Raw genomic sequence first — 117054 nt, 5'->3', positions numbered from 1 at the left:
AATTGGTAACAAATGGGTTTTCAAAATCAAGCGAAATGGTGACAATCAAGTGGAGAGGTATCGTGCAAGACTGGTGGTCAAAGGATATGCTCAGAAAGAAGGTATTGATTTCAATGAAATTTTTTCTCCTGTGGTTCGACTAACAACAGTTCGAGTAGTCTTGGCAATGCGTGCTACATTGAATTTACATCTAGAGCAACTAGATGTTAAAAAGCTTTTCTTTATGGAAATCTTGAAGAAGAGATTTACATGCTCCAGCCTGAAGGTTTTGAAGAAAAAGAAAAGAAGAACTTGGTTTGCAGGTTGAACAAATCTCTGTACGGTCTAAAGCAGGCGCCGAGGTGTTGGTATAAGAGATTTGATTCCTTCATTATGTGCCTTGGATACAACAGACTTAATGCAGACCCTTGTGCTTATTTCAAAAGGTCTGGTGGTAACGATTTTGTTATATTGCTGTTGTATGTGGATGACATGTTGGTTGCAGAACCCAACAAAGATCATATTGATGAATTGAAGGCACAACTGGCTAGGGAATTTGAAATGAAGGACTTGGGATCAGAAAACAAGATTCTATGGATGCAAATTCACTGAGACAGAAGTAATAGGAAGATTTGGCTTTCACAAAAGAATTACTTGAAGAAGATTTTGTCACGATTCAACATGCAAGATTGTAAGACAATTTCTACCCCTATTTCTATTAACTTCAAATTATCCTCCAATATAAGTCCTAGCAGTGAAGAAGAGAGGATGGAGATGTCTCGAGTACCGTATGCATCAGCAGTGGGAAGTTTAATGTTCACTATAATATGCACAAGACCAGATATTGCACAAGCAGTGGGAGTGGTTAGTCGGTACATAGCGAATCCAGGCAAAGAGCATTGGAATACAGTGAAGAGGATCCTGAGATACATCAAAGGGACCTCAAATGTTGCATTATGTTACGAAGGATCAAACTTACTTTTCAATGGGTATGTCGATTCTGACTATGCAGGGGATTTGGATAAAAGCAAATCTACTACAGGATATGTGTTCAAAGTTGCTGGCGGAGCTATAAGTTGGGTTTCAAAATTGTAGTCAGTTGTGGCTACATCCACAACAGAGGCAGAATATGTAGCAGCTACACAAGCCAGTAAAGAAGCAATCTGGTTGAAGATGCTATTAGAGGAGCTTGGGCACAATCAAGAGTATGTCTCTCTGTTTTGTGACAGACAAAGCGCCTTGCATCTAGTAAGGAATCTATCATTTCATTCAAGGACAAAGCACATACGAGTTCAGTACCATTTCATTCGTGAAAAGGTGGAAGAAGGGACGGTAGATATGCAGAAGATCCATACCAAAGACAATATAGCAGATTTCATGACGAAGGCGATCAACGCTGATAAATTTACCTGGTGTCGATCCTCCTGTGGCCTGTCAGAGACGTAAGCAACATAAAGGTACAAGGTAGAAAGAATGGTGTGAAGATATGATTGTTCCAAATCAAATCTTCAAGTGGGAGATTGTTGAAAGTCTTTGCACTTTCGGTGCATTGAAAAATGGCAGCAAAATTGGACGGCAAATGTGGTCAAAATTTGGCCACCAATTTTGATTTATGTAATAGGTAAATGACAAATTTAGTCATTGAAATTTAGGGTATTTACAAGATTAGTCCTTAAGCTTCAACTATAAATACCCTCGTTTAGCTTCAAAACCATCCCAAAGCATTCTAGCTTTCTTCCAATACTAGAGAGAATTAGAGAGTTTCTTGAGAGTTGTTTCTCCTTTTATCAAGAGAGAATTATCATTGTTTCTCCTTGGTAGATCGAGAGAAGTTGTAATTCCTATTTTCTCATAGTGAAATTCTTCTCGTTGCCCGTGGTTTTTACCCTATTTATTTAGGGGTTTTCACGTAAATTTTGTCTCTTTTTATCTTCATTTTTATTTCTCAAATTATCAGTTGCGATTTTACTCTATCCGATATCCGTCTTCAGCAACATTTCCATTGTCAGACTGCTTTGTAGGTCTCTATAAAATGTGTATATTAAGTGAATTTCTACTCTAACTTAAAAGAGAGTGGTTGATTGTTCTACTATAAAAAATATTTCTCAAAACTACATTAACTAGGCTGATTCGTCATCTCAAGATTTGAAATTTGCTTATCTAGTTTTTTACTATGAATTTCAATTTCTATTGCCTTTATTCTTGTGTTGTGAAGTCTTTCATTCTTTCCTTATTTGGAATTTCAATCTCCTCTTTCCTTAATACCAATCCCCTTCTTTCCTCTTATTGTGATATAGAATCTTCTTCGTTCTTTTAATCTGCATGCTAATGTTGCATTTCTTACTGATGAAAGTGAATACAGTTTAGTTATTCAATAGTTATTGTGGTTGGATGAAACTGACCCATTAGTGCAGTCTTGTAGACCATTATATATTCTATGGATGTCTGGCATAATTTGGTATTGGCTTTCTAGAACAGACTAATAATGTGCTTAATCCCCTTTGAAGGTTGATCGACATCCTCAATTTAGAAACTCAATGTGTCTCTTTGTTGTTAGAACTGACGGTGGTGGAAGATTTCTTACCAAAAATGTATCTGAGTATACATTTGAGATAATACCCATCTCATGCAAAAAGATTTGTTAGAGAACATTTTAAAACGCAGTAGTGGCTAAAATGTGAAAACATAATGTTAATAGCGTGTTCAATATTTTGGGTGTTGGAGATATTTTAATATTTCCTTTGGGTAAAGAGATTATCAATTTGTATTAGGGACCTATATATAGCTTTGATTTATGGTTTGCATATATGAGTCTTGAAAAGTTTCTGTTTATTGTTGTAGACACTCATTTTCGTCCGGAGTTTTTTTATATATTGTATAATTTTCATTTTTTTTCTTGTTTTTGAAATATATATAATATATAGTTTTCAAAACGTTTTGAAAATATATATAATATATGGTTTTTTAAAACATTTTGAAAAATATATAATATAGTTTTTGAAACATTTTGAAAATATATATATAATATTTAGTTTTTGAAAACATTTTAAAAACTTATAATATGAAATTATTTTGAAAATTTTATAATATATAGTTTTAAAAACATTTTTTGAAAACATATCTAATATATAGTTTTAAAACATTTTTTGAAAACTATATAATATATAGTTTTGAAAATATTTTTTAAATATATAATATATAGTTTAAAAATATTTTTGAATAAATATATATTATATAGTTTTTGGAAATATTTTTATATATAATATATTATTATATTATTATTTTTTTATTATATTTTATAATTCCTTTTTTTTTTCTTTTTTAATTCGGTCCAGGTCCAAAATTAGGGTCCAAACGATCCAGAAGAAGCCCAATCGGGTTTGGGCCTGACCCAGCCCTAACCTGATTAGGGTTTTATGTCCAGTTTGCAAGGGCGTCGCACGGTCAGTCAAGAGCCAAACACGAAACGATCGGCCGAGATCCCCGGGTTGAATTATCCCAGGATGACGATTGCACGAACAACCAAACGGCCCGATGATAGCGGGAACAACGATAATAGCGGGAACAGTGAGCACCGATATTGGGTTTAAATACCCCCAGATCATCGAACCAAAGACAACAACAGAACCACAGATCGAAAAAAAAACAACCATCGAACACAAATCAGAGAAATAACAAGGAGCAAAAACAAGGAAAACACACCGAGATCAAGCAAATAGAAACAAGAAATTAAGCAACCCAAAACACAAAGGATATCATTCAACTATAGCAAAAAATATATAAAAAAACATTGAAGCCTTCGCTGAAGCCACCGAGGGAGCTGAGCGTCGGGGGAGTCGAAGAGTCACCATCGAAGGTAAAAAAATCGGAACTTTGGGTATAAATCTATGCCTTATGGGGCTTTTTGTGAGATTTTGATCTCGGATTGGGTTTAGGGTATTAAGGGGTACGTTTGGGTGAGTTTTGGTTTTTTCGGCCGCTGCTCGCGACGAGAAGCCACCAGGTGGGCTGGTTATCGGCGGATGAGAGAGAGAAAGAGAGGAGAGAAAGAGAGGGTTAGAGAGAAGGGAGAGGATTGAGAGTGTAAAAATGAGGGAAATTATATTTTTTATGATTTGGGGTATTTATAGGGGACCGTGTAATTAACCAATAATTATTATTTTCGCAGTCCCTATACTTTGAAGTGTAATTCATTTTGGTCACCTGTTTAATTTTGCCTTCGAATTTTTCATTTATCAATTTAATACCTGTTATACTTTTATATTTTGCAATTAACCCCTCTAGCTCTTTATTTTTCTCTTGCAACTCATTTTTAGTACTAATTTAAATCTATTAATTTCAATCTGTTTCAATTTGATCCTCTAATTTTTTATTTTATTTTTTAAAATTATTATTTTTTATTTCTTATTGTTTTATTTCATTGCTTTTAAAATTTAACTTTTTTACCTTTATTTTATTTTTAAATTATTATTTCTTTTATTTCTTATTGTTTTTATTTCATTGCTTTTAAAATTTAACTTTTTTACCTTTAATTTATTTAATATTTTTTAATATTTTTTTATTTTATTCTTTTTTTATTTTATCTTTTTTCTTCTTCGATTTATTTTTATCTATTTTCATTTTATTTATTTTTTTGATTTTTTCTTCCCTTGATTTATTTAACATTTATTTATTGTCTAACATTTTCGACTTTTTTTTTATAGAAATTTCAACCAATCAGAGATAAGTAATTTGAATCGTTTTTTAAATTTTAATTTTAATTTTAATTTTCGCTCCTAAGACAACCAACAAATTAATTGGTACCGAAAGGGCAGTACAAGGGTGTTAATCCTTTCTTGACTGTAACTGACTCTCGAACCCGATACATTTCTGGTAAAACGCATATCAGGTAAGACGGTGTCCGATCCACCTAACTATTTTTAAAATGATCGGTGGTGACTCTAACACATTTTAAGTTGAAGTCCAATTTCGGACCCATCCAAAATACGGCCGCGATAATTGTATATGAGGACAAAAGATTATTGAATTGAACCTCACTCTGTTGACTTGCACGTATCTCCTTGCGGTCTGTTTTGTGCATTTGTAGGAAGTTTTTTTTTCCTTCAGATACTTTGGTATTGGCTCTTATAAAATACTTGGATTTTGAAAGTGCTTTATTGTATGTCTTGAATTTTTTTCGAAAGAACAAAATTGTTTAATTTCTCTTAAGAACTGCATGGTGTATTGATTCTTGAACATTGAATTACCTAGACGTGGAGAGCATGTTAGAAGAAAACTGCTTTGACATTCCTTTTCTATTTTTTCTTTGATGAGAAACAAATCCCATCATTGGACTTCAGGAGGTTGAAAAAAGATGAATTTGCTTTGGTTTTCACAATGTGATCCACTGATTCTTTTATTTGATGGATCGCATCGGATGGTAACAAGGGTACACGAATATTCGTTGCTCAGTACATTTTCCGTGAAGCAAGAGAGACTTAAAACAAACTTTAAACCAACTCCCTGCTCCCTGCTAGTGATAAACGATCAACTTGAGATGGAGCACCGAGTGCAAGTGGCCTTATGCACCTATAAGGATTCAAATTTGGATCTGGATTTGAAATTGGGAATTTGACAGTTAGTTACCATCAACAATGGAAGGCTGGTGCAAGATATGGCGTGAATCTGATTGCGGGAGCGGGAGCGGGAGCAACACTACGATTAGGTTAAGACAGGCGAACTTACTACGTGGCTGTATTAGACAGGTGGATGGAGAAAATCCACGTAGTGGTATGGATGGGAGCACAATCATATTAGGTGAACACTCAAAATCCAAGGAAGGATGAGGATCAAACATCTTGTTCCATTCAGAACCCCTCAACAGTTTATGATCCCTATCAGCGCTGGCTTGCCCCTATACAGACGGATAGGTGGTGTGGCCTTAAGGCTGCAAGCTATTGGGTTCATGAGTCCCAATAAGCCTAGGCTTTGCTTTCTGTCGTGTATATGGCGGAAAAGCACGAGCCGTACTTTCTGGTTCTCAAATTGGTACGGCCTTGTCGGACTTTGCCCACTCCTCATTCAACATTGAATCATCTGCTTTTGTTTTTTAGGTATTTTTTTAGGATATTAATATTACATATATACAAAAAATGCATTAGTATTAAACATATAATTATTAATCACTTATATATAATTTAATATGATGGTGGATTTTTTTAATTTTTGCAAATAATATGAAAAAGATTGTTACCTCTAACTGATATTTAAAAAATTAAATAAATTACCACATTTTTTATGATAAAACTTCACTATATCAGATATTAATTCATGCTTTACAAACCCTATTATATAGAAAACTTTTTATTTTAAAATTAAAATGATTTTTTATAAAGACAAAGGAGTGACTATGTAGGTTATATAAGAATGGAACGTCTCCTACTAATTGCCTCGAGGTCTTCATGCAATGGTTGTATAGGAGGCTACCGAAAAGGATGGAGTTCTCAAGGTCGTTGTAATGGCAAGGTAGGTATAGTATGTCGTAAGGTTTCCTTCGCGGTACACACGCTCAACTCGAACCCCCTAATTACCTATTAAAAGTTGTTTGATGCTTCTAAGCACTCATTAATGTTAAGTTCGAGTTACTTGAGATTACTAGAACCGTCTTCTTACCCTAAGATTCCGGGCTAGATCAGGCCATTAAACGTTCGGCGTCAAGAACAGAACTAGAACAAATATGCCAGCATATCCCGCCCACCAGTTGCAAGCTAAAGTTTATGGATTGATTGCAAGCTACACTTATAATTACATCTTTTATCTATGTTACGTACATTTAAACTTTAATGAATGTTCAAGTTATTCGTGGACGTCTCATGAAATTTCCACGATTATTTTGTCGATAATATTAAAGCAGATTATAGACGTAAAAGATCTTTATTATTTTTATAAAAAAAAAAACCAAAATTCGATGAGCGAATATTTATAAAGTGACCCGCAAACTCGAACTATGTAAACAACCAATTACATTTAATTTAATTAGGACAAAAAATAATATAATATTTACATTTGCATTTGCTCAGTTTGATAGCAGCATTTGCCATTAGATTGTAGATTCAAATATTTATAAATATTTGATTTATTTTTATGAATGTAAATATTAAAATTAATATTTTTCATGAATTCGAAGTGAATATAATACATCATAATATGTTAATCGATTATATATGAATCACAGATTTAGATATATAAATTCAACTCTAAATTATGAAATAGGAAACACATTTAATCTTAAGGATATCATACCTTATTCATTTAAATTTTAGTGGATCTAAATTCAAATTTATGTGTTTTTAGAATATGATATAAAAAAGTAAATTCATTTTTTCACGATAATAATGATATGTAATTCAAATTCAAATAATAATACTCAAATATTTTTTAAAAAAATAATCAAAATTTCAAAATATATTATACACTCAAATTTAAATAATTCAAAAAAATTGCATATATTTTATCCACAATCATCATGAACCAACACGACCACCACTACAATATTAATCTAACACCTTCCATATCATATTATAAAAAAAAATATATGTAAGACATATAAATGCAGCTTTCTTTTGGCTCCGTTTATATTAATCTTAAACCTTGAAAATAAAAATTTAAAATTATAAATTATAAATCCTAAACCCTAAAATATTACAATATATCATGATATCCTCAAACCATAAATAAATAAACTTTTAAAAGAAATCAAAATTTACCCAACTTGTATATCAAATAAATTTTCATATAAATAATTGATGTTTTCTTTAAAAAATATATGTAAGACATATAAATGCAGCTTTCTTTTGGCTCCCCCCCCCCCCCTTCTGTTGTCTTATGGTTGATGTGCTGTCAAAAGCTTCATTCATAGCCGTAGGGGATGGAACCCCGTGAAGAAGGAAAGTGAGTATAGGAGTAAAAGCAAGGAAAACGACTTATCAGAGTATAAATCCCTCACACCTAGTCGTCGTCACTAGCACCTACGTTAATGGATTCCCATTTTCATTTACCGCACCTTCCTTCCATTCTGCATCACCTTTTTTTTTATTTTCTTTCCGAAGATGAAAACAAAATGCTAAACTTCTCCACTCTCATCAACCTACAATTAATCCACTGTCTGTACCCAAAAAGCTAAAATTAAAGGAAATGGTTATCCTGCTGGAGAGCAGTAAATCTCATGGGGAACTGTTCCTTTTTTTTCCTTTCGATTTCAGTCTTTTTCATGGCTTTCTCCAACCAACCATGCATACTCTGTATAGTATAATGGAGGCCGCATTTATAAGCCCAAAAAAGAACACCCTACATGCAGGGAAGAATGTATTAATACCCCCTCATTTCCTCTTCTTTTTTTATTTATCGAATAATGCACCTCATTTCATATGCTAATGTGTAAAGGTATCCTATTGTTAGAGACCGGACTAAAATTTTAGGTAAATGTATAAACTTTCATAAACATTATATTAAAAATTATAAATTATAAAATATATGAAATTGAATTAAAAAAAATAAAATCCTCTGTGGATGTCGTATCAAGTTCCAAAACACACTAAACCAGCTCATCATCATGCATGCATCAATTACTTGCAGTGTTATATATATTTTAAGAAACCCGTAACCATTTGCTATTTATAATTAATTTTATAAAATAATATCATGATTCTAAAAGCAGTAAACAAAACAATACTAATTTTTTTAAGAAAATAAACCCACTGCTACTTTTAACATTACATTTTGAGTTTCCCAAACCTTTCGACAGTTGTTTTGCAAGAGTCCTAAATATTATCGGTCATTTAAAGTTAAAAGAAGATAATATTTTTACATAAATAATATTTTTTATTATAACTAAAATTATATGAATTGTAAAATTTTTGCCTTCTTTGGTTTGGGGGCACTGCAATCACATGTTGGGTCTTGCACACGCCAATGACATCCTTGTCTTTTTATACAAATATCAGATTTAAAACATTTATTTTAAAAATGTTTTAAATTATTAAGAAATCTATCACCTAAAGATTATTATATGAGAAAATAACCTCAGTGACCGAAAATGCCTTATAATATACGATTTTAACCAACTTTTTTGGATTTGCCAAAATGACCATCAAGTTCGCAACGCGAACTCCAATTTTGCAACACAATTTCCAATTTCGCAACGCGAATCTGTAAATCGCAACGCGAATTTGTAAATCGCAATATAGAAGTCAAATTCGCAACGTGATAATCAAATTCGCAACGCGATAGTCAAATTCGCAACGCGAATCTATAAATCGCAACGCGAATTTGTAAATCGCAACACAGAAGTCAAAAGCTTAACGCGATAGTCAAATTCGCAACACGACAGTCAAATTCGCAACACAAAATTCAAATTCGCAACGCGGAATTTCAAATTCGCAACTAGATTTTGGAATTCGCAACACGAATTTAATTTCGCAACATGTTTTAGTTCGCAACACAAATGTTTTGGGTATATAACAACGCAGCAGCAACTCATAACCTAAATCCCTAATCGCAACTCATTCATCTCCATCTATCACTCTCTCGGCGACATCCGTTCCTATATCCAACGACATCCTTCCCCATCTCTAATTTTTTTTACATAATTTTATTTCTATATAATTTTCAAAGATTTCTCTCCCAAATTATCAACTATCAACTTAATAAAGGTATGTTTTTCTCTAAGTTAGTGATGATATGTAGTTTATAGCTCGTTTGTTTAGTAAATTAATTTACAATTTGTAGAATGAAATCATCTAATGTTGATCATGTTGGATAGATTTATGTTTGGAGGGTCATGGGAGAATGTTCATGTGCTTTACAATAGTGCATTACCCATGAATCTTCAACTAAACTGTCATTAAAAAAGTTAACTTATGAAACTCTAATGTTACGTGTTGCAAAGAAATTGAATTTAGAACCTCTAAGTGGATTTAGGCTATCTTATCGGAGAAAAGGTAAAGTTTATTTGTTAACCGACAATGAAGATGTTGAACGATTCATTGCTTACATTAGTGTTTCGCAAGAAGATGATGTTACATTGTATATTGTTGAACCTAGAAGTAGCGAAGTTGGGTCAGTAGCGGGTAGTAATCAACTAAGTTCTTCAACCCCAGTTTATGGTGCTCACAATATACAACGTTGTTATCAACCTCAAAATTAATGGTTCCACCCAATTTCTCACCAAGAAAATTTTGTTTCACCACATTTCCAATACCAAACCACAATATCAAACACAATCTCAAAACCCACAACCTTTTCCTATTCCAAATCCCAATCAACTTTCAGCACCAAATTCCGGTTTTCGTATTGACCAGTTAGACTATTTTGAGCCAACAGAAAAAATTGTGAGTACTAGTCAGTATTCAAAATTTGATCTTGGTCAATACCCAGACTTTGATCTTGGTCAATACTCAGATTTTGATGATGTGATGGAAGAAGAAACAGACCCTGCATGTAATGATTTTGATATTGGTCAATACTCGAATTTTGATGATGAAACAGCCGCTGCCGAGGAAGATGTTGTTGATGATAATGAGGAGGAAGTTACGACTGTGAATGAACATGTATAACTGGCCCGATTAGGTGGAGAAGAGGCTCGATCAAGTGATGGCTCTGGGTGTCAAGCTGTAGAATCGGCCCGATTAGGTGATGGCTCTCGAAGTGGGGGGTGTTCATCATCCGTCCCATCAAAAAACCGCTTACTAGCTTGCCACCAATCAGTGGAAAGCTCAGCCTCTGTAATGGATAACTGGCCTCCTAACAATATAAAAGCTCAAACAAAGTTAAACTTGTACTAGTAATAACTTGTTTATATATGGTATTATTTGTGTGTTAACTTACATCATTCATCGTCGTATATGAGAGTAACTCTTCCCAATCCAACATGCGGATCCTCTTCCAGGTAATAGCCCTAGGAATATTATTTGATCTTTTTATCGCATATGTCTGCATGCTGGGAAAAGCCTCAAATATCCAAATCTACAAACAATATAATACACAAACATTAGTAATTGTTAAATAATTAATTATAATTTTGGAAACGTTATATAGAAATTCTTACCTTAAAGTCCAAGTAATGCCTCTCAAAGTGTATTTAGAACCATCGCCCCTCAAACTTTTTCGATCTTCAAAGGCAGACGACAACTTCTTCCAGGTAGCTTTCCATAGATATGAATCCCACGGAAACATGTTCCATGCATTTAGGTCATCTACCAATAATATTATGTCCTCAGAGATAGGTTGTCTGCCCTCTTTGCCTAAAAAGCCGACATGCAAAAATAATAAATGGTATACTCGTACAACATCAAGGTCATTCATCCGAGTAAAACCATCTTTAACAAATAATCTCTTTAAGTCGTCGACGTGTAAACTCAACTTAGATTTATTCCTTAAGGTCAATGCAGCCGAAAAAAATTTCTACAAAAACAATAAACATACCAAGTTAGATATACCAAAAACTAAAAATTATACACTATAAACAAACATGATATTAAACAGTGAAAACAAAGCCAAATATGTTTCAAACTAGCACGGTATTCACCCAAGTCATTATTCCATCATAGTTTACAAAATGCATCAAATAACATTCCACAATTAAGCACTTATATAAATATTTAAAAGGACAACATATATGTTTAGTGCAGGTTCAAGACATAAAGAGTAGTATTTATCTTGAAACTTAAATTAGCAAAACTGTGTTGCGATTTTAGTTTCGCGCTGTGATTTTCATTTTCGTGTTGCGAATTAAAGTTTCAAAAACTATTCTTCTGCAAATTGAAACTTGAATGAATTGCATTTCTTCAACAAAAAGACAAAACAAAGACAAATACTAACTTCACAGGATTAAAGACTAAACAGTTTAGCAGTATTGGCAGCAACCGAATGAATTTACTAAGCAATCTCAGTGAAATGGTTAATCTTTATTTATATTGAAATTACCAGTAAATTTATCATCAATATAAGAAAAATCTAATAATAATACAAAAAATTCAAAATAAAAATAAGAGATTAAAAAACTAACTCTCGGTGGTTGATTTCCATTTCTGACCGTGAATGGTTGTGAGGGTTGCTTTGAGAGATGGAGATAGATGGATTTCGCCGGAGATGGGGATGGATTTCATCAGAGATGGAGACGGATGTCGCCGTAAAGAGTGAGAGATAGAGATGTGATTGAGTTGTGATTTAGGGTTTTAAGTTATGATTTACGATAATATTGTTTATATTTGTGTTGCGAAATTAATATTGTGTTTCGCATTGCGAATTTGACTTTCGCATTGCGAATTTGACTTTTGTGTTGCGAATTTGAAATTCAGTGTTGCGAATTTGACTATCGCGTTACGAATTTAACTTTTGTGTTGCGAATTTGACTTCTGTATTGCGATTTACAAATTCGCTTTACGAATTTGGAAAATCGCAATGCGAATTTTGAAAATCGCAATGCGATTTACATATTCGCGTTGCGAAATTGGAAACTGGTTTGCGAAATTGGAGTTTGCGTTGCGAATTTGTTGGTTATTTTGACAAATCCAAAAAAAATTAGTTAAAATCGTATATTATATGACATTTTCGGTCACTGAGATTATTTTCTCTTATTATATATCACCATATAAACATAAAATGTATTTGATCAATGATATTTTTCAGAAAACATTATTAGAGAAACGTGCTTTTGGAGAACACAGTTAGTCAAGAGTTTATTTTTTTAGCTCATGTGGTGCTATATAATGAACTTTATGTCGATGAGTGTTGGCACAAGTAGTTGAGATTATAAATTTGAGTTTGTAAGGTTAAGTTCGAATCTCATCACTTTCACTTTTGGTGGACAATCAATAAAATTTTATGTAAATCCCAATTGAATCTTAACCTGACCCTAGACTGAAGAGCCATATTTTACCTAAACTTTTGTGTGTGTATATATATATATAATGAACTTTAGATATTTGATCTATAAATAATTTAAAATAAATAGTACATTCATTAATAAAAATGTGTAAAAGATCTCATCCTTCACCATTTTCTACTTTCTCTGATAGGAAAGTATGGAGACTTAAGACCAGGGTAGTTGAGTAGTGCGGTTCACAACCATAGGGTGTAACATCTATGTCTTCTTTTTAATGTCTTTGTAGTACTTTCCATGACTTTTACTTTATACATGTTTCTGTCATTGAAATGTATGAAGGCTTAGAACTAGGGTATCAGAGTAGTGTTGCCTTAGTTTAAGAATTAACTCATTTAAATTTATTCCTTATCGTAGCTTGCTATTATTGACTTATGTGTATCATTTCTATTCATGTTTCCTCTTTTTAAATTTAGCTTAGTCTTACATTTTCAGTCTATATGCAGAGATTTTATTGTAGGGAATTATTTGCAGGGAATTATTTACAAAGATTACTCCCCATTACAGACGCACATATCAAGACTGCATATGAAGACTGTTCATCTATGTATTTATTTATTTATTTATAGACGCATTTGCATCTTATCTTTATTTTTAATTTTTTGACTGTCGGAAGTCTTCCACGGAAGATGCTCTCAACCTGACGTTGGGGTCAACCTACTACCTTACCTCCCCTTACCCCATTACATATGGAAATCAGGGTGATGTTGTTGTTGTTGTAAATATTTTAAAGTTAAGCATATCTCAAATATAGATAAAAAAAAAGGAAAAATAGATCGGAATTCATACCTTTAACAAGGGATCTGCACGATACAAAATCTGATAGCTTTCCCCAGTTATCTAAAAACATCCATAGAAGAAAATTCCAACTACTAAATACTACTACTTTTTTCCAAGCAGTAGCTAGCCAAAGCCAACCCACAGAACAAGAACACGTCCCTTGCTTACTGCTCACTTCCCCCAATCCTCTCGTCTTTCCTGAAAACAGATTGAGGGATTCCTCAAGCTCTGTCTTTTGGCCTCTCTTTCCTCATCTCCTTCTCTGTTCTATAGCGAATCCAAGCTTTAAAAAACTTTAGAAAAATGGAATGGAACTCTTCTTTTGTTTTTGATGCTCTCTATTGTTTAGAAGAGAATTGGGAGGGAGAACCCGGGGAAGACTACTTTGTGGGAGCAGAAGAAGCAAGTTATTACGACGATAATGGGATTCATAAATCAAACCCTTTTCCAGCCTTGTTTGAACAAGATTTGTCCTGGGAAGATGATGAACTTCCTTCTTTACTTTCAAAAGAAGAGAAAGATCAACCCTGTGATAGCCTTCAAATCAACGAGAATCTAGCTGAGGCTCGCCGTGAAGCTGTGGAGTGGATGTTAAATGTCAATGCTCACTATTCCTTCTCTGCTCTCACTGCTCTTCTCGCCGTTAACTATCTCGACAGATTCTTGTTTAGCTTGCGGTTCCAAAGTGACAAGCCATGGATGACTCAACTGGCTGCTGTAGCTTGTCTTTCTCTAGCGGCCAAAGTGGAGGAAACCCAAGTGCCTCTGCTACTGGACTTACAGGTATATGTGCTAATTTCTTTTTTATATTTATTTCTCATTTGATTCGGTTTATTAATCTTGTTTTCTTATTGATCTGTTTAGGTGGAGGAGAGCCGGTATGTGTTTGAGCCCAAAACCATCCAAAGAACGGAGATTTTAGTGCTTGCCACCCTTCAATGGAAGATGAATCCTGTTACCCCACTTTCATTTCTTGATCACATTGTAAGGAGGCTTGGATTAAAGGACCTTCTTTGCTGGGAATTTCTTAGGAGATGTGACCGCATTCTGCTCTCTGCCATGTCAGGTTAGTTCCAATACCAAAAACATTTCCTTAATCGATCAAATTGTTAATTAGAATTGAATGAAACTTATATAATCTGCATACAACGAATTATATTGTACATCTGTTTTATCGTATTTTCTTTGATTCCTGATAACTTCATCGGCAGATTCTAGGTCTACGTGCTACCTTCCTTCTGTAATGGCCACTGCTACAATGCTGTACGTTGTGGACAGCGTAGAACCTAATCTTAGAGTTGAATACCAAAACCAGCTGTTAGGCATCCTGGGAATTGACAAGGTTTCTCTTTTATGCCTCATTCTAAGCCAGTGTTAAATTTGAAAATTTGGGCATGGTTCTTAAATCCGGATTCATTTTCCCCCCAACAGGATAAGGTAGATGAATGCCGTAAATTGATTATAGAACCGGCAACAACAAGAGCTCGAGGGAACCAATCAAACAAACGAAGGTCTGGCTCCATTCCAGGAAGCCCAAATGGTGTAATGGATGTGTCATTTAGTCCGGATAGCTCAAACGATTCCTGGGCAGTGACATCATCTCTGTCTTCTTCACCCCAGCATCAATCTAAGAGGAGCAGAATTCAACAAGAACAGCTTCTGGAAAGGCCAAGCCACGCTCCTTCAAACTTTCTCCCTATTCCTCATTAAATTCCATCTTCAGTTCCTCCTTTTCTTTTTCCTTTTCCTAGGCTATAAACAGTCTTTGCAATAACATTGCTGTTCATTTTTAATGATGCAAGTTAAATTGCTTACCATCTGCATTTTCCTGTACTAAAAACTCAACCCAGACTAGTCTTCAAGATTATCTCCTGAAGATGATCAGTGTTGAAATTTACAAACATAGATGGTTTGCATTCTAGAAAAAAGATGAACATGGCAATGCAGAGTCCTTGGCATTAATGCTTTGGGTCTTCTTGTTGTTTCATGAGAATAATATTAAACTTTTCCTTTAAATAAAATTCTACATTTACTATATATATACTACGTCCACATTGTTCTTATGTCTTACTTGCAAATGATTGAAATACTTAGGGAGTTGTGTATTTATATGAGAATACAGGCGTAATATACATCTGTTCGTACATGTATCGAAAATGCCAACGGAATAGAGGATAAAGGTCGAAAGTTACACACAACTTGTATTTTTGTTTGCATGCGACGAATTTTGTTTGGACTAAATTGCGTAATCTGCTAAGTCTGACATTTATTATTAGATCTAATAATTGTTTTCTTGCGGATTTAATATATAATTTAAAGTTGACTCGTTTCCATTCTCCGCACATTTTGACCGTATGTGTGGTCTAGATACCACTTTTTCTTTAAATAATATAAAATTATTAGGAGAATACAATTTCTTTTTTCATATAATTCATTAATTCTGATCCACTTTACCCATCAGATTAAAGAAAAGTATTATTTGTGACAAATTAGCCATTACCATATTAGATGAAACGAAGAAATTAGTTTAGTTTAATTGAATCAGGTTAGTTTAGTTTAATTCCGATCATCTTTTCTTCTTTGCTTTCGGTTGTAATCAGTATAAATTAGTAGTACTAATTTGAACCCACAAAAGGGTTAAAGGGTAAGAATAAATGAAAAGGACAAAGGATATGGTTTAGTGGACATGAAAAGGGGGGGGGGGGGAGAAAATGGGTGGTGCATTGCCGGTGTACATCACTTCTTTTATGGAAATTGTGGGTTTACTGATATCATTTAAACGCCCCAAACCTCAATCGCATGCTTTGGAGTTTTGACCTATATATCCAGCATTAAACAGAGCAGGGGGCTTTATTCACTGAGGGAAGTTTCTATGTTTAGGTGAAGTGATCATCTCTCCTTTCATCGGAGCCATTGACAAGGACTCATCATCACTCGTCTCTGCCATTTTTGCCTGCCTAAAACATTGTAGTTATTTCCAGGCCATACATAGCAGCGATAGTGGGGACAGACCAACGGGCATTTATTTATTCTATTTTCCTTGCTTCTAATAAATAAGAAAAAAGAAGCAAGTCTGCCAATAAATACATAAAAATGGTTGTTGGATTTGGTTGATTCCACCAATATTTATTGCCCTGTGATTTGGTTCTGAGAAAAACAGAGCCTCCCCCGAAATAAAAAAACAAAAAGACTTTCCATAAGGCTTAGAAAAATTGGATTCTGACATTGATGGCCTTCACAACACTGTGAAAGCACATGCAACCAACATCTACTGTTCTTATCAGTCCAGTAAAAAGGGCTTGTCAATTCTAGGTTTGGCTCTCTCTTCTTTGCAATTAGTATTTGTCTCTCTCTCTTTTCTTTGCTGTTTCATTGCTAACCCAATAATTCAGCATATAGGTCGATTACATTATATAACAAACTGTCAAAGTGGACACCAGTAAACAAAAAGGATATGGATGGAGGAGGTCCAGTGTAGTACATAGGAGATTGATTTTGGATGATACACATTGCATGCGTGGCTGGCTTCATGAATTCTGAATCCAGTGATGGGTTATGTTGGAGGAGGTACGTACAAGGACAAGCAAAATGGTGAAAGAAAGTTGGTAATGCCAAACTTGGTATTCATCAGACCCTGAGCACTCCATTTGAGTATTTTTGTGTTAATTAGGTAGATATTTCTGGTGCGTGATGATGACAAGGGATATATTGTTAGAATTTCTTGGGGATCCGTTCATATTGGATTATGCAATACTCGAATATTGAGATATTATTGATTTGCTATCACATATGTACATCATACTTATATACAGCAGGAGAATTCAAGAAAACAACTCTAATAGGAGCAGTTAAGCCTAACAAACCACAACCGTTCCATAACAGAATTACAGCTCATCAATTAACCAGCTCAGCATTAATTGACTTTCTAGAAGTCGCAAGCTAAATATGCAGTATGCCTCTTCCTCTAATATTCTTCCTGCTTCTTTCCTTCTGTTGATTAACTTTGTTGCACACACATTTTGGCTCTGAATTCTTCAAATGTAGCCTTAGACAAAGGTTTTGTGAACCCATCAGCTGCATGATGCATGGCAGGAACATAGTTGACACAAAGTTGGCCAGCTGTCACCTTCTCTCGAACAAAATGTATGTCAAGCTCCACATGCTTCGACTGAGCATGGTACACCGGATTAGCACTCATGGCAATTGTGCTTGTGTTATCACACCAGACGATGGGCGTGCATTTTTGCTTAACACCAAGATCATCCAACAGAGCAGTGAGCCACGTGACATCTGCAGTGGCGTCTGCAACGCTCTTGTATTCGGCTTCCATAGTGGATCGAGAGACTGTTTTTTGTTTCTTCGACGACCATGTAATCAAGCACGGCCCTAAGAACACTCCGAACCCCGAAATAGACCGTCGATCATCAATATTGGAGCCCCAATTCGCATCAGCGAAAGCAACCACATCGAAACTTGCAGCACAGGAAGGAGAAAAAACCAAACCAAAATCCAAGGTAGCAGCCAGGTATCTCAGTATACGCTTAACTGCTGTAAGGTGCAAATCTCTAGGGGAGTTCATGAATTGAGCAACTTGCCCAACGCTGAAGGAGTTGTTAGGCCTTGTATGACAAACGTATAGAAGAGAGCCAACAATGCTGCGATATTCAGTTGCATTGGTGATCAATACCCCCTCATCACGTGAGAGTTTGGAGGAAATAACCATAGGTGTACTGCAGCCAGCAACATTTACTATACCAGTTTTCTATAAGAGCTCCTTAACAAATTTCTTTTGACTCAAGACAACATTCTGACCAGATCGTTTGACTTCAATTCCCAAGAAGTATCGTAACTCCCCTAGATCTTTCAGTGAAAATCTGTCCTTGAGTATAGCCACAACTTCTTCCACATCAGTCAAAGAACTTCCTGTAATAACAATGTCATCGACGTATACGAGTACGTATATGAAACCTTGAGGTGAACGTTTGTGAAATAAAGAGGGGTCAGCACGAGACACCATAAAATCCATTTGTACCAGATTTTGTTTTAATTTATCGTGCCAATTCCTGGGTGCCTGTCGCAGCCCGTATAATGCCTTTTGAAGTTTGCAAACAAACGGCTTACCATGTTCATTCACTTTCTCGAAACCGGGGGGTTGCTGCATGTACACTTCTTCGAGCAAATCCCCATTAAGAAAGGCATTATTAATGTCTACATGCCTTAGAGTCCAGCCATTGCTGACTGCAACTGCAAGGATTGCATTAAAGGTCGAGAACCGAATGACAGGGCTGAACGCTTCTTTGAAATCACAGCCAGGTATTTGCGAGAATCCCTTGGCTACTAAACGTGCCTTATAACGCTGCACCGACCCATCTGGATTGTGCTTTACTTTGAACAGCCATTTGCACCCAACAACACTTCGATCATCTGGCAAGGTAGTTAAAATCCAAGTATTATTTCTTAACAGAGCATCATACTCATCACAAGCTGCTTGTTTCTAGTGTTCCATCTGAAAAGCCTCGTGTATTGAGTTGGGGACATAATCATCGTAAGTCGCAGCATATGCCTTTGGTTTGAACACACCACATCGGCTGCGAGTCATCATGTGGTGAATTCGTTGAGGTGCACATGGCTCATCATTAGAAGCAGTTGCAGTTTCTTCAGGTGCTAAGTCTAGCTCAGCATTGATCACATCGTCCTGGTTAGAGAGCGGATCAGAATCATCACTAGTAGGCTGAGTAGAGAAAGAATTCTCATGTTGATGCGCGGCAGGAGAACCTGCACTGCTAGAGGACTCCAAGGGCGAAGGCTCCAAGGGCATCAAAACTTCATTACCATTGCCTGCATTATTAGAAATTTCAACATCATTCATTGTATCATTTGATATTGATTGGGAGACTTGATGATGCGTGGCTTGGAACAAAGGCTGTCTGGAATCTGCCACTATACTTAGCGATGGTGACAACGTGGAAGGTGCATTCAAGATATGTGCATCAGTATTAGTATCAGCACCTGAAAAAGGAAACACAAATTCGTTAAAAACTACATGACGAGAAGTGTACACTCGACCATCTGGGGCCAGGCATAGATAGCCTTTATGTTGTGGGCTGACACCAAGATACACACACGCTCTTGACCGAAAAGCAAGTTTGTGATTCAGAAATGGTCTCAAGTTAGGGAAACATTGACAGCCAAATACTCTCATCATCCTATAGTCATGTTTTTTATGCATGAGCTTTTCAAAAGGTGACATCCCTTAAAGAACCTTAGTAGGTAACCTGTTAATCAAATGAACTGCAGATACAACTGCATAAGACCAATACTTGATTGGCATGGCAGATTGAGCAAGTAAAACGAGTGCAAGCTCCACAATGTGACGGTGCTTTCGTTCGACTACACCATTTTGCTCGGAGGTGTGTGGACAACTCAATCGATGGACAATGCCTTGCTTGGCCAAGAGAGGAGACAAGCTGCGAAACTCGCCCCCCCAATCACTCTGAACTGCCATGATCGAGTAACCAAACTGCCTATCAACAAGCTTTTGAAACAAATTAAATGCTACAACAGCCTCATCTTTGCTTTTCAGGAGATAGAGCCAGGTATGTCTAGTGAATGCATCAACAAACGAGACATAGTATCGAAAACCATTAGATGCAATATGTGGAGGTCCCCACAGATCTGTGAATACAAGTTCAAATGGAGTAGAAAAAATAGTATTTGATTCATTAAACGGCAACTTGTGGCTCTTGCCCGTATAGCAAGCAGTACATGCTTTGTTTACATAGAATTTTAATTGGAAACCAAGGTCATTAGACAAACTAGCTAATATAGGAGCTGCCGGATTTCCAAGACGCCTGTGCCACAACTCATCGACGAAATCTTTAACATATGTAGCATGCACCTCAGCCATACAAGCAGCAGGAGCATCATTATTAATCGCAAACGAGTAAAGTCCACCACTCTCTTCACCTTGAAGCAGCAAACAACCAGTCTTCTCATCACAGATACAACACCGATTGGCATGAAATTCAAGGTAAACATCATTTTCCTTAGCAAGCTTCGAGACCGAAAGAAGGTTCTTAGTGATTTGAGGTACATGTAATAAATCATTAAGCAAAAGGACTCTAGATGCTGAAGAAACTGAAGATCTACCAACCAGATTAACATTAAGAGGCATACCATTGCCAACAATTAATTTACCTGGACCACTAAATTCAGAAGGTTCCAGGATATTTGAAGCTTCTGTGGTAACATGATGTGTTGCCCCAGAATCGACCACCCACATATCCGAGCCATGAGCAGAATTAATCACGTTAGCTTGAGCCACCCCAGAGGAATTAGGACGTCCTTTGCCACAGCAATTACACGTGTTGGCAGACGATGAAGATGAATCACCACTGTAAACCATCCGATTCTCAGATGTAACACAAGAAAAATCCTTGTCGAATCTGTGCCAGTATCGATCTACAAGATGGCCGACCTTGCCACACAATTGACACTGAAAACGTGATTTGCCTCGACCTCTACCAGCACCGCAAGAGTTTGTGGAATAACTGGATCGCGAATCCGCACGATTATTAGGGAAGGAAGCACCACGCTCTTCACCCTGAGCAATATGCGCGCTCATTGGTATGACTTCGATTTGCTCATCAAACCCAGCTAGCTGTATTTCAGCATCAAGAAGCATGGTATAAACTCTATCAATATTGAAAGTATCTTTCATGGTAGTAATAACAGCTACAAAGGACTGATACTCGCGTGTGAGCCCTTTTAGTATACTGGCAATGCGTTCAACAGGAGGAACCGGGCTGCCACACGACTCCAAGGCATCGCAGACTTCTTTAACTCGTGTGAGATAGACTCTCATAGTATCACCACCTTTCTTCAAGGACTGCAACTTATAATGAAGGCTCATGACCGCAGTGGTTGATCGTGCAGAAAAAAAATTGCAACACAGTGTTCCAAACAGCTGAGGCAGATTCAGCACCAACAAATTGAGGAAGAAGAGGGGCACTAATGGTGGAAAGAAGCCATGAGGCGAGGGAATTGTCTTGTGCAACAAATTCTTCATATTCTTCATTGATCTGAGCAACACCGTTATCATCAACAATTGTTTCTGGTGGTGTGGAAACTGCACCAGTGAGCAGTCGTTCCAGCCTATGGCTGCGAACAGTCAGTAGAACTTGTTGCTTCCAAAGAAGGAAGTTCATTTCATCGAGCATAACGTTGACCTTCTTATGGGAGAAGGTCTTCGAGTTTTGGCCAGGAAACTCCATTGTTGCAATCGTTACACAGCAGAAGCTAGGCAAAGAGAACCAGGACCATCGGCGATTGATACCATATTGGATTATGCAATACTTGAATATTGAGATATTATTGATTTGCTATCACATATGTACAACATACTTATATACAGAAGGAGAATTCAAGAAAACAACTCTAATAGGAGCAGTTAAGCCTAACACACCACAACCGTTCCATAACAGAATTACATCTCATCAATTAACCAGCTCAGCATTAATTGACTTTCTAGAAGTCGCAAGCTAAATATGCAGTATGCCTCTTCCTCTAATAGTTCACGCCAGGATCTTTCCTTGGTGGTCCTTTGGATTTTATTGTTTTAATAAAAAAAATATTAATTTAACAAAATGATTTTTCCTATCTTGGAGAGGTTGGTTGGGGACAGGAGTTGAGTAAATACCTTTTATTACCCCTTATGTATTAATAGTGAGCAAAAACATGAATAGGAATGCCAATGGGACTTTACCTGCAAAATTCACAGAACTAGAGACAAAGGTTCACAAAGCTCAAACTAGATGATAGTTGGGCCTACCCAATCCTTTCTAGTCCATGTAATTTTCTCAGTAACCCAACCCAAACTTTGAATGTTTAGAATTCTGGGTTTTTTTGCCCAATAGGACAAGCAGAGACTTTATTTGACCCAATAGGGCACAGTTGGTTTTGTTTTGCAAATATGGAAAATGTTACGGTACATGGGGAACTTATCACCTCGAGGTGACGAATTTCATTAGATATATTATTTTATTGGTTTCAGTTAAGTGAGCCCCACATGGGCCATTATTTTAATTTATATAGTGAGACTCGTCATTTTTTTAAATAATTTGTAAAATCATTTTAAAAAATCATTTTAAAAAAAATTAAATTAAAAAATAATGAAACTCATCACCTCGATGCGTTGAGTTCCTTTTGAATTTAAAAAAAACTAGATGTTTATAGTCGTTAGGAAACGGGCAGCAACAACGGTAAGTTCCTTCCAAATTAAAAAAAAAGTAGTTGTTTATAGCATTTGGGATTGGGGTTATAAATAGGGGTTTGGTGTTTTGGATTTCTAGTATCCATTGTTACGAAAAAATTGAGAAAATTTCGTAGTTTCTGAAGAATTCCCCAAAAATGTATTCCCGACAAGAAATGTTACACCTTGATGATATTCATATTTCGTCTTTCGAACTCCCTCCAGAAGAAGAATGGGACATTCGTCAACGAGGAATGACATCGAGAAATCCGCATCAGTGGATGATTATATATCTTCAACAATCCGGTCTGTATCCAGCCACATTTATGCATGGTTTTAAGGTGAACCCAACATTGATTTTGACTCTGATTGAACGTTGGAGGCCCGAGACGCTCGCTTTTCCATTTTCCCAATGGTGAAGCGACAAATATTTTGGAAGATGTCACTTACCAACAGGGTGTTCCCGTGAATGGTGTCGACGTCGTGAGGCGAAACGATTACAATAATATCATATTGTCTACGAAGTCTTGGGAAGGATGTCACCACCCAAAGTCTTAGATTGGTATCAGATACGGATGACGTGGTTGGAATCCGAATTTCAAGTGACAGACAACTCTATCGAAAAGGATGTTATTTTTACATCCCGAGCGTATCTTCTCCAACTGATTGGAGAGATATTATTACAAGATAATTTGGCATACACTTAGTATTTGTATATATTAAATAATTTTACTAAGTATCGTAATACTAGTTGGGCTTGACGACTTCGACTTTTTTGTACTAGGAGCTTTGAAAGACTAAAATCATTGAGATGGGCCAAAAAGCTGATGTAGCATATATTATTTATTATTGCAATAGTCTTGGGCTTGGTACTGGTTCCAGTTGTTTACGCCAATTACACCAAACACGGTTGAGTTTCCTATAATTACAAGATAATTTTTTAACGAGGTCTCAATCTTAGTCGTTGTCTTTGTATGTTTCATCTTATAATACATACAAGACACCCTTTACTAGAAAAAAAAATTAACGGTATAACTGATAAAAAAATGATAGTCAAAATAAAATATTATTATAATTATTAGTCATGGATGTAATTTACCCTTTAACTATCCCGGCTTAATTACCATCTACGGGTGCAAGGTTTGGAAGAGCACGTAATTCACATTTCGAAAGGGTATGACAATAATACGTGTATGTTAAAGACACATGGTAACGACGCGCGTCATATTTACAGCTGTATACTAATAAGTGCTACACATGGAAGATTCCTTTAACGTATGCCTTGGACGAAAATTTTTTACTTTTCAAAACTTCTGTTTTTTCAGAAGACCTCTAAAATGTCAACACTTCATGATTTATAGATTTAAAATACTAGTAATTGTATTATTAGCAATAAAAATTTCAATGTGAAAAATTGATAAATTAATCACAATAAAGGAATGGATAGTATTTAAACGTAGGGTAAACTACACAAATGATAACTAATGTTTGAGTGAATTTTCATTTTCCCCAACTAAAGTTTAAAAAATAATAAATTGGTCACTAACATTATCTGTTTATAACCAATCAGTCACTCACCGTTAACATTCGTTATTGTAGTAATTGAATACTGATGTGACACGTTAAAAAAGTTAACTCATCACGTTTGACTCACTGTTTGAATCTTTTTTTTCTTCTTCTTCCTTGAACATGCTATATCCTTGGGTGCATAAACATCAACTACACCAAAACTAACACTCGTGAAAAAAAGTCGAACGACAAGAGGAGGAAGAGGAGGAGAAGAGGAGTCAAATGGTTGGACAAATATGTTGAGTCAGCTAGTTTAACGCGTCACGTTAATATTCAATTACAGTAGTAACGGTTGTTAATATGGTGAGTGATCAATTTGTTATAAATCGATAATATTGTGGACCATTTTGTTACTTTTGAAACTTTAGTGATAAAATAAAATTTTACTCAAATATTAATGATTGTTCGTGTAATTTACCCTTAAAATAATCATAATAATACCGTTTAATTTGTATAAATAATATATATCTCCTGCGTTGTATTTGAAAAACCACCAAAATAATCAGATTTATATATAATTATACATATGTGCTATTTCAATTCTTTTAAAGTTAAAAATGAAGAGAATAATGTAATCATTTATAATTTATTTTCGAATTTTTTCAAAATTTTGAATTCGTTTCAATAAAGTGATTCATATAATAAATGGTTGATGTATGTAGAATTTAAGATGTACAAGTTTTTACTCTATAATCTGAAATTTTTTATGTTATTTGTTTATTTTACTAAAGTTATCCACTTGAAATTTCATTTATACACATCTCATTTCAATTTTTTTTAATATTAATACATATGTATACGCTCTAAAAAAATATTTTTAGAACCGTCGATTCTATAAGGTTGATAACCAATGAAATTACATGTATATTCTATTAACTTCTAGATCTTTTAATTAGTAAATTTTATTAAATTGCGTCTGCCAATTAAATATTTAAGAAATTAAAATATTTAATAATTATAATTTTATAATATTCAAATATCCGGTCATTTTAAATATTTTGTCATGGGCTGCGAACTTGTGGGCAAGGTTGACCCACACCAGATTACCCGTGGGGTCGCGACTAGCACAAGGCAGACTGCTCCCATCGTGGTGTCGAGACCAACACCCATCAGGGAGTGACAGACGCAACCCAAGCTGCCTACGAGGATCACGCCGAGACCAAGGCGCACACAATGCCTCACAAGGTCAAGACACGCCTACTCCAAACCACCTACAAGCACGACCTATGCACGTCCAGCACCGCCTAGGGTCGAGGTCGTCGCACACCAAGGGTAGTCTAGGGCTGAGGTCGACACACTTCAAGGTCTGCCAAGGGCTCTAGCTAGCACACAATGAGACACACTAAGGGTTAGGGCCAATGCACACTGGGTGTGCGTCTAGAAAGGGGTCGCTTAGGGGCGAGGGCAGCGCACATAGGGGCACACAGGGTCAAAGCATGTGCACATTATGGGTGCACAGAGGGCCGAGGCTAACACCGACTTAAGACCTGTCCACCTAGCAAGGTTGTCCCTTACTTGAAAAAATAAGACAAGTAACATAGTCCTTAGTTGAATATGACTCAAATATTAGAGTTTTTAACTAAAGTAAGAGTTTTTCTTGTAGTTAGTCTAGGTGTAGTCATTGAATGTAAGGGGGCTTCAATATAAAAGGAGGTATTCTCACCTCCATTGGATATAGAGAGTTTTTATGTAAATAAACTGTATCCATGCAAAATTTTTCTCATACATACGCTTACTTACGTTTTTCAATATTTTCTCATTGTACTTATTGCCATAACAACATTAATTGAGGAGTTTGAACTGACTTAAAAATCGAACGATCGAACAAGACATCTAAGGGTCGCATGGACCAACTAGCCCACAATCAAGTCATGTGACAATTTATTATCAAATGAGTTTTCATTTTAAAATTCGTTGTCCCTGTGACTAGTCACAACTACTGTTTCAACTAGGAATCCTTATCCACTTCCCATATATACATGATTGTTATTTTTTATAGTATTTTGTTTGAGCTTTCGATTTCTTTTAATTATTCCAATGGCATCTACGAGGAAAAATGTTGATCGGATCAAAGGTCCATGGAGTCTAGAAGAAGACGAGGCTTTGCAGCCATTGGTTCAGACGCACGGCCCCGGAAACTGGTCTTTAATAAGCAAATCGATACCAGGTCGAACTGGAAAGTCGTGCAGGCTCCGATGGTGCAACCAGCTTTCCCCTGAGGTTCAGACACAAATGGAGATGCAAAACGGGATGGGGCCGCAGTTTTTTAGCGTTATGCAAGAGATGATAAGAAGAGAAGTGAGAAACTACATGTCCGGGATTGAACAAAATGTTCTTTTCTTGCGAACTGAAGCAATCGGAAATGCTGTTGTTAAGCGTATTGGTGTTAGTAAGCTCGAGTAGACAACAACAAGAATCCCCCGAAGAAGAAAAGAAAAGGAAAATGTCTACTCTTTCCTCTAGTTGTTTCGTCCCTTTCTTTGTTGCTTTAGTTGTTTTTTTTGCAGTGTGAAGAGGAAGAAAAAAACCTTACAAAGTCGAACTTTGAAAAAATAAGAAGGATTTTTTTTTCCAAATAAACTGCTTCTACCGTCCGATATCTGATCTTCTTCAATCTATGGGCTGAAAGAAGTTATTAAAAACAAAAAAAGTACGCAAAAGTTAAGAATGACTGGACAGTTGGGACACACAAACCATTTTTATATGATCGTCTGGAGTTCTGTCACAAAGCAAAACTGAAAATGAGCATAGTGGATGCGTTTTGTTTGGTAGTAAACCTAAAGCGTAAGCGGTGCTTTTGAGATTTTAGTCACGTTCATTTTGCAGCAGATTTTTTTATAGCCACCTCTAGCAAATTTTCCATTTTATATCTATCATAATCGTGGCCCATGGCAGCGTGTAGTAGCTCTTCTACCCAACACGTCGTGGCAGCTGCTTCATTTTTTTGACTTTGACCTATACATGGAATCTGCTGCTTCATATGTCTCCAACAATGATTTCCAATATCACTTTACTTGAGCCTGAGTCCCCTAAAATATACAAGTTGCAAGTAGTTACATTGCGGCATTTATATTTGGTCTATAGCAGTTGATCTTTTACTCCTTTGATTGATGAACTCCGAATTTTAACGTCAAAACAGTAAACTATTACTTGCCATTGCCTCTTAATCTGTTGGGCTAATTAGTGGGTAGTTATTAGCTGGGCTAAAAATAACATTGTATGGTGGCTTTAGTAAATCAGAGGAATAAAATTCAATCTTTTCAATAATCAAAGAAGGTCGATTGTTTGTTCTTTTTAGTAACTTCTTTTGAATGTTCCTCTGACTGCTAAACTTTTCTAATATTCATCAGCCTTGTCGTATTTCCCCTCAAATGTTGAGCCTACTATCATTGTCACCCATGTTTCGGTTAGATCTGTGCCTATCTGCTCTTCCTTCTGTTTACTTAACGTTCTTTGCATTACATTCTTACCATCTATGCCATGGATTCCCATTGAAGGGCACTCCAATAAAACTATTCCATAGCTATAAACATCTACCTCGTGTTGAAATTATTAAAATGGTTTTCAAGTTTGGTAACCAATTTTGAAAAAATGGTTTTCAAAGTTTGGTAAATGTTTCTTTGAAAATGGTTTTCAAAGTTTGGTAAATGTTTCTTTGAAAATGGTTTTCAAAGTTTGGTAAATATTTCTTTGAAAAATAGTTTTTCAAAGTTTGGTAGATGTTTGTTGAAAAATGATAATGGGATAATCACAATTAATCCATAGGCTTTAGGGTATTTACAAGATTAAGTCCTTAAGTTTCAACTATAAATAACCTAGCTCATTTAGCTTCAAAACCATCCCAAAAATCATTTCTTTCTCCCAATACTAGAGAGTTTTCTTGTGAGTAGTGAGTGTTTTGTAAACACCTGTAAATTTTCTCTCTTAGTAAAAGATCTGCAGCAGTCCGGAGACGTAAGCACAATTGGTTGAACTCCGTTATCAATTTCGGGTATTATTTTTCCGCTTTTATTTTGCATTCTCACTAATCTGGTTATAGGGAAATTATTTGTACTTGGTTTATTTCCTAACAACTGGTATCAGAGCTTTTGGGTTGTGAATTTTGTCAATTTTTTCAGGTTACTATTCATGTGAATAGTAACTTTCATGAATAGTGAAATTCGGTCGGCGATACGAGTTTGTCGACGAAGGTGTTCTAAAACACGGCGGTTCGCAAAAATTGTCAGAAACAATATAAACGAATCCAGATTCGAGTGGGGGTGATGGATGCAGACGAAGGGAAGGTGAAAATTGAAAAGTTCGATGGTGCGTACTTTGGATTTTGGAAGATGCAAATTGAAGATTTTCTATACCAGAAAAATCTATATCAACCCCTCTCAGGAAAACAATCAGAGGGCATGAAGAATGAAGACTGGGCTCTTCTCGACAGACAAGCCCTCGGAGTTATCCGACTGACGTTATCCCGCAATGTTGCTTTCAACATAGCAAAGGAAAAGACCACGGCGGGTCTTATGACGGCTCTCTCCAGTATGTATGAGAAGCCGTCGGCCTCAAACAAAGTTCATTTGATGAGGCGATTATTCAATTTGCGGATGACGGAAGGGGCATCGGTGGCACAACACCTAAATGAACTCAACACAATCACAACCCAGTTGAGTTCAGTGGAAATTGAATTTGATGATGAAGTTCGAGCTTTAATTCTCTTATCATCTTTACCAGACAGTTGGAATACTACTATTACAGCAGTCAGCAGTTCGTCGGGAAACATCAAATTAAAATTCGACGATGTTCGGGATCTGGTACTGAGCGAAGAAATTCGACTGAGAGAATCGGGTGAAGCATCAACCTCCTCAGCCTTGCACACGGAGTCCAGAGGGAGAACTTCAGAAAGAAATTCAAATCGTGGCAGATCGAAATCCAGAAGGGGAAAATCAAGAACAGGAAATAAAGATTTTACCTGTTATAATTGCAACAAGAAGGGCCACTTCAAAAGAGATTACCGAGCACCAAAGAAAAATACCGGCGCACAGGAATCTGCCAACATGACGGAGGAGACAGGTGATGCTATGATTTTAAGCGTCAACAGTCCGATTGAATCATGGATTTTGGATTCAGGGGCATCTTTCCACTCCACGCCGTACCAAGAAATCATGGAGAACTATGTCAGTGGTGATTTTGGGAAGGTTCATCTTGCTGATGATGAAACCTTGAAGATCGTCGGAAAAGGAGACATCCGACTAAAGCTGCCAAACCAGACCACCTGGAAGCTGACAGGAGTGAGACATATTCCTGGTCTCAAAAGAAATTTGATTTCTGTAGGACAGCTTGATAGAGAAGGATACAGTACAACCTTTTCAGGTTGTGAATGGAAGATTACCAAAGGAGCACTCGTCATTGCTCGTGGTAAGAAGACTGGTACTCTCTATGTAACCTCAAATTTACAGAATATCATTGTAGTAGCAGATGCTGATGGAAAATCAAACCTATGGCACCAAAGGCTTGGCCATATGAGCGAGAAAGGGATGAAGACACTTTTGTCAAAGGGGAAGCTGCCGGATCTAAAGAATGTAGATGTCGGACTATGCGAGGATTGCATCTTTGGCAAACAAAAGAAAGTCAGCTTTGCAAAGATTGGTAAGACACCCAAGGCTGAAAAGTTAGAGTTAGTTCATACTGATGTATGGGGACCATCTCCAGTTCCATCTCTTGCAGGCTCATTATATTATGTCACATTCATCGATGATTCTACAAGGAAGGCGTGGGTTTATTTTCTGAAGAAAAAATCAGAAGTCTTTGATACCTTCAAAAAATGGAAGGCCATGGTGGAAAATGAGAATGGTATGAAAGTCAAGCGGTTGAGGTCTGACAATGGAGGAGAGTACAGAAATAGGAGATTCAGAGATTTTTACGCAAACAATGGGATCAAGATGGAGACAACAGTTCTCATGACACCACAGCAGAATGGCGTAGTAGAGCGCATGAACAGAACTCTGAATGAATGTGCCAGAAGCATGAGGATACATGCCGGATTGCCCAAATTTCTATGGGCTGAAGCTATTAACACTGCAGCTTACCTGATCAACCGTGGGCCCTCAGTTCCTTTGGATGGCAGAATACTAGAGGAAGTTTGGAGAAAGAAAGAAATAAACCTTTCACACTTAAGAGTGTTTGGTTGTATTTCTTATGTACACATAGACTCTGCTGAAAGAAGTAAACTTGATGCTAAGTCCAACAAATGTGCCTTTGTTGGTTACGACGGTGATGAGTTCGGTTACCGGTTTTGGGACTATGAAAATCGGAAGATCATTAGAAGCAGAGATGTCATTTTCAATGAGAATGTGATGTACAAAGACAGGTCAACTGTAGAATCAAGCAGCTCCAATACCAAAGCTGAAACAAAGGAATTTGCTGAGTTTGAGGAGATTTTTGGAAATGATGTTCAGATCAGTCCTGAAGCAGTTCAAGAAGAACCAGGCACACCGGAACTAAGACGCTCATCCAGAATTCCTAAACCAACCCAACGGTATTCTCCTTCTTTGCACTACTTGTTGCTGACTGACAATGGTGAACTAGAGTGCTATGATGAAGCAATGCAAGTGGAGGATTCAGTCAAGTGGGAGTCTTCCATGAAAGATGAGATGGACTCGCTTTTGTCAAATCAGACGTGGGAATTAGCTGAATTACCATCAGGCAAGAAAGCGCTTCACAACAAGTGGATTTATAGGATCAAAGAAGAGCACGATGGGAGCAAACGCTACAAAGCGAGATTGGTTGTCAAAGGTTTTCAGCAAAAAGAAGGTATTGATTACAATGAAATTTTCTCTCCAGTCGTGAAGCTATCTACAATCAGACTGGTGTTGAAAATTGTAGCTGCAGAGAATTTACATCTTGAGCAGTTAGATGTAAAGATAGCTTTCCTTCATGATGATTTGGAGGAAGAAATCTATATGAGGCAGCCAGAAGGCTTCATAGAGGTATGCAAGAAAAACCTGGTATGCAGGTTGAAGAAGAGCTTGTATGGTTTAAAACAAGCTCCTAGACAGTGGTACAAGAAGTTCGATAGTTTCATGAGTAGCAGTGGTTTTACCAGATGCCAAGCAGATCATTGTTGCTACATCAAGAGGTTCGACAATAGCTTCATTATTTTATTGTTGTACGTTGATGACATGCTCGTTGCAGGCTCAGACATGCAAGAGATTATAAACTTGAAGCAAAAATTGTCAAAGCAGTTTGCTATGAAGGATCTGGGCGCTGCAAAGCAGATTCTTGGGATGAGGATCAAGAGAGACACAAAGTCGGGGACTTTGATATTATCACAGGCTGAGTACATCAACAAAGTACTCTCCAGGGTCAACATGCAAGATGCTAAACCAGTAAGTACACCTTTAGGTGTTCATTTCAGACTCTCCAAAGAACAGTCACCAAAGGCGGAGGAAGAACGTGCACATATGGTGAAGGTGCCGTATGCCTTAGCAATTGGAAGTTTGATGTATGCCATGGTTTGTACCAGACCAGATATTGCTCAAGCAGTGGGAGCTGTTAGCAGGCACATGAATAATCCGGGCAAGGTACACTGGGAAGCAGTCAAATGGATCCTCAGATATCTGTGGGGTACCACAAACAAAACACTTTGTTTCAAAGGTGGAGATACGATACTGATAGGCTATGTAGATGCTGACTTAGCCGGAAATGTTGACATCAGAAGGAGCACTACAAGGTATGTCTATACTCTAGGAGGAACCGCAGTGAGTTGGGTTTCTCAACTACAGAAGATAGTTGCTCTCTCCACAACTGAAGCAGAATATGTCGCTGTTACGGAAGCCAGCAAAGAGATGGTTTGGCTCCAAAGTTTCTTGGAAGAGTTAGGCAAGAAACAAGAAAATAATGTCTTGTATTGCGATAGTCAAAGTGCTATACATCTAGCAAAGAATCCGTCTTTTCATTCCAGGACAAAGCACATACAATTGCGATATCATTTTATCCGGTCTCTTCTGGAAGATGGGATTTTGAAACTTGAAAAGATCAGTGGAGCTCAAAATCCGACAGACATGTTGACAAAGATGGTGACTACAGACAAACTGAAGTTGTGTTCAACTTCAGTTGGCATGCTAGAGTAACAAGACTAGAAAAGCTGTTGCATTGATCGAGGTGTGAAGACAGATTAAAATCAGTCTTCAAGTGGGAGATTGTTGAAATTATTAAAATGGTTTTCAAGTTTGGTAACCAACTTTGAAAAAATGGTTTTCAAAGTTTGGTAAATGTTTCTTTGAAAATGGTTTTCAAAGTTTGGTAAATGTTTCTTTGAAAAATAGTTTTTCAAAGTTTGGTAGATGTTTGTTGAAAAATGATAATGGGATAATCACAATTAATCCCTAGGCTTTAGGGTATTTACAAGACTAAGTCCTTAAGTTTCAACTATAAATAACCTAGCTCATTTAGCTTCAAAACCATCCCAAAAATCATTTCTTTCTTCCAATACTAGAGAGTTTTCTTGTGAGTAGTGAGTGTTTTGTAAACACCTGTAAATTTTCTCTCTTAGTAAAAGATCTGCAGCAGTCTGGAGACGTAAGCACAATTGGCTGAACTCCGTTATCAATTTCGGGTATTATTTTCCCGCTTTTATTTTGCATTCTCACTAATCTGGTTATAGGGAAATTATTTGTACTTAGTTTATTTCCTAACACCTCGGAGGTGATGGGCATGCTCGACACCCACTCATGCGCCATGTAAACCAAGACCGGCCAAAGTCTGACACTTTAGGCTGATAATTGGAGTCTATGAGAATGTTTTGAGGCCTTTCGCTGTTCCCACTGCAATTTTATTTCTTTAAGGGGCTTGCTGTAGGAGGACAAATGTGCCTTGGGGAATTTCCAATAGAAGTCTCCACCATAACCTGGCAGGCTCACCATGCTTATACTATAACTGTGTCTTGGGATATCAAAATGGAGTATATGGTTGGGCGGTTTTAATGGCAATAAATTGGAAACAATTCATAATCGTAGCTGTAAATTTCTGAATGACCGAGTTTCGGAAAACCAACCTCAGATTCATTACAAGAAAGATCAAACTCGGGTTCGCAACAGAGGGACCAATCATTGAGTTATATTCTATTAGTTAACAGGATCCTTAAATTGTTTACATGCACACACACAGTTTTATTGTAAATATTTTTTAAAACTAGGTTACAACTTATAACCCAAAATTCTATGTTAATGGGATTGAACATGAATATGTTTGCTCAATGCTTTTCTACAAGTTGAAGAAGCATCCGAACCACTTCACCCATAGACGGTCTGGCATCTTTATCCTCTTCAACACATCGGAGAGCTACAGTGACCAAGATCGACATCTCGGCCTTGTCATATTGCCCCTCCAACGTTGGGTCTATTATCATCTCCATCCATGTTCCCGTCGCATCAATCGTCTCCTTCACCCATTTCATTAACGTTCTTTGCACCTCTTCCCTTTCACCTTCTACTCCCTTTGAATGACTTCTTCCGGTTATCAACTCTAATAAAACGATCCCATAGCTGTAGACATCCACTTTGGAGGTGATGGGCATGTTGAGTACCCACTCCGGCGCCATGTAACCTCTGGTTCCTCTTAACCTTGAGACTTTTGAATGCTTCACATCACCTCGGTTTAGCAACCATGAAAGCCCAAAATCTGACACTTTAGGCTGGTAATTAGAGTCTATGAGAATGTTTTGAGGCTTTATATCGCAGTGAAGAATCCACTCCAAGCATTCTTCATGTAAGTAAGCTAAGCCTTTTGCAGTTCCTAATGCAATTTGAAATCTTTCTCCCAATCAAGTGTTTTAGATGAGAGGTTTTCCGCCAAGGATCCGTGCTCATGTACTCGAACACCAAAAGCTTGTGCTTTCCCTCCACGCAATATCCCCACAAGTCTATCAAATTCATGTGATTAAGCTTCCCAATGGTGTTAACTTCTGCTAGGAATTCAGCTTCCCCATGATTCGCATCGATGAGTCGCTTGATAGCAGCTATTCGATCATCCGACAGTTTGCCTTTGTACACAATTCCTCCTGCGCCTCTTCCAATTTCTTTCCTAAAACCATTTGTTGCATAATCAAGCTCAGCATAGGTGAATTTTCTGAAACCTGTTGCAGCAATTAGGTGGTAGCCTCCCATTAGCTCTGACTGTTGCTGCGTTCTAATCAAGAAAAACCAAACCAATAAAAGGATTAGAAACTCCATTCCTCCAATGGCACAGGTAGACCAGAGAACAGTGTTTGTCGACAGAAACTGAATGAACAACTTGAATGGCTCGCTTTCCTTCCTTTCGTGATACGTTCGTGTGAGCTGCTCAACTTGAACGGAGCATTCAAGGCTGTAATTTTGAATAAGCTCATAGGACAGTGAAAGCTTGGTCTTTGGCAACTTCAAGTAGATGTCTGCGCCATAAAATGGCTCGTGATAGCCATTCCTCAGTTCAGACTTGAGATAACAGTATGTACTATACGGTTGATGGGATTTATGGAACCTAAATTGGAAACCTTTGCAATTGCATTGCTCCAGGCATAAGTTCTTGCACATCTCTACGCTGTAATTTGTATAAATAGCATATTCGTAGCCGTAAAATTCAGTATTTCTAAGACTTATAAAACCAGCCTCACCTCCATTACAAGAAAGATCAAATTCAGGTACACAACCAAAGGACCAATCCTTGTGATTCTTCATCCTATATCCAGGAATGCAAGAACATTTCCTACCATATTTGGGACTGGAACTGCATACGCTGTTGGGACCGCAAGTTCCGTGAATCTTGCATAGTTGAAGGTATGCATGCCATGAAACAACCCATTTGTCTTCCCTTTCATTTAGGCTGTACAATCGAACATTGCCATCAAAATCAATGGTCAATCTTCTATGAATCCTCGCACCATAATCATCAGCCTTGATGGTGTAATTATCAGTTGAACTAAATTTGCCCAAAGGATCCAGTACTGCGATTCTGCTATTGTTGTTGGTGGATCTTCCAACTTCCCATCTCAAAAGCCAGGGGCTTGGCCAATAAATACTGGAAACCTCAGGACCTTTATATAAAAGACTAAGAACGTTATCAGAATCGAAGTAGAGATTGAAAAAACCAGAAGAGCAGTTGTTTCGGCTTCTTGATGAGACAAGCTTGGCGTTCTTTTTGAGTTGTTGAAGTGGAAGCAAAGTATCTGTGGGTGAATTAAAGCTTTGCCAAAGTGTGGCACCCGTGGAATCATGCAGGACCAGATTGCCGGTGTCGTAGAGTTTTAAATGTACAGCGGAGAGATGAGACGCCGTGTCGGTGGCCCAAACTGTGATACGTCCAGCGTCGGTCAAAACAAGATTACCGTGTTTCGTTAAGGTGAGCTTCGAGTGTCTTCCGTTGACGGGATAGTCACGGTTTGCCATCCAGACAACGGTGCAATTGTCGCTGCAAGATGGTTTGTTGAACCAAATGGCAAAGGAGTAGGCGTTTTGGCCAACGGGGTGAAACCCGGAGCTGAAGGTCCCATCCGATGAAATTAAGACATCTCCTTTAGTATCCACCGACAATGATTTTCCCGCATGTAGATGATCATTGGATGAAGAGGAAAATGAACAGAGTTGAATCAAGGATACCAAGAGTACGATAATTGGCCCGACCATGATTTCCGTGAGGAGAAAACGAAGACGCCGAATGGGAAGATCCGTTGAAAACTTAATAGGAGATCCATTTGTGTAGAATTCATATGACGTGAATCAATGACCATACAACTTAAACTGGATGGCGACTCGAGAAGAAAAAAAAATAATAAAAGGCTGCTTTCACTCATAGGGGAATCTCACAATGGAACTATTCCACCTGCCCAGATTGTTTTCAAATTTCGATTACTTGACATAAAAAAACCTAGTCAAAATAACCATGTTAACAGATAGATTGCTCACTGTCAGCAATAGTTTAATTATAATCAGATAAATCCAACAGCTTTTTAGTTAGAAACCCAGCGAGAGCATAAAGATGTGTTCACAGCCTCAGCTATGTTCCTAGGACCAGGCAGCGGAGAACAAAGCATGGTTTTGCGATACAATTTGTAGAAATTTAAGAAAATAAACTGATTAAAACAAAATATAAATAAAAAGCATAATAAAAATTTGAAAATTTTCAGAACAATCTTCTCGTCAATTCTCTTGATTTCTTCAAGAAAGCATGCTATTGCATTCTGATATGGTTAATGAAGATCACCCTCGTATTTAATTCCAGAATGGTCGACTGATTGTTCTTAGCAAAGTCATTTTTTTAATTTATTCAAGCATTTTTCATTTTTATTCTTTTTAGAGGAAGCAGAAATAAGACAATTTCTACTAAAACAGATAAGGATGTGTCATGGGTGCCATTATTGAATAAAAGTGGCCGCCGTAGCCCACATATATTAATGCGTCAAGAACATCTATTACTATTACTTTAGTGAACAGAAGCATGTGTCTTTTTATTAAATTACATCACCATTACATTTAATAGATCCCAAGTTAGGTTTCCATTAATCTCTATTTGAATGAGTTGTGAGATTGATTTCAATAAAATATAAATAATAGTGTCAGTAGAATTTATAATAAAATAAATATTTAAATTTATATTACATTGATTAATAACACATAAAGTAAAGGATAAAATATATTCCACGTGATTACAACAGCTCACTATTTTTTAAAAAATTAAAATTTAATCACACAAGTAAAATATTATCATAAACAAATCACTCCTCCATTAAAAATAAAATGGAAGTATAATGTGGCTTGATATAATAATCATTTTAATCCCTAACATTTATAGGCTTAATACATTTTTAGGTGTCTAAACTATATCTCAAATATACTTTTGGTGTCTAAAATTTTTTCGATTAAAATAAGTGTCTAACGTTTTCTCCGTCACGCCCTTAGGTTATTAATGGTTTCTTTAAAAAGTAAAGTTTACTAATAGTTATTAAATTATTTTAAATATTTTATATTAAAATTATAAAAACTATAAAATATATATTAAAATTTTAAACTTTATTATAAAATTAATGGATAGTATCTCATGTTGGAATAATATCACATTAAAATTTAAAATCATTCTTTCTCTTTTGAGAGGGGTTTGACTTCAGATTTTGATAGAAATCTCAAGTGATTTTGTCTTAAAGTTTGGGTGAAAATTTAGAGTTATAAGATTAAATATTGTCCCCAAATATTCAGATTCAAGTTAATGAATTTAAGGAAATTTTTAGTGGTAAACTTTGTTCAAAGGATCAAATTACTTGAACTTGTTATGTTTATTGCATCATTTATTACTTGTCACTACAAAAAGTTTTGAAGATCAATTCACCTCTCGAGACTTTTTTTTATTGATTATCACAACAAACATAAATTTTAAAAAGAACAATAAAAAGTAAAACTTCTTAAAAATAAATAAATAACATTTATTTATTTCTGTCTAAAATAAGTCATGTAAATTACTAAAAATAGTGAAACTAATTATTACTGGGTGACTAAAAAATTAATTTATTATCGACTCACATATTAAAACATAAGAAAAATAAATACGTCTAATCATAACCGTAGAAACATTGGGGGGAAAACAAATAAGATGGACTCCTAAGGGTCCAGCCCAAAGTTGTGGGGGCAGTGCCGTTGGAAAGAACGATAGCACCTCCCCATGGAGTAGAGGGATTGTACCCATTTTTAGGTCAATGGATTCAAAAGATGGAATCCAAAAGGGAAACGCACACAAGCCTTCAAGTCAAACAACAATGACAAGCACAAAACCTCCTAATAGAGATTATCCTACAAATATATTAGATACAAACCGTTCTTAAAAAGGCAATACAATTACAGAAAGAACTCATGTTTCACTAACCTCTTTTCTAAGCCAAAGGAAAAGCATGGACGGAAGGTAGATGACACTTCCAACCACTTATTGGTGTATTGTACAAACGGTTTGGAAGAAGTGTCTGCATTTAGATATCAGGTTTACTGGTGCTCGTTTCAACATCTTCTACATGGTAAATGGAGCGAAATAAGGCATTCTGATTCTTCTGCAAGAACCTGCAATGACAAGACATCGTCATCCATATCAGCACTCAGCAGATATTGATGATAATAAACTATCTTCCCAGAAGAAATATAAGCATATCTAATGGGGTTTTGCAAGAATCATGTGCCTTATAAAGGCATCATTGGGGGTTCCGGGGCGAGGGGGGACTAAGGTGATGGATAGAGTTCGCACTTGAGGAAGTCGACTAAATTTTTCTGCAACTCCAATAACGTCTTCTGTTCAATGTCTGCACGCATCAATAACTCCGGCAATTTCACTGCAAATAAAAGAAAAGTAAATTAGCAGAATTAACTTCACAATAAAAAAATCCATCACTTGGAAAATTCATTAGTCTAGGGGGTGGCCTTAATCAAACATTTAATGAGTATATCAGGAATGAGCTGCAATAATTGCAACAAACATGCATACCACATATAGACATAGCAAAAGATTACAAGATAAGTTCAGAAAGGTTCATTAAAGGGTGATTTATTAGAGGATAACCGTGTTTAGTACTATATCATTCTATTACTAATAGATAATTTGCTTGAAAGGAACTAATAGTGATTGATGTTATGTATTTCAGCTTATAAAAAAATGATGCATTCAAATTCAATCCAGAAAATTTTGATAGATTATTTAGTACATTCTCAAATTTTATCTGAAAATTGTTGGCTCTGAAAGAACTGTCTTGGTTGCTTTCCGAATTTCGACTCAAACTACAAAAAGGATTATCAGAGTAGGGAAATATCTCTGAATTAGCAAGCAGAATTCCTCCCTATATGTATTATTAGAGAGCAAGATACTTATTTTTTTTCTTCAAGTTGATCAAATTTGTCTACTGCGATGGGATAAACATACCAAAGAGACGAAGCAGATGTTCAGCCCCATATACCATGGATGGACGGAGATCCTCTGTAATAATACAACGATACTGCTTACGCTCACTTTTGTACAAAAGTATCACAGGTAAAGCTTTGTTGAAGTAAGCACATATCCCTTTAAAGATTTCTCTTACCGCTACATGCATGCCATTTTCATTTCAACTATTAGAAAACTAAAAACATACGGCCAAGAATATGGAAATGGAAGCTTGGTAAAACAATTATTTATCAAACTTCAAAGCCACTAACTAGAATTGAAGATTTGAGGCACTTTCACTCACAACTACCTTCCAAGTGGATACTTCTGCTGTATTGTTCTTCCATTAGAAGCTAAAAACTAGCAAACCTAGTATAAACTGTACATAATTAAAAGAATTGTGTCAATAATCCTACTCAGTTGCTTTTCTTGCATCTTTCACGGCATCAGCAATTCAAGGTACATTCTAATAGCAACATGCAGGTCTTTTGGACCATCAGGTCATTAACAGTTGCTTGACAATATGTGGTGCCAATGAATTAAATAAAGCTGGTTCTCCATCTAGCTTACCATTACAGGAGCTGGCCATGCTGAAAAGAGATGAAGGGTGCAAGTTATAGTATAACAATGAGAAAAAAGGGAGGGAACAAACTTACATGTTATCCTTCTTATATCTGTAATCAAGATACATCTTCAGTATGTCTTCCACACTTGGAGTACGCGGAAGTATAAAAAGCTGTACGTTAAGATATAAATCAATTCTGATAATTGACATTGACAGGGACGTCTTAAAATGAAACAGAAGGAATAATGCATACAAATCCAAACCTGAGGATATACCTACCTTTCCCAAATGAGTAATAAATTCACAATCGTTAATTAGATGCTTCTTCAGAGTGAGCGGAATTCGAATGTTCACAAGCTTTTCTGAACTATCTGAAGGTACAGTCTGCTTATCCTAGCAGCTCAGAACAATTTAGCAATCAGACTAAATTAAACATGAAATCTATATTATAATGGAAGTTCAAGATTCTTACACTTTGGGTTTAAATCAAGGATGTCTTTAGCTTATTTTACTAGTAACATATGTTTACAATGAATACCAATAAACTAAATTTCTAACCAAAAGAACCAATAAGCATTGAAAATGCTAAGGCAATCACATCCAACAACAATGGGGAACGAACACCTTGCAAATAGAATCGCTGTTTCGCTTTTTGCCCCTACTACCTGCAAGATAAACATATCTTAATTCTTTAACCCTCCTTTTTCATATTTTTTGACAAATAAAAAAAACACTAAAATTAACCTTTGGGATGCCTCATGGACACGAGCGACGTTCCTCTCTTTGAAGTTCGAAATTCACCCTTCCTTTCTTCCTTCAGTTTCTTGTTAATTGCTTCCTGTTTTTGCAAATTCTCTTCTGTAAATTTCATTAACCTATCCACACCTACCCATTCATCCCAGCTGTGAAAACAAAAAGTATCATCAAGAATTCAATTGTTCCATCAAAATATACATATAATTTGAAAGAGAAGAGGGGTTACTTCTTTTTCCACCCCTGTAAAACAAACAAACAAATTGATTAATAAAGAATCAAATTTCAATTAATTTTATGGGGAAAAAGAAAAAGAGAGATTATATGGAATTTTTTTATACTTACAAGATAATGAACGAAATAATGCCAGCCGTTGCTCCTTTTTTCGCATTTTAGAACCTAGCAAGTAAAGCGATGAGTAAAGTGGTTTTTAAGGAGAATGGGAAGGAAAGAGTTTAAGATTTTCCTTTGATTTAGTTACTTTAGCCAAGTATATGAAGCGGCTATGGTAAGCGAGGACTTTCTCGTCTTCTCTGAAAAGACAGGTATCGTAACGGTTACATATTTCCTCATCAGTTTCGGTTGCGGAGTCGGAATCGGAGTCGGTCTTGGTAACGGTGGCGGAATCGTCGTCGCTTAAGGCAGTGTTTGAACTTCCCATTTTTAAGAGTGGGAAGGGATTTCGGTTCGAGGGCTTCAGTTATCGAGTTGGCGGAATTCTTTTTCTATTGATCGGTTTTTTTCACTGTGAGGTCGGTGAGGGTAGGGCACAGAGGTAAATTCACTAGCATTGGGGGATTTTTCTATGGGCAAATTACACCATTCCTCAGTGATCTTTGTTATCTCCAATTTCATTCATTGTACTTTTAGTTTTTCTAATTTACTTACTAAACTTTTGAACTACTATTGTTTTAATCACTCTGAATTATTTTATTATCATTTTGATATAATGTGGCAATTATTATTTAATAATTTAAAATAAATAATAAAATAATATTTTGTTATTATTAAATTTAAAAAATTAAAATTATCACCGCCCACCATCGACCTTCGGAATCAACAGTCTTTCGATCTCAAATTTCATGAGTCGTTTTGCCTCGACCCATTGAGTATGAATTTGATGGTTCTTTCACTGAAAAATATCTCAAAACTCGTGAATCCCGACTGAAATATTTATGTTTTCTCATTTTTAATCTCCTATTCGTGGACTTTAGAGCATGTACTAACAAAATAGAGGTCGAATTCGGATTCAAGGGGTCGAGTCTAAGTGACCCATGAAATCTGGGATCAAACGTCCACCATCACTGATGATGACCGATATTTTGGTTTTCTCATTTTTTTGATCGGATTCGGAGCATGTCCTCTTAAAATAGAGGTCGAATTCGGACTCAGGGGTCAAGATAAAACAACCGATAAAATCTAGGATCAAATGATTACCATCTACGGTTGTCGACGGTGGCATCCAAGGTCGACGAACAATGAACAAACAACTTCTATTTTTATTCTATATTTTAAATTATTTTTCAATTAAATAATAAAAAGATGTCAGATCATATGAAAATAATAATAAAATGATTAAAAGTGACCAAAACAAGAGCAATTCGAAAGTTCAGTAATTGAAAAAATCGAAAGTATAATAAGTAAAATAGGAGAGAGTAAAATTTAGTGAGGAATGATCTATTTTACTCTTTTTCTATTTTCGGAAAAATGACATTTTTATTAGTTTTTCTAATTTGTTGGCCATTTATATAAAGGGTAAATTACATGGATTCTCCATTAACTTTACTCTTTCTCTTATTTTATTCAATAAACTTCTAATTTTTTCAATTTTTCTATTAAACTTTTGAACTGCTAATGTTTTGATCGCTACAAAATACAAATTATTTTATTTTTATTATTTTGTGATGTGGAATTTTTAATTATTAAATTATAAATATAATTTAAAATAAACAAAATAATATTTTTTATTATTAAATTTAAAAAGAGTTAAAATAATCACTGTATTTCGCCCCCTTCTCGTCACTTTTGACCAACTTTGGTCTTTGGAATCGGTAACCGTTTGATCATAAATTGTGCCGAGAGACTCGTTTTGAAATGATGAGACCAAATCTAGTGGTTGTTTCACCGAAAAATGTCCCAAAACCCTTGAATCTCAATTGAAACATTTCAGTTTCCTCACTCTCGATCTCCTATTTGTGGGCTTTGGAGCATGTTTTGACATAATGGAGTTCGGATTCAGACTCAAGGTAGTCAAAGCGAAGAGAACCATAAAATATAGGACCAAACGATCACCATCTACAACGACTTGCATTTCAATTTTCTCACTCTTGATCGGATTCAGAGCATGTTTCGACATAATGGAGGTCAGTTTCATGGTCAAAGGATTTAGATGAAGTGAACGGTGAAATCTGGGACTAAACAACCACCATCTACGACCGTCGACGAATAGTGATTGATCGCCATCTCTTTTATTTTATATTTTAAATTATTTTTAAATTAAAAATATTAAAAATGTCACATTATATAAAATAATTCATAGTGATCAAAACATGAGCAAGTCGAGAGTTCAGTGAGTAAATTAAAAAAGTTAAAAGTATAATGAGTAAAATAGGAAAAAGTAAAATTAAGTGAGGAATTGTGTAGTTTACTGGTTTTTTGGCCCATTAGGCCAGACAGTATATTGAATTGGCTCATTAGGCCACCCTGCTTTTATTTTGCAATCTACGGCAAACGTTGTATTGCATGGAAAACTCGTCTTATCGAATTAACGATTTTACCCGAAAAATATTTTTAAATGGTCCCAAGTAAGTGGGTCTCATGTGGGTTAATATTATAATATATTTACCGAAATCGTCACATCGTAAAAAGAATTTTTTTTAAAAATTCAGTAATTAATTTTAAAATTATAATAAATTAAAAAATTTAGAACTCGTCATATTAATGTGAGGAGTTTTGTCTTTTTTTTAAGATAATTTAAAAATAATAATAAAAGCTTTTTAAACTAATACAATCCCTAAAAAATTACTTATATTTTTGTAACTCTTGACTATATCGAGGAGTGGTCAAATTATAATGGTGTGAGGCTCGTTGATTTCGTCTTGTTTGTCCGCCTTGATTGTCTTTATCTTCATTTGCTTCTTCAATAGGAGGTGTACTTAACATCACTCCACTTTGAGATCCACCTTCGAAATATGATGATGGAGTACTTAAGGTATTTGGCGCCATCATTGTCGTCGTTGACTCGAATTGGCCACTGAAATCAATTCTTTGTTGATCATATATAATATGATCTCATTCATCCGCATGTTTTGTAGAAGATGCTTGAGCGCTTTGCATTGCATCTCATGAACCTCCAACCCAATTCAACTGACTCTCAATTGAAGTGTGATATGGAAGATAAAAACCATAACTAGTCTGAGATGCAAAATATTCGGCAGAAGCAGAAGCATAAGAAGAAGTTGTCAACGATGATGATTTCTTGCCCTTTGAGTATTTGGCCTTCATTTCTTCCCATTGTTCCAACTCTTCATGTTTTGTTAAATATGGTTTTCCATTTGCTTCATAATTTTAGAGGAGTGAGAAATATCGAAATCAAGATCATCAGCTGTAATCTCGAAACGCATAGGGATAGATAGATGCCACTCATTTCATTGCTGAATATATATAGCATGCTTCCTCAGTCAATTCTCTTTATGCTTCCCACACATATCAATTTCATGAAGCGCGTTCATATCAAATATTTGCATAGGAATAGGTTGATGAGACGCAAACTGGCGCAACACTCTATCTGCGGCGTGCATCTCAGCAATAACAAAATGAAGCAAAGGCGTTACGAAACACTACAACTTTGAGCCTTCAAAAAATCCTGGTGATGGTAACTTGTAGATCTCTTTGTCACAATACGGAATCCAACAAAACTATTAAGATTAATTAAATTATAAAAGTTAATATAAATTATAAATAAATAAAATTTTAAGTAATTTACTAAAATAATCCCAAATCCCCATTAATTTTCAGGAATTCATCACATCGACGTGATGAGTTCGTAGAAATATATTATAATATTGACCTAAATGGGCCTACTTGCCTAGGGTCATTTAAAAATGTTTTTCGGGTAAACTCGTCACGTCAACAGGACGAGTTTGCCCTGCCCTGTAGTGTTTATCGTAGATTACAAAATAAAATTCATGGTGATCTATTGGATCAATTAAATATACCGCCTAAGCAAATGTAAAAAAAAGAAACTATAGTTTACTCTTATATAAAACATCGTAGCACCTTAAGGGACGTTTGATTCACGAAATGTAAGATTACCTTTGGGAATAATATTACTGGAATGTAACAGTACTATGATAATGTTATATTACCTTGTTTGGTTTGTTTAGCAGGAAATTAAAATTAAAGTGTTTGCTTGGAGGAATATAATATTACTTGACTGTATATTTTACCAAATTATCCTGGTGGTATATGTTTAAAAAAATTAAACTTTAATATTAAATTAAATATTTGAATGAGAATTCATAGAAATATTTTAATCGTTATATATCTAACTTTTGATTAAAAAATATATTTAATATATAATTATTGTATTAAATTTATATTTTTAAATAATTTTCATAAGCATAATATTTATTTATTTATATAAAATATAATATAATATGAAAAAATAATATTATGATCTCGAATGGACAATGATATTATTTTTCAATGTATAAGATCTATTTTTTAATAACATAAAGTTATATATTATTTTAATTAATTATATTTTTACAATCATATTATTTTTTACCTCATAAAATTATAAATAATTATATATTGAATATTAAAAAAATAAAAATAATTTTAAATACTCAAATTTATTAATATTTTACTAAATTAAACTCTTTGTATATTATTATTATATTTATAATTTTGACTAAAGTACCAAAAATAAGAATGAAAAAAGATCATTATAAAAAGAATTCATTAGTCTAGGAGCATTCTTGTCCAAAATGGTGAGAATTGTCTAATACCTAAGAATTTGGAGGTAATGACATTCACATCATTTTAACCAAAAAAATATTACTATTGGAAAAAAGATTATTCCCTAATAATAATCTTTTTTCGTAAACCAAACATGTGAATGCAATTCCGAAAAAGATTATTCCTCTTGATAATGTTCTATTTCGTGAACCAAATGTCCCCTAGCCAATAACTGGCTGTCCTAATTCTGGATTTGGGCTTTAAAGGCCCAAAAGAATTACCATTTTCGACTTTGGTCATTCAATCCATTGCTACTTTTTAATACTTGTATTAATATTAATTCACTTATTAGTAATTTGTAAAATATTATTTTCTTTACTTTTAAATTAATTATAAGATGATATTACGTGATTCACAAAGTACAATCCGTTAATTTAATTTACATTTTTTATAATTAGAAGATGGATAAATTTTGAATCTTAAATAAATTATAATTAATATTAATTATACAGTTATTCATATTGATTCTATTTAAAGTTATAAATAGAAGATTTATTGCGTAAATTTTAAGTATAAAATTTATTTTGATTTAAATGTTATTATATATGTCGCTTTCTTCTTCCTCCTTTTTTTTTTCCTTTCTTCTTTAAAATTTCTGTTTATTTTATTCATCAATTCAACTTTTTATTCTTTAATTTTGTTTAACAGGCGATACCATTTTTTATGCTGGTTGTCGACCGTCGGTTATATATATATTTTTTATTTTTTTAGTTTTTTTAATAAGAATAATTATGTATTTGTGACATGTTTTTTGTTTTTATGACAAATTTATCTCTGCCTTTGTGACACATTTTTCTCTGCCTTTTGGTAGCTTACGGGTTTTTTTTCTTTTTTCGTTTATTTTTTCACAGGGTTGGATTTGACATCACCACGACTGATCAAGATGGCGCTTATTTGTTATCCTGCTGATCTTCCCTACTTTGGATATTCATATTGATTTGGATACACGTTTTGCGCTCGTAGATAGTTTTCTCACGTCGCTTGACTCTAATTTGCGATTTGTCGGTTGTCTTTCAATAATTTCATCCCCTTTTGTGGTTCATTTTCCGATGCAATCATATTTGTCCGTATCTTATTTTATTCGAGCATGAGTTAGGTTTTTTAGCCTTTTCCTTTTATGATCCTTATATGATCTAGGTGGCTAGTTTTATGTTAATGATTATAGAAAAATGTCCTAATTATGCTCGTAAATCTTTATTGTAATTCTAGATATTTTATATTTTTAATAAAACTAGCGGATTTCTATAAAAAAATCTTATTATATATAGATTTACTTTAATTGAATTAGTTATTAATCTAATATAATTCAATAATGTTTATTTTGTATAATATTTAGATGTATTATATGTACTTATAATTATACTTGTAATTGAAAGTACCAATAATAAAAAAAAATTAGACTTGTAACTGCAAGTACCAATAATCAAAATATAAAATAATTATGATTTCTAATTTATTAATTCAAATTAAATGTTACATATATTAATTATTAATAAGCAATATAATTTTGCATGAAAATTATTTTTGAAAGATGCCGTGACTGCAAATCTCGTCCTGTCAAACTTAAAATAGAGTATTCAGTGTAAAAAAAAAACTACAAAATTTATTTTAGGAATAAAATTAATTGAATAAACAAGAATTGAACACATTATAATTGATAAGAATAATAACAAAAAAAAACTCAGCTAGTATTAAGGATTTTGTTGTAATATAGAAGCTCTAAAATTTTAGACCGATTGTAGGGTTTGCATAAGATGCTAAGCTTAATGTCCATCACCACCGGAACTTGGACCAGAGTTGGTGACTGCGTCAATGAATGCATGACCTTCTCCTCCGGAACTTGGACCAGAGTTGATGACGGCATCAACAAATGCATGACCTTGTCCTCCGGAACTTGGACCTCATGACTTGGAGAAAGCGTCAACGAATGCATGACATTTTCCTCCGGAACTTGGACCGCCGGTCTTGATTCCTTCAATGGCGAGGCTCAAATCATCCGACAAACTTCTATCCCTTCGGTTATAGAGCTGCGTGAGCCTGGCACTGCACCGTTGAGAGGACGAGCCCCGGAAGTGAAAAGAAATTAAACAAGTAGAACGAGGACAAAATAGAAAGAGTTGGCCATTAAGAAAGGCTTGGGATTTGTTTACGCAGCTAAGAGAGGTAAAAGTTGGTTTTTGATTGCCAAATTTTGTGTAATCTACTTGATACAAAATAATTGCATGCAGACGCCTATATATACTACCCTTCCACTCAGCTTCAAAACAGTGACTTGAAAGCTGATATCAGTTTGTTCATCAGAGCTTAAGGGGCGTGGCCCATTTCGAACACGTGACATATTTCCAGGGGCTAACCTGCCACCTGACTACACTTTTATTGTGCGAGGAATGGGTCGTAAGTTGATGAAAATCAAAAAGTTTTTGAGTACGAGGTTCGAAATCGTTGCTACTTATGTCATTACTAGACTTGCCTGGAAAATACAGGAGTTCGAATCAAAATCAAACTGATAAGATAGTAAGTTAAAAATGCCCAACGCGTTACTGAATTATCCCTCATGGAATGCGTAAAGCAAGAGCCGGGACCAGCCTCCATGGGAGGAAAATATCCAACGCAGACGTGACAGGCTGCGGTTAAAAATGAATTAAAGAGAATCAATGGAATCCGGGTCATAATCCATGTATCGGAAATTTCGTAATCCCACCCTTTTCTAATTGTTGAAATAAACTTATGTTTAGAATAAAGGTGTTTTGAAAAACCAAAAAATGTTAAAAAGACAAAGCGACATTCAACTGTGTTGGGAAATAAACGAGTAATTTCCCTATAATATTAGATTAGTGAGAATGCGAAATAAAAGCGAAAAAATAATACCAGAAATTGAAAACGGAGTTCAGCCAATTTTGCCTACGTCTCCGGACTGCTGCAGATCTTTTACTAAAGAGAAAATGTACTGGTGTTTACAAAATACTCACAACTCTTAAGAAAGCTTTCTAGCATTAGGAGAAAGAAATGATTTTTGGGATGATATTGAAGCTAAATGGGTTAGGGTATTTATAGTTGAAGCTTAAGGATTAATCTTATAAATATCCTAAAGTACAGGGACTAATTTGCAATTAGCCCATCACATTTTTCAACAATTTGGTGTTGCATAATTTTGACAAATTGGTCGGCTGCCATCTTAGAAAAATCAGCCACTCATGCTGATTTTCTTTGACTATTAACAATCTCCTATTTGAAGACTGATTTTAATCTGTCTTCACACCTTGATCAATGCAGCAACATTTCTGGTCTTGTTACTCTAGCATGCCAACTGAAGCTGAACACAACTTCAGTTTGTCCGTAGTCACCGTCCTGTAAACCCACTAGTTATGGAGCACTTTCTAATCTGGTGGTAATACAACTTATTCCCACGTCTGATTTGACATAAGCGAGTCAATCTCATCTTTAATGGAAGACTCCCACTTGACTGAATCCTCCACATGCATTGCTTCATCATAGCACTCTGGTCCTCCCATATGAACGGGTTGCCTTGGCTTTTGCCGCATGTAATTTCACGATATTTCGCGTCATACTTTACATCAACTTGGTTGCCTTTCGACGCCACCACTTGCTCATGTCCCCCCATAAGGACTCGGCCTCCTATAACGGTTGTGCTTGCTTCGGATCTTGCCGCCAAGGGATGAAATGGGCTAACACGCCCACAAGTGCATCTATACCGTAAGAACTCTCTTTCCTAAAAATCTTGATTTGCCTCGGTTTGGACCCTCCCGGTCCTACGACAAAGTCTTGGATCCCCTCCAAACTTTGTTTCCTCCGCGTTAAAACTTAGGTCTTGCTCGACCTATACTCACTTAAAACATCAAATCAAACTCAAAAGAACACTAGAGTAGTGTTGAGATATACCTTCCCCTCTGATTTTATTGGCATTTACTCAAAATTTGCGTTAGCCCTTCTTACTCCCTGAAGTCTGACACTCCTTGCATTAAACCCTTGTCATTGGAGTTCTTTGCGCCATCATGCATCGGCACTTTCTCACGGCAAATTCTGATGCCTCTTCTTGCCTCCTCCCTTCTAACACGAAGGTTAGAGCTCACTTCTCACCTTGTAAATGGGCAGTTTCTCCGTGGTTGCCTTGTCCCTCAACGTCTTGGCTCCCTTCGACTCTTGTCCACTAGTCTTTGAAGGATTGTTCGTCACTTGAACATCCTTGGCAAGCCCCTACTTTGACCATTCTCTTAAGATGGTCTCTGAAGCCATGTTATCTATACGAACATGCTCGACAAACTCCTTGGACACAGACAACTCTTCTTGCACTTGACTTCTACTCGCCTTGGAAGAAATGAACCTTATTGAGCCAACTCTTAATGCCTCTTCGATCCTGGGTTTGTCATCTTCTCTGGATAACTCGATCTTGGGCTCATCTATCACCTTGGATGACTCGGCTCCCCTTGGGTAATTTTGCAACACTTCTGTCATCTTAAGTCTGCGCCCCCTCGTTTGCTCGACACTTACCCTCGACTTAGCATCTTTGACACTCGAACTTGTGCCAAGACTGCACACATCTTCCCCAGACTCACCATCTGGTTCATCATTGAGTGGATTTTCTCTGCCACTCGAGGAACAACATTCCTCATCCTCTGACTTGCCTTCATCACAGAATCTCTTGCTACTACCCTCGGTTTTCAGCTTTTCTTTGGAAGTCTTGTTCTTCTTAACTCCAAATTATTTGATGGACTCAGCGGTTGTCAAGGCTTTAGACAACTCCTTGACTTCCCTTCGCTCCAACACTCTCTTTGCCCATAGTTTCAATCCGAACATGAAGGAGAAGAATCCATCTTCTTTAGTCAAACATGGGACTTTGAGCATGAGTTTTTTGAATCGATTCACATACTCCTTAAGTGCCCCTTTATGCCTGAGACACCTCAACTTGGACCACGCCTCCATCTTGGCATACTGTGAGCAGACTTGCTCACTTTGCACCCTCGGCTTGACGGCTTTATCTCTTGCTATCGCACCGGGTCTCTTCTTGTGCTCGACTGCTTTGACACCTGCAGTCTCGTCACGTTTTGATCATGGGTTGACTATTGGAGAACTTGTAATCGCACTACTCTTGCTCCTTGATTCGGCTACTTTGGAACATGTAGCCTTACCAAGTCTTTCCCCTGTATTGATTGCTTGAATACTCGCAATCTCGGGCTTTTTTCTAGGTTCGGCTGCTTCAATATCAACAGCCTTGTCTCGTCTCAATCCTTGCTTGGCCGCATTGATCCCATCAATCGAGCCAAGTCTTTTTCCTGGCTTGTTAGCTTTAACACTTGCGACCGCACTAATTCCCGCTACTTTTCCTTCTCCCATACTCTTCATGATGGTTGTAAGGCGACACTTCTTGGGACATCCTTTAATCAAATGATAACCATCACAAAAGTAACACTTAAGTTTTTCCTTGCTCACCTTCTTCTTCGCCCCGGACTTAGCCTTGTCATTCTTTCCCGATGGCATTCCTTGGCTACGAACAGTCGATGACTCACATTGGCCATTCGAAGAGTTTTCTCTATCATCTCCCTACTGCACCTTTTCCCGGTCTCCTCCACTGTTACCACTATCACTGGGCATGGGCATGGACGATACATTGCTACCCGGCTTGACTCCTGCAAGCTCAGTCAGCTTTCCGGCTACAACTATAGCATCTGAAAGTCTCTAGGCATCACATTTATCTCCCCTGAGCATCGCCCCTGGTCTAAGTCCTTCCAAGAAGGCCTTGAGCGCACCCCATTCACTCATTTCTCCCTTGCATATGAGAAGCTTCATCTTGAGTTCATCAACTTCATTTCTCAAAGCCATCGTTCCCACTCGAATCTGACTTCTTTTGGATCGTTTTTGACAATTCCTGTGAACCATCGTGTATTAGAACACATCCGTCGACAAATTCGTATCGCATACCAAATTTTACTATTCACGAAATTTACTATTCACATAAATAGTAACCCGCATAAAAAACCGACAAAATTAATCACCAAAAACTATGATACCAGTTGTTAAAAAATAAACGAGTAATTTCCCTATAACAAAATTAGTGAGAATGTGAAATAAAAGCGGAAAAATAATACCCGAAATTGATAACGGAGTTCAGCCAATTTTGCCTACGTCTCCGGATTACTGCAGATATTTTACTAGAGAGAAAATTTACAGGTGTTTACAAAACACTTACAACTCTTAAAAAAACTCTCTAGTATTGGGAAAAAGAAATTATTTTTGGGATGATATTGAAACTAATGGGCTAGGATATTTATAGTTGAAGTTTAAGGATTAATATTATAAATATCCTAAAGTATAGGGACTAATTTGTAATTATCCCATTACATTTTTCAACAATTTGGTGTTGCCTAATTTTGACAAATTAGCTGGCTGTCCGCCCATGCTGATTTTCTTTGACTTTTAACTAAGCATACACTATAATTACGAATATCCTCAACACGAAGGTGTTTAGTAGTGCTGACGCTAACGTATACCCTGTTATTTGGGTTTGGCAGGGTCGTTCTTGTAGCAAAATGAATGCTTACTTCCCAGGCATCAATTACTTAACATTTTGAAGATATGATCATTCAACTTTTTCTATTATACTCATGAACCCGAGAGGCCAAGGAGCAAGGGAAAGCAGCAGATCGATGACAACTCGGTCGGACCATGCGGAAACTGTATTGTTGAGTTGACTACCAGATTTTCTCTGAATCTATCAAATGCATATGATCATGAGACTAATTAATTAATTTCATTGAATGGAATTTTTCAACACTTTGAAATGAGTTATGGTAGCAATATCAAGTTTCCATTATGTCGTGAATATGATATTTAAGTACGATGATTTAAATATTTTTAAAATGCATATTTTTTTGATTTTTACAAATTAGCAAAAGATAAAATAACCTCAGTGACAAAAAATCTCAGATAATATACGATTTTAATCAACTTTTTTTGGATTTGTGAAAATGACCAACAAAATCGCAATGCGATCTCTAATTCGCATTGCGATCTCCACTATCGTAAATTCATTGAATGGAATTTTTCAACACTTTTTTTGGTCACTGAGATTATTTCCCCTTTTTTCTGAGGTAAAATTAGATAAGATGAACTGAAACTTCTAACAAGATGCAGAGGAGTCAAATCATCTTGTAGATCCAAATTCTCAAATCTTCAAAGTTAAATCATCTATCACTGATTAATGTTAATGGTAGTCTTGAATCCTCTTTCTCACAAAAATGAAGTTATTTATCTAACCTAACTTTCAAAACTAAAAATAAATACATGAGATACATGTATGCAACAGAAGTTTTGATAATAAATACATGAGATACTGTACAAAAAATTAACATTAACACTATCTGATCTATTTACACAAGTAACAGTTAATCCATCACTTACTATTTAAAATCATTTCTAAGCTAGTCAGCTGAGCGTTGAAATATCCCTTTCACACCAAATAGAGTATAAAAATTCCGTCCAATCAAGCTTAAGAACAGTAACTCTATGAACTCTATACATTTTAAGTATCTCAAGGCAGATCTTGATAGAAAAGGGACAATCAGCAAATAAGTGATTGCGAGACTCTGCTCCTCCATTCAGAGTAAACATTGACTGTCAACTGACATATCCCGTTTCATCAGCCTATCTTTTGTACACAACTTGTTCAAGATAATCATCCAGGATTGACTGTAGCTTCACATGTAAAGTATCCCTTTTCTTTTCTAGAGATATTAATTTCCTCCCTATCCAACCTCATAAATAAATTTATGAGTCTTTTTTCAAAGAATGATACAAAACTAGCATTAAAATTAAACTTGTAAAACAAGTTCATTAGGTCAAGTCAAATCCACATGCTTTCACTCGATAGCTAGAACTAAAAGCATGGGGCTTTTGGCCGAAGGCTATAGATCACATTACTTGGTTCCGACTACACACGAGAAAATGACAAAACTATCGGTCCCATTCCGGTGGTATTTATTTTCATCTAGTGTGATAACAATGTCAAGAATCCCCAACAAAAGAGGTTGTGCTCCATAACCTTTAGAGGTGATACAACATTTAGGTTCGTCAACATTTCTCGAATTTATCCAATGGTATTTACTTATCCTAGTCCATGAGGGCATTTAGGTCATTTCAGAGCTCGAGAGTAATTTGGATCAATTTGAAGCTTAAGGGTATTTCGGTCATTTTAAATAATTCTGACATATGAAATACTTCCGGTAAACAAGTCTTTAAGTTTATTTTCCATAAATATAAATTATGGTATTTTCCATCTCTGAGGTCAAAAGCGATTATCAAGATTTTTCTGAACAGATAGGGTATTTTACAAGTGAATTAGAGGTTAACTTATATCAAGTATGATTTTTCAAGGTTATTTTCATTTTTTACAAGAATAATAAAAATTTAAGAATTTTGAGGTTAATCGAATTATCAAGAAATCATTGAAATTATTGGCCTTCTATTTCCTTAAACGAGTCATCTAACTTCCTATATGAGTCATTCAAGCCGTAAATAATACACTATTATTATTATTCAATATTCAGTACTAGTTTCAAAATAATCAATGATAAGCACTCAACCGAGACTATTATGCATCTGCGATTGAAGAGTACTATTATGCATCTTAGGCTAGTTTTGGTTTCTTTCCTCCGTTTCATACTTTAGCCAAAACCCAACCGAATTGGGTTGGAGGTTCGTAGGATGTATCGCAGTACACTCAAACATCTTCGACAGAACATGCAGTTGCAGGTGACTAGGACTATATCCTATATGGTCAACAAAATAACAGCCAAGTCGAAGCAGTTACAGCGATGATGGCGTCAAATGTCATAAATCCATCACCGTATTTCAAAAGTGGATCGTAGAGTGTGTTGGGTACACCTCCTCGGCAAGACGACGACGATCAAGGCATACGACCCTGGCGTACTCGACGACCCCCGTGACATTATCACTCAACCACTCCGTGTCATCGTCAAGAACTTAGAAGACATAGATAAATTTTCTTTGTAATTTTCATGTAAAATATTTTTTTACAATTAATTTACTTTGTATTTTGTAAAATTTAAATAAATTGATTTTTCTTTTAATTTTATTTTTTTTAAAATTATCCTCGGCCAAACTCGTCACCTCGAGTTCCAAATGCCCGTTGCTGCCCATCTGTCCATTGAATAAAGGTTAGTTTTTTTTTAATTCGAAGGAATTTATCACCTCGATGTGACGAGTTCCATCAAATATTTTTTTAATTTTCTAATTTTTTTTAAAATTTTTTAAAAATACTTTTTTAATGGACTCGTTACTTCGGCGTGATGAGTCATTATAATGTCATTAAAATAATAGCCCAGGTGAGACCCACTACCCGTGGACCATTAAAAAGTAATATCCCATGATGACGAGTTCCGTTTAGACGGTAGTAAATGTCGTATTTTGCCAAATAAATTTTGGGTAGGTCCAATACCCTAAATATTTTACCCTCATTGGCTATTAGGGCAAAAAAAAAAACGATGCACATATTGAGCTTGTGAAATTATGCTCAAACTAGTTTGCTTTCGAATTTAGATATATATATGATCATTTAAATGTAAAAATAATAATAAGCATATTCGTATTTAATGCATATTTTATTAAATTATTGTTTCACAGTATTACGACATGTTCTAAAGAATATAGCAATAGTCTTGTAATTACGAAGCTGCTCCCTGAAGCATATTACAAAGCAGGATTAACCTGTTCTCATTCAGAAACTGTGGGATGAAGATGATTTAAAATCGTGTTACGAAGATACTAAAACATAAAATTTGCACCATCTGAAAGCTAGTAAATGGTGGAATGACCATCCCCTCTTTGGCTGGGTCCAGAATAAGCTTGAACTACCTGCAATGTCTTGATTGAAGTAGGAGTAATTGGATGGTTGAGAGGCCTAAAGGCCCCCACCTCTGCTAATTGAAATAGGATGAGAACAATGACGCCAATGAAGATAGGATTCAAGGCAAAAATTACTATACGTCGAGAGATCTTCATCATGTCGTTGCTATTATATTACTAAACTGTAGTGGCTGCTGCCTGCGCTCCTACGGTATTGGAAGACTCCAAATTTTTGTTTGGTGGCTGGCTGGTCGATTCTTTGGGGGTATAAATAAGGGTAGACGCAACACGCAGGGCCTTGTCCTTTTCTGACCCTGTTGAAAAATGAAGAATGTTTGAAAATGTTATAATACTAATGTTTAGAGTAAGACGATTATTAAATGGTTATTATCATGGAACTTGTTTGTTCTTTTCTGGCCCTGCTGGTCTGCTCGATAAGTATTGCATGTGATCTGCTCACATTACACTTTCGGGTAAGACAAATCTACAATTACGGATATTTATGGAATTCCAGGTAATCAAAAGATTCATTACCATACTATATTGAAATCAAATAATATATATAATTTGAGCCCGTGACTAATCATGCAAGATGTCAACAGCTTGTGTATAGTCAGCTAAGTTTGGTAATGGTATAGAATGTTTGAAACTGCACGGGCTCGGCCATGTGTATCAATCCTTCAAATGCGGCACGGTCTGCTCTGCTGTTTCAGGCTTCTATAATCGTCTTTTGAAGGAATTACTGTTTTACTTTTGTTCTACAATAGGGGAAGGAATAAACAATAAACAATACTCAGCGTGGTTCACAAGGTTTGCGGAGAACGTTGAATGCTTCATTTGTTCACAGCCTATTGGTATAATAAGATTTTAGAATCAAATCAACTTAGACTGGAGGATTTTAAGATAAGGACATCAAGGCTCACGAGGAGTATATAGCCGTAAACAACATGCATAAACTTATTTTTCATTCATTTTTCGTTGAATTTAGTCCATAGTTTGTCCCAGTCGCTAAAAGTTATTTATAACTCTTGCCAAGTCATCAACATTTCATGACGAATATTTTTTTAAACTCCAATAAAAGATGATCTTAACAAGTTATATTTATTTAAAAACTTTATTAGATATATTTTGTTCTATTTTCTAAATATTTTTTGTGCATCCATATATATTTAATTTCTTAAAAAGGATGGGATACATTGATATTTAGTATTATAATATATTTAAAATTTCAATAAAATACATTAATGATCACTTAATATTGTTCAAATGAGTATTTTCCATAAATTTTTAAATTTTATAGAGTAATCGTTAAAATTTATTTAACTATTATAAAATATCACTGTAATATTATACAAGTTTTAATGATTATTTTATAATTTTTAAAAATTTATAAAATAATTATTTGAACATCATAATAACATCTAACATTTTTATAAAATAAATAATTTGAAAAAAAATGTAATGGAAAATAAAAGAAGAACCGCGTACTAGATGTAAAGACACGGTTGGATGTTCGGTAGTGTGTGAAGCCAAACTGGGTAGAACGTGGCCATGCACACAGAAAGCAAATAGGCTCACTTGGTTAGATTTACTTTATCTATCCGTTTTGTTTAAAATTTAAATATTTAAAATAATCATATTTAGTCATTGATAGAGTTGTTTAATTTTTTTTTATATTTTCTTTATTCATGAATTCTATATTTAATAGAAATATTTTACTTTTTCTTTCTTAGAGTATTTTATTATCTTCTTTATCTTAATCTTTTATTCCTATCGTTCCTAGATACAATTATAATTAGATTTAAAATTTATCAAATATTTAAATATTTACAGCCGAGTTTGTAAGGCTTGTAATTTTCTTATAAATTTCGATACTTCTTACCTTCTTCCCCGTGACATCATGTTGTGTATATGTTAATATGCAGCAAAGGTGGGTTTTTCTACTCAAATAATATTAGGGTAAAATATATAATTTTTCATTGAATTTTACTCTCTTTTTTCTATTCACTTACTGTATTTTTAATTTTTTTATTTTATTTACTGAACTTCTAAATTATTCTTGTTTTGATCACTTTGAATTGTTATTATTATTTTGATATGATGTGTCATTTTTATTATTGTTTAATATAAAAATAATTGAAAATATAAAAGATAAATAGAAGATAGTCGTCCACTGTTCGTCGACGTTGGAAGCCACCATCGACGGTCTTAGATGGTGTCCGCTCAGTCCCAAATAGGAATGACAACAGGTCGGGTTGGGTCGAGTTTTTCTTCAACTTGACTCGACCTGAAAAAATATATACCCTCTATATGAATCCGACCTGACCCGACTCGAAAAATATATACCCTCCACCCGACTCTAACCTGACCCGAGTTTTTATAGTATAAACCCGATCCAACCCGACCATACCCAATATAAAATAATGATTTAATTTAAAAACAATAGATAGAGGGGTATTATAGAAATCATCAATAAATTTGTTTGAAGAAATTACACTATTACTTCGAGTCGGGTTGGGACGGAGTTTTTTCATCCTTCACTAGAACCTAACCCAAACTTTATTTTTTTAAAAATCTGACCCTATCTTATCAAATCAGTTTAAAATCCATCAGTTTAGAGTTAAATTGTCATCTTTAGTCTCAAATTTCATTGGCCGCTTCATCTTGACCTATTGAGTCCGAATTTAACCTATATTTTATCGAAACATGCTCCGAATCCAATCAAAAATGAGAAAACCGAAATATCGATCGTCGTTGAAAATCGTAGATGGTGGTCATTTGATCTAGGATTTCATGGATCACTTCACCTCGACCTTGTAGGTTCGAATCCGACCTCCATTTTGTCAGAACATACTATGAAGACCACGAATAAGAGATCAAAAGTGAGTAAATCAAAACATTTCAATCGATATTCACGAGTTTTGAGACATTTTCAGGTGAAATAATCACCAAATTCGAACTCATGGGGTTTAGGCGAATCAACCTATGGAATTTGGGCCGAACGATTACTAGTTCTAAAGGTTGACGGTGGGCGGTGATTATTTTATATTATTTTATATTTTAATAATAAAAAATGTCATGTCATACCAAAATAATAATTAAATAATTTAGAGTGATCAAAATAGGAGCAATTCGAAAATTCAATTAGTTAATTGGAAAAATTAAAAATACAATGATTGAAATAGGAAAGAGAATAAAATTCAATGAAGAATGATGTAATTTACATATATTATTATTATTATTAATTATTTGATAAAAAATGTAAAAATATACTTATAAAATGATGCTTATTTTTATTCAGTGTCCTATGTTAACAAAATTAATATGTTCTTAATTTTAACAAAATTAATATGCTTGTTTTTAATTTTATATACATATAAACTATCAATATAAATATTATATACTTTTACATCATACTTGTACACATATTAAATATGATTTTATTATATAGAATCATATCATCAATAATTATATAAAGTATTATTTTTCTATTAGTCGAGATTTAATAATTTTGTATCTAAATATAATTATAAATTATTATAAATTATTCACATCAAGATACACATTTAATCATATTTTAAATAATTTTTAATATTAAGTTATACATAACTTATAATAATAATATGGGTAAAAACTTGTGAATATCCACAACATTTTTAAACAAAATAATTATATAGTAGCTTAGTAGATCTTTGCATTGACCCGCAAAAAAAAAAAAAGAAGTAAACCCAATTTTTTTAAAATATAGTTATAGTAAAGGTTAGAGGACGGAGAGAAAGGCGGAGTCAAAGAATCCCCTGTCAAAAGGACCCACTTCCGCAAAGCTCCTCGTCGTCCTCATCAAGCAAGATCCTTTTCTATATATAGACAGAGCGATAGCTAGCACTGCCACACCAATATTTCAACGACTAAAGATTACCCAATTCAAAGCAATTTAAGGAGCATTTGTTGTGTTAAAGAAGATCAAGAACAACTAGCTCAACATCTTTCATTCATCAATGAAGCGTGTCCTCTTTGTGCTGGGTCTATTGGCGTTGCTGGTTTCAATACAGCTACATGCTGTCCATGGGCGAGCCCTTCGTTCAACCAAGACGGGGGGAAATGTGGTTGTTCCGGTAAGGCAAGGAGAAGGGGGAGCTGATGATAAGGCGTTGCCGGTGGGTGTTCCTTCGTCCAAGCGAATGGCTTTTAGATTAGCCTCGGGACCAAGCAGGAAAGGTCCTGGACATTAATCTTAATGCATATTATCGGGGACTCGTTTTTTCTTTCCCCCAGGTGGAAGCCTTCCACTTGATGCACAGATTAGTAAACTACAGCTCTTGTTTTCCTCTTTAAGCTCCGTCAGGGTCAACAGAAGATTTGTTTTCCCATTCGTTTAAGAAAATAAGTTTTTTATTGTATTTGTAATTTGACAGTATAGGTAGTGACTAGTGATACACTTTTGATCAGAATTAGGATAATCTGTATACTTTTTTATAGTGAAAAGATGGAAACTATATTCTTTTTGATGACGAAGAATTGATTGATGATGTGCTTTAAGCTTTGTATGATTGTCTACAACTTCTCTTTCTTTTTCCCTCCAAGAAAGTAAGAAGAAGTCATCGTAGAGGTGATCTAAACACATCTGAAAAGCAAGAACATTGGGGATCTAATAATGCGATCTAAATCAATTACCAAACCCCGAAAAACACAAGCTTAAAAAGAAAAGCACGGATATTGCTTTGTCCTTGCCGATGTGTTACTCTGTCGACTATTGCCTGCCTGCCTCCGTTGATATTGATAAACGATAATGTTAACAACCCCGTCGTAAGAGCTGAGCTTGAGATGGATCACAGATTAAGAACACCGTCAATAAGGACTTTAGATTTCCAATGTTATATACCCTGTGAAGGAAACAACTAATCTATGAATTCTTTTATTTACTTGTATGTTTGTATCATGTTCGTATTCATCCTATTCTTTTCATTGTGAAATTTAGTTGAAATATTTTCCAAGTATTTTGGTCAAAATAAAATTGCTTTAAGCTTTCGGCTTTGTTTTTGCTTAATGTTGTCAAATACTGTCACCTAACTCTGGCAAGGCAACACCGCCTTCTTCTGTCCTTTTGTGGATGAGGATGTGTGAAATGTGCACCAATAATATAAGCAAATGCCACATTCCTAGTCAAATATTCGATTCTGAAAGTCATCAAATTGTTAGGAAAGCTGGTGGAAGTTTTGAAAATTGAATTTCAAATGTTACTATCATGGTTATCAAAACCGGACCGGATCGGCGGTTCAACCGGTTGAACCGTGAACCGGTGGCCTGTCCGGTCCGATTATCTCACATAATCGGTCTAGCAATAAACCGACTGAAAATCGGTAAAACTGGGGTGAACCGGCTGAAAACTGATTTGAACCACCGGTTCACATTTTTTCTTTTAAAAAAAAATTAAACCAAACAACGTCGTTTGTTCAACGAGCCAAGTCACATTCGAGTATTGCTGAGCTCGACTCGAACTCGAAAACTTTAAAAGTAAGCTCAACTCGATACAAAAACTCACGAGCTAAAAATTATCAAGTTCAACTTGAACTCAAAATATAATATTAAAACTTGAACTCGAAAAGGCTCGAACTCAAAAAAAATTAGAAGTTCGATTGAAGCCTAAAATTTGAGCTCAATTGAAGCGAAAGAATAGTTCACTTTGTGCTCACTAAAAGGCTCCATGATTTTGAATGTCAAATTACCTCTATTATTTATAGAAGTAAGTTGGGATGCTCTTCTATGTTTCTTAGCCATGTGCGATTTTTTTTAAAAAAAAAAAAAATTAAACCAAATGACATCATTTGTTATGATTTTTTAAGCCTCAATTTTATTTTTTTGATTATAGTTATATAATTATATTTATTATTTAATATATTTTACCTTAAATATTATGTTGTAGTTGATTTGAATCATTTTGTTTCACTTGATTTTATGGTTTTTAATTTATATATGTTATGACTTATGATATTATTATACCTTTTAATATTGTAAACTTAAAAAAATGTTACATATATATTAATATTGTTTTGAATATTATGTAAAATTAAAAAAAATTATTTTATATAAAATCCGGTTCAATCGCAGTTGAACCTAGTTGAACCAGTAAATCAGTACCTTCACCGGTTCAATGTCTAATCCGGTTTTAAAAACATTGGTTACTATATGCATTCGCCCAAAACTCAGCAATTTAAGTAGCTACGAAATACTCTTTTTTGACACCCTGCAAATGAAAACAAAGTGGAACACATCTGCCACTTCACTTCCAAAGCTTCTTTTTCGCTACGAAGGCAAATGTTCAATTAGACCACTTATTCTGCCCTAGTATACTCAGGGATGGACCTGGGGAGCGGGTGGGATGGTTGCCCTCTAAAAATCTAAAATTGTCATATATTTTAGATTTTTTTATGTATTTTCTATTGAAATATGTTTTCGTCCCCCGCCCAAATTTTATAAGTTCAAGTTCGCACCCACTTACTTAAGATCATGCGTCCGTCCCTAAGTATACTCGTTTTTAAACAGCGAAAATAACGCCTCTGGGAGTATGTGGAAAACATGAGCTCCAAAAGGTAGAATCCAAGCCATTTTTTCCATGCCATGCCAAAATAACTATATGTTGCACAATCGTAAATGATATTCCCCGCATGCATCATGCAACAATCGAACAACTTTCAAGTTATTCATCTCTATTATGGTTTTCCTTATACCCAAATTCCATGCACAACACAATCTTTTATAAACTCCCCAAAATTCCAACTTAATAACGGTGCAACAGCCTATACTTTTCAAGAATCCCAACATCCATTGACCCTTGTTATCTCGAATCACCCTACCACACGACGTTAGATCAACATTTAACCTTTTCGTCTCATCCGTGTTGATTTTAACCCTTTCCATCGGTGGTGGTTCCCATTTGGTATTATGATCAGCTTTCATATTGCACCGGATTATTTATGTTAAGGTTCGAGTAAAGAACTCCAGCTAATGCACGTTGAATCGTTTCTTCCATATTCTGTGATTAACTTTTATGTGGTACATAAATGAATAGATCAATTATTATATAAGTTTTGAATAGTTTTTCAAAAACTAATTCTCACAAATTTAAATTTAAATTTAAATTTATTAATAAAAACTCAAGTATATATATATATATATATATTTGTTCAAATTAAACAACATTAAGTTGCTAAAATTACCGAATGAAATTATTTTATTAACCCATACACTAGAACATGAGAAAAAAATAATTTTGTTACAAAATTATTAAGAATATTTTAGCCTTCGTACCACTGTTTAAGGAACAAAATTCTCCGAGCAAAAACATTCAGAAAAGGAGAACAGCAACCAAACAAAACAATGGTAAATTATCGGGAAAATTTTGAAACAAAAAATCCCGTACTCTTTTAACAAGTTTCCCCAAAATGAGTTGCTGGGAAAGCACTTGCATGGAGCTCAATCCTCAAGCCCCACAAAGTCCTAGCAAGCAAGAAACTGGGAATAGTCTCAACTCAAAAACCCAACCATGGTGGGAGAGGGAATACGGTCAGTTGGACTAGAGCTATTTGCGCAAGCCAAATGAAAGTGCACAGCAGACAAGGAAAACTGTCTGATATCGAACTTCAAAGTTCAATCTAGTTAGTTTATAAAGTTATTTTTAAAATATGGCATCCATAATTCAAATTCTTTTGTTTTCCAAACTTACACAACTTTTTCTATATGCATGAAAAAAACTCCAACAATAGGTGAATGCAACACAAAGTTTATGAGAACGGAAGCTCACAACTGTCAAGCAATCACCAGATGGAAATGAAGCATGATAAAAACAAGGTTTAAATATTGATTATTTCATTTACCTTTGAAAATGAAGTCGGATGATATCCACCTACAATTCAAACATCAAAAGAGAATACAGGATCCAATGGCATTAACAACATAAAATATCATCCAATCAAGATGCTAGCTGGAGGTATGGGATAGAGAATGCCACCAGAAATTCGACTATGTTGCAATGCAATGCAATGCTTAAGCTACGACAAGAATCGGAAATAATAGTTGAGAGGAAGGCTTGAAGCTGTCAGAGAAATCAACTAATGCACTACCTATCATGTTCATAAAAAGATTCAGTGTCATAAAAAGGAAATATCTACCTATCATGTTCATACAGAAAAGGGATAGGTCGTTCAAATTCAAGCATGTATCTACCTCATTCAGATCAACTGGATGTTTATATTACAAAGAGATAAGTTCATAAGAATGCATTTCCAGTGAATATCTACTCTTTCTCTATAGCACCAATACTATCCCTTGCCTACTGGACTCTAATTCACAGCAGAAATCCCCTATAATTTCATATCTTGATGACTATAATGAATCCAAGAATCCCTTCAGATGCAAATTAACTTTCCAAATCAACAATTATTCCAGCAACCCCCGGGGCCAAAAAATAGAATAAAAATGAATTGAAGAAATGACCTAAATAAAATGCAGATACCTATTCCGCTTAGAAATCCTACATCTAAACTCATACATGATTTTCAACTGGATCACTCCTGATTCCATAATGTTCTGCAAGTTCAGAACAACAGATGTCTAATTCCTATGAAACTAATGACTGAATTTGTTGAAACGGGGGATGAAACACACACTGTAATAAAGTCACAGAATGCTGAAATGCTGATGAGCTATAATGAATACATAATATCAATGAATAACAATTCAAGCACCCTTCATTTTGCACTGTATTAATGAACAAAGCAAGGATCCATCAAGATTACAGGAAACACAGAAAAAACAAAAAACGCAAGATACTGACAGATATTATTAATTTATTATCATGCTATATAAGCAATTAAGTATCTCGCAATGATCATGGTATATAAGCAAGCAAGCAAGCATCCCGCAATAGTTAATAGTCCGTACAAAACAGATCTAATAAACCCTAGCAATACCCATTATCAAGCTAAACAACAAAGAGGACCCTAAAGAGACGAGAGTGTTCAAACTCAATCCTCGTCCTTGACCGAGAAGGACGAATTCTCCTCAGAAACCGCAGTTCCCACGTTATTCGAGTCTGCCTCTGCCGAACCTGAGGGAGTAGAGTCAGCGGCAGTTCGAGCTTTGACAGCATCGAGCATACGCTTGCTGATTTCCTTGGAATACACCTGGAGAATCTCAATGCCATCCTCGTCAGTGGAAAACGATGCCTCGGCAACCGAAAAAGCCTCCTCCTCGATCAACTTGGCCACGGCGCAAGCCTCTTCCTTAGGGATCGTTCCATAGCGTTTGGAAAGGACGGATTCGGACGACAGCGTCTCCACAAGACGGTTGAGGACAGCGACACGTGTTCGTTGGGTGGGTGGCCAAATTTTAAAGGTGAGGTTGCTAAGCTTGGCGGCGGTGTCGTCTACTTGGGTTTGCGTTGCCGCAGTAGAGTCGTTAGCAGTCGGGGATTCGGGGTCAGCCATTTCTTTGGGAGGGGGAAATCAGAAATGTTTGTTAATGATGGTACATTTGAGGGAAGGAGGAAAGAAATGTGGGTTGACTTGGGCCGATGTAGGTTGAAATGAAAGGGACACACCAATTTTACTTAAATCTGCATCTGCTCCAAATGGAATACTTTTCAATTACTAAAACACTTCAAATTTCTGCATTTACTTTGTTGTTTAGGTGTTTGTGATTTGGTTGTCAGCAAATCAATTTTTGATTTTCGATTAAGGCAGGCAATGGAATGGGCAGCCTCTTATCCCTGAAGAAGCACCCTTATCTTGCTCAAAACTCGAACCCAACTCAGCTGCCAAGTGGTAACAACTTAAGCCCCATGGGCTTACTTCGCAACAAACGACCTTCTCCCACAAACCCATTTTACTGTCCCCTCTGATTTGGAACTTAAGCAGGTTCCAACGTTCCCACAATTTTCTTGTTTAAAAAAAAGCTAAACTGAGAAGCTTTACCTATGTTGAAGGCCCATTTACTGGTTGTAGATATTTATTTTTATTCGGGTCTAAACATTTTATGTTATTATTATTATTATTTATTATTTTACAGATTACAGAGCCCACACATTGAAGCCCTTATGTACAAAACCCTAATGACCTAGAACATAAACTAGTTTGGTTAACCCTAAGCCATCAACAGTAGTTGTTGATGTTCACTGCCAATGAGCCTCCAGTCGCTAATGAAGTTGCACCGCCACCACTTCAATTGAAGCCACTCTCGTCACCATTAATACCAGTCACTGTGCCATCGTCAACCCTACGACCCAATTCGACCAAATCAATTAAAATAAAAACAGAATCAACTTACCCTATGTCAAACTCATACCCTTTTTTCTAACAACCCTTACCAAACACCAAGCAACCATTGTTTTAAGAGAAAATAACATCAGTGACCAAAAATGCCTTATAATATACGATTTTAACCAACTTTTTTTGGATTTTCCAAAATGACCAACTAAATCGCAATGCGATCGATAATTCGCAACGCGATTCTGACTATCGCATTGCGATTTTCCAAATTCGCATTGCGCTTTTCCTAATTCGCATTGCGCTTTTCCTAATTCGCAATGCGAATACGTAAATCGCAACGCGAATTTGGAAAATCGCAATGCGATTACGTACATCGCAATGCGAATACGTAAATCGCAACGCGAATTTGGAAAATCGCAATGCGATTACGTAAATCGCAATGCGAATACGTAAATCGCAACGCGAATTTGGAAAATCGTAATGCGAATATGTAAATCGCAATGCATTCGCAATGCGAATACGTAAATCGCAACGCGAATTTGGAATATCGCAATGCGAATACGTAAATCGCAATACGAATATGTAAATCGCAATACGAATACGTAAATCGCAACGCGAATCTGACTATCGCAACGAGATTCTGACTATCGTAATACTGAATTTCAAATTCGCAACTCGATTTCTGAATTCGCAACAGGTTTTAGTTTCGCAACACAAATGTTTTGGGTATATAACTACGCAGCAGCAACAACTCATAACCAAAATCCCTAAATCACAACTCATTCCATCTCCATCTATCACTCTCTCCGGCAACATCCGTTCCTATATCCAACGACATCCTTCCCCATCCGGCAACATATTTTAGTTTCGCAGCTCGTTTGTTTAGTAAATTAATTTACAATAATGAAATCATCTAATGTTGATCATGTTTGGATAGATTTGTGTTTTGGAGGGTCATGGGAGAATGTTCATGGTGTTTTACAATATATGCCTTTACCCATGAATCTTCAACTAAAACTGTCATTAAAAAAGTTAACTTATGAAACTCTAATGTTACGTGTTGCAAATAAATTGAATTTAGAGCCCCTAAGTGGATTTAGGCTATCTTATCAGAGAAATGGTAAAGTTTATTTGTTAACCGACAATGAAGATGTTGAACGATTCATTGCTTACATTAGTGTTTTAAGTGATGATGTTACATTGTATGTTGTTGAACCTAGAAGTAGTGAAGTTGGGTCAGTAGCGGGTAGTAATCAACTAAGTTTTTCAACCCCAGTTTATGGTGCTCAGAATTTAATGGTTCCACCACAATTTCATCACCAAGCAAATATTGTTTCACCACATTTCCAATACCAAACACAATCTCAAAACCCACAACCTTTCCCTAATCCAAATCCCAATTAACTTTCAGCACCAAATTCCGGTTTTCGTATTGACCAGTTAGACGATGATGAGCCAACAGAAAAAATTGTGAGTACTAGTCAGTATTCGAAATTTGATCTTGGTCAATACCCGGACTTTGATCTTGGTCAATACTCGGATTTTGATGATTTTTCAGAAGAAGAAACAGACCCTGCGTGTAATGATTTTGATATTGGTCAATACCCGAATTTTGATGATGAAACAGTCGTTGCCGAGGAAGATGTTGTTGATGATAATGAGGAGGAAGTTACGACTGTAAATGAACATGTTGAACATCTATTCTGTAATTCATATAACACTGAAGAAGAAAAAGAAGAAGAAGAAATCCCCAAAGAAAAGTCCCCGAAGAAAATGCCACGGGAGTATAACTGGAATATGCCAGAATTACTTCAGATACCGGAAGAAGAGTTGGTAAAGATAGCAGTTGATTGTTACACAAAAATTATTCGAATCAAGAAAGATGAATGTTTTGATACAAAGGAAGACTTGAAGATAGCTTTGTATACGAAATGTGTGGAAGATGGCTATCAACTAAAAGTTAACAAATCAAGCAAAGATCGTTTCGAAACAAGGTGTATGATTAACAAAAACTGTACGTGGCGTATGATTGCAAAGAGGATAAAAGATTGCGAAATGTTTCAAGTTAGGAATTTTATTGATAAACATACATGTTCAAGAACCCAAGTTTTTCCTCACCATAGACAGGCAAACAAAAAAGTGTTGGGTGGTTTTATGGCTGAGTTAATATTTTTGAATGGCAGGGTATATCGGGGACATGAAATTATGACTGACATGAATGCTCGGTTCAAGATTAGTATCTCATATTCTCAAGCTTGGAGAGCCAAATGTTATGCCTTGGAATTGTTGAGAGGGTCGCCAGAAGCATCGTTTGCCCAACTGTCGGCTTATTGCCACAATTTAAAGCTGAAAAATCCTGGGTCGGTAACTCATATCAAAACAGATAGAGATGGACGCTTTGAGTTGCTGTTTATCGCCATTGGTGCTGCGGTTAGTAAACCAATATAATTTTGTTGACTCATTTTTGTTAGTTACATGCATTTCACATTTAAATGATTATATTTCTTGTGTATATGATTTTGTAGATTCGTTCGTTTATTAATTGCATGCACCCAGTTATTATAGTTGACGGAGCACATTTAAAAGGTCGATACCTTGGAGTAAACTTATTAGCAGTAGCCATGGATGCTAACAATGGGATACTGCCAATAGCTTGCGGGGTTGGCAAATCTAAAACCTCTGATTCATGGACATGGTTTATGGGGCATCTTAGGGATTGCATAGGTCCTATTAGCAATCTGAAAATCATATCCGATAGGGCAAACTCAATTGACAACGCTGTTAGAAGGTGTTTTCCAGATGTTTTTCATGGACTTTGTGGTGTTCATTTGTATAGAAATCTAAAATCAAGGTTTGTTGGTATAAAAAATCACAAATGGACATACTGGAAGGTTGTAAAAGCTTATCGGGAAGTGGATTTTAATAAGCATATAAACTATTTAAGACGTGTTTTGCCTCAGTGTGCTCAAACACTAGAAGATGTTGGGTTTGAAAGATGGTCAAGAGTACATCAACTTGGAGCAAGATATGGTTTCATGACGTCTAATAGTGCAGAATAAATCAACGCTCTAAGTCGTCATTCCCGGAAATTACCCATTACTATGTTAATGGAGTTTTTTCGAGCCTCTATTCAACAGTGGTACAACAAGAAAAGAAACCATGCATGTATTATTTCTTTAAATTCGTAACTTATCATATATTTTACTAAGTATTATTTATTTAAATTTACAGGAACATTGGAACATCGTGTTACACCATGGACTGAAAAAAAGATAACGAAACGTGTTGTGAAGTCAACGTCATGGAGAGTTGAACCATGTTCAAACACTTTGTTTGAAGTACTGGATAATAACTTAAATGGGCTTGTCGATCTAAATGCAAAGACGTGTAGTTGTATGAAATGAAAACAGCTGGTTATCTGTGTGGCCATGTTATAAAAGTTTCTCTTTATCTAAACCAAGATGATTCAAGCGCATACGTTATGGATTGCTACACTACAGAAGTATATCGACAGACTTGTGCCGAGATTGTCTACCCTATTCCACATCCTTCTGAGTGGGACATACCAGATTACTTACAAACAGTTTTGCCACCAGCCATGGACAGAAGGCTACCTGGCCGACCAAAAAGTCACGATCGTAAACCGTCTAAGGGTGAAGAGAAGAAGAGATCGACATGTAGTCGGTGCAAGAAAAGTGGTCATACAAGGTTGACATGTGGATCACCAGTGCCATCACAATCATATTTTCCTCTACCAAAATATGGATCCTCATAAAAATCCCAATCACAACCGGCTTCACCTTTTGGGACTGTTAACTTAGGTGATTTTTAAATGCAAACGTTGTATTATGTGTGAACTTTTAACATTTTCAGTTAGGCATGTATTAGTAACTTGAGTTTGAACATTGCTATGATATGTTCAGTTGTTATCACTTATTAGACATTCATTTGGCTATCGCAACGTGAATATGACTATCGCAACACGGAAATGACTATCGCAACGCGAAATTGACTATCGCAACGCGGAATTGACTATCGCAACGCGGAAATGACTATCGCAACGCGGAAATGACTATCGCAACGAGAGAATCGCAATGCTAAATGAAAATCGCAACGAGTGAATCGCAATGCGAAAATGAAAATCGCAATGCGAAATCAACAAATAAACTATTACATTTCAATCAATTAAACAAGCACAAATAATAATTATGTACACATCAATTAAACAAATCAACATTTACAAATCATCTTTTACAAATCAATTAAACAATCAAAAAATAATAATAATAATGAATTATTTCCTCATCAATTATTGAATCAACTTTTGCACTCATACATCCATTTCACGCAGCTCGCTTCAGGATTAACCTGCAGAAACCAAACATTGAATCAACAACACTTTCTACACATCTAAAACCTACAAACAACAAATTATTGAATTCTAGCTACTTAACCAAACATTTTCAAACCAAAAAGAGTATATATGTTTAACAACACTTGCATTTGACTTACAAATTGTTTATGGACATTTTCATAACGCGGATGCAGGTAGGCAACGTCTCGCATATATCGCTCTATCCATAAAATGCCGAAACCACAAGCCTACTGCACCTCTATCTCTATCGGTGGGAGGTAGAAACTGTGTACTTCCTGTCGTCAAATGCTCCAAGCACATGCATACGAGAGGACCACAATCCCCTCTGGCTTCCTTCGTTTATTGTGGCGCGGTCTCGTCTCTGATAACTGTAACATTGAACTTCTTTGGCTTCTTGTTTCCAGACTTAGTCCAATAATTAATTGCATCCAAGAATTTAGCCAAATGAGAGCTCCATCCTTTAATAATATCTCTCAAATCAGACAATGATATGTAATTTATCATGTTGTCATATACTATTGTCTTTAGGGATGGGAGCTAAAGCTCGACGAGAAGCCAATGAGTACGGTCCAAAACAGGGATAAACACCTGCATCGAAATGTAATAATTCAAATTGCGCACTTATTTATGAACACCTTTAAAATATGTAAACAAATATACTAACCTTATCGACCTCCCACCATGCAGGATAAAGTTTAGCTTATCCATTAGCCAACACATATGATTCATGTCGTTGATTCTTCAAGTGAACTACGTGAAAAGATGTCGGCATAATTGTATATCGCGTTGTTTTATATTTTTTTTCAATTTCCTTACAATTAGAAGACGTGTCACCCATGCATCAATATGCTGTTTTACAAAAAAAGACATATATTAGTGAATTACATAAATTTTTAAAAAAAATTAATCAAACTGAAATATAAGAAGAAATATAAGACTTACCCCCCATCGAAATAGCCGTTGTCTTCAACCCCTAATAATACATCCCACCAAGACCGTTCAATCAACAAATGCATATCATCGTTGAGTTTGTATATGTCAGCGTAACACCCTTGGCTTGGCTCATGTAGATAAAAATCAACTGCGGTCTTAGCCCAAAGGGTATTATCCAGAATTGTTTCCAGTAGTTGTTTCCTCTCCACTTCATCTGCCGGAATGGTACTGGCCGGTAACTTATACGAAAGCCAACAGTCATCCATCATGTCCGGCACGTGAGGGGGCTTCTCAATAATTCGATATATTACGCCGTGTGAATCAGGCTCTAGAATGTTGGGAGGGACCTCTTCAACGATGACAGTGGCCTCTTGAACGGTGAGAGGGGACTCTTGAGGGATGATAGGGGCCTCTTGAATGATAGGGGAGGCCTCTTGAATGATGACAGGTGAGTCAGGCTTTTTCTTACGGATTCTTCACACTATTGGGGTGAACGGAGACGTAATGGTACGTGTACGACGTCTGATGCGTGAACTCCGTCTTGCAAGAAAAACCCGACGTAGAGCATCCACCTTAGCGGGCCGCTAAAAATAAATTAATACATAAATCAGTAAATAAACAGACACGATATTAAACAGTGAAAACAAAGACAAATATATTTCAAACTTGCACGGTATTCACCCTAGTCATTATTATATTATTGTTCACAAAATGCATCAGATAACATTCCAGAAGTAAACACTTATATAAACATTTAAAAGGACAACATATAGGTTTAGTGCAGGTTCAATGACAACATAAAGAGTAGTAGTTTATTCTTGAAACTTAAATTTTCAACATTGTGAAGTTAGTATTTGTCTTCTGGTTGAAGTAATGCAATTCATTCAAGTTTCAATTTGCAGAAGAAGAATAGAATCTAAAACTTAAAATCGCAACGCGAAAATGACTATCGCAACGAGATAATCGCAATGCGAAATGAAAATCGCAACAACAAAATCGCATTGTGATAGTCAAATTCGCATTGCGATAGTCATTTTCGCATTGCGATAGTCATTTTCGCGTTGCGATTTTGTTGTTGCGATTTTCATTTCGCATTGCGATTCTCTCGTTGCGATAGTCATTTTCGCGTTGCAATAGTCATTTTCGCATTGCGATAGTAAACTATTCTTCTTCTGCAAATTGAAACTTGAATGGATTGCATTACTTCAACCAAAGACAACCAAAAACAAAATACTAACTTCACAGGGTTAAAGAATAAACAGTTAAACAGTATTGGCAGCAACCAAATGAATTTACTAAGCAATCTAAGTGAAATTACGAGTAAATTTATCATCAAGTTAAATATGAAAAATATTAAACTTACCTCATTGCGTAGAGTATGAACCTCGTTCTACAACGATGCTACAATCTCACGTAGAGCTGCTACCTCACCACGTAAAGTAGACACCTCAACACGCCATGCACAATTGTCATCGATTAAAGTACCGACCTCCTCACGTAAGGCATTGACCTCATTACGTAACTCCCCTAACTCATCCCGCGAAGGTGGATAACAGGGAGATAAACGTCGTGGCATCTTTACCGGTCACCTATCATGAGGTGATGGTGGAGAAGAGGCTCGATGATGTGACAGAATAGGTGATGACTCTCATTGTGGAGGTGTATATTCGGGTCGATCAGGTGATGGCTCTGGGTGAGGTGATGGCTCTCGAAGTGGTAGCTGCTCATCATCCGTGCCATCAAAAAAAAGATTACTAGCTTGCCACCAATCAGTGGCAAGCTCAGCTTCCGTGGGTGTCAGCCTCTGTAATAGAGTGTTGGCCTCCTAACAATATAAAAGCTCAAACAAAGTTAAACGTGTACTAGTAATAACTTGTTTATAAACATATGGTAGTATTTGTGTTAACTTACATTATTTATTGTAGTATACGGTAGTAAATCTTTCCATTGCTGCAAGGACCGTTTCCTCTTCCAGGAAATAGCCCTAGGAATATCATTAGAAGTTTTTAATGCATATGTCTGCATGGCGGGAAAGACCTCGAATATCCAAATCTACAAACAATATAATAACAAACATTAGTAATTGTTAAAGAATTAATTATAATTTTGGAAACATTATATAAAAATTATTACCTTAAAGGCCCAAATAAAGCCTGACAAAGTGTATTTGGAACCATCGCCACGCAAACTTTTCCGATCATTAAAGGCAGACGACAACTTATTCCATGTAGCTCTCCATAGATACGAACCCCACGGAAATAGGTTCCATGCATTTAGGTCATCTACCAATTTAATTAGATCATTAGGAATAGGTTGTCGAGCCTCTCTGCTTAAAAAGCCGGCTTGCAAAAGTATTAGAAGGCATACTCGGACAACATCGACGTCATCCATCCGAGTAAAACCATCTTTCTTATTCAATAATCTCGTCAAGTCTTCCACGTATAAATTCGACTTCTCCGTTGAAGCTCAGGAAAAACCCGAGAAAACCATGATAGGCGGGTAATATGTCTAGTGTACCAATCTACATCATCGTGTTCGAAACGTAGACCGGTGATTAAGCAAAACTCCTCCCGCCAAAAACACGTATACGCCGGTGGAAAATCAAACCATATCTCTTCATCACGACGTTGTATAGTCTCTGGTAGATTGCTAGTCATGGTTTGAAGAAACAGATGGGTCAACATAGAATCTCCACCCAGATGTTGTACTTTCAGCCATGGCCCGAAGCAAGTATCCTCAAATATTTTTTTTGTGCAGGTGAAAGCTTCGACGCAATTGTTTTGGTCAGACTTAATTTATTTCTTAAGGTCAATTGAGCCGAATAAAAGTTCTGCAAAAACAATAAACATACCAATTTAGAATAGATATACCAAAAACTACACTGTAAAGATATGAACAATAAACATAAAGAGTAGTAGTTTATTCTTCAAACTTAAATTTGCAACACTGTGAATTTAGTATTTGTTTTTTGGTTGAAGTAATGCAATTCATTCAAGTTTCAATTTGCAGAAGAAGAATAGTTTCTGAAACTTTAAATCGCAACACGAAAATGAAAATCGCAACACGAAAATGACTATCGCAACGCGAATTTGACTATCGCAACGCAAGAATCGTAACGCGAAATGAAAATCGCAACGACAGAATCGCGTTGCGATAGTCATTCTCGGTTTCAAGAACTAAAATTGAAAGAAACTTGAATGGATTGCATTACTTCAACCAAAAGACAAAACAAAGACAAATACTAACTTCACAGGGTTAAAGACTAAACAGTTTAGCAGTATTGGCAGCAATCGAATGAATATAATAAGCAATCTAAGTGAAATAGTTAATCTATTATTGAAAACACCAGTAAACTTATCATCAATTTCAATATGAAAAACCTAATAATAATGAAAAAATTTCAAAATAAAAATAATTAAAAAAACTAACCCTCGATGGTTGATTTGGTTGATTTTCCACTTCTGACCGTGAATGATTTCGCCGGAGATGGAGACTGATATCGTCAGCGATGGGGACTGATTTCGTCGGAGATGGGGACGGATGTCGCCTTAGAGAGTGAGAGATGGAGATGAGATTGAGTTGTGATTTAGGGTTTTAGGTTATGAGTTGCGATTACGGGATATACTGTGGACGGTTCAGTGTTCCGATATATTAATATATTCGTGTTTGGAATTTGAAAAAAAAAATACGCGTTGGATACAAATGGCGCTATGTAAATCGCATTGCGATAGTCAGATTCGCATTGCGATTTACTTATTCGTATTGCGATTTACGTATTCGCATTGCGATTTACGTATTCGCATTGCGATTTACGTATTCGCATTGCGAATTAGGAAAATCGCAATGCGAATTTGGGAAATCGCAATGCGATAGTCATAATCGTGTTGCGAATCTGGAAACTGATTTGCGATACCGGAGATCGCGTTGCGAATTATCAATTGCATTGCGATTTAGTTGGTCATTTTGGCAAATCCAAAAAAAGTTGATTAAAATCGTATATTATAAGGCATGTTTGGTCACTGAGGTTATTTTCTCTTGTTTTAAATCAGAGGCAATCAAAGATAAAAGGGGATTAGTTGGGAAAATGGGAGTATAAAAAAAAGGAAATTTTGGAGAAGCAGAAAAAAGGGCAAAAAAAGGAGAGCCCCACCTTTGGCCATGGGTATTTTTCGATGACCAACATATTCCGAAACTAGACCGATCCAATGGTCGGATGAGGAGATCGGAGAATGAAATGACGAACGATTTTCGGTCGATTTGTGAAGATCGAAGTATTTTTCTACGAAACCAAGGCAGGATTCGAGCTCCTGGCATCGAGACAAATTTTCCCTTGAAGTTTGGCGTTCAACAACCATCGGAGATCGGTGACAAGTAGTGGTTCTCCCTTTCCCGGCGAGGATGCGATTGAGTTTTGGCCATATACTGTGTTTCTTAATATATTGGATATATTATGTATCTAATCATTTTAGTTTTGAATGAAGCTTAATTTGGTCTCTTTTCTTGGATTGTTTCATTTTGGTCCCTGATGTTTATTTGTTTCAATTTTGTACTCACATATGTTTGGCCTGTCATTTTAAATATTCATATTTTAGTTATCTTTAATATTTGTAGTTTATTTTCACTCTTGATATTTATATTTTATTTTAGTGTATAGTTTAGTTCGTATTCTCTAGTTCCTTTCATTTAGTCTCATTTTGTAAGAATCTAGTTAATATATTTCTTGATGCTTTTAACTTTGTTACTTTTTTATTTTAGCCCCCGTATGTAGTTTATATTTCGATTTAAAGAAGAATGCTTGTCATTTATTGTTTGTATCCCCTTATTTTGCGTTTATTATGCTCATGTTTATGTAATATGGGTATCACTTGTAAGCATGTATTACAGGTGTAGACACTAATTTTTTCATTTTACTTTTATTATTATTATTATTATTATTTTATAAATTATTACAAAACAGGCCCAAATACATTACAAGCCTGTTTATAACACAGGCCCGATCCAGTCCAGAATCGACCCAAACCAGATAGAAACCCTAAACCCATTTAGGGTTTTTACTAAGATTTCTAACCCTAGCGCCGCCTCTCCGTCAGTTATCCACAGCCACTGCCGACGCTCCACTATTATGTGACCCAACCAGCTACTGCCACCACCTCGTTGAAGACTCCAGAAGCGCCACACCACCCTCGCCAGAAGCCTCCAGAAGGCCAGATGGCCGCCCACGTCAAGACTCTATGGTGAGTCACCAGCATAGCTTTGGTGACTCACCGATGTTTCCCTCTTTGGATTAGTCTGAGCAGAACACTGTGATGGCTATAAAAGCCATCACCGAACCTGCAAAGCAGATGGGAGAACATCGACAACAACGAAGAGCAAGCACATTAACTGCAGAACAAGGAAGAACGAAGGAAAAAATAGAAAATAAAGAGAGAAAAGCCTAGAGACTTACCTCGCCGGAGCTTCCCTACACCGTTAAAACCGAAACGTCAGAGGTAACAACTTTAGATCTACGCGTTTTGGTAATGTTTTAGGCTAAAATACCTTCGGATTTGGCATTAGGGTAAAATATGCTTTAATTTGGGGTAAATTTGTAATTTTTCGGCCACTGTGAGTGGTTCCGGCGGCTGCGATCGGCGTCGAAATACGCCTACCGGCGGTGCCCGGACTCCCGCCGTTGAAATAAATTTAGAGAGAAGGGAGAGAGTTCTCTCCTTAGAGAGAGAACTCAAAAAAGAAAAAAAATGAAAAATAATGGCTCTTTGGGCCGGTTTAAAGGTATATATACCCTCACAAATTGGTGAGGGGTGTTTCTATAATTTCTCTCAAGGGAAAACCATACCCGCAGCCATCGCAGTTTTGTAACTTTTCATTTTATTCATTGAAATCAAATTCTAAACTTTTTAATTTGGTCTTTAAATTTTATTTAATTTTTAATTTAGTCCTTACCCATATATATATATATTAGGGTAAATATCTATTTAGTCCCTTATAATTTAATTAACTTTTATTAGTCCCGATTAATTAATTAAGGCTAAATTACACGGTTAATGTTTATACTTCATAATATTTCAAATTAGGGTTTTTAGTTTTAGTATTTTATATTTTAATCCTATTGTTTTAATTTTCTCTATTTTAGTCACTATTTAATTGCAATTTACTATTATCTTTTTAATTTCAATATGTTTAATTTAATACTTTAAATATTATTTATTTTAGCATATAAATATATATAGTATTTGTTTATTTTAAATATTAAGATAGGGTTGTCTTAAATTAACTAGAAGTCCTATTCTGATATTTTTAATAAATAAATATATATAGTATTATTCAAATCATTATTTTTATTTTTATTAATATTTATTCATTTTTTAATATTAAGAAAATGGTTGTCTTAAAGAAACTAGATGTCATTTTCTGATATTTTTAAATAAATAAATATCATATATATTTACTATATTTGCGATTGAATCTAGAATAAAGAGGATCATAAATTAAATTTATATTCGAATTTTTAAATTCTATTATTAGAGACAATTTATAATCGTCAGGGACCAATTTTGGGCGTTGTGGGGGTGTTAATCCTTCCTCAAACGTAATCGACCATGAATCCCTTTTTATTAAAAAGAATGATTTTTTGGTTAAACACAGATCGATTTATCTTTTAAATGATGTTTTCTTAAAAACTCTTTTAAAAGATGATTTTTTAGGTATTTGACCTACCTAACCAAAAAGGCTGATGGCGACTCCAAACATTTCCTTAAAAAACCATTTATTTATTCACATACTTTCCCGCCAAGTAAAAATTCGTGCCCGGGCGAAAACTGATTACGACAGCTTGGCGACTCTACTGAGGAGACCCTGGTCAACTTAAGTCGATTATATATTGTCTCTATAATTAGAAATTGAGAATCCAATTTTATTTAACTTATGATTCTTTTTATTTCTTTCAATTTATTTTATACTCATGTATATTAATATTTAATTGCTTTTTAGATTTTAATTTTTGTATAAAAATTTCTCCTTACACACAACACTTGCATTGCATAACATAAGCTCTATACCCGAGCTCTTTTCCCTTTTAAGTGGGAGTGAAAACGACGTCTTCGTGAGAATTTATTCTCCGTGTCAGACCTAGCAAGTAACTTTCGGGGTTCATATGCTCTATATCTTCATGAGAATTTATTCTCCGTGTCAGGCATAGAGAATTGTATCCCCTTAGATTGAACTCGATCCTCTTAAGTCTGTAATGGACCATAATTAAGGGTTTGGCAGCCCAAGAGGGCACCAACAAGGATAATTCGAGTACATTTACTCTTAGAACCGAAACCCTGCATATAATAAACCCTAGAAATTCTCTTGATCTAAGACATTACTGACACTCTGTCCGTAGGTGTACACAAAGGAGAAATAAGTTCTAACTTTTGTCTTTCCTTTTATTTTTTTCTCTATGCATGCGAACTAGTAATTATGCGATTAGACTAATTTTTCCAAACAAAGCATAGAACTAGAAAACATGAGGTTATGATTTATATACCATAATAAATAAGAATATTTTCTTTCTATTAATTGGTACTAACCATTTTATTTTTTAATTTTTATCTATTTTGTAGACACATTTTATTCTAATTTATTTATATTAATTTCTTTTTGCTTGCATTACATGATCATGGCATAACTAGAAGGTGTTAATTTAAGATTGGAAATCAAATTGGAAAGTTTTCATAAATGGACAAAAAGCTTCATGATCAATCAAACTATGACACAACTAAGGAATGGCATCCTTAGGGAACTCCGAAGATAGAGGAGAACTATACACCCAAAGATCGTATGCATGTTGAAGAGAAAAAGGAGATACGAGAAATAAGAGAGAAAATGTCCAAGATGATGGTTAGAATATCTGTTTTGGCCAAAGAAAAAGAGATTCATGCACAAAAAGAGAGAGAGTTCAATGAATATAATCCTATAATCTCATATATACAAGAGACTTCTGATCCTAACCAATTTGAGAAATTACAGACAACCATCATTCGTATTCACAAGTTGTCTGGAGATACCCAAGAAATGGTGACAATTGTAAAAACTCCTAGAAATTAGAAGAAATCATGTAATCTAAAATCATCGAAGTTTAATTTGCTCCCTACGTCAGAAATTCTGATTCAATCCAAGACAAAAGGCAGCTATCATTTTGATGCTATCCCTATATCATATGAGGAATTATACGAGAAACTACTTGAAGCGCAAGAAGCAACTCCACATTATATGAAGTCGTTTCAACCTCCGTATCCGAATTGGTATGACATCAATGCATATTGTGAATATCATGTCGAAGTTCATGGACATACCATTGAGAATTGCCTTGCCTTCAAACATCGAGTCCAATATCTTTTGGATCATGGAATCATAGAGTTTAGGATAAATGATCAACCTAGTTTGTTAACTGAAGGTCCTGCTAGATTAATACCAAAATTGGTCAAAGGTAAGAATATCAGTAGGGGCGTCTAGAAGAAAGAAGATTTACTGATAAACGAGGCTCAAATGCATCATTTAAAGAATGAAAACAAGAAATTGTGCACAAAACTGGAAACCATGCAAGAGGATTTCCAAAAGGTCAGTCGAGCCTTTCAAAATGCTGGCATAGGAAATACCCCAAAATAGTGGATAACAGGGGTCACCAAACTGAAAAAGAAATGTAACATACATGAAGGTCGAGCCAAGAATTTTTCTCATGATTTACGAGTTACAGAAGAAAGACGCAATACATCTGTCTTTGAATTGGGAAAATGTCAAGCCAAAAATCAAATGTTGAATAGTGCTATGACCAACATGGAAACATCATATCATATCCATCAATATGAGATTGATACTGAATTAAAAGCCACTAGAGCTAAGAATGAGATATTGAAGAAATGTTTATATGATTATGAGGATCTTGTACGAGAACTTCTTGAACATAAAGATTTTCTCGCAAGAAAAAATGAACAACATTGTTTACAACTCCGAGAATTGACACAGAAGATGAAGAAAATAGATAATATCATGAAGGAAGTTGTTGCTCAAGCAAAAAATGTGGCTTATAAGATGGTGGACTTAGCTGGCTTCACAAGAGAATTAAAGCAGATTGAAAACTCCACACCTGAGCATGAGTGGAAGTTAATTTGGCTTTTAAGGGAAATAGAGAGGTTAGGAGTGAAAGTTGTCCCCTACATGTAAAAGTTTTATTTGATGTACCGAAACTTTTATGTTCAATGAAATCTATTTTAAGATGATCACTCTTGAGTAACATCTTTTTCATACATGCATTTTCACTTTGCATCTTTGCATTTTTATTTTGCATTCATACTTTTATGTTTGTTGTCATATTGTACACTTTGCATTCTTATTTTTTGCATTTATTCATTTTCGCATTTACATTATTTTAGTATTGTTATATGCATTAGTTATAAAAACATGTAAATAATTCATGAAAGGTTTTGTAACAGTAAAATCAAGACCATTCATTCATATTACTGTATCATCATAATAAAAACAATGGAGCAATCTTGTGAGGGACTACAAGATCAGTGACCAGAACAATTGACAGGGTTACCTCAAGGTACAAGGAAAGAAGCATCAGATTCAATACCAGATGGATCAAATCAAATTATTCAGGGGATGACATCTGATAAAAAAGAGATAACTGATAAAGAGCAACCATGCTATCAGATTGAAGAGTCGATAATGATAACATACTCTGGGGCATCCCAATCAAACCCAAAGAATAACCTCATTAATTATTCACAATATGAGGAGAGATTCAAGAGGGCAGATGAAACAATCAGAAATATGAAAAGTGTTAATGCCTCCCACAAAGAATTAGAAGCAAGAGATCTCATCTTGGTTCCAGACTTGGTTATTCCCCATGAATTCAAAATGCCTGATTTTGAGAAATATGATGGCACCAGTTGTCCCCTAATCCATTTGAGAATATTTCGTAGAAAAATGGAAGGATATTTAAATTATGATGATTTGTTAATTCACTCTTTCCATGATAGCCTCGTTTGCCCAACAATAGTATGGTACAATCATTTGAATCAAGAACGGATCAAGAGATGGGTTGATTTAGCTGATGCTTTTTTGGGACAATATATGTATGTTAAAGGCTTAGCTCCAACACGTATGAATATTCAAGGAGTAAAGATGAAAACCAATGAAGGGTTTAAGGATTATGCCTTAAGATGGAGAGGAGTGGCAACACAAGTTCAACCTCTTATGTTACAAGAAGAGATATCACATATGTTTCACTATTCCCTTCCTACTCATTTCTTCAAGTTAATGCTGGCAACTCTAACGAAGGAATTTGAGAATTTATTGATAAATGGAGAATTAATTGAAAATATGATCAACAAAGGAAACTTAAAAGTCACATCCAGAAACCCGAAGGATCAGAAAGTGAAAACTGATGATGTGAATGAATGTCGCATCCAGAGTCCCCGCAACTGCAAAAGAAAAAGAGCAAGTAGTTGTTCGGATTGACCAAATAAAGTCACACGATCAAGAAATACTTTGGAGGTGTTCTAAACTTCTATTTCAGACTTATACCCTCATTTGATTAAAGGTCAATACATCACACCAAGACCAATGAAAATGCCACCAAACCCTTCTGCTCATAGTTATGATCAAGATAGTGTTTGTGATTTCCACTTGGGGGTATTTGGGCATTTCACAGGAAATTGTAGGCTATTGTTAAAAGAAATAGAAATACTTGTTGACAAAGGAGTCTTGACACAAGAAATGATCAAAATACGGGGGACAGGTGAGGACAAAGACTATGGTCCAAATATAAACCCAACATTCTAGGAATAATGGGGTGCATTATAAATAAATAAGTGGAAGTTGTTAGCTACCACTGTAGTACTTTTCTATTTTCAGTATCTTGTTTGAACTTGTTTTTTGTCCATTTCTCTGCCTTTTGGTGATAAATAAATTTTTGTTGCTTTTATGGTTATGAGCAAGGAATTAAATTTTAATCTTGAAATTTTTGAGTATCAAGTAGATTAAATATTATTTTTCAAGAATTATAGATCTTTGGCAAGTGATAAAATTATTCGTTCCATATCCCATCCAATGCCAATTACTTGATCCTTACTAAAACCAAATCTTGACCATACATTTATCTGAGACTCAAAAATAATGCCTCTACCTGTTTTTGAGACACCAAATCCAGATGTTTACCTTCTTGGGTAGAGTTGATTGGTTTATAACATTACACCATATACATGACGTCAAAAGTCACACCTTTGTCCTTCCAAATACAAAATTATCATTTTTTACTGGTGAAACCAAAAGACCTCAAAAAAACCAAACTTTCAATTATCCGTGAATCTTCCCACTAGAAGAGACAAGATGAGGCATCATGGACCAACTTCTCAAATAGAATTTTGAGTAATTGGGGCATACTGGAAGCAAGAAGAAGAAGAAAAAAGAGAGGAATTGATTAGAATAATTATATCATGAATTAATCACATTGTTTTCATGTAAATAAAGTTAATCTTGAATATTCATCCCCCTGGGGATACCTCTTTTTATAAAGACTTCTGTATATGAAATGATAAACAACATTTTTTCATTTATCCCTTCGCAAAAGGAGAAAAATATATCCTTTGGTGTCCCCATTTGAGCCTGAATTATTTTTTCTAATTCAACCCTAACCAAGGATCACCCTACACATTGGGGGGCATGGTGAAAGATATCTGCTCATAGGAATAAAGATTGTCAATCTAGTTTTATTACGAAGGCAAATCTTCATGAAATAAAGAGAGTTTTGAACTACAAAGTAGGTCAAATACAAAGTGCTTGAAGATCAAATCTAGACAAGATGAAAGAATTTTCGAAATACAAGAGGAAAAGGAGGTTCTCAAAGCAATTGAAGTCCTATACTCATTCATCATAAGAAAAAAAAGAGAAAAAGAAGAGAAAAGAAAAAAAGAAAAAAATTGAATCGAGATGGGTAACTCATTGAGCCTCAAGCTATAAGGTTGATCAAGTGCAATTAGTTCAAAGATTCATAGTCAACAAGAAGAGCCAGAAATGATGAAGATATGAGAAAATGGAAATGAGCCAAAAAGTTGACAGTCTAGAAAGATCCAAAAGAAGAATGACAAATAGCAAAGCAGATCCAAGTCAAGCAAGGCAATATTAAAGGCATCAGAATGAATTGATCCTTGGTTCAATTACCCTTAAACACACGTACCTGAAAAGTCCATTCTAATCATACATGAATTTCTATGTGAAAGAGACTATCTTCAGATTTCATTCCGCCTCTCAGGATTGATTTTTATTTGCAAAAATTGGTTTTTTAAAATCTTTAATGCATGATATGAAAAATGATTAAAAAAAGGGTTCAAGATATAAATTTTGAATAATATCTTGAAACGAAAGGAGGATTCGAGTTGAAAACCTAAAAGGGCGGCTCGATTATTGAATGGTACAACAATGACATAAGAGACGATCTTAAGCTCTTGATGAAACACCACACATCCCAAAGACGTTCCTGAGATTCTGGAATCAAGAAGTATCTCTAAGAGATGAGCAAAATAGCCATTTCTTCAAGTTAGTGAAAGCTCAAAAAGACATATATGTTGGACCAACCTGAAAAAAACCTGACTTTACCAGAATCAGCCTACACTTTAAATCAATAATTTTGACACTTGCCATAGGACTATGATTTTTGATTTAAAAGTGTAGTTGATTTATTTGATATTCATTAAACTCATGCTTATGATTTGATTCTATTGTGAACCTTTAATAGGCAATATTTTACAAAATTCTTTTATTCTTTAATAAAAAAAGGAAAAAATATTTTCAAATAGGACAGTCTCAAATAAGGAAGGTCCTTGAAGCAAATTGTTGCCTATTCTACTTCTATTTTAGAAAAAGAATAAGCAAGGCCAAAATGATGAAGCCTTTCACATTCTTGAAAACAAAAATCCTCGAGTCCATTCAGATGATGTTTATTTGTTCCAGTAAGGTTGTTATATGGGATACCACCGACAACAAGGTCAAATCTTCCAAATCTACTCATCAATTGCTCCAACCGATCATTATTCAGTTCTTGCACATCTACCTTCAAATGTATGCCGAGCCGGTATAGGGTAACCTCTGCACCACCGATCCCAGAGAAAAGAGATAGAACATTGATACCCCTGGGGAACATGTCTCTTAAAACCGAAAGATAATAAGTCATTGTGTCGACCTGGAATGGATTACCAAGCGATTTATACCACTCTGTCCAACTAGATCCCTCCAGATCAAAAAAATGAGCACCTCATTCAGAAGAGGCAAATATATCAGACATTTCCATCCAAATGATTGATTACTTCTTAAGTTTGTGACAACATGAAGATAATTCCTCAAGTTACTTGACAACTTTTGTTTAGTGACACCAGAATGATAGTATTCAATATAAAGAGATTTGGGGCACGAATAAAGCCACCAGTACCCTCAAAGGGGCATTAGAAAAAATGGACTTCGTGGGGACCATGAGATTCAAATCAAACAAACATTGAGAATAAGCCTTACAATTTAGAATGTTGGGGCATTTTGAAGGCCCAATTCAGACAGATCTATGTGGGACATCTTCAAGGCTCATTTCAAACAGAAATAGAATGTTGGGGCATCTTGAATGCCTAATTCAAATAGAAATGATCTATGTGGGGTATTTTGAAGGCTCACAGCAATATGAATATTTGGGCATTCTTGGAGGCTCATTTCAGCAAGAAGCAAATGTTAGGACATCTCGAAAGCCCATTTCAGATAGAAATGATTCATGTTAGACATTTTGAAAGTTTATTTTGAGGGTTCACATCATCAAAGAACAATTTTGAATGCATTTTGAACGTTCATATCATCAAATGTTGGGGCATGTTGAAGGCCCATATCATCTTATGGAAAAATCATTGCTTTGAGCAAATATTTCCAATAAGACAGAAATGTATGAAGAATGAAAATGGTCAGTCAAGCTGACTATACTTAATTGCTTCGTTCATCAGGAAGTTGTATTAGGGTCATGGTGTTGAACAAATATCTACTCAGCAAATATGGTTTCAAATACCCAATCTTCTTAACCATGTGTCACATAACAACGTATTCTTTGTTAAGCTACATCACGGTTGCATGGATAAAGATGGTCCCCATGCAGACCATTTGATCCAGGGTTCATTTTCTCAAGATCTCAACTTTGAATTTGGTCTTTTGTATGTCAGTAATGATTGGACATATTTCTTTGAGGTTTCTGGTAGTTAGTTTTAACTATACTATTGGGGTTACAAAGCTATTTTTCACATCAATTTTTGTCGTATATTACCCTTATTCCCGTTGTTACTGGGTTATCATTGCCAATCAAGGTGAACTGAGTTTTCATCTATTTGGTTTTATCATGTGCGTTTCATCTACAGAAGTAAGAATTCCATGGACCTCCTTCTGTACATGGCTCCTATAGCTGATGTGTTTCTACTTCCTACAACACTCATTATGGAAGAAAACATGATCGATATCACACTTTCCCTTGCATAAGATAATATCAAGATCAGTTGGTATCTCTTATTCAATTCAGTACTAGCACATTTTGTGAAATTGACCAACTTTTTGGTCATGAAACATACTAGCATCCCATTTGTATTCCCACTGAATTTTGTTCCTAAGTGATCTTATGACATCATACAAAAGCTTTGAACACTATACAAGGAACTTCAATGATTGAGAAATATGGGCAGAAGCCACTAGAAAGAATGAATGTCTTGTCAAATATTTTACGAACATTTGTGCAGAAGCCACATGAAAGGATGAATGTGTTGTCAAATGTTTTACGAACATCTGAGCAGAAGCCACATGAAAGGATGAATGTGTTGTTAAATATTTTATGAACCAGTGATTATGGTGTTGAACCAATATTGCAATCATATGGTATTTCCAGTTATGGACCCAAGATGAAGTTTGACTTCTTCGACCCCAAGTTTAGAAGTGATATATGATGAAGATTTCTTTTCACTTAAGGGGAGCTGAAATTTTAACAACAAGAAACTAGTGGAGCCAACTAAGATTGAACAATAGGTTGTTGTTAAACATCTCGACATGATATGGTCTGAATGGCTTTATTCGAGATCCAATTAGATATGGAGACATGAAAGGAATCAGGATAAATCCTCCTTATGATATGTTTCAAGAGTCAAATCAGAACAAACACTACTCTCCTAATTAATCACTGCTGAGTTTGGCATATCTACATCTACATTCTTCATAGATAGATTTTCTCTTCAAAGATGATAGATTCTCTTTTCAAAGATGAAAGCTTTATTGGATTTCTACACAAGTCCAGACGAAGAAAGCCAATGTTATCAAAGATAAAAATAGGGACATCAAGGTCATAATTCTGATTACGGCAAGAGTTCCATAAATGAAACATTTCTTCCGAGACTTTAATTAAAGTAAAAAAGACACAAAGATACAAGTTGATCAAATGGTTCTTCAAAAATATAGCATAAGTTGCTACACTGATATCCAAAGGTAACCCTGGAAATAAATGATCAAGTGAAGGAAGACCGAGTTCACCACTTTGAAGTCAAATGAAGATTGCATCAACATTCATGCATTCATAAGAACATCATTTGCACAATAGACAATGCATTACATTGATACTTTTGATTGCATTCAAATATGAAATTTTATAGATATTCGTATGAAAAAAGAAGATTCATGATGGAAAATACCTTACAAAGGGAAGGTAGAATTCAAATCACATCAAGAGAGGCAAACATCTAAAGAATAGATGGTCGTAATCCACAAATGAAGCATTATTTTGAAATGGGGCATGCTACCCAATCAATAAGTTATTTTGAAAACTGAGAAAATGATTTCCAAAGTTTCTCATGAAATTGTTGAATAGTAAGAAAACGATTTCCAAAGTTTCTTACTTAGTAAACTATTTCCCACATATGTAAGACCTTCAGTGCATGATGTTTTTAAAGCCTCCGGGTCATCTGTAAGACCTATAGTGCAAGATGATAAGACCTCAGAGCCATCCATAAGACCTACAATGCAGGTTATTTTCAAAAAGCCTTCGGGATCTTTTTGATATTTAAAGCCTCCGGTTCATCTGTAAGACCTACAGTGCAAGATGATAAGACCTCAAGGCCATCCATAAGATATACAGTGCATAATGTTTTCAAAAAGCCTTCGAGAGTTTTTTGATATTTAAAGCCTCCAGATCATCTGTAAGACCTACAGTGCAAGATGATAAGACCTCAGGGCCATCTATAAGACTTACAGTGCAGGATGTTTTCAAAAAGCCTTCGGGAGCTTTTTAATATTTAAAGCCTCCGGGTAATCTGTAAGACCTACAGTGTAAGATGATAAGACCTCAGGGCCATCCATAAGACCTACAGTGTAGGATGTTTTCAAAAATCCTTCGGGAGCTTTTTGATATTTAAAGTCTCCGGGTCATCTGTAAGACCTACAGTGCAAGATGATAAGACCTCAAGGCCATCCATAAGACCTACAGCGCAAGATGTTTTCAAAAAGCTTTCGGGAGCTTTTTGATAATTAAAGCCTTCGGGTCATCTGTAAGACCTACAGTGCAAGATGATAAAACCTCAGGGCCATCCATAAGACCTACAGTGTATGATGTTTTCAAAAAGCCTTCGAGAGCTTTTTGATATTTAAAGTCTTCGGGTTATCTGTAAGACCTACAGTGCAAGATGATAAGACCTCAGGGCCATCCATAAGACCGGTAGTGCAGGATATTTTCAAAAATCCTTCGGGAGATTTTTGATATTTAAAGCCTTCGATTCATCTGTAAGATCTACAATCCAAGATGATAAGACCTCAGGGCCATCCATAAGACCTACAGTGCAGGATGTTTTCAAAAAACCTTCGGGAGCTTTTTGATATTTAAATCCTTCGGATCATCTGTAAGACCTACAATGCAAGATGATAAGACCTCAGGGCCATCCATAAGACCTACAGTGCAGGATGTTTTTAAAAAGCCTTCGGGAGCTTTTTGATATTTAAAACCTCCGGGTCATCTGTAAGACCTACAATGCAAGATGATAAGACCTCTGGGCAGAATGTTTTCAACATTTCCATCCTACTCAAAAGAATCCAAATAAAAAAATTATTGTCTTTTTCGTCTTTGCTCTATTCTTGTTAACACAAGAATGAGCAAAGAGGGGCAGCTGTTTTGTAACTTTTCATTTTAGTCATTGAAATCAAATTCTAAACTTTTTAATTTGGTCTTTAAATTTTATTTAATTTTTAGTTTAGTCCTTACCTATATTTATATATATATATATATATTAGGGTAAATATATATTTAGTCCCTTATAATTTAATTAATTTTTATTTTAATCCCGATTAATTAATTAAGGCTAAATTGCACGGTTAATGTTTATACTTTATAATATTTTGAATTAGGTTTTTTAGTTTTAGTATTTTATATTTTAATCATATTGTTTTAATTTTCTCTATTTTAGTCACTATTTAATTGCAATTTACTATCATATTTTTAATTTCAATATGTTTAATTTAATACTTTAAATATTATTTATTTTAGCATATAAATATATATAGTATTTGTTTATTTTAAATATTAAGATAGGGCTGTCTTAAATTAACTAGAAGTCCTATTCCGATATTTTTAATAAATAAATATTGTACTTATAAAAATAAATATATATAGTATTATTCAAATCATTTTTTATTAATTTATTTATTTTTTAATATTAAGAAATGTGCTTTCTTAAAGCAACTAGATGTTATTTTCTGATATTTTTAAATAAATAAATATCATATATATTTAGTATATTTGCGATTGAATCTAGAATAAAGAGGATCATAAATTAAATTTATGTTCGAATTCTTAAATTCTATTATTAGAGACAATTTATAATCGATAGGGACCAATTTTTGGCGTTGTGGGGGTGTTAATCCTTCCCAAACGTAATCGACCACGAATCCCTTCTTATTAAAAAGAACGAATTTTTGATTAAACGCATACCGATTTATATTTTAAATGATGTTTTCTTAAAAACTCTTTTAAAAGATGATTTTTTAGGTATTCGACCTACCTAACCTAAAAGGTTTATGGCGACTCCAAGCATTTCCTTAAAAACCATTTATTTATTCACATACTTTCCCGCCAAGTAAAAATTCGTGCCCGGGCGAAAACCGGTTAGGACAACAGGTATATGTATGCTCATTTTTTTTGTATAGTAAGTATGCCTTTATATATATTTTGAATGCAGATGTACATTATATTTTATTTAATGTATTTCATGTTTTTATATATGTTAAATATTGTTTTTAAATATGTATTCCTTATCTATTAAAATATGAGAAGTGTGTTTATATGGATTGTTCATATAAAAGAATAGACTTTTTAAATTTTTCTAAGAGGATCATAATTTAAATATTAGTTTAAATTTACAATTCAAAACATGAAGACGACACATAATCAATTTGGTACCAATTTTGGGCGTTGTGGTGGTGTTCATCCTTCCCCCACAATTAATCGACTCCCAAACCCTTTTTCAAAATGAGTCTCTAGTTAAACGCATACTAGTTTTTGTCTTTTAAGTTGATTTTTCTTAAAATTATTTTAAAAGATATTTTTAAGTATTTGAACTACCTAACCCAAAGTACGATGGCGACTCTAAATTTGTTTTTCTAAAACTCCAAGTTTTAAAATTAAGTTGGTTTGATCATCCTTCTAGCGCCAAAAAGCTTAAGGACAACTTGGTGACTCTATTGGGGACATTAGAGAGTCAGGTCATAATTGATTATACATTTCCTTTATAGTTGAGAACTGTAAATTTAAACTAATATTTAAATTATGATCCTTTTTATTTTTGTTTTTTTATATTTATTCTAAATTGCATCATGTCATATATTTTTTTGTTATTTCTAATAAATAATTGTACTAATGTTTGATTTCCATGGTTTCAGATTTCTGACTTTTTTTATTTGATTTGATTTTGGATCGAGGCAAAGGATTGCGAGTTTTTCCGGGCTTACTGTAACGATCTAGGATAGTTAGAGCCTACTTACTTTTCTCTGTCTTATTTAGTAGGGGTGAAAGCTTCGCCTTCGTGAGAAAATTAGTTCTCTGCATGGGCCTTAGCGATTAGCCTTTAGGGTTCATACCATATGTCTTCGTGAAAAAATTGGTTCTCCGCATGGACATAGGGATATGTATCCTATCGAATTAAACTTGGTCCGCATAAGCCTGTAATGGGTGAAGATCAAGGTTTTGGCAGGCCTAAAGAGGCACCAACAAGGATAATTCGATGACCCTTTTAGTATTGCTGAAACTTTGTTCATTTTGTACTAAGACTCTACCTGAACCTTTGATCGAATATACTTTTTTTCCAAAAGCATGAGAACTAGAAAAGCATGTGTTTAGGATTTACTTGCCAAATAAAAGCATAGGGGTAGACATCATGTATGGGTAGGATCCACCATATCATATTTGGGTAGACATCATGTGAGGGTAGGTTTTATTTACTGGCAATGGTTCTTACTATTTTATTGATTGTCTTATTGTTACTAACCTATTTGCTTGTTTTTTTTTTTGTTTTGATTTCTTTTTCTTTCCTGCATTTGCATCCTCGTGACATTTTCATTATCATGATATAAAAGTGTTAATTCAAAAAAGGTGGTTACAAAAAATAAAAGGTTTTCGTATCGATACATAAGATCCATAATTAGGTAGTAAAATCCAGACGATCGATGGTCTACAAAAGGAGTTAACCGATATAGGAAAAGCTCAAAGGCAATCAAGGACTCTCTCGAAGGCATGTAGACCGAGATGACATCAAAGAGTCTAATGCTAGATGAATCCAAATGAGAAGACCCTACACAAGGAATATGGGGACCTTTTTCCCTTGAAATCTCATAGAAGTGATCTTGAATATTCGACACTCACAGTAGATGATTTGAAAGAAAGATGAGGAGACTAGTCCAACAATGACAACAAGGACAACATCAGGTCATGGGAGGAACCCAACTTAGGGGCATAAAGAAAATGAAACTTGTGAAATTTGACTATTTTATAGGAGGAGAACTTGTGCTCTAACGAAGGTCTTTCTAATGGTGGCCACTTTTAGAATTAGCACCTTTTGCATTAACATTCACATTTTGCATCTTTGCATTTAAGACATAGGATCCCAAGGCCTTGTTGGTAGTTTCATTCGTGTGAGGCCTTATTTCAACAACTTTTCTCAATTTACAGTTTTGTTACAATATTTCTCATTTAATCTCTACTACATCATTTTCCTATAATTGATACTTGTCTCAATACTCGCAGTCAATTGTTCATATCATTTTCTTTTAGTTTGTTTATATTACAAGTGCGCGATCTTTACTTGAAATTCCTCCAATTCTCATACGAACTATACTCACTCACTCTTTATTACTAGTGTGATTGTGTATACTTGTACAATTTGCGTATCAAATTTAGTACACTATCACACGCAACAATAATTAAGGGTGTTATTGGTGTATCATTTTCTTTGAATGTCAACAGCCCTTACTACAACATTGAGCTTAAGGAAATTCATGTTGCTGGAAAGCTATTGAAGTTACCAGCTGGGGTCTTTGAGGGAAGGCATGGAACCGTCTTGCACAGTGGAACAACAAATGCTGCTTTCGGCAATGCTGCATTTAGGGATGTTGTAAGATCTGACAACTCTGAGTTTCATGCTCTTTTCAGTTTGATCACTAGTCAAGTTCTCACTTTCTATTCTATGATTAATATTTACTATGTAAGATCTTGTGCTTTGATTGCAGTTTCATTTGCCCTAATAGATAAATGATACTCATTTTGACATTTGTTCTAATGTATGCTACATTGAAGAGTGATATGGAAATTTATGCATGTATATAACATAACTGCGGAGGAAGCTGAGTACAGATGCATATTAGTATATCTGGGATACATTGCCATTTAAAGTTGTTCCTTTTGGAACTTCTTTTTTACTTTCTTAACATTTCGAGATGATGTTTTCTAAATATTGTTTCAGTCTGCTATAATCATCGAAGTTCTGGAACTTGTCAGTTATAGGACATTTTTTAACTTTGAAGCATGTCTCTTCTGCATGGGGGTTCTTTGGGTTCAATATTCTGTACGGTTAGCATTATTCTTTTAAGCAAACAGGAATTGCATTTTCAGAATTATTATTGGGAAAAAGTAAAGGTACTTGTCAAGGAAAAATAAAGTGCTAATATAATATTTAATTGGCTAACTGCATTTTGCATTTGTCATTAAGTTAGCGTCTTCTAAGGTTATCGTGGGTTGATTTCTGTAGTCTAGATCTCAAGGATTCAATATTCGTTGCTTGAACTACTGTTAGTAATTCCATAACAGTCTTCAATTGCTTAAGTTCAATCTTTATTTAACATAAATATCATCATTTTAACGTCTTCATGGTTATTTGATTGTTTAAATGCAGATCCTTATCCACAAACCAGTCAAGGACATCATTTATTCATTTAAAAGCCTAACTAATCTAGAACATTTAACGGGCCATCGTCCAAAACACTTTAAGACGTTCAGCCCCACAAGCAAATATACGCCTTCTACAACACTGTCACGAGAAATAGGAAAGAAAGGCAAAACAAACCCCAGTTTTAAGGATATTTAGACAATCCCTTGTAGTTCTTCATGTCCCTGTAGCAGTAGCATTCATGCTTGTTCTCAGTGACCGCATATGGAACACAACTGCATTTCTGACAACAAAATGTACAGGATTTCGTGCACCTCTCCTTAAACTCTGCCTTAGAGCATCTTGCCTTGCACTTGTAGGCACAGTAACCTGCCATACATGAAACCACTATCACTATTCGTTACCAATAATATATGTAAACGGGCAGTCTATTTTTTGTTTCTTCTTTTTCCCATTAGCTTTATTTTCATATACCTGCCATTGACTCCTCAAAGAAAAAGGAGCTGAGAACAAGAGAAACAGGAAGGATTGTCACCAAGACGAGCTTCATTTCCTTTTTCAAACTGGGTTTTCTTTACCGTAACAGATAGACCCCAGAAATCTAGGCTTTTTTACCCCTGACACCGTTTGTTTTTATTTTTACTTTTCTAACACCGTTCCACCAATATTTCCAAAACTAGCACCCTTTCTGCTGAGTTGGCAAAGGCGCGTCCTCGGGGGCGCGCTTTACCCGGTTTTTCGCTGAGTTGGATGCCACGTGTGAAAGGCGCGTCCCCGGGGACGCGCCTTTGCCAACTCAGCAGACACGTATTTTGTTTTATAATAAATAGTTTATTTTTATTATTATTATAAATTAATATATTATGTAAATGTTTCGATTATAATGTAAGAATTATCAAGTTTCGAGTATTTTTGATTTTGATTATCGATCTATTAATTTATCAGTTAATTATTTAAATGTTATCAATCTAGTCATCTCATATCAATATTTAACGAAAATATTGATGCATAAGTTAATAAATTAGTATAATTACATATTTAATCTTCAAGACTTACATATTTTATAAAATTAGTCTTATTGAAAATTTAATTTAATAAATTTAATCCTCCAATCAGAACATGAAATGTGTCATCGTATACATAAATTTTTAATAACTTTTAATTTGTTTAATTTAATATTTTTCTCTACTTAGAAGGTGGAATTATTATTATATTTAAAAAAAATTATAACTAATAATATTAAATATTATATTAAATAATATATTAAATATTTATGTATTTAAAAGTTAAAAAAATTATTTAGGTGTACATACATTGACAAATTATATAAATGCAATAACATTAAATTATTAGAAATAAAAACATTCATTTAAAAACTTTAATTACATAAGAGTTAACGGTTATATGATGATAACAGAGCTGGACATTTTTTTCTATTGTGCCCGATGTTTCTACAATGCCCACATCGTTTTTGTTCTGTTGACTTCTCCCGAATATCCATATCACAATGTATTCTAGTAGATTTGGACGACCTGAGTCCCTCAATAGCAATGGATCTGGGACAATTGTAAGCCAAGTTTGAATCTCATTTGGGTCTCTTTCGTTTCCTATGGGCGGAAACTCAAATTCATATACCTTGAAAACTTGTGAAAGTTGGTATACGGGATCAACATAATTTTTGTAGTCCAAATGCGAATGTGAGCAAGCAGCAATGACATGAGAGCATGGATATTTGAGTGCTTGAAAGAAACCACAATCGCACCACCTCTCTTGCAGATTAACTCTGAAAGAGTTAGCTTCAATCCCTTGCAGCGGACGTGGCATTTCGGTTACACGAAACAATTCACGGGTGCGAGAAAAATTTGTAACTAACATCCCATTTGATGTAGCCATTTTTTTCTGTAAATCGGCTACTAGTCTTGGGTGGTAAATATGTCCGTTTTGCATCCAAGTAAGAGCTTGTCCACCGAGTTTTGCAAAGAGTTGACCCAAACGAAAATAAGTCGTTTTGACCAACGCCGTGACTGGTAAATAACGCGCCCCCTTTAAGGTTGAATTTATTGCTTCAGCCAAGTTTGTTGTCATATGACCATAGCGATACCCCCCGTCATATGCATTTGTCACATTTCTTTGCTGATGTCCATAATGTACTCGCACCCCTTCTTATTTTTGCCAAACAGCTCTTGTAGCATCGACTCAAACCTTGAGGTAAGAGTTCGTAACCTAAGTCATTAGGAATATGTAATAGTTAATATGAAGTATAAATAAGTAATAAGAAATTGATAGAAAAATTGGGAAAAAGTAACATACCCATCCGCACGACTAACTGACGTTCATCGTTCTTCTTGTATTTTCCGTAATAGTTTGCAGCAATATGACGGACACAATAACGATGTTGAACATGTGGAGGTCTATACATTGTACCCAAAGAGTCCATTGCTGCTTTTATCCCGGCTCCTCGGTCTGAAATAATGCATACTCGTTCCCTGGTGACAACATGTAAACGTAAATTTTTAAGGAAAAAAGCCCAAGACTCAGTGTCTTCTCCTTGAACGAGGGCAAACGCAACCGGAAGAATATTACGGTTTCCATCTTGGACCACAGCCAATAATAAAACTTGCTTGTATTTCCCATACAAGAAAGTACCATCAATTTGGACAATTGGTTACAGTACTTGACTGCATTAATACACTGAGGGTAAGTCCAAAAGACTCGGTAAAATTGGCAGCGATCGCGAACCATTCGATCATTCACGTAATGATGTTGAGTTTCGAACTCAACAATTGTCCCGGGATTAAGTCTTTGCACAACATGAAACCAACTGGGCAGCTCGTTGTAAGAGGAATCCCATTCGCCATGAAGTTTGCAAATGGCATTCTGTTTTGCCAACCACGCTTTTTTATATGAGACAGTGTACCCATATTGGGACTGTATAGCAGAAATCAACACTGCAACAGCTATATGAGAGCTTTGCTTCACATGGGCATGATTGCTTGACAAATAATGTTGGAGTCCAAGTTGGGATGATCCTGGTTTATACCTGTTGCACAACATGTATGAGGACCGTTGTATTTGGTTAGTTCCCATAAGTTGTTCTTCCTCTTCCTCTTTGATACACGGACCATCCATTGACATCCGTTGTGACGTTGGACGCAGTAGCAGACATATTTCTCCGTGTTAGATCGATCAACTCGGGACTGAACTGAGTTACGAATATTGTAACTCTTTATTGCCATCATTGCTTCCTCCTTCGATGCGAACTCCATTCCAATATGTAAATTACCGTCATTGACTGATGATTGAAGTCCATAGTTTCCAACATCAGGAAGATCTGGAAATTCAGGCTCATACATTGCATCATAATCAGCCTCATACATATGTGCAGGAAGTTCGGCTAGTGTTGTATTTATCGGAACGTCATCCTCGTCATCATCAGAATGTACGTTAAACTGTGGTGAGTCAGGTTCAACGAATAATCCCGTTTCAGCACCATCTGCACCTGGCTCCCGAAGAGGTTCTTCTGGTGGAGATGAGGGTTCCTCCGATAATCCAATGTTGAGGTCAAATAAGTTCCCGCTTGCGTGTCCTCCCCTTGAACTTGAGGCCATTGTATCATGTGGGATGTGAATAGACTGTCGTCTCGTTGGCATTTCCATATGTAAGTCGAAAACATTGGCAGATGAATGTCTGCCCCTTGAAGTAGAAGAGATGTTGCCATATGGATTATTGGTGAAGCCACGTGGGTTGAGATCATAAGCAGTTGCAGATGAATGCCTTCCTATTGAACTTGATGGCATGGTATATGGCGTTGGATCCGCCATTAATGATGTGAAATCATTACAGATAAGTTGTGTCGGGCTATCAACTTGATCAGTTTGATATGCAATGCCAAAGTGAGAGGAATATGAGAGACCACGAGTTACACGAACCTCAATAAAAGTGGCATACATTTCAATAAGAGATTGTGAACTCCCCATATGAGCATCAACCATCATAGAAACATCATCATCGTTTGAAAGCTGAAATGATGTATACGTGAGCGGAAAAAGTTCAGTAGGAAATCTGTATTGAAGTGAAGATAGTCTTCTCTGGCCTGCTACACGAATCTTTAACGAAATTTTTGTGATTAACTCCTCAACTGTGATGTTTCTCTTCAAGGTTAAGGGGATATAATGATCTGACTCAAAAACAACCCCCTCTTCAGCTTCCTTAATTTATCCATCATACAAAACAACAGCAGAAAGACGACTCATTTTCAGAGAATTTGAGAATTTAGAGTTTGGGAATTTGAGAATTTGAAAGATTGTGAACTGAAGTTTGTTTTGAAAGTTTATAATACGTTGCATATAATAGTTTCTATAATCGGTTCACTATTCACGTGAAGGCGCGTTCCCGGGGGCGCGCCTTCCATTATTTCGTCAGAGAATATTATCATTGCCCTATTATGTCATTCATGTCCCTCGGGGACACTAGATATATCAGTACCTATTATTTCACTATTCACGTGAAGGCGCGTTCCCGGGGGCGCGCCTTCCATTATTTCGTCAGAGAATATTATCATTGCCCTATTATGTCATTCATGTCCCTCGGGGACACTAGATATATCAGTACCTATTATTTCACTATTCACGTGAAGGCGCGTTCCCGGGGGCGCGCCTTCCATTATTTCGTCAGAGAATATTATCATTGCCCTATTATGTCACTCATGTCCCTCGGGGAATAACTTAAATTTAACTTCTTTGAATGTTCAACAAGTTAAGAATAACTTAAATTAAAACGTTATGTGAAGTTTGAAAAATTAGATAAAATGTTATTGATAAATTGAATAAATGTGAAGTGATAAGTTGATTGTGACATTGAAATTGTATGGAATGAGCATTGAAATGTGACATTGAATAAATTGCCAATTCACCCCCCTCTTGGTTGATTCCGTCGATCGATGAACTCAACATAAGTTGATTTTAATGTATACGTTTTAATATATATGTTAATGATAAAATCATATGTATGGAGTCCTTTAATTTCAATTTAAGTATTGTGAACTATAATTGGAATATAACTTTTAATTTCGAATACAATTGGAATATTAAGTTGAAATTTAATGTTAAATTTCGAATACTATAATTTATATTTTAAATTTAAATTTGAATAATATTATTTTTATTTTTATTTTAAATTTCGAATAATATAATTTGTATTTTAAAAACATTTATCAAACATTTAATGTTAAATGTGAATAAAAAATAACATAAAAAAATATGTATGTAACAACCATGAAACATTTAAATAACATAACCAAATTACATAAAATTCTGAAATTTAATTATTTAAATAACATTAAATATAACTGGATCACCGATGTCGTCGTCTCGAATGAGTTCCACATGGCGGTGGTTGCCTATAACTGAAATTTAATTATTTAATTGAAAATATTTAAATCAAAATTTAGTTCGAAAATTACCTCAACAATAAGGGGAATACGTATGGTTCATTCACGATCGGGCATAAGAAAGGCATGCGGAACCACGCCCATGATTGTAGAAGCAGAAGACATCCACCGATAGCAGTTTTCTTATAATTCGTCGCCCGACACATTTCTCTAAAGAGAAATGTCAAAACTGCAGCACCCCAACTATATCTTCCAGCTTCATCAAAATCGATCAGATGCCGCAACCACATACAATGCACCTGGTTGCGAGATTTGTCGGGCATCAATATTCCTCCAATTATTCGTAGAATATATGCCCGAAAAAATTTATCTAAAATACGATCAGCATCCTAAATAATATATATTATAAAAAGTAAAAATTAATATAAATTCATAATAACTTTAAAATAAAAATAAATTTAAATATTAACATTAATTATAAAAAATATTACCATATCGCTAAAATGTCTGGAGATATGATCAATATCCAATCGCAACAGCATTTCGTTTTCCATTATAACTGTAGACAAAACAATATAATTAGCAAAAAAATTAATAATTCTAAATAAATAATAATTATATAAATATTATTTTAATAAAAAAATAATATTTACATAAATATATTAATATAAAAAATAATAACTATTTAAAAAAATACTAACATAAAAATAAATTTCTTACCACTAATAACAAATTTAAAACTCAAATAGTTGGAGAATTTGAGTTATATAAGAGAGGAAAAGATGATTTTGGTGTGAAGAATGAGTGAGGGTTGAGGGGGTTTTATAGGGGAGGAGGAGGGGTAGTTAGGAAAAACGGATGGGGGCATTTATGACATTTAATGGAAGGCGCGTCCCCGGGGATGCGCCTTCCACACGTGTCTGCTGATATGGCAAAGGCGCGTCCCCGGGGACGCGCCTTTCACACGTGGCATCCAACTCAGCGAAAACACGGGTAAAGCGCGTCCCCGGGGACGCGCCTTTGCCAACTCAGCAGAAAGGGTGCTAGTTTTGGAAATATTGGTCGAACGGTGTTAGAAAAGTAAAAATAAAAATAAACGGTGTCAGTGGGGTAAAAAAGCCAGAAATCTAAAGAAAGTACCGTTTTCGTACGAGAGTTGGTAATGGATGAGGACCCTCCGAAGGAGCAGTTTATATGGGCAGGAGCTAACACTGGTAGGTAAAAAGTAGGAATTTTTTTTGAAGTTTGATAAGCGTGACTACTATTGGTTTATGGCTTTAGCTAAACTGCTTCTGCCGTAGAAAAACTATACTGTTGAGCAACATCAAGTGCCAATCTTATTGCATGCAATAATGGCTTTAGATCTACTCTCAGTTTTATTGCAAGTGCCAATCTTATTGCATGCAATAATGGCTTTGGATCTACTCTCAGTTTTATTGCAACTTATTTTGATTTCATAGATTCATTAGTAATTGGGTAACTACATCCATGATCACTAAAGTTTGAATGGGTTTTTATTTTGATCACTAAGGTTTAGATTTATTTAGAAAAATAACAACAAAAAATTAGAGAAATAAAGATCTCGAAAAAGTAATTACGAAAAGACGTCATTTTAAACTATCACCATCTAGATAACTGCTTGCTAATCCTGCGAGAACTAGCAATTCTTGGATATCTTCGTGATTGCTTGTGGTTGAGCAAATTCAGTTTCTCAATCATTGTGAGCCACATTATGATGGCATCTGGAGATGGAATGTGTTTGACAGTAAAATAAGCACCCTAACACGCACAAAGACTAGGGATGAAAGAGTTGCATCTCATTGTTGATTAGGAAACCCTTCATCATGTCTCTACGGTGTGCTTGAAATATATTAGAGGGATGTCTCCCAGGCTACTAATACGTTTTGCAGTCTGTTCTTCTGGTATTTCATTGAGGGTGCTTTCTTTCGGTGATGTTTGCTTCCTAATGAGTAATGAAAGGGTTATATTCATTTGACTTCAAAACAGCACAATTGGTTCTCAGATGAAACCCATCTTCAAGGACCTTGCAAAGTTAATTGGCAGGGAACGGTATGCTTACAACTTGTAATAAGGGATTGAACAACGGCTGATTTTGATTGTTTTCAGTGTTGAGTCAATCGAACGGGAGTGTTGAGTTCATAAAGTAGGACTCTCAACACCGTCGATTCTCTGCCTCCAGTCAATTTACAGTATTGGCCAATAACCAACCACCAGCTAGAAGTCACAAATCTTACAGCTCTGCACGTGCATATCTTCATCCACCAAGGTTGGTAGGTGGCTTGCCGAGACCTACTTTCCCTGGCCTTCACCACATCCATCTAATAAATTGGGATCTACCGAACAAATACAGAACCATTGTCGCTCGTTTCTCACAAGACCCAAAGAAATGGCTGGACATACAGTTTACACCCTCTCACAGGTCGCCCAACACAAATCAAAGAAAGACTGCTGGCTTGTCATTGATGGCAGAGTAACACTGGTCCTCTCTCTCTCTCTCTCTCTCTCTCTCTCTCTCTCTCTCTATCTAGATGTGATTGTTTGTTCCATGGAGTGAATAACAGCACTTGAACTTGACTAATTCTTGTAGGTACACAACGTGACAGAGCTCCAGGAAGAACATCCTGGAGGAGAAGAGGCGTTGATAGAGTGGGCAGGGAAGGACGCCACACAGGCATTCAATGATATCGGGCACAGCAAATTGGCTCATAAGTTACTCCTCAAGTACCGGGTAGGCATTATCCAGGGTTACACCACTAAAAACGATGCAGATGTCCAGGTTGCTTCAACTGAAGAACCCAAGAGAATGAGATGAGTGCTTTTGTAATCAAGGATGACCACACTCCTAAATATGCAGCCTTGTCGAGTTCTTCCTACCACTCCTGGTTGGTGGTTCCTACCTCGCTTACCGATACCTCACTGCATACTCCTCAACGGTCTAATTCAACCGGTATCACCAGGAGTTTCAAGATGAACCACCTAGCCAAATTCAAGATGCTCCCCCTTCCTTATAACAAATCTTGTTCTAGAATATTATTAATAAAGTTAGAATTCTGCTCAGAGCTTAGTCTCTTCTTATCTCTGATCCAACCATCTGAATTTACAAACAACTTGATGTTTAAAGAATCAAAAACAGAAAATATCATATGGACAGGACACGACCTATAAGGTGAGATGAGATGAGACAAGCAAAGGAATTTCCACATTTTCCATAATTGAGGTCCCAATTAGATAAATTTTCCACTTCCTTTTCACAGTTCCTAATTGGTTACAACTTAAAAAGGAAGCCCGTAGGGAAGGGGAGTTAAAGTGCTACTCGCTGTGCATTAATACAAAATACTCTTCAGGAAGAAAAAGAAAACATATACGTTACATGATCCGACTTCCTCAGCTCAATCTATCATCCCTTTGCTCCCCAGTAACAACAGGACTTCCCTTCACTCGAAAAAACCAAAATCGAAAGATAGACAAGAGGATGTCAAGGAAACTAAAAGGGGGAAAGGTTCTCTTGCTTTTAACCGTACTACCTTCATTCAATACTTCACTGAGTGTATCATCCAGGTGCCAGCATAACATGCACAAGCTAGGCTCCTTAACCACCTTCCCCCAAATATGAATTGCCACCAAGTATAAACTTCCCGTCGAAGGTACTGTATCCTTTTCATATCATATGATATGTGATTAAAACTGCAGATGATGACAAGAAGATTAAGCTTCATAAACTATGATGAATTCAATTTGAGAAAGATTATGTGAATATGGATACAAAATATAACATTAGCACCAAAATAAAAAAGCATATAAAGCAACCAATGATTTTACTCTACTATCAAGACATTTCTATACACCCCAAATGATCTCCGTCCCGTAATGTTTTTTACTATCTGAGAGTGGATCCCCCGCATAATGAATCCCTGGCTTATGTTGTGCTATCTAAAGTCTAAACCATAGGAGTTATCCACTTCTAATTTGTTTTTATTGAAAGCAATTACAATATTTTATGCATAACTTTATTCACTAGCCAATCTTATCGTATTTTTATCCTCCATCAGATTACAAAAAAACTTGGAGCCCATAAAGCAAAATTGTTTTAGGAACCCATCAAATGCAAATTGTTTTTAATATCCAGCCAAACTCCATTCTGTTCAACCTGGTGTAGCTTTAAAACATTGTCAGTTTTCTTACCACTTATGAGTGAACAATACTATACACCAAAAATGATACAAACAAGGCACTAAGATTCTGGTGTGCCATTTATCTTATACTAGTTCATCTGCTCTATTCATTTGCCCAAATTAGCATCCATTTAGAATCTCAAGTTCTATGTGTTACAATATTATGAAATAAAGAATCTATGATCCTAGCTGCTAGCCTGCTAGCCTGCTAGATACAAGTCAATTTGCTACTGGTCTATTTGGGGCACATATCTTCAATTATGGTTTCCTTTCAGGCATTAGTCTTGGGCTCTTGGCACATTTTAATGCCCTCATATTCCATCGGAATGAGAATAACCATTCAACCGAAGTAGCATAAAATACATAATTTAATTAGCAGAGATAATAGCAAAGAATGAAATTGCCAATACTAATGATGAGAATATTGCTCGAGTTTTCGTACAAAACTTCAAAAATAGCATGCATGCTTAATCCTTAAAAAAAACTAGAAAAATAAAATGACAACCTCAAAAAGGTAGACAAAAAAAAACTAAACAATTTCCATGAAAGCTCACCAATCAAGCAAAAGATGAGGATGAACCAAATTGCAAGTCGAATGGGATGACTATATTGCATTTGATACCGAGACCTTTGGAGCTGTCTTTGAATCGCCCCATACCAGCCATAAAGTTGCTTATCGTAATTATCATCACAGTCTAGGCAACTCTTACTTCATTCATAACATGCATTGAGGCCCTATAGGAGGGGAAAAAAAGGAACTAATAAACAATAATGGGGTAGCATTAGGCTGTGGTAACAAAAAAATCTCAACACTATATCTTAGACAGTATAATAGTTGGTTAGACATTCACCCTAGCCACTGAGGAGGTCTCAACAACTCTGTATTAGACTCTTGATCACGACCTACTGCCTTCAACTTCCTGAAACCATTCTTCGACCACTTCACCTTGGCTACAGATTCGATGGAATTTAGGAAACCATATAAGCTTGGTACCTTTCGTGGGGGAATGGAGGGCAGACCATCAGAACAGTTCTGTTGTAAAACATCATCACCGATAGCAATCATGCAAGTGCCAAGGTCAGCAGCACTAGCAGTCCTCCTATGCCCATGTGACTTCTCGCCCTTAGCCTCAGAGGAAATCCACTCAACAGAGTGACCTGAATTCTTCGATGAATCTGGCAGAGATTCGATATTGATTCTTTGTGGGATTTCATTAGCCCTGGAATGAAAATTAGGAGGAAGGTTCTTCTCTCCCGACACAGAGGGTCCAGACAAAAATAAAGCAAGATCATCCCGTTCACCTTCATCCAAACGCACCCAAGGCATTGGTGTCTTACCCTCCGAATGGGCTGATTCCTGCAACAAATTTTCAATCTTTGAAACTGTGTCCTCAATTGCCGCAATAAAATCTCGATGCCTATCTCTCGCATCCTCACTTGAATTCTCATTGTAACTTGATTGGACAGCCCTCTCGAACTCCTCTAGCTGCAAAACCAATTCAATTTATTAAAATGCTAAACCAATCACAACCCCAAAGAAAATATGACCAGACGAACAACCCGTAAGAAAGGTAGAAAGCATAAGATGACCTGCCATTTGGTGGTGCCAAGGGTAGTACGCAGGTCCCTACGAAGTTCCTCGAAATTCCACGGACTAGAAACCTGTTTTCTCGCGTGTAGCCATGTCCGATACGTCGATTCCATCCTTTGGAACGGGAAAAATAAAATTAACAAAGGGTAATTATTTTCCAAAAACGCACAAACAATTAATGCTAATAAAATAAACGCAACAGAATCTTTTCAAACGATTATTGAGTAATTGAGATTCTGAATCTTAGTTTAGCATTTAAGAACCTTATTAAAAATTCTCAAGAAAAAAAAAACTGTTTTCAACCTCAAAGAAATTAATCAAAGTTAAGACCATCTTTAGATTTCAACATGCCTACAAAACAAAAGAAAATGACAGGAAAACACGGTGAAGCCGGTAGAGGAACCCTAATAAGAAAAGTAAACCAATTACCTGTCGGCAGATTCCTGAACTTCTTCAGCCACAGCGAAGAAATGATCCTTTTCCCATCTATCGAAACTCGTAGCCATCTCAAAAGCGAATTGAAACAATAGTTACAATCCAATGAAACAAAGTCAACAATATCCGCACCCACAATTTTTACAAAGAAAAGCCTAATTAAAAGTGAAATCTAAACTCCCTTAAAACGATCCCGGAGCATAAGTCGCAGACGAATGAAATCTTTAAGATTTGAATTCGAAAGGCCGGGAAAGCTAACAGATCAGGTGAAAGAGGGAATCAAAGGGGACGGAAAATGTTTATATATAGATTTAACATATCGTAGCAGTCAGCCACGCGGCCGCGGTTAAATTGAAATGGGGTCAACACTCAACACTAGTGGGTTAAAACTTTAAAACTAGCCTTTTTTTTTGTTGTTGAATTTGACCGGTATTCGACCAAAGTTTCCGTGTGTTCGAATCTTCGTTACCACCTGAACTTGAATACGGTCAACCATAGGTACTGATTATTAATAAATTTAATTAAGAAAATAAAAAAAGCACAAAAAATAAATCTATAGATAACAAGTAACAACGAGTTTAAAAAAATTAAATCAACAAAAATATTTTTTATAATTAATTATATTTAAAAATTAATATTAAAAAATAATTTAAGTAAATAAAGTCATGATAATATTAAAATAGACTTTATATTTATATAAAATGTACTTATTTTAAACTGATTTATCACCAAAGTAATATTATAATTTTATATGAGATTTATTAATTGGTTTAGTGATTAAGGATGCTTATGTATATTTTGTGTGATTTTAAATTTCGGTATTTATCTCAAAAATATAATGCCTCGATATTTAATTAAAAAATATAACACTTTTATATTAATTATAAATAAAGTTTGACTCCATTATATAATTTGTATCAAATAACATTTTATTAAAATTTTAGTAAATATTAAATTATTAATTTAATAATTAGATTAAAATAAATAATTTTTAATAATTAAAATGGAAGATAATGTGACCAAGAGGATCGATATAGTAATTTTTTGTTGAGTTTGAATGATGGAATTAGAAGTTCAAAATTTATGAATTGATATTGAAAAAGAAAAACTCTCTTTTGCTGAGATTTTGGGCCTTTAAAAGTTGGTCTAGTAGTTGAGTGAGGCTAGGCCTGCCCTTCCGTACAAACGGGAATGGAACATAAATTCAGAAAAGTTGAGAGAGATATGTGTAATTATGCCATAACTTTGTGAAAAGGGGGAAAAACGATGTTGATCTTTGTCACACTGCTTAGTAGGGTTTTGCTTCACATTTCCTCTCTATACCAACTACAGTAAGCGCAGACATGGAAAAAGGGCAGCAACTCTGCGAAGCTGCAAGAAACGGCGACGTCGCGAAAGCGAAATCTTTGATAGCATCAGGAGTCGACGTCTCCTTCTTCGACAGGAATGGACTCACGCCGCTCATGCACGCCGCCAATCTCGGGCATACCGATGTAGTCAAAGCTCTCCTTGAGGCTGGCGCGCCTTGGAACGCTCTTTCTCCATCAAACCAATCAGCTGGCGACTTTTCCATGGACGCCGGTCACCAGGAAGCCTTTGAAGTCCTTCTCAACGCTGGTAATCCGTTACTTTGTTTAACTCTCTACATGAAGTTTAATATCAAAGAGATTTAGGAAGCCGAATAATTCATTAAATTCAGTAATTGAAACCAGTTAGAGAAAAAAGGTTACCCGTTGTTTCAAAAGGACCGACGGTGGAGATTTCAACAGTGAATGTATCTGATGTGTTGACAAACATAAATGTCTGTAATTGAACAGGAATTCAGGCCGAATTGATTTTGGGAACCATTGCAAGGAAAACAAAAAAGAATGGTGATTCCGAAGGGGATTACTTGGAAGATAGAGTTACTTTTAGTGAGGATAAGTTGATGGACTCTGATAGCAAGGCTGTGATGATGGCTTGGGAGAAACCATTGATGGAAGCTCATGCTAAAGCTGTTTGCTCTGGAGGTGGTAACATACTAAATGTTGGGTTTGGAATGGGTCTTGTGGATACAGCTATTCAACAGTATGGTCCAGCTACGCACACAATTGTCGAGGCTCATCCGGAGGTCTATGAACGCATGCTTCGCACCGGTTGGGGCAAGAAGAATAATGTGAAAATAATATTTGGGCGTTGGCAAGATGTTCTTTCACAACTTGAATCATATGATGGTAAGTTGAGTTTTCTTTTACCACTCAATCTCTGTGCACATCTATGTATCACCATGTATGCTACTCATGCTATGGTATGTTCTTATTATTCCGTTGGAGTTGCAAGATAGTGTAGTTTCTTTTCTTTGAATGATTAGAGTATTTGGCTTTGGTTATTTAATATTAATAGTTTGAGCTCTTACCTTGAAGGAAACTTTAGAAAGGAAGTGCTACCAGCTAGTGTAGAGTAATAACCTTGTTACCATGGAAATGTATCCTTGTGATATATAGGGTTACCTACTTAAATAACACCTTGAATTGCATGTGAAACCTTTATAGGTATTTTCTTTGACACTATGGAGAATATTACGAAGACCTGAGAGAGTTTCATCAGCATCTTCCTAAGTTATTGAAGCCTGGAGGAATCTACTCGTTTTTTAATGGTCTTTGTGGAGGTAATGCATTCTTCCATGTCGTTTACTGCCATTTAGTTTCACTAGAACTGGAGAATCTGGGGTACTCGACGCAATTAATCCCCTTGCCTGTGAAGGATTGCTTAGGAGAAGAAGTGCGTGGTGTGAGTCAGAAATATTGGCAACTTGATACGTATTATCTCCCGTTTGTCAGTCTACACAGGAATCTGAATGATGTGTTCTATATTTGAATTACTTTCTCCCTTAAATTTGGATTTATCTAAAGCACTTCAGTATCATCTTCCATACATTTCCTGACTTCGGATTGTTAGGATTGTGCAAGATGACTGACCGGTAATAGACGATGTTGGTCTATCTTTTTGTTTCTGGATTCACTGTGTTGATAACATCTTTCAGAGAATTGGTTATTTAACAAGAATTAGCTCATTGTGTATGTACTGGATCTATTCCAAATTCCTTTGTCTGGATAAGCTTTGTGGCTAGTAAAAAGGACAATTTAGTCAGTTAATATTCCATCGTTGTCCAAACTAGATAACCAATCTGAAAGTCTTTTGACTATTGTAAAGAATGCAAGATATAAAGACTTGTAAAACACTTAAACTAGGAATCCTGTTTAAATTACATGCCAGTTCCTTATATAGCTTGGCCACTGTACATTATTTCCTCACCTGCCCCGACATTTTTTTCTCTTTAAAACCCAATTTACTGTCCCCTGATTTTCTTGGAGAGCATTGACGAACACAGTTGCATCTGCTTTGCACGTTGCTGTAATATAATATAGTTTGAGACGGATTCATATACTGTTAAGGGATATCGCTTGTGCTTTAAGGGCGCTCGGAAGTCTCAGTATTAGTATCATGAACCCAGTCGATGTCATGATTATGTCCAACTGAAAGCTATTGGACTGCGAACAATGTGTTTTCCATCTGACCATTCGAGATGGGCAAAGCTGGTTGTCCCGGACGGCATAGAACTCGTTGTGAATGTCACGGTATAACTTTTTTTCTCGTACTGTGCACCAAAAGTAAGCGTTGCTGGCACGACCGACATTTTCACTGCTTGAGTCTGTGAATACAAAGAAATCTTGTATGTTGCTGGGGCACCAACATTAGTAAGGGTCCTAGTATAGTTGATGGTGCTTGAGACGCCGGCTGCACCCTTGCCTAATGCAGTTTCCAGGGGAACAGAGAAGGATGGGTAGTTAAAATCTCCCAGAGTATACTTTTTGCTTTTTTGACAAGTGAAGTCTCTATGGGTAGTGCTCTTAATTTGGTTTGGTGTGTAGTTCAAGGCACAAAGAAAACCTAGATAGTCATCGATAGTGGCATCATAGACAAGGCCAGGATCAAGGGCTGCAACTGGATCCACATGCCCGGCACCATAATCGAATGGTGTTGCTGGTCCTCCAGTGGCAACATCTTCGACTTTTTGACCACTTTTATAAGCTGTGTAAGCTGTGGTCATGAGGGCAGATTTAATTGCAGCTGGACTCCATTCTGGATGAGCAGCCTTGAGAAGTGCAGCCAACCCACTAACATGGGGACATGACATTGATGTGCCTGAAATGATGTTGAAGTTTACATGCCTTGGGTCACCATCTAACCCGGTCGGACCAACTGCACCGGTCCACCCAGCAAGGATATTGACTCCTGGTGCGATAATGTCTGGCTTAAGTATTGCTGGAGTGACTGGGTTTGGACCTCTAGAACTGAATGCTGCTACCACGGGAGATGGTTGAACGCCTAACTTTGTGGTTCCAGGACCAATTATGGCCGTTGGATTACGATCGGAAGCTATATATTCTTGATTGCATCCCCAGTCTTCTGTCCAACAGCTGCGGAAGGTAAAAGATGCGCGTCGGCAACTAGCTCTTCCCCGTATGTATCGGTGTTTGATAAAATCATCCCTACACCACCAGCTTCTTTCACAGCAACACCCTTTTGCACCCTCGCACTACCCCCTCGATCACATACCACAATTTTCCCTGAAACTTTTTCCGGAACAAAACTTCCAGTCATGCAAAGATTTCCACCACTTGAATTACTGATGTTACCACCATAAACTAGTGGCACCATGGAATCAGATAACTCCTTTCCATTATAAAGTGTCACGCCAGAGTATTTTTCATTGTTTCCCAAAGTAATAGAGGCAGGGAAATCACGGTCCAACGTTCCAGCACCTACAGTTGTTATCCATGGTGCAACATTTGACAAGCTGCCTGGTGTGGGTCCACTGTTTCCAGCTGAACAAGATACAAAAATTCCATTTGCGGCTGCTGAGAATGCTCCAATGGCAACAGTGTCAACATAGTACTCTGATAGTCCTCCCCCAATAGACATCGACAAAACATCCACTCTATCCGCAACAGCTGCATCCAAGGCTGCTACAACATCAGAGCCAAAACACCCACCAAGCCAACACACCTTATAGATGGCCACTCGGGCTTGTGAAGCCATCCCCCGTGCTGTCCCAGAAGCATATCCTAGCAAGTTAGCGAAGGGAACAGCTGACCCGGCAGCTGTAGTTGCTGTGTGAGTTCCGTGTCCATCATCATCTCTCGGGGACTTCGACTCCATCGATTCATCTATGGGTCCAAACGCAGCTTCGTACCCTTTTGAGAAAAACCTGGCACCAATTAGTTTCCTGTTGCAGCTTGATGCGCTGAAGTTTCTCCCCACCTCGCAGCTGCCTTTCCAGCGTGATGGTACTGGCCCAAGCTGCGAGTCATCGAAACTTTTAAGTTCAGGCCACACTCCGGTGTCCAAAATGCCAACAATCACCTCACCCATCGAACCAGAGGTGGGGAAGAGAGCCGTGCTCTTTTCTAATCCAAGGAACTCCGGCGTCCGAGTTGTGTGCAGTTTGTATATCACATCGGGTAAAACAGAGAGAATTCCAGGTTGTTCGCCGAGCGATTCAGCTTCCTCAGCTGTTAGCATCGTGGAGTAGCCATGGACTACGTTTTCATATTGGTAAAGCACGGATGCCGAGTCTGAAACAGTTTTTAAAGATGAGTCATACCAGAGGGAGTGATGAGTGAAACTTTCTGGCATGTTGGACTTGTCCATGTGGACTATGTAAGTCCTTTTGGCTTGCTGGAGCTTCTCTTCTGCTACGATGCATGCATGATACAAACTCAGGAATAAAACATCTACTGGTTTGAACTTCAATGACTTCATGGCTTTCAGTCTAGGAAACAAGAACTGCTCGACTTTGCAATGCATTGGTTACCAAGGGTCTACTATATGAGGAGAGAGGGGTTTAACCCCAAATCGGTTCCCGACAAATATCCCTAGTAGAAATTTCTTCTGGTGATTAAAATAAGGGTAAAATATAGTAATGGTCGCTGACCTTTTCTGAATTTTCATTTAGGTCCCAAACTTTAAAACTTGCAATGCACACTGCCTTTAAAAGATGCTGACGTGGCAGTTAGATCACCGTTTGCAGTTATGAAAAAAGGAAAAATATAAATAGTCACTAAACTTTTCAGGCACTTACATTTATGTCCCTCAACTTTTAACACTTGTAAAATAGTCCTCAATTTCATTCTAAACCCCAAATTTCAAAATAATTCAATTACATTCTAAACCCAAAATTCTAAAATACTTCAAATAATATTGTGTTAACCAAGATTTCATGCTAACAAAGATTTATATAATTTTTTTTATTTTTTTGATGTTTCGATTGAGTTGTATTGAATGAAAATTAATTGTTACTGTTAAATTGAGTTCATGTGCAATTGAATGGTGGGGTATGCATGTGTAAATGACGTTTGATGGTATGTATATTGAGTTCTAATTTCTTATTGTTTTTAAGATCGTGTTGCATGTGTATTGGGTACTGAGTTTGAATAAAATATTGTAAACATTGATGCTATTTAAATATTGGTTGTTGGGACATGAATGTGAAACATTTTTTTCATGAACTTAAATCTATAAATTTTCAGAATAGTAACAATCAATTTTCACATGAACTTGGCATCATTTACACATCCATACCCCACCATTCAATTGCACATGAACTCAATCGAACAATAACAATCAATTTTCACCGAATACAACTCAATCAAAACATAAAAAAATAAAAAAAATTATATAAATCTTGGTTGACATGAAATCTTGGTTAACTCAATATTATTTTGATTATTTTTGGAATTTAGGGTTTAGAATATAATTGAATTATTTTGGAATTTGGGGTTTAGAATAAAATTAAAGATTGTTTTGCAAGTTTTGCAAACGGTGATCTCACTGCCATATCATCGTCTTCTAACGGCAGTGTAACGTCGGAGACCATATTGCAAACGAACTAAATATTGGGGGATTGTATTATAATTTTTAAAAGTTGGGGGACCTAAATGAAAGATTCAGACAAGTTCAGTGACCATTACTATACTTTACCCTTAAATAATGGCTACTCATTTTCTTTCGGCTAATTTATAATTTTAAAAGACTGAATTTATAACAGACTTCAGTTTAGAAATCCAAGGTATAAAAGATAAGATTCCAAACAGTTCGGGACACTGTCACACTTGTAACAGGTAAGCAGATGTCCTGTCAATTTTAGTCTTTTTAATTAGACAGAGTTAAAGGCCATCAATCATCGCTGTAGAAATGGTGAATTTGCTGGAAAATATGCTCAGTTCAACATGTGAACCGATTAAGGGGCCATTTCTTTTTCAGTAATTAACACGGAAGCAATGAATATATGAGGGAATTGCTTTCATTATAAATTCTGAAAACAGAATCTGCAACATGATTCAAGTGATTATTACAACAAGTTATCCCACCTTCATCGTATTCATTGTAAATGAAAAAACTTCCACGTAAATGATCATTTATGTGATGATTATTCCAACATGCATGTTATCTTTTCTTATAAATCAGCACTCCCTTTGCACCCAAAATCCCACCTTCATCGTACAACGTAAAGTGATGGTGGGGAATCCACTAATTTCCCGTTTGTTGAAATTGCTGACAAAGATTAAAGTTACCGGCTGTTCAACTTTTTTAATCCAATAAGTGATCATTATCAGGCTGCCAGAGCCATAGTGGAAGCTCATGAATTGGCCATATCCCAAAGGCCAAACCAACCAATTCATGGCTGAGAAAAGAGGATTTAGATTCCCGTACAGTATGTGAACATCGAGTCATTAAGCCATATTCCCTGATAAAATTGGCATAAAGTAATAAAAAAAGTTGATTAAATGATGGAATTATTGGAATGCTTAATCAACTGAAACGAAAGGTTTGTTTCTCCCACTCTATCTGAGTGGCAAATTGCTGGAAATGGACCCGTACTCCTGTAATGATAGCCAGGTATTCTTTGGATCAGTGTCGTTAGCAATTAATTCTGCAATATTTTTTGTCGAAACGAGCAATAAGTCTATTTTATTAACTTTACTCCTTTTGAAGGTGAATAGCAACGGGTTCATCTCTTGAAAGTGTCACTCAATTTCAATTTTTATCATGTGAGGCCTTTATTGATTGATTGCTGGGTTTCAACTAAACTGATCTTAGCAGACTCAAAACATTTAATTTTGGACCTGAAAAACTGGTTATCTAAGGTATTTTGTGCAGTATATCATGTTCAATCAATAGAGTTTGAAACAATGGACACATTGGACCATTTACCGTCGAAGGTGGTTCATTTTATGTCGGTATCTTATCAATTTCAGTTCACATTCAATCATGTTGGCAAGACAAAAGATATAAAAACGCCAGAAATAATGGTTGGCTGGCTGTGGTTTCAGATTTCAGAATCTTCAAGCTTTATGCAGTTCCTTGCGCCTTTTTTGTTCATGGAATCAAATGCTTTCGTGGGCCTCTTTCATCTTTAAAGGTGGAGTATTTCATGTCCCCGAATCACCATGGCTGTCCATCAATCAACATATTTGATAATTTATGTTTTGTCAAAAAGTTTAGCAGGGACCAGTTTACCAGTTCCTTCCATTTTCTAAACTCTTATATGCTCCGGTTTGCTTTCAAAGATTGTTATATGGCTGGAGTTGCATGCAATTATTAGGGCTGGGAGGCTTGGATGCATGTAGAGATACAATCCTTGTTACAAAAATTGTGTTAATTAGAGAATAATATAGAAAACATAATAATAAAATAAAACCATTATAAAATCAAAGGAATAAAGGGAATGAACAAGTTTACTCCGTCTTGATATTGTTATTTTTCTTAAACGAAATCAAACATGAGAAAAAAATTAAAAAAAAAAGATGTTGAACTTCATTAAAATAAATGGAAATAAAAATAATCTTTTTATTTTTTATTTTTTATTTTTGAGCTATCGATCGGAAACAATTGAGGCATGTTGTTATACAGTTTCCTTAAGACAATTTTAAGTCACTCCTTTGGTGCTCGAGTTCGTTGTAGCACAACAGTAGAGATCACAAATTAACATTGCCTTCGTCTATCACCGCAAAAAATAGTGGAAGAGAAAACTTTTTCGAGATATGATAAGTTCTTGAAATCTTAAATGAAAACTTATTCATAATTCAACTTGTCAAACTTGTGTTTAACCTAGCAGTTCCACTCACTATTTATAGGAGATTTCCAAGAGAGAATTAATTCAACCATATGTCTTTTAATATTCAACTTTAAGTTGATAATAATATCTTTTAATTTGAAATATTCAAAAGATAAATTCCTTTTATCATTCAAACTTAAATAAATATTATTTTAATTTGAAACATACAAAAGTATATAATTATCTTTAATATTCAAAGTTAAAAAAAAAAAATATCTTTTCAAATTGACATATTCAGAGACTAATTATTATCCTACTAATATTCAAATTAAAATTATCTTTTAATTTGCAATAGTAAAAAAGAATATGAATTTAATATAAATATTAAATCCATCAACTAAATTCACATTTTTCTAATAATCCCTCAGATGAATAAAATTAATAATTTTATCAAAAACATTCTGACTCGGGTGGTGATAGTCTCTACGATTGATAGTTGCATAGGATAGGTAGGTTTCTTCCTTTGAATCTTACTGTAACGCCCCGAAACTCGTCAGTAGTTTGGGTCAACCCTAGATACATTTTAAAGCCCAAAGGGTTTATTTAAATAGCTTGGACTAAGTTTATTTGGATTGGCTTGAGTTGGGCCCAAAAAATTTATTAAAGGTAATGATTTGTATGAGCTTGAAAGTGTATGACCTAAAGTGTAGTTTACCCATTTTGTTTTAAGCTGAAAACTTTCCCTTATTTTATATCAAGTTATGTAAATTAACCCCCAAATACCTCACCAACTCTTCTTATTCTTTCCTTCCATTTTCTTCTCTACCTTTTCCTTTCTCAAGTAGAGATTTTTAAGCATTCTAATTCTAGTTGGTTAAGCCAAGGTAAGAATGTGAATCATCATCTTTCAAGCTTAATTTGAGCTCCATATTGCAAGTTTTAGATTGAGTTTCCAAAATGGATTTTGGGAGGTTTAAGAGAAATCTTGGATTTAAGTTGTTTTGATAGATTTAAGTTTTAGGAAATGTTCTCATCCTTATTTCCATCACTTAGTTCGCTTAAAATTTCTTTTCTTACTCTTGAATAGTGAAAGAAGTGGGAGAAGCTCAAAGCTAAGGAAAAGAAAACACCACTTGAGTGAGTTGGGGGTTTTGTATTTTAGCCAAGAATACAAGGTAACCACACTTACAACTTCTTCATACTTCTAGTGGGTCATTAGAAGTGTTATATAGCATGAAAATTTAGAAATAAGCTTGAAGAGCATGTTAATGGAATAAGTATGTTTTGAAGCCTTATTTATGACTCTTATTGATCACATAAGACATTAATAATAATTGAGAACCTCATTGTAGCAATGTGGACGAGTTCGGTGTAAATTTGAGCCTAAGTAAGGCCTTTTTGAGAAGGGGTCTCGATACTGTAAGAACAGTACCGATATTGTTCTTTAGGAAGTGTAAATTGGCTTAGTTGAACGGGAGTATCGATACTCCTTCAATTTTGAAAACATCGAAGCTAAAATTGGTATCGGTACTCATGGGAGTATCGATACCCAAGGTAGAAACATCGATACTCCCCATAGGAGTACTGATACTGAGATTTTTTTCTAACATTGAATCAAAATTTAGTATCGATACCCCGTTTTGTATCGGTACCCAGCTTGGAAGTATCGATGCTAGATGGTAAGTATTGATATTATCCTTATTCAAAGCATGTAATAATAGGGTAGAGTATCGATACCTAAGGCAAAGTATCGATACTTAGAAGTCAGTACCGATACTGAAATGCCAATATGGTATCAGCGATATTAAGTTAAGGATTTTTTGGGGATTATAATAGGGAAATGAGGTTTCCAATAACTTTATAATTACTCTTAAATAAGATTACAGGTGGACAATAATAACACCAATCAAACATAGAAACGAGATAAAGTAGGGATAAAAGACTAGCATTGTTTGATGCTCGGAAATAAATCAGACACCCGAGTTCCTTTAGTTTAGGTGTTGAAGTATAGAATCAGTCCGTATATCCTTAGAGAGTGTGTAAGACACTAAAAACTATCTAGGGCGCAAGGTCCGACACTCGCAAGGGGTGATCTAGTCAAAGGTGGTGTCGATGAAGAAATTTCAGGGGCCACATCCTTGGTAGACTAGATTGTGTGTGTGAGCTCCGAGATACAGAGATCCCTCTGCTGCACCATAATGTCTACCATAGCTAGAGAGTGAGTATCACAGGGATACTCGTTAAGATTGAGATTAAATAGATTCATTATACCTTTTTATCAGATGTATGAGAATGTTATAAATGAACCCATGTTAATATGATTTAGTTATTAGTGTGGCCTGAGATAGTTAACTCAACATTGGAATTTGTAAGCACTGAAGAACTTTTGTACTGGTAGATCCAGACCCATATTTTCAGAGAAAAGTATGTCTCGATTTATTTTTAGAGGCATGTATATTTTAACCCTTATTTTGCATAATCAAGACGTAACTTGTTTTAAATTCAAGGTCTGTACATTTGATTTTTGTATTTGTGCGAGCTCCCGACTATAAACTGTTTGTATGAAAGTTATTGTCAATTTTATCACAATAATTATTAATAAATGTTTTTTCATTGAATATGATAAAGAAAATTTTGGTTAGTCACTTCAGTGGTTTCGTGTGATACTCTCATCGACGATTATGTGTCATACTGGCATAGGGTTCTACACTTCCCTTGTGATAATATTACTGCAAATTAGATCGAGTATCGTGATAAACTATACACGAACACAAAATCGCTTACCCAAATTCAATTTGAGGGTCCATAGTAGAAAGATCAATAAGATTATAAATAACACCATCTTGATCAGTTCTAATATTGTCAAATTCAACTCTGAGAAAACATAAAATAAAAAATAGCCAAATGATTGAGAAAGAAGACATAAAATATACCACAATGGTAGAGAGAAATGTGCCATAAAAAACAAAAAAAATGAATCGGTGGTCGACGTCAACTAAATAAATTCAATGAAGAAAAAGTTGATCTCATCTATAAAAATAACACAAAATCTAAAGAAAAGAAAGGTATCAACTAGGGTAAAGTATTTAATTAATTATTTATTTAATATTAAAATTATATAATTAATCTATCTCATTCAATAGTATAAAGAGTTTTATGACAAATAATGAAAATATTCTATAAAACTTTGAGATTTTTAAAGTATTATATAATGCATTAACAATATTTTTTAAAAGCTTAAATATAAAAAATATGCCTAATGTATGTTCGTTTTTCTAGTTCAGTGTCTAACGTTCTATTCTGTAACTCAAAATGAGTTACGTCGTGACGGACCGTTAAGTTTGGTCGTTAGCCCATTAAAAATACCACGTGACTATTTTTAATATTAAAAAATTAATTTTTACAAATAAAAAATAAATTAAAATGAAAAAAAATAAACGGTCCATAACTCAGCTTGGTTACCAACACTAGAAGATTCGGCGGTTCCGTAAAGGTGATATCATCGCATTGTCGACGGGTGATTCACTGGTTCTACAATGATGGCAATGAGCGCCTTGTTACTGTCAACCTCCTTCAACACTGCCAACACTGTTAATCAACTCGATAAAATCCAAGAGTATGTTTACTTTCACTCATTCTTAGCAGCAAAATAGAACATTTTCAATTTTTAACATTTT

At 35.5% G+C, this 117054-nt stretch overlaps 5 protein-coding genes, 1 long non-coding RNA gene and 4 pseudogenes across 8 annotated transcripts; 5 read left to right on the top strand and 5 right to left on the bottom strand.

The window, feature by feature from the left end:
* Positions 1-13815: 13815 nt before the first annotated feature.
* On the top strand, positions 13816-15489 carry LOC120216616 (cyclin-D3-1-like). Its single transcript, XM_039213976.1, has 4 exons — positions 13816-14461; positions 14543-14744; positions 14890-15020; positions 15110-15489. Exons 1-4 carry the CDS (start codon positions 13982-13984, stop codon positions 15386-15388), a joined length of 1092 nt encoding a protein of 363 aa, XP_039069907.1. The 5' UTR covers positions 13816-13981; the 3' UTR covers positions 15389-15489.
* Positions 15490-26534: 11045 nt separating this feature from the next.
* Positions 26535-26900, top strand: LOC120216567 (transcription factor DUO1-like). The gene has a single exon (XM_039213937.1). The coding sequence runs from the start codon at positions 26535-26537 to the stop codon at positions 26898-26900; it is 366 nt and encodes a 121-aa protein (XP_039069868.1).
* Positions 26901-31968: 5068 nt separating this feature from the next.
* Positions 31969-60133, top strand: LOC120216615. The gene is made up of 3 exons (XR_005525067.1): positions 31969-31979; positions 41173-41178; positions 59586-60133. It is a non-coding gene; the product is annotated as an uncharacterized LOC120216615 (long non-coding RNA).
* LOC120216612 lies at positions 33626-36226 on the bottom strand (annotated as a pseudogene).
* LOC120216613 lies at positions 38269-41425 on the bottom strand (annotated as a pseudogene).
* Positions 60134-64488: 4355 nt separating the features above from the next.
* Positions 64489-65231, bottom strand: LOC120216549 (WPP domain-containing protein 2-like). Its single transcript, XM_039213926.1, has one exon. The coding sequence runs from the start codon at positions 65109-65111 to the stop codon at positions 64650-64652; it is 462 nt and encodes a 153-aa protein (XP_039069857.1). The 5' UTR covers positions 65112-65231; the 3' UTR covers positions 64489-64649.
* A 35043-nt stretch (positions 65232-100274) lies between these two features.
* Positions 100275-101136, top strand: LOC120216611 (annotated as a pseudogene).
* Positions 101137-101256: 120 nt separating this feature from the next.
* LOC120216610 lies at positions 101257-104571 on the bottom strand. 3 transcript variants are annotated; one of them, XM_039213974.1, is made up of 6 exons: positions 104272-104571; positions 103842-103956; positions 103246-103737; positions 103103-103171; positions 102806-102986; positions 101257-101763 (listed from the first exon to the last, which is right to left on the bottom strand). In XM_039213974.1, the coding sequence occupies exons 1-4, from the start codon at positions 104346-104348 to the stop codon at positions 103148-103150; spliced, it is 708 nt and encodes a 235-aa protein (XP_039069905.1). In that variant the 5' UTR covers positions 104349-104571; the 3' UTR covers positions 101257-101763; positions 102806-102986; positions 103103-103147. The 3 variants fall into 3 exon arrangements, with proteins under 3 accessions (XP_039069905.1, XP_039069906.1, XP_039069904.1); XM_039213975.1 differs by lacking the exon at positions 103103-103171; XM_039213973.1 differs by having other exon boundaries at positions 103103-103737; positions 104272-104570.
* A 969-nt stretch (positions 104572-105540) lies between these two features.
* Positions 105541-107299, top strand: LOC120216608 (protein arginine N-methyltransferase 2-like). Its single transcript, XM_039213971.1, is given in 5 exon segments — positions 105541-105894; positions 106095-106490; positions 106809-106820; positions 106823-107080; positions 107083-107299. Coding segments are annotated over 5 exon segments (975 nt in total). The 5' UTR covers positions 105541-105620; the 3' UTR covers positions 107118-107299.
* Positions 107300-107592: 293 nt separating this feature from the next.
* On the bottom strand, positions 107593-110159 carry LOC120216607 (annotated as a pseudogene).
* Positions 110160-117054: the final 6895 nt, after the last annotated feature.

This window comes from Hibiscus syriacus, unplaced genomic scaffold (assembly GCF_006381635.1).
Source record: "Hibiscus syriacus cultivar Baekdansim isolate YM2019G1 unplaced genomic scaffold, ASM638163v2 tig00110162_pilon, whole genome shotgun sequence".
NCBI classification, from domain to species: Eukaryota; Viridiplantae; Streptophyta; class Magnoliopsida; order Malvales; family Malvaceae; genus Hibiscus; species Hibiscus syriacus.
This window is presented reverse-complemented; position numbering and strand designations above follow the sequence as displayed.

Excerpts from the sequence above, each read along its gene's own strand:
- LOC120216616 (XM_039213976.1), top strand. The coding sequence starts at position 13,982 with ATGGAATGGAACTCTTCTTTTGTTTTTGATGCTCTCTATTGTTTAGAA. Across the intron at positions 14,462-14,542 it reads CTCTGCTACTGGACTTACAG|GTGGAGGAGAGCCGGTATGT; the intron begins GTATATGTGCTA and ends TGATCTGTTTAG. Across the intron at positions 15,021-15,109 it reads GCATCCTGGGAATTGACAAG|GATAAGGTAGATGAATGCCG; the intron begins GTTTCTCTTTTA and ends TCCCCCCAACAG.
- LOC120216567 (XM_039213937.1), top strand. The coding sequence starts at position 26,535 with ATGGCATCTACGAGGAAAAATGTTGATCGGATCAAAGGTCCATGGAGT.
- LOC120216549 (XM_039213926.1), bottom strand. The coding sequence starts at position 65,111 with ATGGCTGACCCCGAATCCCCGACTGCTAACGACTCTACTGCGGCAACG.
- LOC120216610 (XM_039213973.1), bottom strand. The coding sequence starts at position 104,348 with ATGGCTACGAGTTTCGATAGATGGGAAAAGGATCATTTCTTCGCTGTG. Across the intron at positions 103,738-103,841 it reads TTGGCACCACCAAATGGCAG|CTAGAGGAGTTCGAGAGGGC; the intron begins GTCATCTTATGC and ends TTGGTTTTGCAG. Across the intron at positions 102,987-103,102 it reads AGACCTCCTCAGTGGCTAGG|GGCCTCAATGCATGTTATGA; the intron begins GTGAATGTCTAA and ends CCCCTCCTATAG.